The sequence below is a fragment of the Garra rufa genome, chromosome 9, assembly GCF_049309525.1.
Source record: "Garra rufa chromosome 9, GarRuf1.0, whole genome shotgun sequence".
Taxonomy (NCBI): Eukaryota; Metazoa; Chordata; class Actinopteri; order Cypriniformes; family Cyprinidae; genus Garra; species Garra rufa.
The window spans coordinates 2,684,492-2,828,670 of NC_133369.1; the positions used below are offsets into that span (position 1 = coordinate 2,684,492).

The following is a 144,179-nucleotide window of genomic DNA, read 5'->3' on the forward strand; positions in this document are numbered from 1 at the left end:
CACTTGGTGGTGCTATACGTGGGAAAAAACATAATAATGGCTATACCTACGCAACCATATGTCCTAACAACTTGAAAATCTCTGCACACGGCCTTGGTCCAAAGTGCCACAAGTGACTTTAAGGACATTTGCATATCTAAAAAAAAAACAAAAAAAACATGGCTGCCATTGGCAAACAAAGTTTGAGCACCTATTAGACATTGTTTTCGAAGGATGATTGGAATAAAACTTGGTGGACCTGTTTGACTCACAGCCTCAAAGGTCTGTGAGAAATATGAAAGAAATTGGAGTTATACTTGAAAATCGCTGCATGTGGTCTTGGTCCAAAGTGAGCCTTTTGCGTATCTCAAAAAAAATGGCTGCCATTGGCAAATGAAATTTGAGCACCGATTAGACATGGAGGCTGATTGGAACGAAACTTGGTCAAAAGTGACGGTAAAGACTTCCTTTGACAGTAAAGACATTTAAAATGTTACAAAAGAATTTATCAGATAAATGCTGAACTTTTTCTATTCATCTGTGAATCCTGAAAAATAAAATGTATCACAGTTTCTACAAAAATATTGGGCAGCACAACTGTTTTCAATAATCAAAAATGTTTTTTGAGCATCAAATCAGTGTATTAGAATAAATTCTGAAGACTGGCGAAATGATGCTCAAAATCCAGCTTTGATCACAGAAATAAATGACATTTTAACAGATATTCACATGGAAAACAGCTGTTTTAAATTTTTGATCACATAAAAAGCTTTTGGTGAGCAGAAGAGACTTCAATCGTCAAATAATTATCAAATGTTTAAAATTTACCCTTCGGCAAGATATAATGGGGTTGTTTAGAAAAGGGGCCTGTTCAAGTTTACCCAAAATCCTATAAAGCCAAAAGGAAAACTCAAAACTTCACAAACCTTGCTGAGCATATGCAACAGGTGATTCTAAACAAGCATGCAGTTTTAAGGAGATCGGACACAGCTGACGCTATAACACTCATAAACGTTACAAAACATATTTCTATGTAAATTACCTGTATTTGTAAAAAAAAAAAAAAAAAAGGCTTGCTACATAATGTCTTTTTGCATATGTGCTTAAATGCTTTAAGGCGAGACACTGCAGGTGAAAAAAAATTAACTAATAGTTATCACCTTACTTACTCAGTTGATTGATTACATTGATAATTGCAAAAAATTTTTGTATTACAGTTTTTCTAAAATGTTAGGTTTAAATATGCAAATGAGGCATTATTTAATAAAATATGCGCTAATTGCAAAATATGCAAAAATCAAAAATTTTGTATGTCTCAATTTTTGTTTAATTTTTTGGACATATTAGAGTCAAATGTTTTTACAGAGGGAATTTTGGGTATCTCATTATGTCACTTAGAACAGACAGAAAACAATATATTTTTTTTTTTTTTTGCAATTTTTGGGGAATAAAATGTATATAATCAAGCAAATTATATATAAGCAAATCCCTCTGTAAAAACCTTCAGGATATAGACAGAAATACAGATGTGAAGTTTGGTGTGTGTAAGTGCTACTGAAGTGTAGGAGAAAAAACACATTTTGAGAAAACGGCCTTCAAAAATATATATAGTAATTGAAATCTATTGACACAAATAGATAAAGTGCTATAAAAAAAACTCAACAGTGTCTTTTGGATGATTTCTTTCAACTAGAAAAAACACATCATGATCAAACAAAAAGCCCAAAATCTCAAACGTGACAGGTGCATGAAAAAACAGCATTTTTGCCTGCAGTATCTCCTCTTAAAGTGCTTTAACCCCTGTAATCCTGCTTGCAGCTATATTATTTATTTATTTTGGTGGTAAAAAAAATAAAATAAAATATCAATCAGACCACAAAGGTGATATATAATAATATAATACAGTAGGCTTTTTAATGATTAAAATAAATCCAAATATTTTGATATTAACCTAATTTGTTTGTTCTCTGTGATCAGGAAGTTCACCTCATCTGGGTGTTGGAGATCAGACAGAGATGGTTCAGGACCCGTACGAGTTCCTGCAGTCTCCAGAACCCGGATCCACCCCCAACAGCTGATGTGACACACTGTAATTAAGTGCCGTTCTAAAGAACTGTAAGCTTGTACATGCTTGTTTTTAAATAAAAGCTCTGGTTCTGATTTCCTTTTTTTATATGGTTGATAAAAGCTGTTTTTCTTTCCCTGACCACGGGTTTGATCTGCACTAGTAATGAGAAGCAAACCTACACGTTAATGTGAGTTTAGATAATTAAACTCACATTAACGTGTAGGTTTGCTTCTCTTTTTTTATCTGGTGAACTGTAGGAAGTAGCACTTTACATCTCTAAAACCCTTTGTCCAAATATCACTGTGGTTCTCAAATGGTTTTGTTTCAGGGCTCATTTTACAAGCAGCAGCCCAACTAAGTAACAGAATCCCTTAGTGTGCATAAGTAAAAATAAAATGCCTTTAAAATCAAACAGAGAAAAAAATAAACAGGATGGAAATAAAGATCTAAAGTCATTGCTTAATGCAAGAGTGACGATGCAAAAATTTGCAAGTTTGTTTTTGTAGCACATCGCATACACAATTGTAATTCAAACTGTTTAGCATACAAAGATTTCATAACAGATGCATATGAAAAAAAAACATGAAATGCAAATTTATTTCAAATGCATTAAAAAAGAGAAATTAAGCAGCATGAAGCAGTGCTCATGCATTTATTAAATGCACAGCTAAAAGAACACTGAAAAAGTGAGTTTAGTATTTAATGCATTGGAATGAGATATTAAAATGCTTTGCATATTTGCCTGCAGTGTAAAACTCTGCATAAAATGTTCTGCGTTCATAGAGAGCTCTCGTTTGCATTCGACTTTGCATGTCCTAGTGGTAACTAGGTAACAGTTAAAATCTTTCACCGCTGAGAACTTCCATGTTCTGTTGTTTTATTGTATTCGCATTGTTTGAACTTTTCTGTATCGGATTACAGTCACACAGTGGTGTGCACATTTGTGACCCTGGACCACAAAACCAGTCATAAGGTTAAATTTGACCAAACTGAGATGTATACATCATATGAAAGCTCAATAAATAAGCTTTCTATTGGTATATGGTTTGTTAGAATAGGACAATATTTGGCCGAGATACATCTATTTGAAAATCTGAAATCTGAGGGTGCAAAAAAATCAAAATACTGAGAAAATCACCTTTAAAGTTTTCCAAATTAGGTTCTTAACAATGCATATTACTAATCAAAAATTACATTTTGATATATTTACAGTAGGAATTTTACAAAAAATCTTCATGGAACATGATCTTTACTGAATTTTCTAATGATTTTTTGCATAAAAGAAAAATCAATAATTTTGACCCATACTATGTATTTTTGGCTATTGCTACAAATATAACCCAGTGACTTAAGACTGGTTTTGTGGTCCACGGTCACATTTGTGACCCTGAACCACAAAACTAGTCATAAGGGTCAATTCTTTTGAAATTGAGATTTATACATCATCTGAAAACTGAATAAATAAGCTTTCTATTTGTTAGGATAGGACAATATTTGGCCAAGATACAACTATGTGAAAATCTGGAATCTGAGGGTGCAAAATATGCAAATATTGAAAAAAATCACCTTTAAAGTTGTCCAAATGAAGTTCTTAGCAATGCATATTACTAATCAAAACTTAATTGCATTTTAATTGCATTGCATTGGCAAAATAATGTGGGCAACCGGTATTATTTATATACAGTTGTAGTGTTTATTAATAGTTTGAATGAACTTTTATTTTTATATTTTTCAGGTTATAATATAATATAATAATACTTTAATACTTTCGTCATGTGATTTTGTCTTTTTTATTTGCTTTTATATTTCTAGTTCGTTATTTTTAATTATATAATTTTTATATAGTATAAAATACTTAAATGTAATAATAACTACACTTACAACAGTTTTATGTAATGTATTAAAATGATTATTAATATTTCGAATTAAGCAGTATTTTCATAATTATATGAGTTCTGCCATAAAAATGCAATTAGACTGCAGAAATGTCATTTTTGCACAAAATTGCATTGCCAGAATAAGGATAGCAACCAGTATCATTTCTATACTACTGTGGTATTTAATTTTTTCCTTTTATTTTTTATTATTTTGTTTATAATATAATATATTTGTTAGTTTTTTTAAGTTTTAGTACTTTTTTTTAATATATTTTATTTAGTTTTCATTTATTTATTATATTATATTTTTTAATATAATATAATAATAAGAGTTATACATTATCTGAAAGCTGAATAAATTAATCCAAGATACAACTATTAAAAAAATTTGGAATCTGAGGGTGCAAAAAAAAGGGGGGGGGGGGGGGGGGCGCCTTTAAAGCTGTCCAAATGAAGCTCTTAGGAATGCATGTTACTAATCAAAAATTAAGTTTTTAAATATTTATGGTAAAAAGTTTACAAAATATATTCAGGGAACATGGTCTTTACTTAATATTCTAAAGATTTTTGGCATACAAGAAAAATCAACAATTTTGACCCATGCACTGTATTTTTGGCTATTGCTGCAAACATACCCGTTCTACTTAAGACTTTATTTTAAGAAAATAAAATAGTGTATTGTTTAAATAAAGTGTGAAAAAGCGTGCTCACATTTCGGTTTTCACATTAATTCCGTTTAATATTCATGAGCTTTTCGAAGCAAAGTGCCGCGTGATCTAATATTCATGAGCTGCCGCTCGCGATTGGAAGTCTCCTCTGCATGACGTACGCATGACCTAATTAATATTCAGCAGTTACGCTTTCGCTGTGCTTCGTATTTTATCTGGCTGAAGTCAGAGGCGCACCGCTGCGCCGGTGGAAGATATTTTATCCTATTTATTGACGAATAATTAACATTTTGAAGATTTGATATAGTAGAGCGTTAAAATAGGATATTAAAACGCTTTCAGACTGGATAATGCCGTTGAAAACGACTCTTGTGCTGTACAGTTGACTGTGAAGGAGATGAGGAAGAAATCAATGGATCAGCAAACTGTATCCAAGAGATCCAAATGATCAACAGCAGATGTTTTTTTCCAGAGAAAACTACTGGAAGCTGTTCAATGACGAATGTAAGTGGCTTTTTATAACCATGGATTGATTTTTTGATTGTTTTACGTTATTGTTACTTCGTTATAATCACTTAATAGTTATTGTTAATGTGTTAATAGTGTTGTTAAAAGTGAACTAGCAAATAGCATCGTGTGAAGAGGTAATAGTTAACGTTGATATTCAAAACAAAAGTTCCTGATGCGGTGGTTTTGTGTAGGTTAGTCATTATTAGACTGTTTTCACTAATGCTTGATTCCCTCAGTTTCTGAAGGGTTCATTTCTGATGACATTTGCTAGGCAACATAATCATGCAGTTCATGTTCAACAGGAAAAGCTCAGCAGGACTCCAGCTTGTGCTGGAGAAAGACAAAGTTAGCAATAATCACTCATATGTGGGATATATGTACACTTGTTCATGCAAAATTATGAATTCTGAAACTTAAAGTCAGAAAAAGGAAATTCTGAGGATGATTTAGAGCTTATAGTTTAAAAAACTTGGCTTTTGGGGAATTGTGGTTGCTAGGGTGTTGCAAAAAGTTATTTTAATATTATAGGATTAAATATTATTGTTGTACTTATTTATATTTGGAATTTGGAGCTTTTATCATCATGTTTTAATTTGATAGTTTTAGTAATTTTATGCTCTGTAATAATCATTATTTTTTTAATACATGTAGCTTTAATTGATTTTTATTTCAGTTTTAGTCCTTGTAGTACTTAAATGTTATATAATATAATACAGTATAATAATGCTTTAATTTAATTCTTAGTTTCTTTAATATTCTGTTTAGTTTTAGTTTTATATTATTTTATTTTTATATACAATATAATATAATATTTACCACTTTCAGCAGTTTCATTCTACTGTATATTATATGATATTATATTACAAACTACACTTTTAATTTTAAACTGTTTATTTTTGTTATTTTATTTATATAAAAAAATTAATATAAACTACACTTTCAGTAGTTTCGTTATTATATTATATTATATTATATTATTATAATACAAACAACACCTAGGTATTTTAATTCAGTTTCAATGTTATTTTAGTATTATTTATATATCGTTAATTATTAATAATTTAAATGAGCTTTTATTTTTATATTTTAAGTTTTCAGTATATACTATAATATAATATAACATAATAAAATAATGCTTTAATTTAAATTTTAAGATATATATATATATATATATATATATATATATATTAAAATACTATAATATTAATATATATTTCTGTTTATTTTTATATTATTTTATTTTTATAATACATTTTTATATAAACTACATTTTCAGCAGTAAAATATAATATAATAATGCTTAATTTAAGTTTACGTTTTAGTAATTTTGTCCTGTGCTTTAGTTTTTTAATATATTTTTATATATATTATATTATAATATATATTATATTATTAATATAATAAAATAAAATATAATTATGTTTTAGTAATTTTGTCCTGTGCTTTTGCAATATTTTTGTTTATTTTTATATTATATTATTTCTATAAACAATTTCATATAAACTACACGTTCAGCAGCATTATAATACAAACAACACTTAAGCATTTTAATTAAATTTCAATGTTATCTTAGTATTATTTATTCACCGTTATTTATTAATATTTTAAATTAGTTTTTATTTTTATATTTTAAGTTTTCAGTATATAATATAAAATAACATCATAAAATAATGCTTAATTTAAATATAAATTTTAGTTTACGTTTTAGTTTTAGTCTTTTTATACATATGTTCATATATATTATATTATACTATGATATAAATATAATATAATAATAATAAAATAAAATATAATTGCATTTTAGTAATTTTGTCCTGTGCTTTTGCCTTTTTTATATATATTTCTGTTTATTTTTATTTTTATATTATTTTATTTTTACTAAAAATTTAATCTAAACTACACTTTCAGCATTATATTATATTATATTGTTATTAATTTTATATTTTAAGTTTTTAGTATGTGATATAATGTAAAACACTGGAATTCGTTCACAGTTAGTTTCAAAGTAAATCCCACACTAAATGTGTTTCAGTGCAGCAGCTGCATTTGAACATTGTGGTCTCAGGTTGGGGATTTTGGAAAGAAACTAAGTCAAGGTCAGTCCTGACAGTCACAGCTTTGTCAAGCCAACATAATGATGTCAGAGAGTCTCAAAATGATTCATTGTTCCGGTTGAGGAGACTAGAGGCACAATGCTTTATTAGCCTTTCATGCATAGATTACAGAACTATTCCTTTTTCAACATAATTGAGCTGTATTGATGAAGAGCATTTGTGTGTGTCCGCAGCTGAACTGCTTCGGGCGTCACCGCAGACGGACGGCTCCGCAGAACAGCGGCAGCAGAAATGAGCTGTTCTCGCCGCCGCTTCACTCCAGGATCAACGGCTGGTCTCTACCTCTGCACGGATTCCAGCTCGTCGCCTGGCTCATCTACTGTTTCATGGCCATCGTCGGCTTCGGAGTTTACGTTCCTCTACTACCGGCGCCGTGGAGCTTTGCAGCGTACGCCGTATCCTATACAAATAATCCACAAAAACAAACATTGACAGAAAATACACTGCAAAAATCATATGATCAATAAATCAGTCAATGTTTTTACATTACTTTAACACATCAAAATCATTTAACCAGTTTCAACTTCATGATTTAAAAATTCAACTAGACAAGATTTTAAAAAATGACAACCAATTTGATTATACAGCAGATTAAATAGTTTGTAAATTGAGGTAATTTATTTTTACAGACTGCAGCCAATGTTTACATTTAGTTCTGCCATAAAAAAACAGTTAGACTAAGCAGAAGTGAGTCATATTTCCTATTATTATACTATTGTTGTATTTTTAGTATAATTACCTTTTATTTTTATATTTTTTCATAATTTAATATGATATAATAATACTTTAATTTTAATTTGTCAAAGTTTTAGTAATTTTGTATTGTGATTTTAACATTTTTATTTGTTTTTATGTTTTTGCTTACTTTTATTTCTAATAAATAAAAGTATTTTTGCACAAAATTCCATTGCCAAATTAAGGATAGCAACCAGTATTTTTATATACTATTGTAGTATTTATATTTATATATTCATTTTAATAATATAATATAATATTTTTATTTTAGTTTAAGTTTTAGTATTTCATTTTAGTTTAAATTTACATTCAGTTCTGCAATAAAAACCCAATTATTCTAAGCAGAAAAGTGTGATTTTTGCTCCACATTGCATTCCCAAACACTTGGTCTGTGCAAACAGATGCAAGAAGAACTAGATGTACTGAAAGATCATAAACAGACAATATATCTGTTGCATTGACTCGGCTGATTGCATGCAAACTCAAAAATAGCCAAAGTTTGTCTAATTCATGAACAAATGACTCTTATTTTTAAATGAATCAGTCAAATAGACTCATGGTTTATTAATATAAATCAGTGTAATGAAAAAGCAGGCGACGTGTCTCTTAAAGGGATAGTTCACCCTAAAATGAAAATGTGATGTTTATCTGCTTACCCCCAGGGCATCCAAGATGTAGGTGACTTTGTTTCCTCAGCAGAACACAAACGAAGATTTTTAATGAAAACCGGTGCAGTCTGTCAGCCAAACAATGGAAGTGGATGGGCACCAGACCTTTAAAAGTAAACAAAAACATGCACAGACAAATCCAAATTACACCCTGCGACTCGTGACTATACATTGATGTCCTAAGACACGAAACGATCGGTTTTTGCAAGAAACTGAACAGTATTTATATCATTTTTTACCTTTGATACACAGCCACATCCATCTGTCATGAGCACGAGTTTAGCATCCGGCTCGTGACATGTGAACACGCTCTGGTGTAGAATACGCAAACACCGGAAGAGGAAATCACTGAAATGTCCCGGATGAGTTTGTAATCTTTTAGCTTTAAATCGGTTTGAACAATCAGGATAAGCACAAGTAATTAGCATTGTGAATAGCCGCTATACCCACAATCTCTGTGCTCTGTGTAAACAATAAGTGTTGTATACATGCGACAGATCGCTTCCGGCGTTTCCGTATACTACGCCAGAGCGCGTTCACATGTAACGAGCCGGATGCTAAACTCGTGCTCAGGACAGATGGACGTGGCTGTGTATCAAAGGTAAAAGATACTACAGTCGTGGCCAAAAGTTTTGAGAACGACACAAATATTAGTTTTCACAAAGTTTGCTGCTCAACTGCTTTTAGATCTTTGTTTCAGTTGTTTCTGTGATGTACTGAAATATAATTACAAGCACTTCATACGTTTCAAAGGCTTTTATCGACAATTACATGACATTTATGCAAAGAGTCAGTATTTGTAGTGTTGGCCCTTCTTTTTCAGGACCTCTGCAATTGGACTGGGCATGCTCTCAATCAACTTCTGGGCCAAATCCTGACTGATAGCAACCCATTCTTTCATAATCACTTCTTGGAGTTTGTCAGAATTAGTGGGTTTTTGTTTGTCCACCCGCCTCTTGAGGATTGACCACAAGTTTTAAGATCTGGGGAGTTTCCAGGCCATGGACCCAAAATGTCAACGTTTTGGTCCCCGAGCCACTTAGTTATCACTTTTGCCTTATGGCACGGTGCTCCATCGTGCTGGAAAATGCATTGTTCTTCACCAAACTGTTGTTGGATTGTTGGAAGAAGTTGCTGTTGGAGGGTGTTTTGGTACCATTCTTTATTCATGGCTGTGTTTTTGGGCAAAATTGTGAGTGAGCCCACTCCCTTGGATGAGAAGCAACCCCACACATGAATGGTCTCAGGATTAGGGATGTCCCGATCCGATATTGATATCGGAAATAGGTCCGATATCAGCCAAAAAAACCTCTATCGGATTATATCGGACAGCGTTAAAAATCTCCGATATAAGATGTCTGTTCCGTTTTGAACTCCGTTACAGCTATTCTATCCAGCAGCGTCCAGAGCCAGCGTGCAAAGCACATGTAATCACAACACTGCTTGCTAGCAAAGTAGCGAAAAAGTTTAATACATGAAAGTTTAATACGTCCAACCTCATCACGCATTTGAAACAGCATCACAAAACTCTGCATGAGGATTTTCGCAATACCACTTAGTTAAAGAAACAATCCACTGGCAACGTCAAGCAACCAACGCTGCCTGAAACCCTCGCAAAGCGTGACAAATTCCCAAGAGATCGCAAAAAGGTATTAACCTTAACAGAAAATATATGCCAGTTTATTGTGCTCGATGACCAGCCGCTGTCGGTGGTGAGTAATATCAAGTTTAAACGCTTAATTGAACACCTCGAGCCTCGCTACGTTGTGCCCAGCCGCCACGACATTGTCGACAAAACCATACCCCAGATGAATAAAGAAGTTAAGGAATGTATTGCTATGCATCTGAATAAAGCAAGTGCTATTAGCTTCACCACTGACATCTGGAGCTCAGAAAACTGTCCTCTATCTTTATAGAGTCTGACCTACACGCGAGTTCAGAGGTTCACACACAGCTAAATGCATAAACGCCATGGAGGAGATGCTGCGTGACTGGAAATTCGACAAAAAGAAGGTCCATGTCGTTCTAACAGATAATGCAGCTAATATGAGAAAGGGATTCAATCAGCTTGGTGTGCCAAGCTTAGGATGTTTTGCGCACAGTCTCCAGCTTGTAGTCCGTGGGGGGCTTTTGTCACAGCGAGCTGTAGTGATGCACTAGCCAACGGAGAAAAAATAAGTATTTTGCGCTTTAAAAAATTTATTTTTATTCAATTAAGATATTTTTCAGTTTTTTTTTTTTTTTTTTTACATATACTTAGCCTACTGTTGCTGACTTTTGTTCTCAATTGATCTCAATTGCCGCTGGCCGCTAGTCGTTACTTAAAAAAACAAGCAAACAAAAAAAAACTTGAATTTAACAAATAAAAAGTGCTCCAAATATATTTCTAAATTAACTTAAAAAACTAAATAAACGAAAATAAATTTAATCACTTTGCTATTAAAAATAGCAGCTGTGTAATGGGGAAGAGAAAGCGAAAAAAAACCTGTTCCAGTCGGAATCAGACCAGTAGGCCTATTTCTGATGAGCTGTCAGACTAGGTCCGGGCGAGGTTTTAGGAATTTTTGCAACGAATGTTTGTTGAATAGCCTATTTAACATTCTTTTTTTAGGCTAGTTTCAAATTTAAATGTATTATTTTAGCGTATTTTAGGCTACTTCACTGACGGAAGTGCTCAAATAAACACGCACGTTTGTTAATAATGTTTGAGGGTTATATATTTTGGGTTACAAAATAATATACATATGTATTTTATATATAGGCCTATATACACAAACGTTATATATAATGTATATATATATTTATTTATAAATAATTTAGATATAAATTTATTGATAAACACCGCGACATTTTTTTTCGTTCTTCTTTTTTTTAAATAGCCTTCCCTTTACGGTGTCAGTAATTACTGTGTGTGCTGCTAATTTCTCATTTAGGAGAGATTTGTTTGTTAAAATATGTTAGGCTACCTTATTAAAAGTATTGCTCTTAACAGACCTGTGTGTTTTGTATCACTAACGCGGTGTCTGTTCATGAAGCATATAAACTCTGCCTGCGTGAGGCGCGCCGCATCCAACTCGCAATGTTCTATTACAATTTATTAATTCTGAACATGTTATGTGTCCATATTGCACCAAAATGCAACACTGCACTCCTTTGGGTCTAAAGCAAAAATCGATTGAATGATCTGTTCTTGACATAAGAAAAATGCAACCAGGAAGACACACAGAGATTCCTGCATTTATTAGAGAGGATAATATTTTCAGCCCCTCCCACTGAAGCTTCGAATATTTGGTGTTGATTACTACAGAAGCTTCAAGCTCAAAAAAATGGTATTCGGACCAGCCCTGCATTCCACACAACGAAATATTTAAAAGCATTCATGATTTGTGCTGATTATTGTATCGGATTTGTATCGGTATCGGTTGGTACTGAAGGCTGCAATATCGGTATCGTATCGGAAGTTAAAAAGTTGTATCGGGACATCCCTACTCAGGATGCTTTACTGTTGGCATGACACAGGACTGATGGTAGCGCTCACCTTTTCTTCTCCGGACAAGCCTTTTTCCAGATGCCCCAAACAATCGGAAAGAGGCTTCATCGGAGAATATGACTTTGCCCCAGTCCTCAGCAGTCCATTCGCCATACTTTCTGCAGAAGATCAATCTGTCCCTGATGTTTTTTTTTTTTTGGAGAGAAGTGGCTTCTTTGCTGCTCTTCTTGACACCAGGCCATCTTCCAAAAGTCTTGGCCTCACTGTGCGTTCAGATGCGCTCACACCTGCCTGCTGCCATTCCTGAGCAAGCTCTGCACTGGTGGCACTCCGATCCCGCAGCTCAATCCTCTTTAGGAGACCATCCTGGCGCTTGCTAGACTTTCGTGGACGCCCTGAAACCTTCTTAACAATGCAGTGGAAAGTTTTTTTCGGGATTAAGTTAATTTTCATGGCAAAGAAGGACTATGCAATTCATCTGATCACTCTTCATAACATTCTGGAGTATATGCAAATTGCTATTATAAAAGCTTAAGCAGCAACTTTTCCAATTTCCAATATTAATGTAATTCTCAAAACGACTGTAGATACTAAAATACTGTTCAGTTTCTCGCAAAAACCGTTCGTTTCGTGTCTTAGGACATCAATGTATCGTCACGAGTCGCGGGGTGTAATTTGGATTTGTCTGTGCATGTTTTTGTTTACTTTTAAAGGTTTGGTGCCCATCCACTTCCAATTTTTGGCTGACAGACTGCACCGGTTTTTGTAAAAAAAATCTTCGTTTGTGTTCTACTGAAGAAACAAAGTCACCTACATCTTGGATGCCCTGGGGGTAAGCAGATAAACATCACATTTTCATTTTTGGGTGAACTATCCCTTTAAGACAGCAGAGTGAGCTGAATTACAGGCTGATGTCAGCAGTGTGTGTTTGTGCAGATAATTAGAGGATGTAATGAGACAGACTCTCTCTGAGCTGCTCACGCTCTGTCTATCGCTTGTTGAACCTTCACACTTCACGTCTAGCTGATCGGCACAGCGTTTGTTCTGCATTTGGTGACTCACGTGGTGGCCGTAACGATCGACCCTGCGGATGTGAGCGTTCGGAGGAGGAAGGATTACTCCAGCCCCATGCCTGTGTTTGACAACAGCAAACATCAGCACGTCATCCACAATCTGCACTGTACGCTGTGTGAGGTGGACGTGTATGTACATGAGCAAAAACACCTTTATATTTAAACCCTTCAGAGAATATTATTATACCATTGCAATAATTATTCATATTTTAAATTAGCTTTTATTTTTATATTTACAGTTAAATAAGGATAGCTACCAGTATTATCAGTCTATTATTGTAGTATTTATTTTTATGTTTTTTGGCTTATAATATAATATTTTTATTTTAGTAAATTTGCTATGTGCTTTTGTCATTTTTTGTGTTTTTTATATTTCTATTTAGTATTTTTTATTATAATATAATATAAACAACACTAACAACAGTTTAATTCCATTTTCATGTTATTTTAATATTATTTACGTAATAATGTAGTATGTATGAATTTTGCGTTAGCCTTTATATTTCTGGTTTTCATTTGAATTTCTTTAAGATTTTTTAAGTTTTAGTATTTCTATTTGTTTTTAAATATTTCTATTTAAATTAGTAATTTAAATTTAAGTAATTCCTTTGCTTAGATTTAAACTATAGATTTATTTATTTGATGTATTTTTGGCGTATAATATAATATAATAATATTTGTATTTGTATTTTTATTTTAAAACTTTGTTACCCTTTATATTTATGGTTTTCATTTTAATTTCTTTACAATTTTTAAAGTTTTAGTAATTTTTTAGTTTTAGTATTTCTGTTCATTTTTAAAAATATCTATTTACATTTATTTGTATTTATATTTACTCTTAGTTTAAGTAATTTCATTACTATAGATTTATTTAGATTTATTACTATTTTGAATTAGCAATTTATTTTTAAATTTACATTTAATTAAATAAGGATAGCAACTAATATTATTTGTAATGTAAAATAATATTTGTAATTTTATTTTAGTTTTAGTAATTTTGTTATGTGCTTTTGTCACTTTTTGTGTTTTTTATATTTCTATTTAGTTTTATTTGTAATTATTTTTTATATAATATAATGTAATATAATATAAACGACACTAACATTATTATTTAGTATTTTTTACATAATAATGTAGTATTTATTCAAACTTTACATTAGCCTTTATATTTTTAGGTTGTCATTTAAAATTATTTAAAACTTTTAAAGTTTTAGTAATTTCTGTTTATTTCTATTTACATTTATTTGTATTTGTATTTATTTTTAGTTTAAGTAATTTCATTACTATATATTTATTTAGATTTTTTAATATTTAGAATTAGCTTTTATTTATATATTTACAGTTAAATAAGGATAGCAACCATTATTATTTATATGTTATTGTAGAATTTATTTGGTCTATAATATAATATGATATAACATTTGTATTTTTATTTTAGTTTTAGTAATTTTGTTATGTGCTTTTGTCACTTTTTGTGTTTTTTTTTTACATTGCTATTTAGTTTTATTTTATTTATAATTATTTTTGTAATTTTTTTATATAATATAATGTAATATAATATAAACGACATTAACAGCCCTTTCATTCAATTTTCATGTTATTTTAGTATAGTTATTTTAAAATTTAGTGTAGTTATTTTAAAATGTTTAAAGTTTTAGTCATTTTTTAGTTTTAGTATTTCTATTCATTTTTAAATATTTCTATTTACATTTATTTGTATTTATATATTTTTATTTTTAGTCTAAATAATTTCATTACTATAGATTTATTTAGATCTATTAATATTTTGAATTAGCTCTTATTTTTATATATTTACAGTTAGGATAGCAAACAGTATTATTTATATATTATTGTAGTATTTATTTTTATTTTTTTGGGCTATAATATAATTATTAATTTTTATTATTTTTTAATTTATTTTTACTTATTTTTATTTTTAGGTTTAGTCATTTTACTACTTCGGTTTAAACTTTTTATTTTAGATAGTAGGCAATGTTTCTAATTTTTTAAATATATTTTTAAGTTCCAGTATTACAGAAAATGACTTTTAGTGTAATTTTAGCATTATTTATATACTATTGTAGTATTTATTTATATTTTGAATTCGTATTTATTTTTATATTTTTTATTTTAATTTGTTTTAAGTTTTGGTAAATTTGTTAGTTTTGGTCATTTTTATTAGTTTTTTTTTATTTATTTCTATTTAAATTAATTTTTACTTATATTTATTTTTAGGTTTAGTCATTTTACTACTTTGATTTAAACTTTTTATTTTAGATAGTAGGCAATGTTTCTAATTTTTTTATATATTTTTAAGTTCCAGTATTACAGAAAATTACTTTTAGTGTAATTTTAGCATTATTTATATACTATTGTAGTATTTATTTATATTTTGAATTCGTATTTATTTTTATATTTGTAGTTTTTAATTTTAATTTTAATTTGTTTGTTTTGGTCATTTTTATTGTTTTTTTTTTTATTTCTATTTAAATTTATTTTTACTTATATTTATTTTTAGGTTTAGTCATTTTATTACTTCGATTTAAACTTTTATTTTAGTTAGTAGGCAATGTTTCTCATTCAAACATATATTTTTTAAGTTTGAGTTTTTCATCCAATATTACAGAAAATTAATTTTGGAGTCATTTTAGTATTTTTTTATACACAATTGTAGTAGTTATTTATAATTTGAATGATCATTTATTTATATTTTCAGTTTTTATTGTAATTTGTTTTAAGTTTTAATATTTTTGTAATGGCTTTTGTGATTTTTTTTTATTTCGATTTTGCTTTATTTTTATTTTTTAAATTTAGTGAGTCACCTTGATCATTTATTTCAGTTATTAAACATGTTTTCTAAGCATTTTTCATCATATATTTACCGTATATTTTACTTTATTTTTTAAATATTTGTTTCATGAACAAAAACAATAGTTTTAGTTGTAGTCAACAGTAATGTTCTGTTTTAATTTTATTTTCTTAAATTGCAATTCAGCATCCTGTTTGCTATCTTTTGGAATTCTCAGTTCATTTGTGAATGGCACACAGCTGCAATACAGAAATGTCTTTTGTCAAGACAAACGTTGCTTTAGTGATTAATCAGCTTTTTTTCTTCACAGCGAACCTAAAGCCAAACACTGCAGCACCTGCAACAAATGCATCGCAGACTTTGACCATCACTGCAAATGGCTGAACAACTGTGTGGGAGGAAGGAACTACTGGTGAGCAGAAGTGCCATTTGATAACACAAATGTAGAAGTAGCATTTGCATATATTTGATGTTTCACAATGGCTGAATGTTGATATAGGAATCACTGGTTTTTCCCAGGTTTTTTTTCATCACCATTTCCTCTGCTGTCATTGGGATGATCCTCCTCATTCTAGTGGTCTTGTTTGTCTTCATTGAACACTATGTGAATCCCGCTGTCCTGCGCACCGCTCCGCAGTTTCAGAGTAAGACTGTCTGTGTCTCAAAAAGCTGATCAACACATTAAATTTATACTTGGGTTCATCAAGGATGCATTAAATTGATTAGAAATGACAGTAAAGACATTTATAATGTTACAAAAGGTTCTATTCTTCAAATAAAATGTATCACAGTTACATGTTACAATGTTTCTTGAGGATCATGTGACACTGAAGACTGGAGTAACGATGCTGAAAATTCAGCTGTGATCATTTTTTGTGATTTTAGTAATTTTGTCCGTGTCAGTTTGATTAGTTTTTTCTGTTTAGGTTTATATTTATTTTAGTTATTGGTTTAAATTTGTTTCGATTATTTTTTCTACCCCTATTGGCAGATTTTTTTTTTTGTTTTGAGCATAAAATCACTTAATTGTAATTAATTTTGAAGAAAACGAGACTAAATGTCTAATACCCATTCCATTTCAGTGTTGTTTTAGTATTGTTTATATTATTATAGTATATATTAATATTGTGAATTTTATTTTTATATTTTGAGTTTTCAAAGTTTTAATGATTTTATTAATATTGCCTGTGTCCGTTTTATTTGTTGTTGTTTTTTCATTTAGGTTTATTTTAGATTTATTTTAGTTATTTAAATAAAATCAATTTATTTAAGTTATTTTTTCTTATGCCAGAAATTTGTTTTCTTGTTTTAAACATAACTTAACTTAATTTTAAGTTAAGACTAAATTAATTTTAAAACTAAATTAAGTGTTATTTTAGTATTATTTGCATACTATTAGTATTTATTAATATTTTGAATTAACTTTTTACATTGTTAGTTTTAGTTTGTTTAAAACTTTTCAAGTTTTACTAATTTTATGTTCTTTTGTAATTTTTGTAATTCTTTTATATTATTATTTTATTATTTAGCTTTATTTTTTTTAACCAATTTTAGTTAAAAACAAAAACCTGCTATTGCTTTATTTCTTCTTTCTTTCTTTCTTTCTTTCTTTCTTTCTTTCTTTCTTTCTTTCTTTCTTTCTTTCTTTTTTTCTCTCTTCTTCTTTCAGTTTTTTTCTTACCCCATTGGCAGATTTTTTTCTTTTTTTGAGCATAAACTTACTTAATTGTAATTAATTTTGAAGAAAACAAGACTAAATGTCTAATATCCATTCTATTTCAGTGTTATTTTAGTATTGTTTATATTATTATAGTATTTATTTATATTGTGAATTTTTTTATATATATTTTGAGTTTTCAATTTGTTTAAAACTTTTAATGTTTAATGATTTTAGTAATATTGCCTGTGTCCGTTTTATTTGTTTTTATTTTTTCATTTAGGTTTGTTTTAGATTTATTTTAGTTATTGGTTTCAATTTATTTAAGTTATTTGTTCTTATGGCAGATTTTTTTTTTTTTTGTTTTAAGCATAAATTAACTTAATTTTAATACATTTTTCAGAAAACAAGACTAAATTAAGTGTTATTTTAGTATTATTTGCATACTATTATAGTATTTATTAATATTTTGAATTCACTTTTTACATAGTTAGTTTTAGTTTGTATAAAACTTTTCAAGTTTTACAAATTTTATGTGCTTTTGTAATTTTTGTAATTCTTTTATATTATTATTTAGCTTTATTTTTTTTAATCAATTTTAGTTAAAAACAAAAACCTGCTATTGCTTTATTTCTTCTTCTTTCTTTCTTTCAGTTTTTTTCTTACCCCATTGGCAGATTTTTTCTTTTTTTGAGCATAAACTTACTTAATTGAAATTAATTTTGAAGAAAACAAGACTAAATGTCTAATTTCCATTCCATTTCAGTGTTATTTTAGTATTATTATATTATAGTTTTTATGAATATTTTGAATTTTAATTTTATATTTCGAGTTTTCAATTTGTTTAAAACTTTTAAAGTTTTAAGGATTTTAATAATATTGCCTGTGTCAGTTTGAGTCATTTTTTCTGTTTAGGTTTATTTATATTTATTTTAGTTATTGGTTTAAATTTATTTCAATTATTTTTTCTTACCCCATTGCCAAATATTTTAGTTTTTAGTTTTGAGCATAAAATCACTTAATTATAATTAATTTTGAAGAAAACAAGACTAAATGTCTAATTTCCATTCCATTTCAGTGTTATTTTAGTGTTACTTATATTATTATAGTATATATTAATATTGTGAATTTTATTTTTATATTTTGAGTTTTCAATTTGGTTTGAACTTTTAAAATTTTCAGGATTTTAGTAATATTGCCTGTGTCAGTTGAATTAGTTTTTTTTTCTGTTTAGGTTTATTTATATTTATTTTAGTTATAGGTTTCAATTTATTTAAGTAAAATTTTTTAACAAACTGAAAACTTGAAATGTAAAAATAAAATTCAAAATATTAATAAATACTATAATAATATAAATAATACTAAAATAACACTGAAATGGAACGGATTTTAGACATTTAGTCTTGTTTTCTGCTAAATAAATTTTCAAGCCTAAATTAACTTAATTTTAATACATTTTTCAGAAAAAAGGACTAAAATAAGTATTATTTTAGTATTATTTGCATACTATTATAGTATTTATTAATATTTTGACTGAGCTTTTTCTATTTCTAGTTTTAGTTTGCTTAAAACTTTTAAAGTTTTACTAATTTTATTATTTTTCACATCTTTTTTATATTTCTATTTATCTTTATTTTTATTTAACAAGAAAAACCTGCTATTGCTTTATTCTTTCTTTCTTTCTTTCTTTCTTTCTTTCTTTCTTTCTTTCTTTCTTCTTATTTCAGTTTTTTTCTTACCCCATTGGCAGATTTTTTTCTTTTTTTGAGCATAAAGTTACTTCATTTTAATTCATTTAGCAGAAAACAAGACAAAATTTTAGTCTTAGACTTATTTTAGTATTATTTATATTATTATAGTATTTATTAATATTCTGAATTTTATTTTTATATTTCGAGTTTTGGGTTTTACTAATTTTATGTTTTTGTCATTTTTCAAATATTTTCAAATATTTTTTTGTATTTCTATTTCTATTTATCTTTTTTTATATATATATAAATTTTAGTTAAAAACAAGAAAAATCTGCTATTGCTCTAAGTTTATTTTTCTTACCCCATTAGCATATTTTTTTCCTTTTTTAAGAATAAACTTGCCTAAAATTAAATACTTTTTTCAGAAAACAAGACTAAATATCCTAAGTCTTTTTGCTTTCCGAGTCAGTGTATCTCGCTTAAATGTTTAGATATTTGACAGACGAAAATACTGAGCAAGTAATAGATTATTTTCATTGTATAGTTGTAATTTCTCATTGTCTAATGTCTTATTTCTCTGGCAGCTGTGAAAGGCAACAACACATGGCTGGTTTTCCTGCCGGCGGCTCCTTTAGAGACTGGCTCCATCAGTTTGCTGGCGCTGGCCTTCATCACTGTCCTGCTGGCTCTGGCTGCTCTCTTACTGCTCTGCCACTTACTGTGCTTCCATATTTACTTATGTGAGTATGAGCCAAGCATTATCAGTTTTTAAATGCAGATAGCAGCTTCTGTTCATTGTGTGTCATGTCTCAGTGTCTCAGGGCATCAGCACTTACGAGTATATCGTCAAGAAGCGACAGACGCCGAATCCTAAAGGGAAAGAGCAGGTTCCTCCGGTGTTACCATCTAACGGAGCCACCGCACAGGTACAGACACAACAACATGCAATGCATCTACAAAAAAAATGCTAAATAACTATTGCATGTGCATAAAAAGTATTTTGTATTAAAATTTGTGCAAAATATACAACATAGATTGCATTGATTTCTTCTAAGTTCAGTTCAAGTGTTTAACTAAGCTAATTTTTTTAATATTAATAAATATTATATTTATTTGTAAATGTATTAATAAATCATTGCTTTGAAATGATATGTATTGTTAAAAACACTACAAATGAACAATTGAATTAAATTGAACTGAATTAAATCATACTAAAATAACAGCACAGGTACAAAACACTTGCCATGCAAATAGTAACTTATTTGCATTATTAAATGTATTAATTTTAGTTTTAGTCATTTTAGTACTTCAACGTTTTTTTCAATAAGTTGTTAGTTGCATACACAAAACTTTTTTGCAAATAGCTTATTTGCTTTTTGTATTAAAACTGATGCAGAATACATTCAGTTTTTAGTAGTTGAAGTAAGGCAAAAATAATACATTATTTTAAAATATATATAAAGAAATTGATGCAAAATAAATTAATTTATTGGCTTTTACAGTTTTTCTCAATTGCTTAAACACATTTCTTGAAATTATGCCTCTTATTTGCGAAACTCTAAACACAAATCCACAACTCCTAACTCATTTCCCCAAACTTCCTATATTGAGGTCAAAATGAAGCTCTCCACTCAAAACAATTCAATCTTGCTGAAAAACCAAACTTTGCTTTCAGACATGACACACAAATCCTCAAAAACAAACACACTACAATACAGTTTTACACACTGATGAGATAAATTCAAAACAATACTACAAAAACAATACAAATAAAGAACTTTTCACATGATGAACACAACAAATCTATTCCTTTGCAAGTGTTTTATTCCTTAATTTAATGTACGGTAGAGTACAGTACAAAACAGCAAAAAACAACTAAATAATTATTCTGCCCAGCATCCTGTCTTTGGTCTGGGACAGGCCAAAGAACCTCTTCAGCATCACTAAATTAGCCCTGGCCAGGCAGCAGGGGTAAAATCCTCTTGCATGCCTGATCCAACCCTGGCACTCATCAACTAAAATATAGGAGACTGCTTGTCTTCTTGCCCTTGCTCTTCCTCTGTCTTTTCCATGTTGTTGTCATCATTGTCCTCCTTCTCCTCCTCCTCTTCCTCTTTCACCTCCTACTCTTCCTCTTCAAAATGACACATTACTGTATGTGGGATATTGATTGAAAAAGACTGGATAGGATTCACAGTTACACTTGTACTAGTGGTCTGACAAAAAATAAAAAAATAAAATAAAAGCACACAACGTCATTGTGAAACAGAAAAAAAAGAAATATGGGCACAAAGGTGAAAATAAAAATAAGAAAGTCCACTGTCAGAATTTGTAACTCCTGTGTTGTCCTCTGTCTATATGCTTTCCAATGGAAGGTTCATGAGATGTACCTTTGATCTATTTCAGAGAACTGCTTTATCATTGGTTGATCTATATTATCTTCATTAGTGAAAGTCAAGATTCACTTGAATAATTCATGGTAGGGTTGCACGGTATACCGGTACTACGGTAGTATCGCGATCAGTGGCGGTTCTAGACAAATTTGACTAGGGGGGCCAAGAAGGGGCCAGTGTTTAACCAGAGGGGCACATTAAAAAATGACAACAAGTGGTATTTAAAGATTATAAACTTTATTTTACTTTAAAATCATACAAACATTTTAGGGATGCTCATATTGACCGTTCACTGTTAACCGACAGTAAGAATTTTAACCGATTTTTACTATAAGTTAAACGGTTTAATTTTTTTTACGTTTGCTGCATGGTGAAAGAAAAAAATAATGTTTACTCAGGGGCGCGTGTCGACACGTGCAGTGCGGCTGTTTAGACATATTTTGATGAGTAAGCACCTGCTTTACCTTCTCTTAGTGTAACTGATGTAGTAGCCTATGTGCTGCACAATAGCAATAGCGATGTTGCGTTATCAGAGAGTGAATCCGTGAATAAATGAATTCAAATTCTGAATTAATTATAGTCTTAAAAGTGCGCGCTCCCCTTACAATCACTGGAAAGCTGTCACTCATACATTACTGTAGTTCATCGCAATTTCTCAAAGTTAATAAAAGGTAATAAAATCACATTTACACAGTACAATTAATCTCTTATTTACATCATGTCTACACTTTCTTTGTTTTAATGAGAGAGTTCTCAGAGGTGTAGAATTTCAGCAGAACTGAACCGGCACTTGATCATGAACTAACAATGAACAGCTGTATATTTTTATTAACTAACGTTAACAAAGATTTTACAAAGCCATTTACAAACTTGATTTAATTATCAGTGTGAAAAACAAAAGTAACACGGTTATGTGCAAGAACAACAAGTCACTCACGAAATGAAATTGTTTTGCTTACCTTCGACTCTTGCAACAGGAGAAATAAATCGTAGCTCCTCTATCCAAGAGTAGTTCTAATTGTTGCTGCAGTGTTTGTGTGCGCCGCTCTAATTTACCCATGTAAGTAGAACGATGCGTCGCATTAGTTCCGCTTTTGGCGCTCGTGTGTAAAACCATAATTAATTATTTTTTTTATTTGGTCAGCACGGGGGGCCACAGGGGTGGCCAAGGACATGTCTACAGGGGCACGGGCCTCCCTTGGCCTCCGTGTAGAACCGCCACTGATCGCGATACTAAAGCTTACAAATACCCGCGGTGCCATTGCATTTTTGAAACGGTAGTATCGTCCAAACGGTAGCACCATAAGATATGTTGTATGCACGGCAGGAACACTGTTTAAAACGTTCATGCAGGCCAGCAGAAACATTACAAGTTGACTGCCAAAATGTCTTTCTGCTGTGCTTTGTGTAGTACAAGCAGTGTATAGGCTTTATATGCTATTCAGTGTTTCACCATGCTTCAGTTCAGTTTGAAATGAGAAGCTGCACGCGCACGTCCTTGTTCACGCTGCAGTTTCAGAAGAGAGGGTCTGATTCAGACGACTGTCTAATGTTATTTAAAAAATATCAGCCCAAGAATCAATTATTAAACATCAAAATATTTTACTAGACATAATTTTCGTATTTTTATTCATTTGCCCACTTTTAGAACATGTGTAATAATTTGTTTCTGGAAGCATCTTTGCGATCACGAATGCAATTCCATTAATTAACATAGTGGTTTTGACCTTGGTTCTTATCAATCATTATATATATATAAAAAAAAAAAAAAAAAAGAAAAAAAAAAGGGGCAGCCGTGGCCTAATGGTTAGAGAGTTGGACTTGTAATCCTTGAAACTACCGAACAAGATGGCGCCGCGAATGGCAGCCTCTGTGCTTAGCTCTCCAGTTGTTTTAGTGTTTTTGTTCGTTTTTCCTGTTTTTTGTTTTGCAAACACGATCAGTTTTACAAGGGATGAACTGCTAAACATTAGGCAGAACATACCACAAAATCTCCTACCGGTTTTTGATTATTCGGACGTTTTGCTCAACATCATAGTTGGCGGAGCGGCGGCGCTTACCAAAGGCTTCAGGACGCGCAGGACGCGCAGGACTCGGGGGAAGCGCGCCGGCGCGCTCGTGAAGCTTCGTCAGCGTGGATTCAGGATGACACTGCCAGGCATACATTTGGCAAATCTCCGGTCTCTACCAAACAAAACGGACGAACTCCTTCTGCTCTCCCGGACAAATAAGGACTTCTCACACTCTGCTGCTCTGTGTTTCACGGAAACCTGGCTGAACGCGGCTATACCGGACAGCGCGATTCATCTCCCGGGATATCAGCTGTTCAGAGGAGACCGCGACGCAGAATCGACGGGGAAATCGCGCGGCGGCGGGACGTGCTTTTACATCAATGAGAGGTGGTGTACAGATGTAACAGTGTTAAAGAAAATATGCTGTTCTGATGTTGAAGCGCTTTTCATAAACTGTAAGCCGTTCTATTCGCCGCGAGAGTTTTGCTCGTTCATTCTCGTGAGTGTGTACATTCCACCGCAAGCACACGTGAGCCTGGCGTTACAGAAACTCGCTGATCACATCACAGAGACAGAACAACAACACCCGGACTCTGTTTTAATCATTCTTGGGGATTTTAATAGAGCAAATCTCTCCCGTGAACTTCCAAAATACAGACAGCACATCACATGTCCGACCAGAGATAGAAATATATTGGACCACTGTTACACCACAATAAGGAATGCATATCACTCTGTCTCTCGGGCAGCTTTGGGACTTTCTGATCACTGCCTGGTTCATCTTATACCAACCTACAGGCAACAACTTAAATCTGCTAAACCTGTAGCAAAGTCTGTAAAGAGATGGACCAACGAAACAGAGCGGGCTTTACAAGCCTGTTTCGAATGTACTGATTGGAGTGTTTTTGAAGCTGCTGCTACTGATCTGGACGAGCTTACAGAGACTGTTACTTCATATATCAGCTTCTGTGAGGATTTATGCATTCCTACCAGGACTCGCTTAACTTACAACAACGACAAACCATGGTTCACTGCAAAACTCAGACAGCTTCGTCATGTCAAAGATGATGCTTACAGGAAAGGGGACAAAGTCTTGTATAAAGAGGCCAAATACACACTGGAAAAGGAGATCAAAGTGGCAAAGAGAAATTATTCCGAAAAGATAAAGAACCAATTTCATTCCAGTGACTCTTCATCAGTGTGGAAAGGTCTAAAACACATCACCAATTACAAGACATCATCCCCCAGCACTTTGCAGAATCAGCAACTGGCAGACGATCTGAACGAGTTCTATTGTCGGTTTGAAAAGACACCATTTACACCTCCAACATCACCCCTCTCCCCCACTCCTGCAACTCCCATTCAAATCAGTGAAGATGAGGTACGCAAGGTCTTCAAAAAGAACAAAAGAAGAAAGGCACCAGGCCCTGACGGTGTCACACCAGCCTGTCTGAAAACCTGTGCAGATCAGCTGGCACCCATTTTCTCACAGATCTTCAATAGGTCTTTGGAGTTGTGTGAAGTCCCCGCCTCTCTCAAACGTTCTGAAATCATCCCCATTCCAAAGAAACCCAAAATAACAGGACTTAACGACTACAGACCTGTGGCGCTAACATCTGTCGTCATGAAGTCGTTTGAGAAACTGGTTCTGGCTTATCTGAAGGACATCACCAGACCCTCACTGGACCCCCTGCAGTTTGCTTATCGTGCAAACAGGTCTGTAGATGATGCAGTGAACATGAGTCTACATTTCATACTGCAGCATCTGGACAAATCAGGGACTTATGTGAGGATCCTGTTTGTGGACTTCAGTTCAGCCTTCAACACTATCATCCCAAACCTCCTCCTGCCCAAACTAACTCAGCTCTCTGTGCCCACATCAGTCTGTCAGTGGATCAACAGCTTCCTGACAGACAGGCAGCAGCTAGTGAGGCTGGGAAAATTCTCATCCAGCACCCGTACTATCAGCACTGGCGCCCCTCAGGGTTGTGTCCTCTCCCCACTGCTCTTCTCCCTGTATACAAATGACTGTACCTCCAAAGACCCCTCTGTCAAGCTCCTGAAGTTTGCAGACGACACCACACTTATCGGCCTCATTCAGGACGGTGACGAGTCTGCTTACAGACAGGAGGTAAAAGAGCTGGCTGTCTGGTGCAGTCATAACAACCTGGAGCTCAACACACTCAAAACTGTGGAGATGATCATAGACTTCAGGAAAACCCCCCCTGCTCTCCCCCCACTCACCATCATGAACAGCACTGTAAACACAGTGGAGTCATTCAGGTTCCTTGGAAATACCATCTCTCAGGACCTGAAGTGGGACATTCACATAGACTCCATTGTGAAAAAGGCCCAGCAGAGGCTGTACTTCCTCCGCCAGCTGAGGAAACTCAACCTGCCACAGGAACTGCTGAAACAGTTTTACTCTGCCATCATTGAATCCGTCCTCTGCACTTCAATTACCATCTGGTTCAGCTCAGCTACAAATTCTGATCTCAGAAGACTACGTCGGATAGTCCGGACTGCTGAGCGAATCATTGGTACAACCCTCCCTACCCTTCAAGATCTGTACTTATCCAGAGTACGAAAAAGGGCTGCCAAAATTACTCTGGACCCCTCACATCCAGCACACTCACTTTTTGAACTGTTACCATCCGGTCGGCGCTACAGAGCACTGAGCACTAGAACGACCAGACACTGAAACAGTTTCTTTCCTCAGGCAATCCATCTCATGAACACTTGATCGTGGAACATACAACACTATACATTCTTTATTCATTTTTCCGTTATTTATTTAAAGCACATACTTACTTCCATTCAAATGTCTTTGCTATTTTTGCACATTGTCTGTCTTGTATACTTCTATATTGTTCTTTTTATAATATGTATCGTCTTGTCACTGTCATTCTGTAGCACTGTGGAGCTCTGTCACAAAAACAAATTCCTAGTATGTGCAAACATACCTGGCAATAAAGCTCATTCTGATTCTGATTCTGATTCTGATAATCCAAAGGTTGCAGGTTCGATTCTCAGGTCCGGCAGGGATTGTAGGTGGGGGGAGTGAATGTACAGCACTCTCTCCACCCTCAATACCACGGCTGAGGTGAGTCCCTTGAGCAAGGCACCGATCCCCCAACTGCTCCCCGGGCGCCGCAGCAATGGCTGCCCACTGCTCCGGGTGTGTGTTCACGGTGTGTGTGTGTGTTCACTACTGTGTGTGTGCACTTGGATGGGTTAAATGCAGAGCACAAATTCCTAGTATGGGTCACCATACTTGGCCTCACCTCACTTCCTTTCCTTTCCTTTCCTATATATATAACTTGGAAATTTTAAGATATGGCAGCAAAAATGCCCGTGACAGTTCAGCAATAAGACACGAGCAAGATGTTTTAGTTTCGTTTCTGTGTTCGAATCTGAATTCGCGTTAGTTTGGGCGAGTCACTGATTCACTAAGCCATTCATAAAAACGAGTCATTTGATTCACCCCTGAATGATTCAGCCGTTTTGAAAGAATCGTTTGAACAACTCAGTGATTCAATCATGAACACTGCTGCCATCTGCTGGCGGTTTTAAGTTTCCCGTCATGTTCCATTCTTTTCCAACATATTTCTATATTCAGAGTTTTGTATTTAAAACATTTATCTTATAACATTATTTATGCAATTATAAGTCCAGTCTAAATGCATAAATACCACATCTAAATGTCACTCTATGAAGCTTCTGTGCAGTGCTCAGATGACTTTTGTTGACATGATTTCATGGATAACAATAGCCAGTCATTTATTCACATTAGTGAAGTATTCAGAGAAAAATCTTGCCTGTTTTCATTTACATCTTTTTATTAATGAATTTTTTTATTCATTTTGTAGATTTGAATTTTAAATTAACAGAATACTGCATGGTATCGTGATACTACTTGGTATCGTGATACTTCAGCTGGTATAGTATCGTAAGTCATTTTTATGGTATCGTGACAACCCTAATTCATGGCAAATTTACAAAAAGTCTAATAGAAATGTGTAGAATATATGATTGACAGTTTAGGACAACTAGATCAAAAATTTTGCATTTAGGTAATGATTTATACGATGAGCTAATGAATTGATGTTTTGAGGGGTAAGACTATTGCACAGAGAACTACAGTATATAATACATTTTGAGCAACATGACAATAGCAACTGATAATGTAGGAAACTGCAGACAAATGTATATTTCATTTCTGATCTGAGAAATGCACCAAAGTGACTGAGAAAAACTTTTATCCTTTTATCTCCATCGAAGGTTCTGATTGGTGTGTGCTAAATTTTGACTCCTAGTGTTTCCAGTTGGGTAATTGTGTGCTAATTGAGCTCAAACTTCGCAGACTTGAGTGAACAATATTGAATGCTTGTGCTTTCTAAATGACCTCATGGTGTAAGCACTGAGAAATGTAGGGATTTGTGTGTAGAGTTTTGAAGTAACAGTTCACCAAATATAACTCATGTGTCAAAGCAGGGAATAGTGTTTATAGTTTAGGGAAATGGGTGTGCTTTTTCAAAAATGGCGTTATAGTTTTGAAATTTTAGTTCAAAAGACTGGTTATTGTGTTTTAGCAATTGAGAAAAACTGTAATAGACTAAATAGTGTGATGTTTAACCTAGCCAATTTAATATATTAATAAATACTATAATAATTAATTTAAAGACAACTTTATTATTTAAAAGAATTAAAGATATACTTAATGCAGTATTGTTTATTTATTTAATATAATTTAATATTATTTATTTAATTTTAATATATCTTTTTTAAAGTAATTTTTAATTTAATTTAATTTATTTAAATTTCTTTAATTGATTCATTTTCATTAGTTTACTAATGTATTTTTATTTTAGTTTGTTTTTAAATAAGTTGTTAGTTGCCAATGCAAAACTTATTTTCAAATAACTTATTTGCTTTTTGTATTAAAATTGATGCAAAATTAATTAATTTATTGGTTTTTAATAGACTAAATAGTGTGATGTTTAACCTAGCTAATTCAATATATTAATAAATACTGTAATAATTAATTTAGAGACAAATTGTTATTTATTAAAAATAATTAAATATATACTGAATGCAGAATTATTCATAATAATACAAAAAATTATTTTTGGTTGTAATATTTGAAACAGCTGCTTTAAAACAATATGTATTTATACAAATGAATGTGAATTGAATTGAATAATACTTAAATAATACAGCATATATATATATATATATATATATATATAATTTGTTAATTTATGTATTTTTAAATTTAATGAATTGTAATATGTTTTAGTAGACTAAAAGCTAATTCAGTATATTACATACTATAATAGTTAATTTATTAATAAATTAACGTATTATTTATTATTCATAATTTTGTTTTATTTTAAGATACACTAAATACAGTTTTATTTTAGCACTATTTAAAATAATAAATAATTCTTGATTGTAATTTTTTTGACATGCATTTTCTGAAAAGCTACTTTAAAACAATATGTATTTGTAAAAGTGATGTGAATTTATTTCAGTTGAATAATACTAAAATATACTAATTCAATATATTAATAAATACTATTAAAATTATATTTTTAAAGATATATTGAATGCAGTATTATTTATTATATAAAAAATAATAAATTTATTTATTTTTATTTATATTTATTTTTTTCTGTTTATTTAATTTAATTAAATGAATTGTATAATAAGTAGGCTAATTTAGCTCATTTAATATATTAATAAATACTACAATAGTTCATTTATTAATAAATTAAACATATTATTTTTTAAACATATTATTTATTAGTATTAATTTTGTTTATTGAAGAAAGTATTATTTTACCATTATTTATAATACTGAAAATAATTTATTTTTTACTTTCGTTTAGTTTTAATTTACTTCCTGAAAAGCTGCTTTGAAACAATATGTATTTTTTTTACATATTTATAAAAAAATGTATTTTAATAGACTAAATAATGGCATGTTTAACCTAGCTAATTTAATATATGAATACATAGTATAATAATTAAATTACTTATTATTTATTACAATTAAAGATATATTGAATGCAGTATTATTTAAAATAATACTAAAATATGTTTTAGTTTTATATATATATATATATATATATATATATATATATATATATACTTATTTGAAATAGCTGCTTTGAAATAATGTCTTTATACAAACAAATGTGAATTGAATTGATTAATAATACAATAATACAACACATATATATATACATATATGTATATGTAATATGATTAAAAAAATATATTTATTAAAAAATATGTTTTTTTTTTTTAATTAAATAATTATATTTATTTTATAATTGAATAATACTAAAATAACAGCACAGGAACAAAACACTTGCAATGCACAAAAAAACTGATTTAAAGGAATAAATTAAAATCTTGCAATGCAAAATATGTTTTCAATCATGGATTGCAAGGCATTTTCTTTTCCGTTCAGACATGGCCAAAAGTTCATTTCGGGTTCATGTTCAGTCATCTCATCTCGTGGGATTAGAAGGGAAGTTTGGACTCATACTATGCTGCGATTCAGACCAAAACAGGGTCCCACCCATCAGAGTTTGCACAGACTTCCATTACTTCTGTCTTTTCTTTTCCTCCCAGAGTCTTGGGCCGCTGGAGTCACCTGTGAACTGTGATGCTCCGCTGTCCAGCAGGTCTTGGTAAGCTTTCAGTTTGTTAGAGACAGATAGATAATGGTTAGATCTTTTTTAAGGCAATCACTTCAGATGTTCTGCTTCTTTTTCTCCTAGTACTTTTAAGCTGGAAGATACAGGACAAACATCCGGTCGACTGCCAGAACCCATCTGTGCTGAGGTAATAATATCAGCTATCTGCTCCAAAACTATCTACAACAGAAAATTAAGGCATCAGAGATGAAGCAACTTATACAATATCAAATCAGCATTGAAAAAACTCAATTAGAATATGCCTTGGCAACTAACTGAAAAAAGTTTATGTTGGAGTATTAAAACACTATAATTTACACAAAAAAATCGTAGTAAGGCAAAAAAAAAAAAAATATATATATATATATATACAAATTGTATAGTAAATATAAATAGTATATATATATATATATTAGATACTGTTTTTAAGTATAATATAATACAAAATTAAAAATGTTACATTTTCGTTATTTGAAATAAAACTAAAATCATCTTAAAGAAACAGCCAAAATAAAAAAAAGTAGCATTTTTACTAAATTACTAAAACTGAAATAAAAATAAATAAACTAATGAAAATGAATAAATTCATGAAATTAATATAAATAAATAATATAAATTTAAAAAATAACATAATAACAAAAGGACATAACAAATTACAATACAAACAAAATTTCAGTAAATAAAAATTTATTTACTTTTAAATATATATTAAAAATATATTTAAATATATAAAAAATATATAATAGATATATTAAAAATATAATATAATATTTATAATTATATACCATATATAATTAATAAATATTAGATTAAATATCTCAACCTAAAAAACAAGCAAAAATTAAAAAATTAACTAAACTAAATTAAAAATGTATTAAATTACTTAAACTGAAGTAAAAATAAATAAACTAATGAAAATCAATAAATGAATAAGGTTAAAATAAATTAATAATTTAAATATAAAAAATAACAAAAGGACATAACAAAATTAAATATATTTAAAATATATACTAAATATATAAAATATATTATATATATATATATAATTAATAAATATTAGATTTAAAAAAACAAGCAAAAATTAAAAATGAACTAAACTAAATAAAAAATTTGCTAAATTACTAAAACTGCAATAAAATTAAATGAATGAAAATGAATAAATTAATTAAATTAAAATTAATAAATACTATATAAAAAACAACTAATAAAAATAACAAAAGGGCATAACAAAATATAATAATATAATATAATATTAGTAGTAAATTACTATTAATAATAACTTATTAATACTATTTATTAATAAATAATTTAAATTTAAATAAATAAAATATAATATAAAAATAAATGATTATACACTCAATGCGGTGTTATTTTAGTATTATTTATAATAATTTATACCAATACTAAAATAATGCATTAAACATATCTTTTGAATTATGGCAAACTAAATGAGAAAGATGTTACAATCGGTGCTAGAAATGATCAAAAATAATCATCTAATATAATTAAAAATGTACTATTTTATTTGTCGTTACAGATGGAGGAAGTGTCTGGAGAGAGACATCTGGAATACAGCTCCGAATCACCAGCACAAATGATTCCCGGTAAACCTGCAGTGTTTTGGTCATCGACTGATACTTGTTTAACTGCAGCCGCACCTGACTCTCCCTCTGCTTCCTGCTGGTAGGTGAGCCAGTGATGTCACTTCCTGTGAGCTGGAACCTCAGCGGGATAGAAAAACCTCAAGCCCTGGGACAGAGCAGCGTGAAGCCTGCAGAAGGAAGGCCGATCGTCCAGGACCCGCTGGGAAGCTCCATCATGGACGCAGCGGTGGTTCATCAGCAGCTGATGACGGATGCGCAGACGCAGGCCACACAGACACAGTATTTAGGGTTTACAGAGCAGATGCCATGAGTCAGAACTCAAACACTGATGCACACAAAAACGGCAAGATCTGCCTGAAATCTGACTCACTTTATGCAACATCAATAAAGACACACTACCAGTCAAACGTTTTTGAACAGTAGGATGTTTCATGTTTTTTAAAGAAGTCTCTTCTGCTCACCAAACCTGAATTTATTTGATCCAAAGCACAGCAAACACAGTACAATTCTGAAATATTTTTACTATTTAAAATAATTGTTTTCTAATTAAGTATATTTTAAAATCTAATTTATTCCTGTGATTTTGAAGCTGAATTTTCAGCATCATTACTCCAGTCTTCAGTGTCACACTGAAATTATTCTAATATGCTTATTTGCTGCATATTGCATAATATATAATACAAAATTTTAAATGTTACATTTTCAGTGTTTGAAATAAAACTAAAAACAACTTAAAAAACAGCAAAAATAAAAAGGTAGCATTTTTACTAAATTACTAAAACTGAAATAAAAATAAATAAACTAATGGAAATTAATGAAATTAATATAAATATTTAATTTAAATATTTTTAAAAAATCATAATGACAAAAGGACATAACAAAATCAAAATAAATAAAAATAAAAAAAATTTTAAATATATAATAAAATATATGAAAAATATAATATAATAAAAAATATATTATATTATATTTAAAAATGTTAAAAATGTTGCCTTGTTACTTTTGAAATAAAAATAAAATAAAATATAAATATTAGATTCAAATTCTCAACTTAAAAAACAAGCAAAAATTGTAGCATTTTTACTAAATGACTAAAAATGAAATGAAAAATAACTAATGAAAATGAATAAATTAATGAAATTAAAATAAATTAAAAAGATTAATATAAAAAATAAAAGGACAAAAAAGTTTCAGTAAATAAAAAGTAATTTACTTTTAAATTATAATAAAAAAAATAATTCATATATTAAAATATATGATATATATAATAATGTAATATAATTAATAAGTATTAGATTAAAAATCTCAACCTAAAAAACTAGCAATTAAATTACTAAAACTGAAATAAAAATAAATAAACTGATAAATAATAAAATATATAAATAAATAAAATGAAAATTAATAAATTATTGAAGTTAAAAAAAATTAATAATATAAATATAGAAAATAACATAAAAATAACAAAAGGACATAACAAGATTAAATCAATTTCAACTTGTAAAGTCAATATTTAGACTTTTTATCTTATAATTTAAACTTTTCATCTCGTAATTATGACCTAAGTAAATCATTATTTCGACTTTGTGTCTCATAATTTTGACTTTTAAAGTCATAATTTCATAATTTATCTCATAATTATGATTTAAGTATGTCATAATTTAAATTTTTAAGGCATGATTTTTTTCTAACCTGGCAGAAAAGGCCTTCAATAGAAGAGACTTCTTTAAAAAAACATTAAAAATCTTACCATTCAAAAACTTTTGACTTTCTAGTGTATATATATAATGGGCGCTGATGATGTTTTAATGAATATATTTTAATGAATCCTTTGTTTGAGACACTTGGTAGCATGTAAAATGAGAAGCACAATTTTTATAGAATAAATGTTTTTACTTGTTTGCATTATAAATATGTTTATGGCAGAGAAGAATGACTGAAATCTTGAACATTGTACAATGAGAAGTGTTCAGAAGCCTGTTTGTGCTGCGAAATAAAACATTTGAAAAATCATTGCAAATTTTAATCTTACAATTTTGGCTTTTTTTTTTCAGAATTGCAAATTGCACAATTCTGAGAAGTAAAGTTGGAATATAGTAATTAAAATAAAGCTCAAATAAAATTTAATGTAAATATTAGATTAAGAACTTTAAGTTAAAAAACTTGTTAAAAATAAGTTTGTAAGTACTAAAATGACTAAAACGACTAGTAACGAAAATGAATAAATAAAAATAAGCTTGACAGAAATATAGATATATAAATAACTGAGAATTGCAAGAAGAAAATCATAATTGTGAGATTAAAAATTGCAATTACCATTTTTGTTATTCATTGGTGGAGATGAGTGGACTTCCATAAATATGCACTCTCTGATATTGTTCTATTTCTGCATATTAATATTATATATGTTGTTTACATTGTACAGCTGGTTTATTTTAAGGTGATTTATATTAACTAAGGACAAAATGCAAACAATTGTATGACACTTGCAACTGTTAGATAAATGAAAGCATTATATTTGCTATTTTTATATTTTGAAATAAAGGCCTGTAGATGTATGTGTGTTTGATGCAGCACTAGATGGCGCTCTTGGGTGATTATGTCATCCTCACAGTTCAGCTTCACTCAGTTGCATCATTTCTCTTTGTGTCTGAAATTTGAGTATTTTTTTCTGAATTCTGTCCTTCAATATTATTGATTTATTTTTATTTTTTTGCTTATTTTTAAGTATTTTGAATACATTTTTTATTACTTTTGTTTATATTTTTTATTTAATTTTTTCTTTATTTTTCTCTGAATTTCCTAGCACAAACTAAAAAGTGTGACATATACTCCTGGTCTCCCTTTTATTATTCGGAGGGCCTATTATGCAATCCAGCTCCAGAACCCTAGTTGTGTAACATTTTGTTGATTTTAAGATTTATTCTCAATCCCTATGCAGGAATGTCTTGCATTGCTGCAGGAAACTGTTTTTTTTACTCATATTTCCTGCATTCCGGCATTAACAAGCTTTATCTTGATTGCTGTAAACGGAAGTAGCTATTCCCTATGAGGAAAACATTATCCAGCCTACTGAAAACATTCTCTTCCTGCATTTCCACTCATTTTAATGTTTATTTATAAGCATATTTAATGTCAATCATATTAAATCTGAATGCAAAAATGTGAATCTTCTATTATATGGCATTATGCATAATTAATTATTTTTTAGATGGTAAAAAAACTGTTAGATTGTCATCATAGTTAACACAGCAATATAAGCAGTTGGAAACTTCGGTAAGGCCATTGTATGTTATAAATTATATAAATAAAATTATTATTATTATTTTTTTTTTTTCGTAGTTGGTGTGTTTAAATATATATTAGCTCATAGTAAAACGTTGTTGTTTATTAATAAAATATTTTTCTCCTCAATCTGGCATATTGAGTTTGAGGTGACAGGGAGCGAGCCAATCACCGCGCGGCGTCTGATCGTCCTCGAGCGCGCGCTCACCAGCAAGGCGCACATTCACGCGCGGATCGCAGCGAGCGTCGCGTCGCGCCTGTCATTCCAGCGGATGCCTGATATAAACATGTTCTGCTAGACACCGACTAAAACAAGAAAACAACAGGGGCGTCATTCAGGTAAGACTGTGTTTTGTCGGTTACAACAGTTTGTCTCATTTCGTCAAATTAACCTTGTTTGGCGCTTAAATATTGTCCGTTTGATCTTGAGCGCGTTTATGTATTTATTATTTTACCTCAGAAACACAAAGCAGATTGTCCGCTTCGTTATTGATCGTTGTCACGGAAGTTCGTTTGATTTACTTTCATTTTTGCTTTGTTGCGTAATTGCGTGCTGGTTTTGTTGTGTTTGTCAGTTTCAAGTATAGGTCTCTGCGGAACAACAAGAAGGTTTTTTTCAATTATTGGGCGTTTTCAAACCGGGCTAGGCATTTTCCAACCATCCATTCAAGACCGTACGGAAGCCTGTAAGTAAGCGGAAATGCGTTGTTATTATTATTTCTCGTTTTTTCATGATTTTTACTATTCTGTCGATATCGCGAAAACATTTTTGTCAAAATAAAATATGTGTATAAAATACAGGCTACAGTACCTATTTTTTTAAGTGTTACATTAAACTACTGAGAGATCCTTCATAAACCAAATTTCCCGTATTTATAAGATACATATCTTGTATAATAGCCTGTGAGTGTGTATTATATCTTCTAATATTCTCTCCTACCTGCATGCAATTTTCCTCTAATAAAAGCTAAAGGTATTAAAAATTACATTATTACTCAACTATTTATAATTACATTAGATTTATTTTCGTGTGTGTGAACGACACAACATAAATCAAGTTGTAAAGGTGATTAACAAGGTAAAAATTAATAGCAATTTTCAATAAAGTTACCAAATCCTACTGTAAAGCAATGGTGAACATGATTGTATTGGTCTTTCTTACCTGTATTTTTCAAAATATATTTATATGTAATGACTGATATTTAAGTGACATTTGTAGCTTACATTAAATGATATATAAAATAAAACGTATTAACCTTTAAATTAAGGTAAAATGTGTCAACACAGAATGATGAAAACTCTGAAAACTTTAAATATTAGCATCACTTTATTGACCGTATAGATACTTTAACCAATATGAAGAAAAACTATCAATAAATGCCACATTCTCTACTTAATGTAATAGTAAAAAAAAGAGAATCCAATAAAATAAAATAAGCAATAAATGTGGCAAGTTCAAACAGGAGGAACACATTGCATGAAACATTAGATGCTTCCTCCAGCCTCATAGAAACAGTCGCTTCCGCAGTATCCTTGGAAGTCATCAGAGCCAAAGAACCCCTGCATCACACCTCTTTGCCCTCTTCCTCTGTAGCCTTCACCACAGTCTTTGTATGTAGTCTCACAATGGAGACATCTGGATAGACTGTATGGAACCCTGTACAGGTTTCTGAAATTTTCACTGAATGCCTTCCAGTTCACGACACCTGAAAAAAAAAAAAAAAAATTGTCAGCTGACCTTATCATTGTCTTAAACATATTCAACAATACATAACTGAGAAAAAACAGAGAGAGAGCTGTGATTAACCAAACAGTGACACTAATAAAACTTACTGTCCAACCACCGAAAGTGAGCCTCTCGGCGGAAACTTTCCATGCTCACAATGCTTTTGAAGCACCTGCAGGTGAGGGCAAGGGAGCCAATTGCAACATCACCATCTTGAAGCACAACCTCCAGTAAGATTTCACGAAGGACCAGCAGAGGAAGCTATACATGAACAAAACATAACAATCTGAACTTCTTGTGGTTATAATGATTCCCTTGCATTTTATAAATTGAGAAATAGCAAATACATGCCTCCTGTATGTTCAGGGGTTGGTCAACGGTTGCCACTAAGAAGGGACAAATGAAGAACATCAGTAAATGACAGTCAACATTTACTATAAATAACAGAGCACCTCAAACAAAATAAATCATACCAGTTTTGTTTGGCTTGTCAGTCCGCCTTCTCTTTCTTTGCTGGATTTCCATGACCGATCTTGATAAATTTATGACATAAAAACACATTAATAATACAGTATATAAAGTTTCATTGCATGAAGATATGACAACTAAAAAAAGTCACACTAACTGTAAAGGCATTTGCCATCCTTGTCATTATTTTTTAGAAAAGGACTAAAAACAAGGGAAATGAAAGAAAGAAAGAAAGAAAGACAGTCAAACACCTTGGTGGGAATTTCTCCAGCAAAAGGACAGACCACCATCTTCTTATACTTGGTATGTCTGACTATAGATGTAAAAAGCACAAGTTTATCAAAACAATTCTTAAACTAACAGAATGTTTTTTAATGAGCTTGGAAAACCCACCTCTGAAAAGTCAAATGTTCCCCCCAAGATGACATAGAGAGCATACTGCAACATGAATTATGTATTAATAACTGCACATGGGTTTAATTCTGACATGGCACCTGCAGAACCAATAATAGCCATTGATCCTACCATTAGTATGAAGACTCCACAGCTGCAAGACATCTCTTGTCGAGGTATATCCTAGATAAGTAAATTACATATGATATCTTTTTTAACTAGTACCACTAAAGCCCTAATTCATAAAATATTTCAATCACATTTGGTGTAAAATGAAACATACCCCAAGGTCCTCAGAATAGAATTCTGTCCATGTCCCTGGACACAGGCTCTGAGCAATTTCTCTGTCAAAAAAAAGAAATGAATGAAAAAAAAACACAAAAAAAAACACACACATTAAGATATACACTACAAACAGGGTTTTTAAAAGAGAACTACCCTGCAATACTACATATGATTACCAAGTAAATTTGAAACAGAACAGAAAATAATAAAGGCAGAGTTTAACAGGAACTGTCCCGCCTTTATTTTTCACATGGCTTTCTTCTTAATGCAGGGATTAATTAATATATGACCCTAAAATTAAAGTGTGTTGCAAGTAAAGTGTTCCTTAAATTGTATGCAATGAGAAAAAAGCCAATGAAAAAAAACAAAACAAAAAACAAAACAAAAAGAGAACTGAACATAGAACCAGAGAACACAAAATTCTGTAACAGCAAAACCTGTATATGGCAATGTAAGTGCCATCTCCAAAACCTGGAGTTTTCAGGGAATTGAGAAAATACAATTCACGCAATTTTGGCTTCATGATCTGAAAAAATGTTTTCACCCTGTGTTAGTTTTTAGGAAAGGCATAATAATCAAGGAAATAATCAGAAATATGCCGCTGATTTCAGTTTGTACAACAATTGGTATTGTATATGTTTATGTATCCCAACATTAAAGCAGACTCACACACAGCATCCAATGCCCTGGCACCCAAGATGGGAAGACCACAGCATCCTTGCTCATAATTTCAGGCTACATGTATATTAAAAAAAATGTTTTATAGTATATAGTATGTTTAATATTTAAATACATTACATATGTCAGTGATCCTTACAGGTAAGTGGTCCATGGGATGTGCACAAATTGGTGGCAACCATGTCACTATGGTATGGCTGTCAACTGGATAGATGTCCACATTCTGGCCACAAAAATAAAATTGTTAGTTGAAGTATTTGAACAAAATGAATTTATTTATGCTCTCAAACTTTGAGGTTAAACCTGGGAGAGTGCAATCTGTTGCAGCACACAGAAGCAGGAATTCAGCACCTGTGTGAAAACATTTAGCTACTTTGAAATGGACATTTTATTATGATTTTAAGTTTTGATTCATGTATTTGTCTGTTTCTTACATTTCCTTCCACCTCGCAAAGGTTTGTCAGTGTTATTAAGTCTTTCTGTTTTATGACAATAGAGCCCACAAGTGCTACTTCATCATCAGCATTTGCAGAATGAACTTGAGCCATCTGTCAAGAGAACAGAAATTTTCTATTACTTACAAAACAGATTCTTAGTAGTCTTAGTCTTCTAAAAGACCTGGCGTTGCACACAGTGAATATTGTTGGCTCTATGATAAATCAGTTGTAAGTTCCTTAGGATATGAGTGTCTGAATGCATAAATGAAAATGCAAAATTTAATCATAATAGAAGTAATAGAACTGTTTAGCTATATTACCAGTTTACGCTGTGATCGAGTCAGTGGCTTTCCCCAGCAAGCCTTGCTAGGTTTTATTAGATGTAGTCTGGTCATTTCAGGAGCCCTGTTCTCTTTATTTAAAGACACATAAAAGACATAATGATTTGTAAATAGCAAATAAGAGATAAGATTCAAAGTATACATGTAATAAACTTACCTACAACCAAACGTCCAAACAAATCAGTTTGGAGGTTTATAGTCGTTTTTGGATGCCCAAGGTTCTTCTGTATTTTTGACAGCATGGATCCATTTTTTTCTTTGTTTTGCAAGTGCAAAATGTTTCTTACAAGAAACATGTGGGTGGTGGGAGACATCATATTCAAGAAATAGTTGTTCTTGCGCATTCCAGCGAAAAGTTGTTCGGCAGCTTGTGTGTTCACTCGGCCAGCCAACTCTGGGACAATCTGAATCTTTCTAAGTGTGTCTCGCTTATCCTTACTGTTGGCCTCATGGAACTTGTCAGATAGAGCATAGTGCTCGGAAGAACCAGTCACTGGATGGCAATTATCATCCTCATCCATCTTCTTCTCTTTTATCCAGGGTAGGCTTATAGTTAGGGTTCCGCTCTCTGCAGCTGTTATATTGTTTTCTGTAGATTCCGCAAGTCGTCCCTCAAAGGGTGTAAATGGCATTGCTTCTGGCCTCCTTAAGTTGGAATGGGTGGCCAGTCCTCTGGCAAAATCATAAATACAAATGTTTGGGATATGTTTCCATGAAAATAACATGTCCGTAAAGTCTCTAGGACTTTCAGCACGGAGGAGAAATTTTACACTGTAAACTATACCACAAGGGCATAAAATGGCTGCCCATCCACCTGACAAAGAGTAGTATAGTTTGTTTAGTGAATGAAATTCATTAACTTTCAGAACATATACATTTGAACTCACAGAGCCCACCATATACCTGATGCTCCCCAAACTTTTTGAAAAATCTTGTCATATGCAGTTCTGTTCTGCATTTCTTTTCTCAGTCTGGATAGAAGATCAGTCTTTGATCCTTCAGTGCCAACTCCACAGGCCTTGCAGAGTTTACGAATGTCTGCAACCTGGTAAAGCACAAATATGTCTGATATTACATTACAATATGAAACTAGCTCTTTGTGTGTTAGTTCTAACTACGACTAGAAGGTAACAACTTATTTAGACCTGCATAGTGATTGTTTCATTACTGGACAACCTTCACCATTTTTAATAAACTGCCAATTATAAGAGGCTATAGAGATTTATACTGAGCTGGTGCATACCTTTAGGTTCATTAATTCATCACTGAGTCTCTCTTCTGTCATGTCTATTTCAGCGATGTTGTCTAGTGTATTTGTGGTCTGCACTTTCTTCCACTCTGTGTTTATCAAAGATGGTGACCTGCGTGTGTGTCTGCCGATCCAAGGGGCCCAGTTTTCATAATTGGGTTTCAAAGTGTAAGGATTTGTGTCTCCAACTAAAATCATACAGAAAATAAAGTAGTGAAACAAACTCTTGAAACAAGGCATTTTGTTTAGATGTGTAAATACATGTGTAAATCAGTGGTTCTCAACCACATTCCTGGAGGAACCCCCAACACTGCATGTTTTCCATGTCTCCTTAATCAAACACACCTGATTCAGATCATCAGCTCATTAGTAGAGACTCCAAGATCTGAAATGTGTGTGTCAGAGGAGAGATGCAAAATGAGCAGTGTTGGTGGGCCTCCAGGAACGTGGTTGGGAACCACTGATGCAATGAACTCAACTAGTATATGTACAAGAGACAAGGAAGTTGTTTACATTATTGCACATGATAGACTAATTGTCTTGTTGCAACTTACTCCTCAACAAGCCAGTTGCAATCCTCTCCATTGAAAGAGTCTCCCAGAACTCCTCGGAATTCACCTCTCCATTGAAGGTTTCAGGTGGCTCACTTATGTCACTGACTGGATAAAGAAACAAAATTAAATTAACACAAATTAACTGCAAATAGAAATTGTCAAAAAAATGTGATTCTTTACCTGCCATGTTGAACACTCCCTTTTTATGCAAGTCCATTACAACAACTGGAGGATGATGTCCACATTTTAGACACGAAAAGGCATAATCATGGTGAGTTAGTGCCTCAAAATGTAAATATGCATGAAGAAACTCTGTCTCCTTTGGGTAAGGCACGTGTGTTGTCTTTTGCAATATGGAATGCACCCTTCCAACTGACACATGATCCTGAGTGAGAACAGTCATGAGAACATATATCAGTGCTAGATTAAGTTGAACAATCCTGAGCCTAATGTATCTTAAATTTCAGAAACAAAACCTGAACAGAATTCCTTATGAAGATGCATAGAAAGATGCTTAGCAGCACTTTATCATTAAAGTTGTGAAGCCCATGCATCCAGTCCTGGTATCGGTAAAACATACCACAATTACTGCATTTCTTGCAGTATGTGGATATTCCTAATGAGGTAAATAAACAGATAATAATGGTATGGATTATTGTGAATATCATACTTTAATACTGCCCTAATACTGGAGTATAATGCAAAAAAAAAAGACATGTACTACTCACAAAAAGTTAGGGATATTCAACTTTTGCAAATTGACTTATTGTCTGGGGAGGCACAGCATCCCACTCTTCTTAAAGGGCTGCCCTCGGGTCATTGAGATTCTGGGGTGCAGAGTCACGACCCTCTACATGGTACTTTGACAAGCCAATACTATCTGAATAACACCATTAATCCAGTCGTTGTGCCTCTGCATGAGCAACACAGGCCTGATTTCATTTTTATGGATGACAATGCCCCAGCTCATCGAGGTCGCATCATCAGGGAATAGTGGCAGGAGGCTGGGGTACCTCAAATGGAGTGGCTTGCACTTTCTCCAGACATGAATCCCATAGAAAACCTATGGGATAAGCAGAGTCGTCATATAGAAAGTTGTAACCCTGAACGTCAGAATCTCAATGACCTGAGGGTAGCCCTTTAACAAGAGTGGGATGCTGTCCCTCCCTAGACAATAAGTTGATTTGCGAACAGCATATGTCGTCGTTGTTAAGCTGTAATCGATGCTCAAGGAAAGTTACAAGTTATTAAGACATTGACATTTTTGTTGTGGTATACCCACCACTGTTGTTAGCTTTTATTTTAACAAATTGCTTTAGAAGAATAAATGCATGCTTCTACTTAAATGCCCTTCTTTTATGATATATTATCACTGTAGCAATTACCTTTTATCATTTTCCATAAATTTCACCCGAAAGTCGAATATCCTTAACTTTTAGTTAGTAGAAATCAACAGCTTATTAATATTAAACATTATCATTAAAAATGTACAAACCAGCAATGCCTACCTGTCACTACACCAGTGAGTGTCGCCACTTTAGCATTTTTGGTGATAAGGACAGGAGCACTGAGAGGAACAGGTCCAGGGCACTGAGAGCAGAACTCCTCTTCAGGAATAAGATGTTGAGGAATGTCTTCCTTCTTTACATCTTCTATAAAAACATCTGATAGTGTGTCTGGAAGCTTTTTGTTATGGTATATATATTGTACCATCCGCTTCAGGACATCACTCTTTGGAGGATATTCCCATTGCAGGCCAGACAGGTCATCATGTTCTGCTGGTTCAATCTCTGCAGCTGCTTCTGGCATGGTTGTGAAGAGCTCCCGCTTCATTTGAAAGAGACACCATTTTGCTATGCACTTATGCAGACACGATCTCCTACCTTTGATACAAGGGCAGTGCCAAGTGTTTGTCTTGGAATTGTAATTAACCAAAACTCTGCCCAGTCTACTGTAATAAGAAGCCCTTGGCTCATATACTGATATATAATGCTTGTAGTCGGGGCCTCCAATAGTAACAAGGCTAGTAAATGTTGCACCTTTACTTTTAGCCTGACCTTGCAGTGTTAGGCATTGGTTTTTCCTTGTGTTACCAAACCATTTTTGCTCCACCATCTCAGTCAACACGTCCTCTGATAACTCTTCATGTGGTGCAATAGCGCAGGAGTAGTCTACTGATCTCAGATGAATACATGATGTAACCAAAAGTTCACTCCTTTGAGTCATTTCAGCACAAGTGTTGCACATATCCATTTCACACATTACCTTGTGTGATGAGCCCCAAATTTTCTTGGCCACATGAATGGGAATACAGGGCCCACGAAATGATTTTGCTACAACATATATCCCATTCTTTTTATCAACACACTGTGTTGGTAAATGATAAGTTGAAGATACGGCATGTATAGGTTGATGTTTCCGCTCAATGTGTTTTTTCAAATTTTTTGAATTTAGACTCACACCACAGTGAGGACACCTCACAGTGATCTGCTTTCTTTTAATCACTGGAGGAGCTGCTGGAGCAGGTGCTACTGGTGGCAGTGAAGGAGTTTCCTGTGGTGGATGAGGTGCTGCTGGTGGCAGTGAAGGAGTTTCTTGTGGTGGATGAGGTGCTGCTGGTGGCAGTGAAGGAGTTTCTTGTGGTGGATGAGGTGCTGCTGGTGGCAGTGAAGGAGTTTCTTGTGGTGGATGAGGTGCTGCTGGTGGCAGTGAAGGAGTTTCTTGTGGTGGATGAGGTGCTGCTGGTGGCAGTGAAGGAGTTTCTTGTGGTGGATGAGGTGCTGCTGGTGGCAGTGAAGGAGTTTCTTGTGGTGGATGAGGTGCTGCTGGTGGCAGTGAAGGAGTTTCTTGTGGTGGATGAGGTGCTGCTGGTGGCAGTGAAGGAGTTTCTTGTGGTGGATGAGGTGCTGCTGGTGGCAGTGAAGGAGTTTCTTGTGGTGGATGAGGTGCTGCTGGTGGCAGTGAAGGAGTTTCTTGTGGTGGATCAGGTGCTGCTGGTGGCAGTGAAGGAGTTTCTTGTGGTGGATCAGGTGCTGCTGGGGGCAGCGGGTGGAAACTGCAAAGATGCCTTTTTATAGCAGCTTTATTTATGTAGGTCTGTGGACACTGGCAGCAGTGAAAATGCTTGGCCTTTTGGCCACAGCCAAGGCCACAGCTGTATATAACATAATCTAAAGCAAAATTGAAAATAGCCATGTTAGTAGACGTAAAAAAATTTTTTATACAAATTTATAAGATATGCATATACACTCACCTCCATATTCAATTGCTCTTATTTTATGCCCAGCTATATGGGCCAGTATTTGATGATACTGTCTGGGCTTACATATTTGAGATGTGCAGAAGGGACATGTGAATAAATTAGTATCTGCATAGAAGTGCTGTGGTTGAGGCTCTTGTCCTCTCCGCTGAATTGTGATGTGCTGAATAGACAACAAGTTCATACATTTTAATTTAAAACAAGTTTCCTCCTCTGTACATAATTATTTTACATTTTAACATTCATCGATTATGTTAGTCTATAGGTTTGACTACACATGTGAGGTGTTAATGCCTGCACTGATATAGTGAAGAGTGTTGAACATTGACTAGTGAGCTGATCTTAATACTAAAAAAGGTAAAATCGTGTTTCTATTTAAATCTAGTGGTCTGCAGAGGTTTTTGTTAGGGTTATGTTTAGGGGTACATGATAGGTAATGAGATATAATATAAATAACAGAAAAATAATAAATATTACATTAAAGTTGATATTAAAAATAATAAACTTAACAAGCAATGCTTTTTCAGCTTTTCTGTGGTGCTTTTCTTGTTTTCTTACAGCGCACCTCACACTCAAACACCATTTCATATATGAAGGGAGTGTGTTCTGGACTGAATGAAAACGTGTAATTTATCCAAAATATTATAGTTTTTAATAATTTTATAATTAGATCAAATTTGCAGTTAGATTAATGTGCACAACAATTTCCTTAATAAAATGTATTTATAGTTATTTTCTGTACATATTAGTACCTATACCCCGGGTTTTACAAACAATTTTAAAGCCTAGTCTTAGACTAATATGTAAGTCTGAGCTGTTCCAACTAAAAGAAACTTGCACTCACTGATCTTAAAATATATCAGTGCCTTTATTTTGTCTCAAGATGAACACCAGTAATGTTTTTTCTAAGCATGTTTATGAAAATTATTTAAATGTCCTAATTGAACTATGGACTAATCCTGGTTTAGGCCTGGGGACATAAATGTCACTTATTCGGTGGAATAGCTAACCTAACATTGGTTTACAACTATTTATTAACTTACTTAGGTAGTGTTTTCTAGTCTGACAAGCTAACTAGTCATTATTATATTAGAGTGCGCCGACAGGAAAAAAAATTAAGCAAACTACCACTATCAACACTAAAGTAACGAACTTATGCACCAAAAAGTTAGCGAATGTTTGCTAATAATAGTTAGCGACAGAAGTGGCAGACCTCTTGGAGCTTTTTCTGTCTAATCATGTTGTAAACAAATTTACACAGACTAATTAAAAAGTTACCTTAGACAAAATGAGAATTTACAAAAATCCACTTACATCCATACGCAGGACAGGTGAGCTCCCGAGCTTTCACCAACTTCTCGCTTTATCACTCATGTCTGATGGGAAAAGCGTATTCAAGTATTAGAAATCGCCCACTCAAGTTTTAGCAAACCAGGTACAGAGGTTGAAAAACGCCCACCCTATTGGAAAACGCCCAAAAATTGAGGAACGCCTTTTGTTGCTCTGCAGAGACCTCCTTCTCGTCAGTTTTGTTGCATGTAAGGATGGATGAGAGAAACACAGCGCGTTCATGACAATAACAATGATCACGTGTTTCTTCGTGATGCTCGTGCTGAGTTTATGTAACGCCTGTGTGAAGCTGATAATGTATAGAGCGATTACATAAACACCAGCAGAGAGAAGCGAATAAGGGCCACATTTAAAATTTCACAACTCTAAATATAGATGATGATTATTTGTTTATCTTTCTGTCTGTTGTCTCGTTCTTTCTCTCCATCTGTCTAACTATACGCTATCCATCCATGAGTATCAATCCATTTATAATTATTTTCATAAATCCAGTAATTTATAACTCTGTCCATTTATCTATCCATCCATCCATCCATCTATACGTCTATCCATCCATCTATACATCCATCCATTGATCCATTTGTATGTCCGTCCATCCAGCCATCTATACATCCATCCATCTATACGTCAGTTCGTCTATCAATCCATCTGTACATCTATATGTCCATCTATACAGTACATCCATCCACCCATCCATCCATCTATGTCTATCCATGTGTCCATCCATCATTCCATCTGTGTCTATCCATCCGTCAGTCTGTCTGTCCATTCATCCATCCATCTATATATCCATCTATACGTCTATCCATCATCCATCCATTTGTTTGTCCATCCATCCATCATCTATATTTCCATCTATACGTCCGTCTATATGTCCGTCCATCCATTCATCTATACGTCCATCCATCCTTTCATCCATCATCTATATGTCTATCCATCCATCCATCCATTTGTACGTCCGTCCGTCCGTCCATCCATCCATCTATACGTCCATCTATATGTCTGTCTGTCTATCCATCCATCCATTTGTATGTCTATCCATCTGTCCAATTGTATGTCCATGCATCTGTACATCCATCCATCTATAGTTCCGTCTGTCCAATCTATCCATCCATCTTTATGTCCATCTCTATGTCTATCCATCCATTCATTTGTATGCATCTGTCCATCCATCAATCTATGCATCCATCATCCATCCATCCATCCATCCATCCATCTATACGTTCAATTTATACATCCGTCAATCCATTCATCCTTCTATCTATACGTCTATCCATCATTTCATCCATCTATATGTCCATTTAAATGTCTGTCCATCCATTCATCCATATGTCCATCTATATGTTTATCCATCCATCCATTTGTATGTCTATCCATCTATACGTCCGTCAATCCATTCATCCTTCCATCTATATGTCCATTCATCCTTTCATCGATCTATACGTCCGTCCGTCTGTCCATTCATCCATCTATACATCCATCCATCTATACGTCCATCCGTCTGTCCATCTATCCATCTATACATTGGTCTATATGTCCGTCCGTCCGTCTGTCCATACATCCATCTATACATCCATCCATCTATACGTCCATCCGTCTGTCCATCTATCCATCTATACATTGGTCTATATGTCCGTCCGTCCGTCTGTCCATACATCCATCTATACATCCATCCATCTATACGTCCATCCGTCTGTCCATCTATCCATCTATACATTGGTCTATATGTCCGTCCGTCCGTCTGTCCATACATCCATCTATACATCCATCCATCTATACGTCCGTCCGTCTGTCCATACATCCATCTATACATCCATCCATCTATACGTCTGTCCATCTGTCCATACATCCATCTATACATCCATCCATCTATACATCCGTCCGTCTGTCCATACATCCATCCATCCATCCATCCTTCCGTCCGTCCGTCCATCCATCCATCCATCTATAAGTCCATCTATCCATCCATCCATCAGTATGTTTGTGTATCGATATCTAGCGTATCTGAGTGAATCTGAATGTTATTATATATTTGAGTGCTTTTGTTTAAAAAAGGAAAAATGCTGGAGGTATTTTAGTTTTCTGTCCCATCACAGTTGTTTCGTCCATATGTTGGTCAATTATCTTCGCCTGAGCAGAGGATGCAGCCATTCGCTGAGTTTGGCCCAGATTTCTCAGTTCTAGGTTGTGTCAAAAAAAACAAAACACTGGCCTCTGACGTCAGCATTACCCCAATATCCCGAGCAGACCTTAAGATTTAAGGTGAAACAAGGCCTGTATTGTATATCTGACATGTCATAGTGTATGAAGAATAGTCAGTGTATGAAGAAACTCTCACGCTGGAGACAACATGTAAAGACAGACACATGTCTGTATAATTGAGTGACAGTGAGCATCACTGGGTGATGTAATGAGAGATGTAGCTGACCCGATCAGGAGCAGCAGGGTGATCTGAGGGCATCAGACGAGTGTTTGTGAGGCAGATGGACACACAGCACACTCATGGAGACATGTTTGTCTGCTCGAGATTCATGCATTTATATTTATGCTTTTGGCAGGTGCTTTTATTCATAGCGACTTGCATTGAATTCAAGGTGTTCTGTCAGTTAATGCATTTCGTCTTATGGTATTGTTTTTATTTGCACAGTCCAATCACGTCAGGGTTATTATAGTTTACTAAAACTGAAACTATATATATATATATATATATATATATATATATATATATATATATATATAATTTTTTTTTATTTATTTTTTTATTTGAAACAATGTTAACTGAAATAATTTGAATAAACTAAAACTAAAAATGAATAAAAATGCATGAAACAAAAACTTTTAAAAATGCTCAAATCTTTTAAATTTAAAATATTAGTAAAATAACACTGAAACATGTTAGTAATGGCATCATTTTTCAGTGAAATCAATCCCATATAACACCCATTTGGCTGTTGTCGACTCCTGAGGGCTTCAGATTTCCCTGTGCTTAACCTTTTTCTGTTGATGTGTTGCATCATATCCTCTTTCTGTCCTCGGTGCTTTGTCACTTGAATTTTTAGAATTCCATGTCTATTTTTCCCAGATATATATAGGGTTTTTTGTATAAAATAGGTCAGTTTATTGTGTGCGCTCTCATCTGTGCAACTCATGACCAGAAGGCGAATGCATGTCATTATGCGCTCCACCAATCACAGATTCTCTTGAGGCCCAAGTGCATGCAAACAAGCATTTCTCCTTTCTGATGCTCCATCATTCTCTGTGTGCTTTTGTGAAGTTCCCAGAATCTCCTCCAGCATTAGACAGCAGCAGATGTCTGTCCGGATAAGTTGAATTACACTTGCTTAGATTACATAGTTGTGTTTACATGCATCAAATACTGTAATAAACCTGATGAACTCTATCACTATTTTATTATTAGCAGTGTCAGTTTACGATGTTAATGATTGCAGAAATAATATTGACTGGGTGTGTTCATGTGAGTATTTAAGCTACACTCAATAATCGTTGTAAATATGATTTGTTGACTGATATAAAAACAGTATTGCAATTTAGACTGACACTTTTTATTTAACTTTTTTCAAGTGTCAATTTTACAGATTAATAAAAATTTTAAATAAAAAATGTAGAGATGGAATAAAATGTGTTAATAAATAATAATAATATATAATTATATAAATATATATTTTTGAATTTCTTAATTTTTGCCTAATACAACCACAGATAAATTATTTTTAAAATGAAAAATAATGAAAATTAAAGCTGCGAGCAGCGATGAACGGGCCCTCGCACCCGGGCTCACCGCCGACCGGTGGCTTCAGGAAAACAGCAAACGGTGGGCAGTATGCTTTTAATACAGTAAATATAGGAGAAATATGTCAAAGTCACTTAAATGTGCCAAACTTGCCGCTGCCAGCTGGTGGCGTTATGCCTATAACTGATTATTGGCATGTAGATGTGTTCAGGCCAGCACTATTATCAAACATATGAAGTTTGGTGCAGATTGACCTTGCTATGTTTGAGTTAGTGAAATATATGAGATATCCTGCTGCCAACAGGTGGCGCTATGATAATATCTGAATATTGGTCTTTAGGTGTCTTCAGGCCAGGACACTTGCCAAACCTGTGAATTTTGTGGCAGATCAGACATTTTCAGGCTAAGTTATAACCACTTCTATGTCTATGCAGAAACATCAAACTTTGTCAGGCCACCACGGACATGCCCTTTAATGAAAACTCAAGATCTTCACAATTTAACATCTCTAAGGCTTCAAGATCAGACTGACCAAATATAATGTTGATTTAACTAAATGCAATCAATGCAAGGACTTCAGATAAATGCCAACTGTGAACCAGTATGCTACAAATGATGATAAGAACATGATTCATGATGATAGCAAAATGTTATTATTGCTTCCTTTACATCCACCACTTCTGCTTAAATGTCATTGTTACCTATCTGTACAATTTTTGTGTGGATATTGCTTTGCTAGTGACTCCTGTTATAAGACATCACTCTTAAGTGCTACATAACTAAGAATCAATAAGGAAGACGGTGCCCAGTTGGCACATGCATTCACAGTAACCCTCTTCTAGTTTGGATTTTAAGTTTACTGAATTGAAAGGGTTACACTTTAAAATCAACACACAGACACATACACACAAAATATAAAATGTTGCCATCCAGTTTCATTTGTTAAAATTAACTATATTAGTTAACATGACCAATAAATAAATAGCATTTATTAATGTTAATTAATATTAAGCTAAAAAAAGTATTCATATAAAGTTTATGTACTGTGATTTAACATGAACATGAACACAGTTCATGTGGGTGTACAGCAATACACAATAAAGTGCTCTATAAACTCTTCATTCTTTCAAAATATCTTTAAAAATCAAGTTGAGTATTTTAACGGGGTGATACATATATATATATATATATATATATATATATATATATATATATATATATATATATAACTGATCTTAAAATTATGGTTTTCAGATGTTTTGAAGAGATAACAGTAACGTTTGTTTTGTTGTCAAAGTTTGTCTTAATTTTTTATTATTATTATTTTATATTCAATAAATAACACTATGTAAATATTGTCTATCAATGAAGATAAATTGATCATGCTAAAAAGTTGTATTTTTTTAAATCTTTTGCTATGTGACTGAATAGGACAAGTTCATGGTACAGTTAAGTACAAAAATAAATAAACAACAACTGCAAAATACGAACAATGAAAGACTTAGTGACCCTTTATATTTTCTCAAAATATCAGACTCTCAAAGATCAGACATATTTATGTAATTACAATACATATGTGCAGTTTTTGTTCAAAGATGGTCTGTAGAATGGCTCTCTACTCTGTCACCCTCTCTGCCTCTCACCCCTCCCCCCTGCAATAATGAGCTTCTCTGTGCCTGACTGAACGCACACACATACTGTAGAGACATTCACCAGAGTGACAGCAGGTTTCTGAGTTATTTTTTTAATTTTCTTTAATTCATTGAAGCTTGTATAAAATTAATATTTCCAGCACTTGCTCAGAATGATTAGATCTATGTGTGAAAAAAGTTTTAAAGAGTTTGGATGCTGCACTTTAAAGATATAAAAAATTAGGGTTATGTTTTTTACTATATCTTTAAAAAATCACCACGTCCACACCGTTCAAGATATCCAAAATCCGCTCGCAATTTAACATCTTCAGAATATTCTCTTCATGTTAAAAAAGTTTGGTGTGAACAGCTGGTTGTTCTTAGAAGTAGTGTGCATTTGTTTACAGCCTGATTTTTCCAAAAATCCACATTCAAATCAAAATAGCCGGCTTCCTGTTGGTCTCAGCTAATGAGTTTGATTTAGAAAGTTGTCCAAATTGATGAGATTAATATATGTACAGAGTTTGGTGACTGTAGGAAAAACTAACCCCCCAACTTTTGTCAAAAGATGGCGCTATAGAGTGCCTGCTCCACGCCCATTTATGACCTTTTGCCAGTGTCTAACTATCATAAATATTGATGTGTGTGTTGAGTTTCATGAAATTCTAAGCATGTTATCTGCCTCGAAAAGACAGGAATCTAATTTTAAAGTTTGACATGTTGCCATGGCAACAGCATTCGATTTATCATCGACCCCTTTACATATTCTTATCGGCCGTGTTTTGACATGATTTTGATGAAGTTTAAAGAAAATCAAGTAAAATTAAGAGGCTGATTTCAAAGCATTTTGAAAATGACACGTTTCCTGCTGCCAGTTGGTGGCGCTATAACTTTGACTCATAATAGTCACATTTATGGAATCGGCATCATACAAGGAACAAACTGGTGAAGTTTCATCAGAATCAGGCAATGTGTGCAACAGTTATTAGACACTTCCTGTTTCTCATTTCTCGCCATAACTTTGTCGCCTTGCCACGGCCAAACCGTTCGAGATATCAAAAATCTCCTCGCAATTTAGCGTCCCCAATGTCTTGAGATCATGCTCACCGAGTTTGGTGACAATCCCATGGAATTCCTGGGAGGAGTACGTTAAATTCCAGAGCATGCGCTTTTTAAACAGCCCTAAATATCTCACTTCCTGTTGCGTGGAGCCCATGACATAGAGTACAAAAGTTGTTCAGCTCGATGAGTTCTATATGTGTACCGAGTTTCATATCAATACGCGCAAGTATGTGTGCGCAGTACATCAAGTTTTCAAACTGTGTTCCAGGGGGCGCTGTAGAGGCCCTGAACCACGCCCGGGTCCCAGCCTCTGTGGCGTCCGGACGACGGCAGATTCCGACGTGTGTGCAAAGTTTTTGAGTATGTTAAGGCCCCCAAAAGTGCCCCAACGGTTGAAAAAAAAAAAAAAAAAAAAAAAAATAAGAATCCTTAGAAGAACAATAGGGCCTTCGCCCTTTTGGGCTCGGGCCCTAATGAAAGTAATTAGAATTAAAGCTGCGAGCAGCGATGAACGGGCCCTCGCACCCGGGCTCACCGCCGACCGGTGGCTTCAGGAAAACAGCAAACGGTGGGCAGTATGCTTTTAATACAGTAAATGTAGGAGAAATATGTCAAAGTCACTTAAATGTGCCAAACTTGCCGCTGCCAGCTGGTGGCGCTATGCCTATAACTGATTATTGGCATGTAGATGTGTTCAGGCCAGCACTATTATCAAACATATGAAGTTTGGTGCAGATTGACCTTGGTATGTTTGAGTTAGTGAAATATATGAGATATCCTGCTGCCAACAGGTGGCGCTATGATAATATCTGAATATTGGTCTTTAGGTGTCTTCAGGCCAGGACTCTTACCAAACCTGTGAATTTTGTGGCAGATCAGACAGTTTCAGGCTAAGTTATAACCACTTCTATGTCTATGCAGAAACATCAAACTTTGTCAGGCCACCACGGACATGCCCTTTAATGAAAACTCAAGATCTTCACAATTTAACATCTCTAAGGCTTCAAGATCAGACTGACCACATATAATGTTGATTTAACTAAATGCAATCAATGCAAGGACTTCAGACAAATGCCAACTGTGAACCAGTATGCTACAAATGATGATAAGAACATGATTCATGATGATAGCAAAATGTTATTATTGCTTCCTTTACATCCACCACTTCTGCTTAAATGTCATTGTTACCTATCTGTACAATTTTTGTGTGGATATTGCTTTGCTGGTGACTCCTGTTATCAGACATCACTCTTAAGTGCTACATAACTAAGAATCAATAAGGAAGACGGTGCCCAGTTGGCACATGCATTCACAGTAACCCTCTGCTAGTTTGGATTTTAAGTTTACAGAATTGAAAGGGTTAGACTTTAAAATCAACACACAGACACATACACACAGAATATAAAATGTTGCCATTCAGTTTTATTTGTTAGCATTAACTATATTAGTTAACATGACCAATACATAAATAGCATTTATTAATGTTAATTAATATTTAGCTAAAAAAGTATTCATATAAAGTTTATGTACTGTGAATTAACATGAACATGAACACAGTTCATGTGGGTGTACAGCAATACACAATAAAGTGCTCTATAAACGCTTCATTCTTTCAAAACATCTTTAAAAATCAAGTTGAGTATTTTAACGGGGTGATATATATATATTTATAACTGATCTTAAAATTATGGTTTTCAGATGTTTTGAAGAGATAACAGTAACGTTTGTTTTGTTGTCAAAGTTTGTCATAATTTTTTATTATTATTATTTTATATTCAATAAATAACACTATGTAAATATTGTCTATCAATGAAGATAAATTGATCATGCTAAAAAGTTGTATTTTTTTAAATCTTTTGCTATGTGACTGAATAGGACAAGTTCATGGTACAGTTAAGTAAAAAAATAAATAAAAAACAACAACTGCAAAATACGAACAATGAAAGACTTAGTGACCCTTTATATTTTCTCAAAATATCAGACTCTCAAAGATCAGATATATTTATGTAATTAAAATACATATGTGCATTTTTTGTTCAAAGATGGTCTGTAGGATGGCTCTCTACTCTGTCACCCTCTCTGCCTCTCACCCCTCCCCCCTGCAATAATGAGCTTCTCTGTGCCTGACTGAACGCACACACATACTGTAGAGACATTCACCAGAGTGACAGCAGGTTTCTGAGTTATTTTTTTAATTTTCTTTAATTCATAGAAGCTTGTATACATTTTTTATTTGCAGCACTTGTTCAGAATGATTAGATCTCTGTGTGAAAAAAGTTTTAAAGAGTTTGGATGCTGCACTTTAAAGATATAAAAATATTTTTTACTATATCTTTAAAAAATCACCACGTCCACACCGTTCAAGATATCCAAAATCCGCTCGCAATTTAACATCTTCAGAATATTCTCTTCATGTTAAAAAAGTTTGGTGTGAGCAGCTGGTTGTTCTTAGAAGTAGTGTGCATTTGTTTACAGCCTGATTTTTCCAAAAATCCACATTCAAATCAAAATAGCCGGCTTCCTGTTGGTCTCAGCTAATGAGTTTGATTTAGAAAGTTGTCCAAATTGATGAGATTAATATATGTACAGAGTTTGGTGACTGTAGGAAAAACTAACCCCCCAACTTTTGTCAAAAGATGGCGCTATAGAGTGCCTGCTCCACGCCCATTTATGACCTTTTGCCAGTGTCTAACTATCATAAATATTGATGTGTGTGTTGAGTTTCATGAAATTCTAAGCATGTTAACTGCCTCGAAAAGACAGGAATCTAATTTTAAAGTTTGACATGTTGCCATGGCAACAGCATTCGATTTATCATCGACCCCTTTACATATTCTTATCGGCCGTGTTTTGACATGATTTTGATGAAGTTTAAAGAAAATCGAGTAAAATTAAGTGGCTGATTTCAAAGCATTTTGAAAATGACACACTTCCTGCTGCCAGTTGGTGGCGCTATAACTTTGACTCATAATAGTCACATTTATGGAATCGGCATCATACAACGAACAAACTGGTGAAGTTTCATCAGAATCAGGCAATGTGGTCAACAGTTATTAGACACTTCCTGTTTCTCATTTCTCGCCATAACTTTGTCGCCTTGCTACGGCCAAACCGTTCGAGATATCAAAAATCTCCTCGCAATTTAGCGTCCCCAATGTCTTGAGATCATGCTGACCGACTTTGGTGACAATCCCGTGGAATTCCTGGGAGGAGTACGTTAAATTCCAGAGCATGCGCTTTTTAAACAGCCCTAAATATCTCACTTCCTGTCAGGTGGAGTCCATGACATAGAGTACAAAAGTTGTTCAGCTTGATGAGTTCTATATGTGTACCGAGTTTCATATCAATATGTGCAAGTATGTGTGCGCAGTACATCAAGTTTTCAAACTGTGTTCCAGGGGGCGCTGTAGAGGCCCTGAACCACGCCCGGGTCCCAGCCTCTGTGGCGTCCTGATGGCCGCAGGTTCCGACGTGTGTGCAAATTTTCAAGAGTTTTTGAGTATGTTAAGGCCCCCAAAAGTGCCCGGAAGGTGTAAAAAAATAAAAAAAATAAAAAATAAAATAAGAACCCTTAGAAGAACAATAGGGCCTTCGCCCTTTTGGGCTCGGGCCCTAATAAATATAATATATATAATATTTATAATAATTAATATGAATAGTTCTATATGCATTATAGGGTGATTTGGGGGGAATTCACAATTGTGATTTAAAAAAACAATGTTTAAAAAATAAATAAATAAATAGGGCTGCACAAGTTGCAATATGAGTAATAATTAATAATAATGATTATTATTATTACTAAATGCAAATATTAAACAAAATAACAGTTAATAATTTTACTAAAAAAATAATAAATAAATATTATAATTACAATATAACATTATTAACAACAACAATAATAATTAAAGCTGCAAGCAGCGTTGACCGGGCCCTCGCCGTCTGTGCAGTCGCCATACTGATAGCATCTGGAAAACGGTGCCCAGTTGGCACATGCATTCACAATAACCCTTTGGACTAACCCTAACTGTCTCTCCTCCTGTCTGACTCTTTCTCTTACCACCCATCCCACCTCCTTACACTCAGCCACTTACCACACAAACACACACATAGAGTGCAGAGCAGAGTGAGATCAGATTTGTTTTTTAATTTTCTTTCATTCGTGGAGTTTTGTATAATTATGAAATGAACTGTGTTTAATCAGAATGAATAGTTATTTGTATGAAAAAAGTTTCAAAGAGTTAGGATGCTGCACTTTAAATATATAATAAATCATTGAAAATTGAAAATGGAAAATAAAATTCTAGGCACGCTATCTGCCTCAAAAACACAGGAAACAAATATTTGAATGTATTTTGTATTTTTATTTATTTGCCATGGCAACAGCATTTGATGCATCAGGGACGCCTTTACAGACTCTCATCGGCCGTGTTTTTACATCATTCTGATGAAGTTTGAAGAAAATCGAGTACAAAAATATTGTTCGTTGTTCGTTCGTGTGTTAGTTCATTAACTAATGTTAACAAAAGAGACCCTATTTTAAATAGTTACCATGTTTTATGATCTACATCCATTTTTTAATATTATTTTAATGATCTATAAGCATCTGTGAAATAATTATAAACAAATATATTAAAAATAAATACATATTAACTTAGTTGATGTATTTGTTTCTCATTCTAATTAAGTGAACTGAGCAGTATAGTGTCATACTTATAAGATTTTTTATTCTATCAGTGAGATTGTATATATGTATATAAATCAAATAATTTTTCCTTAAAAGATTAAAAAAAGATTTTAATGCTCTTTAAGCACCTATACAAAATAATTATGTAAAAGTACACTGACAGTACAGTCTATATCAACTGATTCTATGGAATATTTTCATTCTTATACACTGAGAATGAGCTAAATAGCATTAGAGGTCAAACGATTACTTATCTTATGAGGACCTCTAGTGTTCATCCCTGGTATTAGAGCTTTAATCTGACAAATTTATGTGACACTTTTAATGTTTTTGGGGCCTCTGAGCATGATAACATTTTGAAACTACACGTATTTCCTAAGAATTTCTTGTTGTTTATATGTAAAAAGTTTTGATGAGTTGGAATAATGCAATTTAAAGATATATGAAAATAACTCTTCATCTTTTTTATTGTTACTTTCATAAATCACCACATCAACACCGTTCAAGATGTCCCAAAGCCGTTCACAATTTAACATCTTTCAGTATCTTGGCATCATGTTGACAAAGTTTGCTGTGAACTGTCTGATTCTGCTATGAGTGATATGAATTTATTCACAGCTATATTTAAAAACACAGGAAACAAATGTTAAAGTTTGACATGTTGCCATGGCAACAGCATTTGATGTATCAAGGACCCCTTCACAGATTCTCATCGGCCGTGTTTTGATATTATTCTGATGAAGTTTGAAGCAAATTGAGTAAAATAAAGAGGTTGATTTAAAAGCGTTTTGCAAGCAACACACTTCCTGCTGCCAGTTGGTGGCGCTATAACTTTGACTCATAATAGTCACATCTCTGTGATCGGTATCATACTACGAACAAACTGCTTAAGTTTGGTCAAAATCAGCTAAAGTGTGTCAAAATTATTAGACATTTCCTGTTTCTCATTTCTCGCCATAATTTGTCGCCCTGCCATGGCCAAACCGTTCGAGATAGCAAAAATCCCCTGGCAATTTTGCATTCCCAATATCTTGAGATCATGCTGACTGAGTTTGGTGGCCATCGGTGGAAAGGTCTAGGAGGAGTATTTCAAATTCCACAGCTTGATTTTTCCAAAAATCCATATATAAATAAAAATAGCTGACTTCCTGTTGGTCGTAGCTAATGGGTGTAAATTAGAAAGTTGTCCGGCTTGATGAGTCCAATATATGTACCGAGTTTGGTGACTGTAGGACAAAGTAACCCCCCAACTTTTGTCAAAAGGTGGCGCTATGGAGCGCCTGCTCCACGCCCATTTATGGGCTTTTATCAGTGTTTAACTGTTATTAATACAGATGTGTGTGTTGAGTTTCATGAAATTCTAAGCATGTTAAGTGGCTCAAAAACACAAAAAACTAAAGTTAAAGTTTGACACGTTGCCATGGCAACATGATAAAAGTTATGGATAACGCCCTTCACAGATTCTTATCGGTCGTGTTTTGACATTATTGTGATGAAGTTTGAAGCAAATTGAGTAAACTTAAGAGGATGAGTTTAAAGCGTTTCAAAAACGTCACGCTTTCTGCTGCCAGTTGGTGGCGCTATAACTTTGACTCATAATATTCACATCTCTGTGATCGGCATCAGACGATGAACAAACTGCTGAAGTTTGGTCAAAATCAGACAAAGTATGTCAAAGTTATTAGGCACTTCCTGTTTCTCATTTCTCGCCATAAATTTGTCGCCCCGTCACGGTCAAACCGTTCGAGATATCAAAAATCCCCTGGCAATTTTGCGTCCCCAATGTCTTGAGATCATGCTGACCGAGTTTGGTGGCAATCGGTGGAAAGGCCTAGTAGGAGTATTTCAAATTCCATTGCATGCACTTTTTAGACATCCCTGAATAGCCGACTTCCTGTTTGGCGAAGCACGGACTATGAGTGTGAAATTTGTTCGGCCCGATGAGGTCTATATGTGTATGAATTTTGGTGACTGTAGATCCACCGTTGTGCGCTCCAGAGCCCTTCAAAAGTCGCAATTTTTAACGCTGTGCCATGCCCCCCCCCAGGTGACCCCCCCATGTCAAAGTCTGTCCGGCCCTGATGGCCGCAGGTTCCAATGTGTGTGCAAAGTTTCAAGAGTTTTCGTGTATGTTAAGGCCCCCGAAATCCCCCAAAACATTGAAAAAAAAAAAATAATAATAATAATAATCCTTAGAAAAACAATAGGGCCTTCGCCCTTTTGGGCTCGGGCCCTAATAATAATAATAATAATCCTTAGAAAAACAATAGGGCCTTCGCCCTTTTGGGCTCGGGCCCTAATTAAAGCTGCAAGCAGCGATGACCGGGCCCTCGCCGACTGTGCAGTCGCCATCCCGATAGCATCAGGAAAACGGTGCCCGGTTGGAACATGCATTCACAGTAACCCTTTGGACTAACCCTTACTGTCTCTCCTCCTCTCTGACTCTTTCTCTTACCACCCATCTCCCCTCCTTACACTCAGCCACTTACCACACAAACACACACATAGAGTGCAGAGCAGAGTGAGATCAGATATGTTTTTTTATTTTCTTTCATTCGTGGAGTTTTGTATAAGTATGAAATTAACTGTGTTTGATCAGAATGAATAGTTATTTGTATGAAAAAAGTTTCAAAGAGTTAGGATGCTGCACTTTAAATATATAATAAATCATTGAAAATTGAAAATGGAAAATGAAATTGTAAGCACGCTATCTGCCTCAAAAACACAGGAAACAAATATTTAAATGTATTTTTATTTTTTTTATTTGCCATGGCAACAGTATTTAATGCATAAGGGATGCCTTTACAGACTCTCATCGGCCATGTTCTTACATTATTCTGATGAAGTTTGAAGAAAATCGAGTACAAATAAATTGTTCGTTGTTCGTTTGTGTTTGTTAGTTCATTAACCATTGTTAAAAGAGACCCTATTTTAAATAGTAACCATGTTTTATGATCTACAACCATTTTTAAATATTTTTTTAATGATCTATAAGCATCTGTAAAATAATTATAAACAAATATATTAAAAATAAATACATATTAACTTAGTTGATGTATTTGTTTCTCATTCTAATTAAGTGACATGAGCAGTATAGTGTCATACTTATAAGATTTTTTGTTCTATCAGTGAGAGTGTATATATGTACATAAATCATATAATTTTTCCTTAAAAGATAATAAAAAAGATTTTAATGCTCTTTAAGCACCTATACAAAATAATTATGTAAAAGTACACTGACAGTACAGTACATATCCACTGATTCTATGGATTATTGTCATTCTTATACACTGAGAATGAGCTAAATAGCATTAGAGGCAAACGATTCCTTATCTTATGAGGACCTCTAGTGTTCATTCCTGGTATTAGAGCCTTAAATTGACAAACATTTATTACACTTTTATAATGTTTTTGGGGCCTCTGAGCATGATAACATTTTGAAACTACTCAGATTCCCTAAGAATGTCTTGTTCTTTATAAGTTAAAAAGTTTTGATGAGTTAGAATAATGCAATTTAAAGATATATGAAGATTACTCTTAATCTTTTTTACTGTTACTTTCATAAATCACCCCATGAACACCATTCAAGATATCCCAAAGCCGTTCACAATTTAGCATCTTCAGTATCTTGGCATCATGTTGACAAAGTTTGGTGTGAGATGTCTGATTCTGCTATGAGTGATATGAATTTATTCACAGCTATATTTATAAAAACACAGGAAACAAATGTAAAAGTTTGACACGTTGCCATGGCAACAGCGTTTGATGTATCAAGGACCCCTTCACAGATTCTCATCGGCCGTGATTTGATATCATTCTGATGAAATTTGAAGCAAATTGAGTAAAATTAAGAGGTTGATTTAAAAGCGTTTTGCAAGCAACACACTTCCTGCTGCCAGTTGGTGGCGCTATAACTTTGACTCATAATAGTCACATCTCTGTGATCGGTATCATACGACGAACAAACTGCTAAAGTTTGGTCAAAATCAGATAAAGTGTGTCAAAATTATTAGACACTTCCTGTTTCTCATTTCTCGCCATAATTTGTCGCCCTGCCACGGCCAAACCGTTCAAGATACCAAAAATCCCCTGGCAATTTTACATTCCCAATATCTTGAGATCATGCTGACCGAGTTTGGTGGCCATCGGTGGAAAGGTCTAGGAGTAGTATTTCAAATTCCACAGCTTGAATTTTCCAAAAATCCATATTTAACTAAAAATAGCTGACTTCCTGTTGGTCGTAGCTAATGGGTGTAAATTAGAAAGTTGTCCGGCTTGATGAGTCCAACATATGTACCGAGTAGGACAAAGTAACCCCCAACTTTTGTCAAAAGGTGGCGCTATGGAGCGCCTGCTCCACACCCATTTATGGGCTTTTATCAGTGTTTAACTGTCATTAATACAGATGTGTGTGTTGAGTTTCATGAAATTCTAAGCATTTTAAGTGGCTCAAAAACACAAAAAACTAAAGTTAAAGTTTGATACGTTGCCATGGCAACATGATAAAAGTTATGGATAACGCCCTTCACAGATTCTTATCAGTGTGTTTTGCCATTATTGTGATGAAGTTTGAAGCAAATTGAGTAAAATTAAGAGGCTGAGTTTAAAGCGTTTCAAAAACGTCACACTTTCTGCTGCCAGTTGGTGGCGCTATAACTTTGACTCATAATAGTCACATCTCTGTGATCGGCATCAGACGACGAACAAACTGCTGAAGTTTGGTCAAAATCAGACAAAGTATGCCAAAGTTATTAGGCACTTCCTGTTTCTCATTTCTCGCCATAAATTTGTCGCCCCGTCACTGTCAAACCGTTCGAGATATCAAAAATCCCCTGGCAATTTTGCGTCCCCAATGTCTTGAGATAATGCTGACCGAGTTTGGTGGCCATCGGTGGAAAGGCCTAGTAGGAGTATTTCAAATTCCATTGCATGCACTTTTTAGACATCCCTGAACAGCCGACTTCCTGTTTGGCGAAGCACGGACTATGAGTGTGAAATTTGTTTGGCCCGATGAGGTCTATATGTGTATGAATTTTGGTGACTGTAGGTCAACCGTTGTGCGCTCCACAGCCCTTTAAAAGTCGCAATTTTTAACACTGTGCCATGCCCCCCCCAGGTGAACCCCCCATGTCAAAGTCTGTCCGGCCCTGATGGCCGCAGGTTCCAATGTGTGTGCAAAGTTTCAAGAGTTTTCGTGTATGTTAAGGTCCCCGAAATCCCCCAAAACATTGAAAAAAAATAAAAAAAATAATAATAATAATTAAAGCTGCGAGCAGCGATGACCGGGCCCTCGCCATATGCGCAGTCACCATCCCGATAGCATCAGGAAAACGGTGCCCAGTTGGCACATGCATTCACAGTAACCCTTTGCCACTTTGGATTTAAAGTTTACAGAATTGAAAGGGTTAATTAAAATCAACACACAGACACATACACACAATATTTAAAATTTTGACATCCAGTTTAATTTGTTAACAATAACTATATTAGTTAACATGAACAATAATTAAATAGCATTTATTAATGTTAATTAATATTAGGCTAAAAAAAGTATTCATATATTATTAAAAGGTACATTAGTACATTTATTTATATTTGTTAAAAATATTTGTGGGTTCATGTATTAATAATACATTATAAGGGTATTCTTAAGGCATTATAATGAATGCATAATAAATTATAAAAAACCTTATAATATGTTGTATCATCTCATGAGCATTCATAAGAACAGTTTTAATGTATTAGAATTTTTTTTTTTTATTATAGCTTTTATGAGTATGATTACCTCCTCATAGTTATAATGTATAAGTCTCATATTTTGCCATCTTACTGATGTCACTTTACTTAAAGCATACAAAGATCACTTATAAGTAATAATAATAATAATTCTCAAATAGCCATAAGATCAGGTATCAGATCAGATGAATGTATAATATGATCAGTTTAATTATTTTGATGGTACCCGTTAGACAGCTTTTTATAAGTAACTCTGCAACTGCATGTCAGCTAGCAGTAATTATTATTTGCTGTGGTAAATATATGCTAACACTGTTTTTAGACAGTTCCCCAAAAGACAAACTGATTATAAGTAACTTTGCAAGAACATGAACCTTCTACTTAGCCTAACATTAAACTAAGTCTACACTGTAAGGAGTGTTAGTTGGTGAGAGTTAGTTGTTAATAGTCAATAGTATAGAATATAATGTAAAAAAATAAATCTAATATGATATAGTCCTTTACAAATGAAGTAGGTTTAAAATGGTGTCTACTGTGTGTTATAAATAATCATAATCTTAAAATTTATAACCTCTAATATTTAAGTATTATAATGTATGATAATTGTTGTTATGAATATTCATTGGATGATATAATATATTATACTTTTTTTATAATGCATTATGCGTTCATTATAATGCCTTAGAAATACCCTTATAATAGGGGCTTCATAGAAAGTGTTACCAAATCAGTGAGAGACAAACAAAACATTTCATAATTTTTCATTAAAAAAATAACTAATTTTTTTATGCTTTTTAGTGTTTATTTTAAAAATAGGTAAACGTATTGTGACAGTACAGTACATAACAACTCCAAATAAATCTATGCATTCGTTTCTTTGTTGCACATTGAGAATGAACAGAATAGGATTAGAGGTAAAAATATTCCTTATCATACGAGGACCTCTGGTGTTCATCCCTTGTATTACAGTCTTCATTTCTCCCTCTCTCACTTCTGGATACTTTTAATGTTTTTGGGGCCTCTGAGCATGATCCAATTTTGATACCAAGTGTATTTTCTAAGAATGATTTGTTCTTAATACATACAAAGTTTTGAAGAGTTGGTATTAGGCACTTTAAAGATATAGAAAAATTAATGCAACTTTTTTTACTGTGACTTTTAAAAAATCACCACATCAACACCGTTCAAGATATCCAAAATCCGCTCACAATTTAGCATTTTGAGTATATTCTTATCATGTTGACAAAGTTTGGTGTGAACTTCTTGTTTCTGCTTTGTTTAGTATGATTTTATTTACAGCCTGATTTTTCCAAAAATCCACATTCAAATAAAAATAGCCAACTTCCTGTTTATTGTAGCTAATGAGTGTTAATTAGAAAGTTGTCCGGCTTGATGAGACCAATATATGTACCGAGTTTGGTAACTGTAGGCAAAACTAAACCCCCAACTTTTGTCAAAAGGTGGCGCTATAGAGTGCCTCCTCCACGCCCATTTATGGGCTTTTATCAGTGTCTAAATATCATTAATAAAGATGTGTGTGTTGAGTTTCATGAAATTCCAAGTATTTTAAGTGGCTCGAAAACACAAAAAACTAAAGTTAAAGTTTGACACGTTGCCATGGCAACATGATAAAAGTTATCGATAATGCCCTTCACAGATTCTCATCGGCCGTGTTTCGACATTATTGGGATGAAGTTTCAAGCAAATTGAGTAAAATTAAGAGGTTGATTTAAAAGCATTTAGAAAACGTTGCGCTTTCTGCTGCCAGTTGGTGGCGCTAAAACTTTGACTCATAATAATCACATCTCTGTGATCGGCATCAGACGACGAACAACCTGCTGAAGTTTGGTCAAAATCAGACAAAGTGTGTCAAAGTTATTAGGCACTTCCTGTTTCTCATTTCTCGCCATAACTTTGTCGGCCCGCCACGGCCAAACCGTTTGAGATATCAAAAATCCCCTGGCAATTTTGCGTCCCCAATGTCTTGAGGTCATGCTGACCGAGTTTGGTGGCCATCGGTGGATAGGCCTAGGAGGAGTATATCAAATTCCATTGCATGCGCTTTTTAGACATCCCTGAATAGCTGACTTCCTGTTTGGTGAAGCATGGACTGTGAGCACGAAAGTTGTTCGGCTCGATGAGGTCTATATGTGTATGAATTTTGGTGACTGTAGGTCAACCGGTGTGCGCTCCAGGGCCACTCAAATGTCGCAATGTTTAACGCTGTGCCACGCCCCCCCCAGGTGACCCCCCCATGTCAACGTTTGTCCGGCCCTGATGGCCGCAGGTTCCAATGTGTGTGCAAAGTTTCAAGAGTTTTCGTGTATGTTAAGGGCCCCAAAATCCCCCAAAACATTGAAAAAAAAATAATAATAATAATAATAATTAAAGCTGCGAGCAGCGATGAACGGGCCCTCGCACCTGGGCTCACCGCCGACCGGTGGCTTCAGGAAATCAGCAAACGGTGGGCAGTATGCTTTTAAAACAGTAAATATAGAAAAAATATGTCATAAGTCATTTAAATGTGCCAAACTTGCCGCTGCCAGCTGGTGGCGCTATGCCTATAACTGATTATTGGCATGTAGATGTGTTCAGGCCAGCACTATTATCAAACATATGAAGTTTGGTGCAGATTGACCTTGGTATGTTTGAGTTAGTGAAAGATATGATATATCCTGCTGCCAACAAGTGGCGCTATGATAATATCTGAATATTGGCCTTTAGGTGTCTTCAGGCCAGGACTCTTACCAAACCTGTGAATTTTGTGGCAGATCAGACATTTTATGGCTAAGTTATAACAACTCAATGAAAACTCAAGATCCTCACAATTTAACATCTCTAAGGCCTCAAGATCAGACTGACCAAATATAATGTTGATTTAATTAAATGCAATCAATGCAAGGACTTCAGATAATGCCAACTGTGAACCAATATGCAAAATTTTCCCTTTACTCTGATGATGATGATAAGAACATGATTCATGATGATAACAAAATGTTATTATTGCTTGCTTTACGTCCACCACTTCTGCTTAAATGTCATTGTTACCTATCTGTACAAGTTTTGTGTGGATATTGCTTTGCTGGTGACTCCTCCTGTTACAAGGCATCACTCTTAAGCGCTACATAACTAAGAATCAATAAGGAAAACAGTGCCCAGTTGGCACATGCATTCACAGTAACCATCTGCTAGTTTGGATTTTAAGTTTACAGAATTGAAAGGGTTAGACTTTAAAATCAACACACAGACACATACACACAAAATATAAAATGTTGCCATCCAGTTTCATTTGTTAAAATTAACTATATTAGTTAACATGACCAATAAATAAATAGCATTTATTAATGTTAATTAATATTAAGCTAAAAGAAGTATTCATATAAAGTTTATGTACTGTGTATTAACATGAACATGAACACAGTTCATGTGGGTGTACAGCAATACACAATAAAGTGCTCTATAAACGCTTCATTCTTTCAAAATATCTTTAAAAATCAAGTTGAGTATTTTAACGGGGTGATACATATATATATATAACTGATCTTAAAATTATGGTTTTCAGATGTTTTGAAGAGATAACAGTAACGTTTGTTTTGTTGTCAAAGTTTGTCTTAATTTTTTATTATTATTATTTTATATTCAATAAATAACACTATGTAAATATTGTCTATCAATGAAGATAAATTGATCATGCTAAAAAGTTGTATTTTTTTAAATCTTTTGCTATGTGACTGAATAGGACAAGTTCATGGTACAGTTAAGTAAAAAATAAATAAAAAACAACAACTGCAAAATACGAACAATGAAAGACTTAGTGACCCTTTATATTTTCTCAAAATATCAGACTCTCAAAGATCAGACATATTTATGTAATTACAATACATATGTGCATTTTTTGTTCAAAGATGGTCTGTAGGATGGCTCTCTACTCTGTCACCCTCTCTGCCTCTCACCCCTCCCCCTGCAATAATGAGCTTCTCTGTGCCTGACTGAACGCACACACATACTGTAGAGACATTCACCAGAGTGACAGCAGGTTTCTGAGTTATTTTTTTAATTTTCTTTAATTCATTGAAGCTTGTATAAAATTTATATTTCCAGCACTTGCTCAGAATGATTAGATCTCTGTGTGAAAAAAGTTTTAAAGAGTTTGGATGCTGCACTTTTAAGATATAAAAAATTAGGGTTATGTTTTTTACTACATCTTTAAAAAATCACCACGTCAACACCGTTCGAGATATCCAAAATCCGCTCGCAATTTAACATCTTCAGAATCTTCTCTTCATGTTAAAAAAGTTTGGTGTGAACAGCTGGTTGTTCTTAGGAGAAGTGTGAATTTGTTTACTACCTGATTTTTCAAAAAATCCACCTTCAAATCAAAATAGCCGGCTTTCTGTTGGTCTTAGCTAATGAGTTTGATTTAGAAAGTTGTCCAGATTGATGAGAACAATATAAGTACAGAGTTTGGTGACTGTAGGAAAAACTAACCCCCCAACTTTTGTCAAAAGATGGCGCTATAGAGTGCCTGCTCCACGCCCATTTATGACCTTTTGCCAGTGTCTAACTATCATTAATATTGATGTGTGTGTTGAGTTTCATGAAATTCTAAGCATGTTATCTGCCTCGAAAAGACAGGAATGTAATTTTAAAGTTTGACACGTTGCCATGGCAACAGCATTTGATTTATCATCGACCCCTTTACATATTCTTATTGGCCGTGTTTTGACATGATTTTGATGAAGTTTAAAGAAAATCGATTAAAATTAAGAGGCTGATTTCAAAGCATTTTGAAAATGACACGTTTCCTGCTGCCAGTTGGTGGCGCTATAACTTTGACTCATAATAGTCACATTTATGGAATCGGCATCATACAAGGAACAAACTGGTGAAGTTTCATCAGAATCAGGCAATGTGTGCAACAGTTATTAGGCACTTCCTGTTTCTCATTTCTCGCCATAACTTTGTCGCCTTGCCACGGCCAAACCGTTCGAGATATCAAAAATCTCCTCGCAATTTAGCGTCCCCAATGTCTTGAGATCATGCTGACCGAGTTTGGTGACAATCCCATGGAATTCCTGGGAGGAGTACGTTAAATTCCAGAGCATGCGCTTTTTAAACAGCCCTAAATATCTCACTTCCTGTTGCGTGGAGCCCATGACATAGAGTACAAAAGTTGTTCAGCTCGATGAGTTCTATATGTGTACCGAGTTTCATATCAATACGCGCAAGTATGTGTGCGCAGTACATCAAGTTTTCAAACTGTGTTCCAGGGGGCGCTGTAGAGGCCCTGAACCACGCCCGGGTCCCAGCCTCTGTGGCGTCCGGACGACGGCAGATTCCGACGTGTGTGCAAATTTTCAAGAGTTTTTGAGTATGTTAAGGCCCCCAAAAGTGCCCCAACGGTTGAAAAAAAATAAAAATAAAAAAAAAAACAAATAAGAATCCTTAGAAGAACAATAGGGCCTTCGCCCTTTTGGGCTCGGGCCCTAATAATTCTTAGAAAAACAATAGGGCCTTCGCCCTTTTGGGCTCGGGCCCTAAATATAGCTGCAAGCAGCGATGACGGGCCCTTGCCACAAACGCAATCACCATCCCGGTAGCACCAGGAAAACGGTGCCCAGCGGGCACATGCATTCACAGTAACTCTCTGGACTAACCCTAACTGTCTCTCCTCCTCTCTGACTCTTTCTCTTACCACCCATCCCCCCTCCTTACACTCAGCCACTTACCACACACACACACAGAGTGCAGAGCAGAGTGAGATTAGATATGTTTTTTTAATTTTCTTTCATTCGTGGAGTTTTGTATAATTATGAAATGAACTGGGTTTGATCAGAATGAATAGTTCTTTGTATGAAAAAAGTTTCAAAGAGTTTGAATGCTGCACTTTAAAGATATAATAAATCACTGAAAATTAAAAAAATAAAATTTTTTATTTAATTCTAAGCACGCTATCTGTCTCAAAAACACAGGAAACAAATATTTGAATGTTTTTTTTTTTTTTTTTTTTTTTTGCCATGGCAACAGTATTTGATGCATCAGGGACGCCTTTACAGACTCTCATCGGCCGTGTTTTTACATTATTCTGATGAAGTTTGAAGAAAATCGAGTACAAATATATTGTTCGTTCATGTTTGTTAGTTCATTAACCAATGTTAACAAAAGAGACCCTATTTTAAATAGTTACCATGTTTTATGATCTACAACCATTTTTTAATATTATTTTAATGATCTATAAGCATCTGTGAAATAATTATAAACAAATATATTGAAAATAAATACATATTAACTTAGTTGATGTATTTGTTTCTCATTCTAATTAAGTGAACTGAGCAGTATAGTGTCATACTTATAAGATTTTTTAGTGAGAGTGTATATATGTATATAAATCATATAACTTTTCCTTTAAAGATTAAAAAAGATTTTAATGCTCTTTAAGCATCTATACAAAATAATTATGTAAAAGTACACTGACAGTACAGTACATATCAACTGATTCTATGCATTATTGTCATTCTTATACACTGAGAATGAGCTAAATAGTGTTAGAGGTCAAATGATTCCTTATCTTATGAGGACCTCTAGTGTTCATCCCTGGTATTAGAGCTTTAATCTGACAAACATATATGACACTTTTAATGTTTTTGGGGCCTCTGAGCGTGATAACATTTTGAAACTACACGTATTTCCTAAGAATTTCTTGTTCTTTATATGTAAAAAGTTTTGATGAGTTAGAATAAGGCAATTTAAGGATATATGGAAATAACTCTTCATCTTTTTTACTGTTACTTTCATAAATCACCACATCAACACCATTCAAGATATCCCAAAGCCATTCACAATTTAGCATCTTCAGTATCTTGGCATCATGTTGACAAAGTTTGGTGTGAACTGTCTGATTCTGCTATGAGTGATATGAATTTATTCACAGCTATATTTTTCCAAAAATCCACATTCAAATCAAAATAGCCAACTTCCTGTTGGTCGTAGCTAATGGGTGTAAATTAGAAAGTTGTTCGGCTTGATGAGACCAATATACCAACCGAGTTTGATGTCTGTAGCTACAACTAACCCTCCAACTTTTGTCAAAAGGTGGCGCTATAGAGTGTCTCCTCCACGCCCATTTATGAGCTTTTGCCAGTGTTTTACTATCATTAATACTGATGTGTGTGTTGAGTTTGATGAAATTTTAAGCATGTTATCTGCCTCAAAAACACAGGAAACAATTGTTAAAGTTTGACATGTTGCCACGGCAACAGCGTTTGATCTATCAAGGACCCCTTTACAGATTCTCATTGGCCGTGTTTTGATATTATTTTGATGAAGTTTGAAGCAAATTGAGTAAAATTAGGAGGCTGATTTAAAAGCGTTTTGCAAACAACACACTTCCTGCTGCCAGTTGGTGGCGCTATAACTTTGACTCATAATAGTCACATCTCTGTGATCGGCATCAGACGACAAACAAACTGCTGAAGTTTGGTCAAAATCAGGCAAAGTGTGTCAAAGTTATTAGACACTTCCTGTTTCTCATTTCTCGCCATAATTTGTCGCCCCGCCACGGCCAAACCGTTCGAGATATCGAAAATCCCCTGGCAATTTTGCGTCCCCAATGTCTTGAGATCATGCTGACTGAGTTTGGTGGCCATCGGTGGAAAGGCCTAGGAGGAGTATTTCAAATTCCACAGCCTGATTTTTCCAAAAATCCACATTTAAATAAAAATAGCTGATTTCCTGTTGGTTGTAGCTAATGGGTGTAAATTAGAAAGTTGTCCGGCTTGATGAGTCCAATATATGTACTGAGTTTGGTGACTGTAGGAGAAAGTAACCCCCCAACTTTTGTCAAAAAGTGGCGCTATGGAGCGCCCGCTCAATGCCCATTTATGGGCTTTTATCAGTGTTTAACTGTCATTAAAACAGATGTGTGTGTTGAGTTTCATGAAATTCTAAGCATTTTAAGTGGCTCAAAAACACAAAAATCTAAATTTAAAGTTTGACACGTTGCCATGGCAACATGATAAAAGTTATGGATAACGCCCTTCGCAGATTCTCATCGGTCGTGTTTTGACATTATTGTGATGAAGTTTGAAGCAAATTGAGTAAAATTAAGAGGCTGATTTAAAAGTGTTTGGCAAACAACACACTTCCTGCTGCCAGTTGGTGGCGCTATAACTTTGACTTATAATAGTCACATCTCTGTGTTCGGCATCAGATGACAAACAAACTGCTGAAGTTTGGTCAAAATCAGGTAAAGTGTGTCAAAGTTATTAGACACTTCCTGTTTCTCATTTCTCGCCATAATTTGTTGCCCCGCCACGGCCAAACCGTTCGAGATATTGAAAATCCCTTGGCAATTTTGTGTCCCCAATGTCTTGAGATCATGCTGACCGAGTTTGGTGGCCATCGGTGAAAAGGCCTAGGAGGAGTATTTCAAATTCCACAGCCTGATTTTTCCAAAAATCTACATTTAAATAAAAATAGCCGACTTCATGTTGGTCGTAGGTAATGGGTGTAAATTAGAAAGTTGTCCGGCTTGATGAGTCCAATATATGTACCGAGTTTGGTGACTGTAGGAGAAAGTAACCCCCAACTTTTGTCAAAAGGTGGCGCTATGGAGCGCCCGCTCAATGTCCATTTATGGGCTTTTATCAGTGTTTAACTGTCATTAATACAGATGTGTGTGTTGAGTTTCATGAAATTCTAAGCATTTTAAGTGGCTCAAAAACACAAAAATCAAAATTTGAAGTTTGCCACATTGCCATGGCAACATGATAAAAGTTATCGATAACGCCCTTCACAGATTCTCTTCGGTCATGTTTTGACATTATTGTGATGAAGTTTGAAGCAAATTGAGTAAAATTAAGAGGCTGATTTTAAAGCATTTTGAAAACGACACGCTTTCTGCTGCCAGTTGGTGGCGCTATAACTTTGACTCATAATAGTCACATCTCTGTGATCCGCATCAGACGACGAACAAACTGGTGAAGTTTCATCAGAATCAGGCAATGTGTGCAACAGTTATTAGACACTTCCTGTTTCTCATTTCTCGCCATAAATTTGTCGCTTTGCCACGGCCAAACCATTCCAAATATCAAAAATCCCCTCGCAATTTTGCATTTCCAATGTCTTGAGATCATGCTGACCGAGTTTGGTGACAATTCTATGGAAATCCTGGGAGGAGTATTTCAAATTCCAGAGCATGCACTTTTTACATTGCCCTAAATATCTCACTTCCTGTTGGGTGGAGCCTATGACAAAGAGTACAAAAGTTGTTTGGCTCAGTGAGATCTATATGTGTACCGAGTTTCATATGAATACGTGTAAGTATGTGTGCGCAATACATCAAGTTTTCTGACTGTGTTCCAGGGGGCGCTGTAGAGGCCCTGAACCACGCCCGGGTCCCAGCCTCTGTGGCGTCCGGATGACAGCAGATTCCAACGTGTGTGCAAATTTTCAAGAGTTTTTGAGCATGTTAAGGCCCCCATAAGTGCCCGGAAGGTTGAAAAAAAAAAAAAGAATCCTTCGCCCTGTTGGGCTCGGGCCCTAAAAATAAGAATCCTTAGGAGAACAATAGGGCCTTCGCCCATTCTGGGCTCGGGCCCTAATTAAAGCTGCGAGCAGCGATGAACGGGCCCTCGCACCCGGGCTCACCGTCGACCGGTGGCTTTAGGAAAACAGCAAACGGTGGGCAGTATGCTTTTAATACAGTAAATATATGAGAAATATGTCATAAGTCATTTAAATGTGCCAAACTTCCCATTGGCAGCTGGTGGCGCTATGCCTATAAATGGCATGTAGATGTGTTCAGGCCAGCACTATTATCAAACATATGAAGTTTGGTGCAGATTGACCTTGGTATGTTTGAGTTAGTGAAAGATATGATATATCCTGGTGTCAACAGGTGGCGCTATGATAATATCTGAATATTGGCCTTTAGGTGTCTTCAGGCCAGGACTCTTACCAAACCTCTGAAGTTTGAGGCAGATCAGACATTTTATGGCTGAGTTATTACACCTATGTCCATGGCGAAACATCAAACTTTGTCAGGCCGCCACTGAAACTCAAGATCTTCACAATTTAACATCTCTAAGGCCTCTAGATCAGACTGACCAAATATAATGTTGATTTCATTAAATGTCTAGGAGGAGTTTGCTATAAACCTAATCCCCTGCAAGGACTTCAGATAATGCCAACTGTGAACCAAATGTGAACATTTTCCCTATATTCTGATGATGATGATAAGAACATGTAATTCATGATGATAACAAAATGTTATTATTGCTTGCATTACATTCACCACTTCTGCTTAAATCGTTACCTATCTGTACAATTTGTATGTGGATATTGCTTTGCTGGTGACTCCTGTTATAAGACATCACTCTTAAGCGCTACATAACTAAGAATCAATTAGGAAAACGGTGCACAGTTGGCAAATGCATTCACAGTAACCCTCTGCTTGTTTGGATTTTAAGTTTACTGAATTGAAAGGGTTACACTTGAAAATCAACACAGAGACACATACACACAATATATAAAATGTTGCCATCCAGTTTCATTTGTTAACATTAACTATATTAGTTAACATGAACAATAATTAAATAGCATTTATTAATGTTAATTAATATTAAGCTAAAAAAAAAGTATTCATATATTGTTTAAAGGTAAATTAGTATCTTTTAGTTTATGTACTATGAATTAACATAAACATGAACACAGTTCATGTGGGTGTACAGCAATACACAATAAAGTGCTCTATAAACGCTTAATTCTTTCAAAATATCTTTAAAAATCAAGTTGAGTGTTTTAATGGGGCGATATATATATAACTGATCTTCAAATGATGGTTTTCGGATGTTTTGAACAGATAACAGCAAAGTTTGTTTTGTTGTCAAAGTTTGTCTTGAAATTTTTAATTATTATAATTTTATATTCAATAAATAACACTATGAAAATATTGTCTACAATGAAGATAAATCACTCATGCTTAAAAGTTGTATTTTTCTTAATCTTTTGCTATGTGACTGAATAGGACAAGTTCATGGTACAGTTCAGTAAAAATAAATAAAAAACAACAACTGCAAAATACAAACAATGAAAGATTTAATGACCCTTTATATTTTCTCAAAATATCAGACATATTTATGTCGATTACGCTACAGCAATGTGCATCTTCCTCAAAGATGGTCTTAAGCAAAACAGCATGTTCCACTGGTCTCTCTCCCTTACACCCCTCCCCCCTTCAGTCACTCTTCAGTGACTCAATGGTGACTGAACACAGACAGGCACAGGCAGAGTGACAGCAGGTTTCTAATTTCTTTTTTTAATTTTCTTTAATTCATAGAAGCTTGTATAAAATTGATATTTACACCACTTGCTCAGAATGATAAGATCTCTGTGTGAAAAAAGTTTTAAAGAGTTTGGATGCTGCACTTTAAAGATATAAAAAAAATGACGGTTATGTTTTTTACTACATCTTTAAAAAATCACCACGTCAACACCGTTCAAGATATCCAATATCCGCTCGCAATTTAACATCTTCAGAATCTTCTCTTCATGTTAAAAAAGTTTGGTGTGAATAGCTGGTTGTTCTTAGAAGAAGTGTGAATTTGTTTACAGCCTGATTTTTCCAAAAAAACACATTCAAATGGAAATATCCGGCTTCCTGTTGGTCTTAGCTAATGAGTTTAATTTAGAAAGTTGTCCAGATTGATGAGAACAATATATGTACAGAGTTTGGTGACTGTAGGAAAAACTAACCCCCCAACTTTTGTCAAAAGATGGCGCTATAGAGTGCCTGCTCCACGCCCATTTATGACCTTTTGCCAGTGTCTAACTATCATTAATATTGATGTGTGTGTTGAGTTTCATGAAATTCTTAGCATGTTATCTGCCTCGAAAAGACAGGAATCTAATTTTAAAGTTTGACACGTTGCCATGGCAACAGCATTTGATTTATCATCGACCCCTTTACATATTCTTATCGGCCGTGTTTTGACATGATTTTGATGAAGTTTAAAGAAAATCAAGTAAAATTAAGAGGCTGATTTCAAAGCATTTTGAAAATGACACGCTTACTGCTGCCAGTTGGTGGCGCTATAACTTTGACTTATAATAGTCACATTTATGGAATCGGCATCATACAACGAACAATCTGGTGAAGTTTCATCAGAATCCGGCAATGTGTGCAACAGTTATGAGACACTTCCTGTTTCTCATTTCTCGCCATAACTTTGTCGCCTTGCCACGGCCAAACCGTTCGAGATATCAAAAATCCCCTCGCAATTTAGTGTCCCCAATGTCTTGAGATCATGCTGACCGAGTTTGGTGACAATCGTATGGAAATCCTGGGAGGAGTACGTTAAATTCCAGAGCATGCGCTTTTTACACAGCCCTAAATATCTCACTTCCTGTTGCGTTGAGAAAATGACATAGAGTACAAAAGTTGTTCAGCTCAATGAGTTCTATATGTGTACCGAGTTTCATATGTGTACGTTCAAGTATGTGTGCTATATGGCCCTCAAAATTCCAGGGGGCGCTGTAGAGTCCCCTTGCCACGCCCCGGTACCAGCCTCTGTGACGTCCTGATGGCCGCAGATTCCGACGTGTGTGCAAATTTTCAAGAGTTTTTGAGTATGTTAAGACCCCCTTAAGTGCCCGGAAGGTTAACAAAAAAAAAAAAAAAAAATAAGAATCCTTAGAAGAACAATAGGGCCTTCGCCCTTTTGGGCTCGGGCCCTAATAATCCTTAGAAAAACAATAGGGCCTTCGCCCTTTTGGGCTCGGGCCCTAATAATGCATTTTATTTTACAGAACACTTATTTTTAGAAAACAATTACTTGTTAACTGTAACGCCAGGCCAGCAGAGGGAGTCCTTACTCACTCTGACTGTTGCTGCTCCCTCTGCTGCCTCGTTGGTTACTTCCTGTTTGGTGGGCATAAAAGGCAGCCATTACCAAACAGACGTCGCAAAGTATTGTTTTTCTGTAGCGGACTCTACTAAGCGTTTTCTCCTGTTTCATTGCCTTGTTTTTTGCCACTGTTTTGTTTCATAGTCATAGTTTTGTTTCATTGTCATAGTTTTTCCTTGTTTCATTGTATTGTTTTATTTGCTACTTTGGACTGCTCACTTGGATTTTGACCCACGCCTGTCTATTGGATTACGCTTTTGTCTTGCCTTGGATGTTACTGTTTGCCGGTGTTGCATTTACAGAAATACTTCGCCTACCACAGATCCAGCAGCTTTTCAAAACAGATCATCATGAACCCTGGAGATCGTCTGGTTCGTCTTCGCCAGAATAACCGGCCCATTGAGGAGTATGTGGCTGACTTCTGTGAGCTGTCGTATCAGGTAGATTTCAAGGACTCTTTTCTTAAGGACATCTTTTTCTTTGGTTTGGACAGTAACATAAAATCCTGTATGCCACTACACACCCCACACTGGACTCTAGAACAGTACATTGACTTTGCACTCCAGATGAGTGGCTCTGCTTTTACTGTTGGGATTGCGGATGAGGAGCCCCACAATCCCACAGTACCCACACCACCAGAGCATTTTCATGTCCCATACGTCACATCTGGAATTGTTCACGTCATGTCTGCCAAGCCAAAGCCTGCTCAAGTCAAGTTTACCAAGCCAAAGCCTTCTCACGTCACATCTGCTAAGCCACAACCTACTCACATCACGTCTGTCAAGCCACAGCCTCCTCACGCCAAGCTTGCCACTCCAGGGCCTGCTCTCGCCATGCCTGCCCGTCCAGAGTCTGTACCTGTCATGGCCGCCCTCCCACAGCCAGCTCACAAGATGGCCACCATCCCAAAGCCTGTTCACAAGATGGCTGCCGTTCCAGAGTCTGTTCGCAAGATAGCCGCCATTCCAGAGTCTGTTCACAAGATGGCCGCCACGCCAGAGCCTGTCGCCAAGATGGCCGCCACCCCAAAGCCTGCTCACCAGATGGCTGCCAGCCCAGAGCCTGTACCCAAAATGGCCGCTACATCCACGCTTCATCGTGTTAACCCGGTTTCAAGTTGTTTGGCCTCCAGCATAGAGGACCCACCACTACTGTTGGCTCGAGCAGCTGGTCTCCCTATACTCACGTCAGCCAAGCCAGCACCTGCTTGTGCCACTTCAGTCAAGCTACAGCCTGTTCACGTCATGTCTCCTGCTCCAGAGTCTGCATCTATCATGGCTGCCCTTCCAGATGAGATTCCTCAGCCAGGTCACGTTACAGCTGCTGTTCCTGCCAAGCCACGTCACATTACATTACAGCTACTGTTCCTGTCAAGTCAAGACACGTTACAGCTGCTGTTCCCCCAAAGTCAAGTCACAGCTGTTCCCTCAAAGCCAAGTCAAGTCACAGCCATCCCTTCAAAGCCAAGTCAAGTCACAACCGTTCCTCCGACATCAAGTCAAGTGATGCCTGATCCTCCAGTGTCAAGTCAAGTCAGGGCTACACTTTCTGTGCCAAGACAAGATACAGCTGTTCTCCATGAGTCAAGACAAGATACAGCTGTTGTTCTCCACGAGTCAAGCCAAGATACAGCTGTCCTCCATGAGTCAAGGCAAGTCACAGCTGTGCCCCACGAGTCAAGCCAAGTCGCAGCTGTTGTTCCTGAATCAAGTCAAGTTACAGCTGGGTTTTCTATGTTAAGCCAAACCACAGCTGATTTCCATGAGCCAAGCCAAGGTACAGCAGATCTTCATGAGCCAAGTCAAGTTGCTGCTGTTGTCCCTGAGCCAAGCCAAGCCACAGTTGATCTTCATGAGCCAAGCCAAGTTACAGCAGATCTTCATGAGCCAACCCAAGTTGCTGCTGTTATTCCAGAGCCAAGTCACATCTCGCCCGAGCGTCCAGAGCCAAGTCACGTCTCGCCCAAGCGTCCAGAGCCAAGTCACGTCTCGTTTGACCTGCCAGAGCCATGCCATGTCTTGATTGCCAGTGTAATGGACCCTCCTCTAATGTCAGTGCGGGCAGCAGGCATACTAATAGAGCCGACGCTCCCAAGCCAAGCAAGCCACGCAGAGCCAACGCTCCCAAGCCAAGCAAGCCACGCAGAGCTGACGCTCCCAAGCCTCACACCTTCCAGCCCGGTGGGCATCCCATTAACCACTGCACTGCCTGTGATGGCCATCGCCATTTTAAGTGTGTGGGCTGCACACTGCATTCCAGAGGCCTCGTCTGCTCCAAAGGCCTCGTCCGTCCATGAGTCCGCTCCGGAGGCCTCGTCTGTCCACGTGTCCGCTGCGCCAATGCCTCTTATTTAGGCGGCGTCCACGGCGGAACCCCCTGAGGAGGCAGCTCCCGCTGCAGATCCTCAAAAGGGGGTAGCACCCTGTTATGAACTCACTATCTGCTCAACCACTGTCAATGTTCCTGCTCTGCCTGCTCCGCCATGGCTCCCTGCTCTCCCTGCAACACCAAAGCTTCATGTTCTGCCTGCACCGCCATGGCTCCCTGCTCTCCCTGCAACACCAAAGCTTCATGTTCTGCCTGCACCGCCATGGCTCCCTGCTCTCCCTGCAACACCAAAGCTTCATGTTCTGCCTGCACCGCCATGGCTCCCTGCTCTCCCTGCAACACCAAAGCTTCATGTTCTGCCTGCACCGCCAAGGCTCCCTGCTCTGCCTGCAACGCCAAAGCTTCCTGCTCTGCCGGCCCCGCCATGGCTTCCACTACTCCACAGTCTGCCATTGCTTCACGGTCCAGGCCCACCTCCTCTTCATGATCCAGGTCTGCTATTGCTCCATTGACCAGGTCCTCCAAGTTTCCACTGTCTGCCACTGTTCCACGGCCCAGGTCCTCCATTGCCTGACTGTCTGCCATTGCTCCACGGCCCAGGACCTCCATTGCTCCATTGTCTGCCACTGCTCCATGGCTCAGGTCCTCCAGTGCCCCACTGTCTGCCTCTGATCCAAGGTCCAGGCCCTGACTCTGAACCTGTTCCACTGCATGGACCTGGCCCACCGTCCCACCCCCCGTTTTGCCTCTGTTCCCCCACCCTCCTGGGCTGTTATTGTTTGAGCGCCGGGAGTCGCTCCTGGGGGGGGGCAGCCATTACCAAACAGACATCGCTAAGTATTGTTTTGCTGTAGCGGACTCTACTAAGCGTTTTCTCCTGTTTCATTGCCTTGTTTTTTGCCACGGTTTTGTTTCATAGACATAGTTTTGTTTCATTGTCATAGTTTTTCAGTGTTTCATTGTATTGTTTCATTTGCTACTTTGGACTGCTCACTTGGATTTTGACCCACGCCTGTCTATTGGATTACGCTTTTGTCTTGCCTTGGATGTTACTGTTTGCCGGTGTTTTACCTTGCCTGTCTTGACAACAACCTGTTTAATAAAGCTCGCATCTGGATCTTACAACGCTTCCTACGAGTCCTGCGTTTACATTAACATGTAGGAGGCCTATAATTTTAAATCAGTGGACAGATCTAAAGTTTCATGCACAAATAATCTGATAGTTTAATAATTTATTTAAATATACTGCCAGTCAAGTTTTTGAACAGTAAGATTTTTAATGCTTTTTAAAGAATTCCCTTCTTCTTACCAAGCCTGCATTTATTTGATCAAAAGAGCAGCAAAAGCAGTAATATTGTGAAATGTTTCTACTATTTAAAATATCTGCTTTCTATTTTAATATATTTAAAAATGTAATTTATTCCTACGATCAAAGCTGAATTTTCAGCATCATTACTTCGATCTTCAGTGTCACATGATCCTTCAGAAATCATTCTAATATGCTGATTTGCTGCTCAAGAAACATTTATTATTATTATCAATATTTAAAACAGTTGAGTACATTTTTTTTTTTTTCAAGGTTTCTCTGATGAATAGGAAAATCCAAAGATCAGCATTTATCTGAAATAAAAAGCTTTACAAACATTATAGACAATATCATTCAAAAGCTTTATTTTTTGGGAGAAAGAAATAATAGAAACAAATGCTTTTATTTAGCAAGGACGCTTTAAATTGATCAAAAGTGATGATAAAGACATTTATAATGTTACAAAAGATTTTTATTTCAGATAAATGCTGTTCTTCTGTTCATCAAAGAAACCTGAAAAATCCTACTCAGCTGTTTTCAACAATAATAATAATAATAATAATAATAATAATAATAAATGTTTTTTAAACCGCAAATCAAAATATTAAAATGATTTCTGAAGGATCATGTGACACTGAAGACTAGAGTAATGATGCTGAAAATTTAGCTTTGAAATCACAGGAATAAATTACTTTTCAAAATATATTAAAATAAGTACAGTTCTTTTAAATAGTAAAAACATTTTGCAATTTTACTGTTTTTGCTGTACTTTGGAACAAATAAATTCAGGCTTGGTGAGCAGAAAATACTTATTTTTATTCAAATAAATCTTACTGTTCAAAAACTTTTGACTAGTAGTGTATATAGTAATCGCATTATATAAAACAGTGATTCAAATACTGTACAAATGGATGCTTCATTCAGTTCTCTTTTTTATAACACGACAGACATAAAGCAAAAGATTATTTTCATAATGCATGAAACTCGTCTCTTGTGTTTGCATTCCTCCGTGATTCTCTGGTCCCTCTATTTTTAGCACGAAAGATAAGAATGTTATCATTTATTGTCGGCGCGTCACTCTGCCCCGCTAACGCCAGCGATAGTGCCGATGTCGCCGCGTGTGTGTAGTACACTAGTCGACACAATGGGCCCATAGAGCTGAATGCCATGATTGAGAGCCGTTCAGAAAGGTTTGTTTCTCTGTTGAAAGACAAGTAAAACACAATGCTCTTGAATAGGGACATCTTCAAGTGGATTTTGAGGGTCCTCTTGTACATTGACTGTACTCGAGGAGTTCACTTTGGCCTACAGAGCTCTGTTGTGCGACCATAAAGACAGATTCATCAACTGTAGCCATTATAGACGTGTGACGTAAGCCTCGTTTGGCTTGGGAGAGAAGAAACTGCTAGTGAAGCGTCAGAATTAACTTTTGAAACATAGAAAGCTTCCACTTTGAATTTGGCTTTGCCATGATGTCGCAGTGCTAGTGCGGTTGCTGCAGTGCATTATGGGAGCTTCTGGGAGGTGAGCAGTATCTGATCGAGTGTCTGATGTAGTTTGCGCTCATTTTAGTGTTAGATGTTGGTACCAGGACTAACGTGTAACTAAAATCTTGTGAGATTAGTCATCTTTCGGCATCAGCACATTATTCTGACCAAGTGCCACCCACTTAGACAGGAAGAGAGCGTGGGACGTGTAAAGCAACCAATCACGGTTGGTTTTGTTTTTTGTTCTTGTGGTTTTGTGTGTTTTGTTTTGAACGTGAGATGCTTTTACACTGATTTTCTTATGAATGATTTCTGCTTTTGCTTTGCACTTGGTTTGAATCGTCAAAGCAAATAAGGTTCATTTTACTTGCATTTTGACTTTCTTAATTATTGAATCTAATTGATTTGCTCTTGTGAAAGCTGCAAATCTGCTTTTCTTACTTCGATTTTGTCTTGTTTCCAGACAAAATATAAAAAAAATTCTTAAATCAAGAAGAAATTTCTAGATGGGTACAAATTTTGTCTTGTTTTCAGAAAAAACAAGTCAAAATTAAGTGCATTTTTGTTTGAAACAATCAAAATAATCTGCCAATGGGGTAAGAAAAGTAATCGTGTTTTCAGTTTGAAATAAGATTTTTTTGTTTACCCCATTGGCAGATTATTTTGCTTGTTCTAAACAAAAACTCACTTATTTTGACTTGTTTTTTTCTAAAAACGAAAACAATTTTTATATATTTTGGCTGGAATGTAGGTAAAAATTCTAAGTAAGAAAAGCATTTTTTTTGCAGTGTGAACTAACGGCAGTGAGTGAGTAATGCTGTGTCTTATTATAGATGATTACATCATGAATGACACACTTATTAACAACAAGAATTATATCTTGGTAATATTTGACCTGAAGCAAACTGTGAGCTAGAATAATTACTTTAATCTAGTGGTAGTTAAATGCAATATCGTTTATTGTAATGTGGTTATTTTTGTTGGAAATTCAACCCAAAAATCTATTTTATATTACATAATCATGAGATAATGCTTATTGTTATTAATCTAATAAAATGCATTTATTTTCTCTTTTTATTTGGAACTTGTTGGATTCAAATCAGATGATTCAGAACAAATTAATAAGCTTCACATTATAAAACACTTGAGTTCAGTATTTATGCTGTTTTGCTCTTTATGTTCACTACAAACCTCCTGTTGTCGTTTCAGCTGCATCAAGAAAGACAAGGATCGACTCAACGCTAGCAACGCTGACGTGGGATCAGAGCTCTGGAGGGGCAGCAGAGGACAAAGGTCAGACTAGAAATGATCATTTCTTATATTTATATACTGAAATTATCATTTATATATACAGTATTTGTTTATTTATTTATTATAAATACTTTACAAAAAAAAAAAAAAAAGAAAGTCTCTTTTGCTCACTTAGCCTGCATTTATTTGATCCAACGTACAGCAAAAACAGTACAATTTTGAAATATTTTTACTATTTAAAATAACTGTTTTCCATTTGAAAACAATTTAAAATGTAATTTATTCTTGTGATTTCAAAGCTGAATTTTTAGCATCATTACTGCAGTCACACAATCCTTCAGAAATGATTCTAATATGCTGATTTGCTGCCAAAAACATTTGTTAATATATTATAAAACAGCATTTATCTGAAATAGAAATCTATTGTGATATTATAAATGTCTTTATCATCAATTTTGGTCAATTTAAAGCATCCTTGCTAAATAAAAGTACTAAATTCTTTCATTTATTTTCCCTCCCAAAAGATTATACAGAGTCCAAGCTTTTAAATGGTATAGTGTATATTGTCACATAAGCTTTTTATTTCAGATAAATATAATTTATACCTGATATTTGGATATTTTTATTCATCAAAAAATCCTAAAAAAAATGTACACAACTGTTTTAAATATTGATAATAATAATCATAATAAATGTTTCTTGAACAGCAAATCAGAATATTAGAATGATTTCTGAAGGATCATGTGACATTGAAGACTGGCGTAATGATGATGAAAATGTAGCTTTGATCACAGAAATAAATTAAATTTTAAAATATATTCAAATAGAAAGCAGTTATTTTAAATAGCAAAAATATTTCACAATATTACTGCTTTTGCTGTATTTTTGATCAAATAATTGCATGCTTGGTGAGCAGAAGAGACTTTAAAAACATTAAAAATCTTGCTTTTCAAAAACTTTTGACTGGTAGATATATATGATGTAAATTATGCTAATTATATATATATATATATATATATATATATATATATATGTGTATGTATATATATATGTGTGTGTGTGTGTGTGTGTGTGTGTGTGTGTGTGTGTATATATATATATATATATATATATATAATATTACCAGTGTAACTATGATCATCATGAGAGTGGCCAAAACATGAACAGTTACATGGAAAAGTTCAGTAATTCAACTCAAATTGTGAAACTTGCGTATTAAATACATTCAATGCACACAGACTGAAGTAGTTAAAGTCTTTGGTTCTTTTAATTGTGATGATTTGGCTCACATTTAACAAAATCCCACCAATTAAATTCTCAGCAAATCTCAACATTCCAACAAATTAGAATATGGTGACATACCAATCAGCTAATCAACTCTAAACACTTGCAAAGGTTTCCTGAGCCTTCAAATTCTAATTTATTGAGATGCACCTGTATATAGGGGCCACAGATGTTAAGATGTCCACGTTAAAAGAAATTTACAAAAGGGATTTTATGTCCATAAAAAGCACATACAATGTAAGTAAAGTGTCTACTTTTAAGGTTTCAAATGTGAAAATTGGTTGAAATAATTGTACATTGTCATTCAGTGCAACACAACTTTTGTGTAAAAGTGAAAAAACAAGCTTATTCTGACCACATATTAAAATATACAGGGCTCGAAATTGCGACCATTTTGGTCGCATATGCTCCCAAAATGTAATCTGCGCGACCTCAAATTATATTATGTATTTGAATAGCATTTGTGCGAGTGTGAGTAATTGTTGTGGTGCGACTTACTTTCATTTCTTTACAAAACTTTGGCTAGCCTAACTACTGCACAGACTGTTGTGAGCTGATGCAGTGACAGGTTCACCGTTCTCTCCTTTGATTGTGGACAATTAGAAGGTCTCCACAATCTGTTTTTGAAGAAATATATTTCATGCTACAGCAAACATTCTGTCAGATACAATTCTGCCGCCTCCGTCTCAATATACTGTACATCACTGCATAAATTCACATCAAATGATAACTCAGCGGCAGAGTTCCACTCACGCAGGGGCGTAATTTCCACTCTGATCGTGTTGGTGTCCTCCCACTTTCAAATGGTTTTGTTAAAGTAATCTCTTGTGTTGTAGGATGCACGCGGTATCGTTAAAACGAAACCAAAAGTAAAACTCGCACACGCATTCAAAAGCAATTTTAATACCCCACGTTTAAAGAGCGACTGCCCAATGTGCGCAAATTAGGCTACATAACATATCTAGGCTGTTATTAGTATGTGGGCTGTAATAAGCTGAATTGTGTCTATAGCTCTGTATCAGAAAAATTCGGTCATTTGCACTTTGAATATTGAAAGAGTAGCCTACTTTGATCATGCCTGCATTTATTGTCTGCACAACTAAGAAAGAAAGAAGTGTCGTTTATTTTTTGTTGTTTATACTGTAGATTGTTTAAAAATGCAGCGGTTGCCTCTAAAATGGCTTTAACTCTTTATCTTTAACCTCTTTAAATGGCTGTAACTATAATAGAGAAAATAAACCTTGTTCATGTACTCATATTTCATTCATTCTTGTCCCTTGCTTAAGGCGTAAAATAAATATATATAAAAAAGGCTTTCAGAATCAGCCCATTTGCTTGTAAAACATCTGCATTAAAAATTGACCATGAAGAATCAAGATCGGCGCATTACTAAAACGAAATTAGATGCTCCTAAATTTTTTATGGTGCTCCTAAGTTTTTGAAGTTGCGAGCACCAGTGCTACCAAGTAAAAAAGTTAATTTCGAGCCCTGATATATAAAAGAATATGGCAGTATATTAAATATTAAATAATGAGTTATTACTACATGAAAGTAATTTGTCTTTAATATGTCATAAATTGATTTTTGTTGTAAATATGCCTGACAAGATTGTTACACTAAATGACAGTTTAGTGGGTGTCTTCTGTAAATTAGGGAAAACTGTATGATATTTATTTTTTGCTCAGAAAAACAAAAACAAAAATGCAATTAAATTAAACAAAAAACTTTTTACATTTTCTGTAAAAACAACAATTTAAAGCAGTATGCTTAAACCCTTTTTGCCTTTGACCCAAAAAGTATTTAGACCATTAACAATTACATTTAACATCAATTCAAGTGTCATTTATAATAAAGGAACATGCACAACTTTTGAAGTTGCAACAATATTAACTATTAAAATTCTCATTCTTCACCAGCAACATGGAGGAGTTTAAAGTTCAGACCGCCAAACACCCCACACCCAATAGTTCGCCCATGCGGCCGCACGGCGAGCACCCGAAAGATCACGCTGCCAAACGCCTGTCCTCCGCATCCAACGGCACGAGCGACGGAGGAGCGGGATCCAAAACGCCTGTGGAGATCACCGCGCTGGAGGAGTCCTTCCGCCGCTTCGCCATCCACGGAGACACACGGGCCACCGGCAAAGACCTGAACGGCAAGAACTGGTCCAAACTGTGCAAAGACTGCGGCGTCATCGACGGCAAGAACATCACCCTCACAGACGTGGACATAGTCTTCTCCAAAGTCAAGTATGCTATCATTTGCACCACTTTTAAACATTTAAGACCAGTGTTGGGGAAAGTTACTTTTAAAAGTAATGCATTACAATTAGAGCTTGACTGATGTATCGTTTTACTCACTGCAAAAAATGCTTTTCTTATTTAGATTTTTTTGTCTTGTTTCCAGCCAAAATGTCTAAGAAATCTTAAATCAAGAAGGATTTTCTAGACAAGTAAAAATTATTTTCTTGTTTTTAGAAAAAACAAGTCCAAATTAAGTGTGTTTTTGTTTGAAATAAGCAAAATAATCTGCCTGTAGGGTAAGAAAAATAATCTTGTTTTCAGTTTGAAATAATATTTTTTTGCTTACCCCATTGGCAGATTATTTTGCTTGTTCTAAGCAAAAACTTACTTAATTTGGATTTAAAATAATTTTTACTTGTCTAGAAAATCCTTCTTGATTTAATTTTTTTTAGATATTTTGGCTAGAAACAAGACAAAAAAATCTAAGTAAGAAAAGCTTTTTTTGCAGAGCTGATATTTTCCCGATATTTAAGCATTTTACCATAATCGGATATAGGTTTTGTAATATCAGATTCACCCATAAATGCCATCTTGTGGGTAACAGCTGTTACATACGATAAAGACCTGATATGTAGCTAGTTTATGCAGCTTGGCTCTAAGAAATAGAGACGAACTCACAGAGTCACGTATATTATTCAGTTAATTAACATTATCCCTCTTTAGCCTATTAAACAGCTTACAAACCTACTAAAACTGTAGTTTAGAATTAAGTTGATTTGACTCCTGTCCTTTAATTATTTTTTCCATTTGAAAACATTAGATATTCTACATTTATTTCGCTTATTAGTGTTGCAGCTTGTGCTTTTTATAAATAAAATGTTTTATTGTTGTAATATGAGGATTCAATTTAACACAAAAGACTGCTAATTTTCAACACTTTTTTTTAAAGATGACTGAAAGGAGGAAAAAAATGAAAATTAAGTATGGACTTACTCTCTAACAGTAAACAAATATCGGTTCTGCATATCGGTTATCGGGCACATAAACATGCAAATAATTGGTATCGGTTTTGGTTATAAAAAATCAATATTGGTTGATCGCTAATTACAATATTGCAATATTACAAAACAATATTGCATTACTACTTTAAAGTAACTAATTGCGTTCCTTTTACTAATTACATATAAATTCTGATTAAATATACGTGCAATTACATTTTGCATTCATGCATTTAGCAGACACTTTTATCCGGAAGCATTAATGCATTAAAAACATTTAGTTTATGCATTCCCTGGGAATCAAACCCATGACCCTTGTATTGTTAGCGCCATGCTCTACTGTTTCAGCTAAAACTCTTTTATGTAGTGGACTCACTTAGAGTTATTTAGTATAATTTTACCAGAAAGTGTAATATAGTTTTGTTTTTGTCTGTTTGTTTGCTGGTTTTTATTGTATTTGTTATACTAGTATTTTTTGCATTGTTTTTGCAATGAAAATAGCCTAAGATGCTGACATGGCATTAAATAAAAATATACTACTCTTTCAGCTACAATTAATATTAATCTATTCTTTCATGTATCACTCATTTTAAGTTTATTGCAATGCATCCTAGGATTGCATTGTCTATGAAGCATGCATGCAATCTTTTCTTTGATTTTGTCCCGAAACATTGTGCCTCAAATGCTCAGTGCTGTCTAGGTAGGATGCGATTACGCCATCAACCAATAGGATTTTCTTGCAGACATCTGGTACAGTGTGTCGCATACACATAAACACAGATGTCACATGCGTGTAAACTGCAAAAACACTATGAGATCTGATTTGGGCCGTGTTCAGATGTGGTTTTAAATCACATCTGGTCATCTGACCCACTTTTACTCACTCACATCCGATTCTCCTCTTAATGCATCACTGTGTCACAGCAGGTTCAGGCAAGGTCAGTGAAGATGTGAGTGAGTGAGTGACAAATTAATATGCATGCATAACATGTGCATGTCAAATTAAATCATGAAATCAGAAATCATGCTGCCTTTTTCATCAGAAGACAAATGCTTCAAATGAGAGACAAAATTGCATTTCTCAGCTGATCTGTGCATTATGCAATATGTGCATGTTAACAGATGGAATAAAACTCCTGTTTTCAGTTGAATCAGTGCAATAGACTTTGCAGTGTAGAAGTAAAGCTGTGATGTTTTCTGTAACAGTTACATAATTGCCTTTAATCAGTGCATGCAATATTTTTTGAATATGCATTCTATAAAAAACTAAATAAAATGTTAGATAAAAAGAAATTAAATTAAATAATTAAAATAATTAGTTTAATTTCGTAATTTTATTTATTTATTTATTTTTAAATAACAGACATTTAAAAAAACTCAAAATGAAAAAATACATGACAGAATTACTAAAACTTAATCTAAAATGAAAGTAAAACGAATGAATGCGGTGAAGAGGAGTCGTGCTGTGTTGATGTTATTCTGGTTCTTCCCCCACAGCCACAGGCCATGATGGCTCATGCTGAATAACCCTGATGACTGTAGGACAGAAACAGTCATCGCCGCTTCAGTAGGGCCAGATTTTAATAATGTGCCCTTAAAATAGAGCACCGTACGCACTGATCTCGCCTTTAAACATTCATTCTTAAGCTGTTTAAATAACAGTGTTGGTTTGTTCAAGTAGCAGAATGGATTTATCCAAATCTTTGTAGCATTTATGCATAGAAGATATTCTCTGCCTTTTAGAGATTCACTTCACCCCGACTGAACGAGAATAAAGATTATTCTGCTAGACGGCGTCAGAACAACGTGGCTGAGCAGAAAAAACGAGAGGCAGAAAGAACAAATGCGTGCAATATGTGGATTACTCCACTTCCAGATAAAAATGTACTCATCCCCATGTCATCCAAGATATTCATGTCTTTCTTCCGTTGCAAAGAAATTAAGTTTTATGAGGATTTTTCTTCATATAGTGGACTTCAATGGTGCTCAATGAATTGAAGGATTGCTCATCTTGTCTAGATCCAGTTCAAGACAGTTTAGGGTATGTGAAAAACTCCCATCCCGTTTTCTTCAACTTCAAAAAGGATGATTTTGAAGTTGGAGGAGAAAATGAGATGGGAGTTTTTCGACATACCCTAACTGCCTTGATCCAGAATACACAGAGTACATATGCACATGGCAGAGCTAGACAAGACAAGCATTTGTGGTTAAAAATTATATAATTTTTTATTTTATGTTAGAAAATGACCAATCGTTTCGCTAGATAAGATCCTTCTTCCTCAGCTGGGATCGTTTAGAGCTCTTTGAAGCTGCATTTGTAACCATTAATCTGTTGAGCACCATTGAATGTTTTCCTTAAAAAAAACAAATTTCATGTTTGTTTCGTTCTTCCTTCAGTCGTAAGGAAGTTGTGTTTTTTTGAGAAAACATTTTGTTTTCTTTATATAGTGGACTTCAATATTGCCCCCCAGTTTGAACTTCCAAAATGTGGTTTTAATACAGTTTCAAAGGGCTCTAAATGATCCCAGCCAAGGAAATAGGATCTTATCTAGCAAAAATATTGTTAATTTTCTTACAAAAAATAATATTTCTACACTTTTTAACCACAAATGCCCATCTTGTCTAGATCCAGTTCAAGACAGTTAGGGTATGACGAAAAACTCCCAACTCGTTTTCTCCTCTAACTTCAAAATCGTCCTACATCGCTGTTTTACCTTTTTTGTAAAGGGTGTTTGACCTTCTTTGCACGTTCATTTTGTAAACACTGGGGTTGGTACTTCTGCAGCGATGTAAGATGATTTTGAAATTGGAGGAGAAAATGAGATGGGAGTTTTTCAACATACCTTAAGTGTCTTGAACTGGAATACACGAGTTGACGCAGAGCTAGTCAAGATGAGCATTTGAGGTTAAAAAGTATATAAGTTGTGTATTTTTTTTTAGAAAGTAACCGTTTCTCTAGATAAGACCCTTATTCCTCGGCTGGGATCATGTAGAGACATTTGAAGCTGCACTGAAACTGCAGTTTTAACCTTCAATCTGTTAAGCACCATTGAATGTTTTCCTCAAAAAACGTACACTGCAAAAAATGCTTTTCTAGCTTAGATTTTTTGTCTTGTTTCCAGCCAAAATATCTAAAAATTCTTACATCAAGAAGGATTTTCTAGATGAGTAAAAATTATTGTCTTGTTTTCAGAAAAAAAAGTCAAAATTAAGTACATTTTTGCTTGAAACAAGCAAAATTATCTGCCAATGGGGTAAGAAAAAATAATCTTGTTTTCTGTTTGAAATAAGATTTTTTTTCTTACCCCATTGGCAGATTTTTTGGCTTGTTCTAAACAAAAACTCACTTAATTTTGACTTGTTTTTTCTGAAAACAAGAAAATAATTTTTACTTATCTAGAAAATCCTTCCTGATTCAAGAATTTTTAGATATTTTGGCTGGAATCAAGACAAAAAATCTAAGCTAGAAAAGCATTTTTTGCAGTGTAATTTCTTTGCAACTAATGAAAGAAAGGACACAAGGTGAGTAAATTAATAGGATTTTTTTATTTTGGAAGTGGAGTAATCCTTTAATATTTAAAGGATAAATGCAACCAAAAAGAAAGTCAGTCCAAACCTGTATTCTGTTTTAAAAGTACTTTTTAAAACGGAAAACAAAAAACGCTTTGAAAATGTCTTGACATGCATTCTTTCTTTAGTCGGAAGGAAAGTGTTTTTTTTTTTTTGAGGAAAACATTTCATTTTCTCCATGTAGTGGACTTCAATATTGCTTTCAATATTCAATATTCAATATTGAACTTCCAAAATGTGGTTTTAATACAGCTTCAAAGGGCTTTAAATGATCCCAGCTGAGGAAGAAGAGTCTTATCTAGCGAGAAAAAACAAACAAAAAACGAATATGCTTTTTAACCTCAAATGCTCGTCTTGTCTAGCTCTGCGATGTGCATGCATACTCTGTGTAAGACAGTTAGGGTATGTTGGATAAACTCCCATCTCATTTTGTCCTCCAACTTTAAAATCATCCTACATCACTGCAGAAGTACAGACCCAGTGTTTACAAAGTGAACATACAAAAAAGGTAAAACGGCGACGTAGGACGATTTTGAAGTTGAAGGAGAAAATGAGATGGGAGTTTACCAACATACCCTAACTGTTTTGAACCAGATTACAGAGTTGATGCAGAGCTAGACAAGATTAGCATTTGAGGTTAAAAAGAATCTACTTTTTTTTTTTTTTTTTTTTTTGCTAGATAAGACACTTCTTCCTCATCTGGGATCATTTAGAGCCCTTTGAAGATGCATTTAGGAAATTTAAACTCGGGGACACCATAGAAGTCCACTACATGGAGAGAAATACTGAAATGTTTATTCATAAAACATAATTTCTTTCCAAGTGAAGAAAGAAAGAAATGGGGTGAGTATCATCTGTTCATCAAGGATCATCAAGTTATTTTAGCAAAATGTTTGGTGCTTTTTAGATGTTTTTTGCCCTATTTGAACTACTTTGCAGAGGCTCAGGCCAAAGATCAAGATTGCAGTCGTACAGCATCTGAACTAAAGGCATGTGTTTCCTTTAATCAGTGCGGCCCGCCGCAGATTAAAACCCGTCCGATTGATGTTAATGATGCTTGATAAAGCCATGCCACATTTAAAGCTGGAGCACACGCAAACATTACAGTACTCCCTCACTCAAGCACGTAAACCACATTACAAACAAATCGACATGAACTAGGGTTTCTGTGGGTCTAAAAATGTCTTAATACTCCCTGCCACAAATGAAGGCCTTAAAAAGGTCTGAAATCAGAGCTAAGTCGATCTTCCTCAGTGTTTTTGTTTTCCAATACAAATATTTCAACATCCTTAAATCAAAATACATTTACATTTAGATACTTGAGGAAGACATTAAGTCTTGTTTTCTGAGAACCTGAACAAAATGAAGTTTGCTTAAAACAAATATTTGTCAGTATGAAATGAAAATTACTTTTCTGTTCGAATTCGAGCTAGTGCTTGATGGTCATGTGTGCTAAAACATGCTATTAATGTGCAAAATCATGCTAACAGTATGCTATGTATCTTATCCCGTATTGCCTTTAAAACATTCAAGCTTTAAAACTACTTTAAACTTCAATCTGTTTCAGACTGAAAATCGTCAAACTTTTAATATTACTTACAATACCTTTCAAACTTTTTTAAACTTTTAAAACTTTTTCAAACTTTCTGGCCAGGCTTGACAAACTTTTTTTTTTATTTAGTTTAACCTACAATCTGAAAAGAAATGGACAAGTATGTGCAAATAGTCCATTTAATGTCAAATCACTTTACAAAATAAGCTATTTTCACAAAAAGTAACAGATGCAGTAAAACAGATGTGGCAGAAATTATCTTGGTCATGTTTGCATTTTCACTGTCACTGGTCATAATTCAAACCTAGAAATCAGGATTGTGCATAAAACAATGTCATGCATGTGAAAATGGGCCGAGAATTGGTTCAGATTCAGACAGGAATCATATCTTTGTGGCAGTTTTTCTGCTGATTAAGCAAAAATACAAGACTTCTTCACTGCATAGCAGCTTGTCAAAATAAAAAATGCTACAAAATCCATTAAATATTGTGAAAAAGTGCTCCAGCAAAACAGATACTATTTTTAGAATCAAGTATTGGATTCCATTCAGCAAACATAATGCAGCCCAGTTATGATTTATACACGTTCACGCGTTAATAAATGCATATGCAGGGTAATATTGCGGTTTATGACTATCATTCTGCACATCCTCATAGCTGAGGAGACAGCAGCGAGAGAGAGAACAGCTCTGAGTTTCTCACTGACATTAAGCAGCCGGGAACAGTCGCAGTTCTGAAGGATCGCACAAACAAAACTGCTCAGCAAAGAAGTCAAATTAATTATAAAGCCAAAGAGGTGTGTTTACTCAAGCTTGTTGCTATGACAGCAGGTTGCCGGGGGAGACATCAGGCTTTATGGCCTTGTGTTTAGGTTGTCGATCTCCACGGTAAAGGCTGTTTGTGTTTGTTACTATGTGCCGTTTTAAGTGTTGCTTTACGAGCTCAATGGGTTCATAATGCAAATCCTGCTTTAAGACCAGATAAATCAGCTGCTCTTAACTAGTTCTGCTTGGGGACGCTGATTTTGGTGAGCAAACACTGAACCAAAATTGTTTATCGTACTGAAGTAAACGAAATACCGTGCAGTTTGATTGGACGCTCGGCTCTCAACGGCACTAACTGCAGATTTAGGAAGCATTTCCTCTCATTTAAAGTTGATTAGAAGTGCATTTCTTTTTCTGAACTGACAGACTCGTGTGTGTGTGTGACGTTGGGCCTCTCAGAGCTGACATGTTTGAGTGATCGCACACGGCTGTTATACCACATCTGCTCTCAGTTTATGCAACACTTTCAGGCCTTTATCCAAGCACTTACTGTGTAAACTTAAAGGGATAGTTCACCCAAAAATGAAAATTAGCTGTTAATTTACTCACCAGTTTATTTTTCTTTCAGCCAAACAGTAAAGATGATTTTTAGCTGAAACTGTGGTCCTTGGTGATTCATAAAATGCAAGCCAATGGGTACCAGCACTTTGAGAGTCCAAAAAAGCATGTCAGGCAACACAAAATGAATACCTGTGGCTCCTGATGATATATTGAGGTCTTATGAAGTGAAATGATCAGTCTGTACAAGAAACTGACCATTATTTTCAACATTAATACCTGTGATCCAGTATGACGGCATTTTAGTTTTTTAATACTACGAGGATAAAGTCGAAATACTACAAGAAAAAAGTCAAAAAACTTTGAGAGTAAAGTCGAAATACTACGAGAATAAAGTCGAAATACGACGAGAATAAAGTCGAAATACGACGAGAATAAAGCCGAAATACTACGAGAATGAAGTCAAAATACTACGAGAATAAAGTCGAAATACTACAAGAATAAAGTCGAAATACTACGAGAATGAAGTCGAAATACTACAAGAATAAGGCCAAAATACAACGAGAATAAAGTCGAAATACAACGAGAATAAAGTCGAAATACTATGAGAATAAAGTCGAAATACTATGAGAATAAAGTCAAAATACTTCGAGAGTAAAGTCGAAATACTACGAGAATGAAGTCGAAATACTACAAGAGTAAAGTCGAAATACTACGAGAATGAAGTCGAAATACTACAAGAATAAAGTCGAAATACTACAAGAATAAAGTCGAAATACGACAAGAGTAAGGCCAAAATACAACGAGAATAAAGTCGAAATACTACGAGAATAAAGTCGAAATACTACAAGAATAAAGTTGAAATACTACAAGAATAAAGTCGAAATACTACAAGAATGAAGTCAAAATACTACAAGAATAAAGTCGAAATACTACAAGAAAAAAGTCAAAAAACTTTGAGAGTAAAGTCGAAATACTACGAGAATAAAGTCGAAATACGACGAGAATAAAGTCGAAATACGACGAGAATAAAGCCGAAATACTACGAGAATGAAGTCAAAATACTACGAGAATAAAGTCGAAATACTACAAGAATAAAGTCGAAATACTACAAGAATAAAGTCGAAATACTACGAGAATGAAGTCGAAATACTACAAGAATAAGGCCAAAATACAACGAGAATAAAGTCGAAATACAACGAGAATAAAGTCGAAATACTATGAGAATAAAGTCGAAATACTATGAGAATAAAGTCAAAATACTTCGAGAGTAAAGTCGAAATACTACGAGAATGAAGTCGAAATACTACAAGAGTAAAGTCGAAATACTACGAGAATGAAGTCGAAATACTACAAGAGTAAAGTCGAAATACTACCAGAATAAAGTCGAAATACTACCAGAATAAAGTCGAAATACTACCAGAATAAAGTCGAAATACTACCAGAATAAAGTCGAAATACTACCAGAATAAAGTCGAAATACTACCAGAATAAAGTCGAAATACTACCAGAATAAAGTCAAAATACTACGAGAATAAAGTCAAAATACTTCGAGAGTAAAGTCGAAATACTACGAGAATGAAGTCGAAATACTACGAGAATAAAGTCGAAATACTACAAGAATAAAGTCGAAATACTACGAGAATGAAGTCGAAATACGACAAGAATAAAGTCGAAATACGACAAGAATAAAGTCGAAATACGACAAGAATAAAGTCGAAATACTACAAGAATAAAGTCGAAATACTACGAGAATAAAGTCGAAATACAACGAGAATAAAGTCGAAATACTACAAGAATAAAGTCGAAATACTACGAGAATGAAGTCAAAATACTTCGAGAGTAAAGTCGAAATACTACGAGAATGAAGTCAAAATACTACAAAAATAAAGTCGAAATACTACGAGAATGAAGTCAAAATACTTCGAGAGTAAAGTCGAAATACTACGAGAATGAAGTCGAAATACTACAAAAATAAAGTCGAAATACTACGAGAATGAAGTCGAAATACTACAAGAATAAAGTCGAAATACTACGAGAATGAAGTCGAAATACTACAAGCATAAAGTCGAAATACTACGAGAATGAAGTCGAAATACTACAAGAATAAAGTCGAAATACTACGAGAATGAAGTCGAAATACTACGAGAATGAAGTCAAAATACTTCGAGAGTAAAGTCGAAATACTACAAGAATAAAGTCGAAATACTACAAGAGTAAAGTCGAAATACTACGAGAATGAAGTCGAAATACTACAAGAATAAAGTCGAAATACTACGAGAATGAAGTCGAAATACTACGAGAATGAAGTCAAAATACTTCGAGAGTAAAGTCGAAATACTACGAGAATAAAGTCGAAATACTTCGAGAGTAAAGTCGAAATACTACGAGAATAAAGTCGAAATACTACGAGAATAAAGTCGAAATACTACAAGAGTAAAGTCGAAATACTATGAGAATGAAGTCGAAATACTACAAGAATAAAGTCGAAATACTACGAGAATGAAGTCGAAATACTACGAGAATGAAGTCAAAATACTTCGAGAGTAAAGTCGAAATACTACGAGAATGAAGTCAAAATGCTACCAGAATAAAGTCGAAATACTACGAGAAAACTATTTATTTGAGCCTGAGGATCTGGATTACAGGTAATAATGTTGTAAATAATGATCAGTTTGTTGCACAGACTGATCGTTTTGCAACATAAGACCTCAATATATCATCAGGAGTCACGGGTATTAATTTTGTGTTTCCTGATGTGATTTATTGACTGTCAAAGTGCTGGTAGCCATTGACTTGTATTATATGACCAAGGTTTCAGCTAAAAATCTTCTTTACTGTTCTACTGAAGAAAAAAAAAGATGCCTTGAAGGTGAATAAATAAATTTTGGGGTGAACTATCTTTAAATTCTATTTAAATATAATCATGTTATTCAGACCCTGTCTTATTTCTCATGTGAAATGCAAAAGCAAAACCTCCAAGCTGTCAATTTTGTTTAATATTTTCATTTCATTACAGAAGCTCTTTTAATCAGGTCTTGCATGTTTCTGCTCTGCTGGGTTTATATTTGATATACTGACGAGTTTATCATCCGCTTGTCATTGTTTTCTAGGAACAAATCGGCCCGCACTATTACATACAGCCAGTTCAAAGAAGCGCTTGAGGAGCTCGCCAGGAAACGCTTCAAAGATAAGAGCAGCGAGGACGCCGCGCAAGAGGTTTACAAAATGATAGAAGGGAAATCGCCCATTATAGCTGGAGTCACGGTAAAGCCCACAGCAGACGTGCTGTTCTTTCTCTAAATGAATAAGCAGCGATAGTATCCTGTTTTTCTCTAACTTTTCCAGGTTGATTTGGGTAAAAGAGTTTATTAATGTGACCCTGGAACACAAAACCTGTCTTAAGTAGCACAGGTTTTTTTTTTTGTAGCAATAGCCAACAATACATTGTATGGGTCAAAATGATCGATTTTTCTTTTATGCCAAAAATCTCTAGGATAGTAAGTAAAGATCATGTTCCATGAAGATATTTTGTAGATGTCCTACCCTAAATATATCAAAACTTAATTTTTGATTATTAATATGCATTGCTAAAAACTTCATTTGGACAACTTTAAAGGCGATTTTCTCAGTATTTAGATTTTTTTGCACCCTCAGAAAGCTTATTTTTTCATCTCAAAATTGAACATAATGACTTGTTTTGTGGTCCAAGGTCACAAATGTAAATCTAAATGCAAACTGGGGTTCATAAATTAATAAATTGGATAAAAGAATCCTAAACAAAAAAGGGTATTTTTAAATTAAAAAAATATATATTTTTTTTTTTAAGTTTAAAACTTTAAAGTTTTGGTGATTTTAGTAATTTTGTATTTAGAATTTAAATTTGTATTTAGTAATAGTTTTATTTGTTTAGTTTTTTCCATTTAGGTTTATTTTCTACTTATTTTAATTATTGGTTTAAATTTGTTTAAGTTTTTTTTTTTCTTGTTTACAGCATAAATTAACTTAATTTTAATGCATACTATTATAGTATGTATTAATATTTTAAATTGTCTTTTTTTAATTTTTAGTTATAGTTGGTTTAAAACTTTTTAAGCTTTAACAATTTTATGTGCTTTTGTGATTTAAATTGGGGTTCATAAGTTGATAAATTGGATCAAAGAATCCTAAAAAAATATGGTATTAGAGTTTCTACATAAATATTAGGCAGCACAACTGTTTTCAACATTGATAATAATCAGAAATGTTTTTTAAGCAGCAAATTAGCATATAAGAATGATTTCTAAAATATCATGTGACACTGAAGACTGGTGTAATGATGCTGAAAATTCAGCTTTGATCACAGAAATGAATTAGATTTGAAGAGATATTCACATAGAAAACAGTTATTTTAAATTGTAATAATATTTCACAATTTTACTGTATTTTAATCAAATAAATGCAGCCTTTAGATGAGCAGATTTGTTTACAAATGTTACCGAATTTTACCATATCTTTCTGAAATACTTAGTGTTTTTTTCTTGTTTTCCAGTACAAATACCTAAACATTCTTAAATCAAGAGATATTTGTTGGAGTGAAAATACTTATATTAAATGTTGAAAAAAGTATGAGAAAAAAGTAAAATTAAGAACAAGATTAAGCAAATTTGTGATTAAAACCAGAAAAATCTGTGATTGGTTAAAGTCTTTTTGAGCCTGAACTTATTTATTTTTAATACATTTTGCAGAAAACAAGACTAAATCTTTATTTTTTTATACTATATCAGTGTTATTTTAGAATAACTGATATTATAATCATATTTATTATTATTTTAAATTATAAATAATTTTTAGATTTTAAAGTTTGTTTAAAACGTTTAAAATGTTGGTGATTTCAGGCATTTTGTCTGTGTCAGTTTTATTTGTTTATTTTCCATTTAAGTTTAATTTCTACTTATTTTAGTTATTGGTTTAAATGTATTTAAGTTGTTTAAAGCAAAATTTAATTTTAAATGAGAATAGCATAAATTAAATTTTAATGCATACTATTATAGTATTTATTAATATTTTATATTAGTTTTTTTGTATTTTTAGTTGTAGTTTGTTTAAAACTTTTTAAGTTTTACCTATTTTGTTATGTGCTTTCGTGATTTATTTATTAACAGATTTTATTATTATTATTATTATTATTCACAAAGAAAAGTTATTTTAAATTGTAAAAAAAGTGTCTAAATATTACAGATTTTACTGTATTTTCATCAAATAAATGCAGCTTTGGTGAGCAGAAGAGACTTCATTCAAATACATGAAAAAACTGAACTGATCTTAAGTGTCTTTCTGGACTCACAGAGAGCCGTGGCTTCCCCGACCGTGTCCCGTTTGACGGACACCACCAAGTTCACGGGATCGCACAAGGAGCGCTTCGACGAGACGGGCCGCGGCAAGGGCAAGGCAGGGCGGGTGGAGGTGGTGGACACGTCCGGATACGTCTCCGGATACAAGCACGCAGGCTCGTACGAGAAGAAAGTTACGAAACCTCCACAAAAACCCATGTGAGATTCTCCATCCAGCAGCGACAGCGACAGAAGACAAACCCGACTCTCTAAAGCACAAACGGATTTCCCATTTTCCATTGAGGGTACGTCTTTTTCTGTGAATAACATTGAGTTCATGTTCCTCTTCCTATAAGTGTTTTATTTCTATTAACTGGAACGCTGTTTACATCCAAACGCCGACGTCACCAGCTGGTACGTTCCTAACAAACACGATGATGCCAAGAGACAGACAAATGACTGAGTATTGCACACTCTACTAGTGAAGGTTTTTGCTGATAATCTGTCGTGAGTATTGACATGAATATTTGGCATTTTGTGGCTTCTCTAATGATGCAGTAGGATCAGGCCTGAAATAGACTTTACATGCAAATGCTTGTACACAAAACTGAGATTGCACATTTTCCTTTTATATTTTAATGCATTTGGCAGATGCTTTTATCCAGAGCAACTTGCATTTCAAGTCTAAATTTGATTAGTTCATGCATTCCCTGGGAATCAAACCCATGACCTTGACATTTGACAAACATCATGCTTGTAGAGTATGTTTTAGCCCTAAGATGAAGTATATTTTAATGCATTTGTCTTAGTATAAATTATGCATAATTTAAAGGAAATTTGTAGAATTTGCTCACCAATGGCTCCTCTGCAGTGAATGGGTGCCGTCAGAATGAGAGTCCAAACAGCTGATAAAAACATCACAATAATCCACAAGTAATCCACACCACTCCAGTCCATCAGTTAACATCTTGAGAAGACAAAAGCTGCGTGTTTGTAAGAAACAAATGTTCAATTAGGATGTTTTTAACTTTAAACCATATATTATAATCCATAATAACGCTTCCTCCAGTGATAAAGTCTATCTCCTGTTGTCTCACATCAAAATCCATCCACATATTTGTTTAGAGCTGTTTTGGCTTGTAAACAGGGGCTTAATCTGTGCAGATTTCTCTCCTGATTCAGACCAGATGACTTTTTCACTGGAGGAAGCCTTATTATGGATTATGGACTCATTTTAGTTAAAAACACCTTAATAATGGATTTGTTTCAGATTTTTTTTTTATCTCAACTGTTAACCAATGGATTGGAGTGGTGTGGATAACTTGTGGATTATTGTGATGTTTTTATCAGCTGTTTGGACTCTCATTCTGACGGCACCCATTCACTGCAACACACAATACTGAGATTGTACATTTTCCATTTCCATTTATATTTTAATGCATGTGGCAGATGCTTTTATCCAAAGCAACTTGCATTGCATTTCAGGTCCAAATTTGATTAGTTCATGCATTGCCTGGGAATCAAACCCATGACCTTGACATTTGACAAATATCATGCTTGTAGAGTATGTTTCAGGCCTAAGATAAAATATATTAAAATGTATTTGTCTTAATATAAATTATGCATAATATAATAGAATAGTTCACCCAAAAATGAAAATGTGCTAAAAATGTGCTCTTTCTCAGGTCATCCAAGATTAGAATGAGTTTGTGAGTTTGGGGAAATGTGTCATTCCATCACTTGCTCACCAATGGATGTGAATGGGTGCCGTCAGAATGAGAGTCCAAACAGCTGATAAAAACATCACAATAATCCACAATTAATCCACACCACTCCAGTCCATCAGTTAACATCTTATGAAGCCAAAAGATGCATGTTTGTAAGAAAACAAATCCATTATTAAGACATTTTTAACTAAAATACGAGTCCATAATCCATAATAATGCTTCCTCCAGTGATAAAAGTCCATCTCTTGTTGTCTCTCACATCAAAATCCAGTCACATATTTGTTTTGTTTTGGCTTGTAAACAGTGCTTTATCCGTGCAGATTTCTGTCTTGATTCAGACCAGACCACAGAAGCGTTATTTTGGATTATGGATATTTCAATGATGGATTTGTTTCAGCTTTTGTCTTCTCAAGACATTAACTGATGGACTGGAGTGGTGTGGATTACTTATGAATTATTGTGATGTTTTTATCAGCTGTTTAGACTCTCATTCTGACGGCACCCATTCACTGCAGTGGATCAATTGGTGAGAATGCTACATTTCTCCAAATCTGATGAAGAAACAAACTCATCTACATCTTTCTTGACCTGAGTGTGACTACATTTTTAGCCAATTTTCATTTTTTGGTAAATTAATTTGAATGCATTCATATCTTACCTAAACCTAGATTTTAAACTCGAAGAAATCTACTGATTTAGTTTGCATTTCATATATAACTTATAAAAACCGAATACAGACGTCCAGCCATTATAAATTATTGTTTGCTTCATAAAGAACTGACTGCTGGCGCTCAAGATTGTATATCTAGTAGTTTGGTTGATGTTTTTTGACGTTTTAATGCTATAATGGCATAATATGAAACACTGCCTGTGTGTGTTAATTGTGGAATGATTACCTATTATGTACAAGGAAACACCATCAGCAAATTTCCCTGTTTGCTCTGCATCCCAAACGATATCTGATTAATATCTGACCTCAATATAGAGCGTATAATGTCAAACCAGCAGAAACATGACTGAAACAATTCTTTACAAAACTCCTCCGTGCATCTGAACTAAAAGCTTTGGCCAAACCTGACAAAAACAATATCGTTGGCAGAAGTTATTAATGATTTTAACACCTAAATAGACCCACACAGAGTCTGCAGCGCTCAATGAAGTTATATTATTAGCACATTTATCTTATTAAAATCCATTACGCAGTCTGCAGATTTTGCCTGGGCCTGTTTATCAGCAATAGATCAAACTGCGAATGAAAATATTAAAAGGTTTTCTTCTGTGGTTTAAGTTTGAAAAGCACTGTTGTTCTATTGAACATGTCATTATTAAGGCACTTTGCTGTTTTTTTAAGTACGTGCAGTGTTTCTGCCTACAGAACAATGTTTACAAGAGAAGTGACATGCTGTAACTAACGCTGGCATGGCATACGTCTAAATGAATACATTCCCTTTACCGTGACTAGTGTTCAGATTTATTTATAAACGCACTGCCATCTGAACACACTGGACAAGATCCGACCTTCAGGGTTCCCACACTTCTCAGCAATCAATTTCACTGACTTTCCAAGATATTTCCAGTGGCTTGTGAATCTTTAAAAATGATCACTAAGGAATCATTCAAACTGATTCGTGAATCACTGATTCACTCAGAAGAACTAACTTAGACCACTTTATAGCTTGCAAACAAGTTTAACTCAATGCAAATGCACTATTTAGCTAATTTAATATTTTAAAAGAGTACAATTTATATTCATTATATACACTTTTGAGAATTTTTTCCTTAACATTTGTATGTTATAAACTGATTTGTGAATCACTGATTCACTGAAAAGAATCGACTCTTAAAAATGATTCGCTCATAAATCAGCTGCACATTTTTAAAAATGTTTAAAGAACTTTTAAGATTTTATGAGTGTATTTTATGTGATGTGGGAACCCTGAACTTTGTAATAGATGAAATTGTCCATGTCTATGGAGCGAAGAAGGGGGAAGTGAGAGTGTACAGACATATTCTTCTACAGAACATCTATTTTCAGATATGGAAAGTGGCTACGGATTATAAATGTCAAGCTCTCCTGCAGAAAGTGACTCATATTTATGATTAACAAACCACAAATGAGAATATATGTTGTCATATTTAATATGTTTCGTGTGCTTAATGCCAAATACTGTTAACCATCTGTTATGAGGAACAGTGTCTTCTTTTTTAAATAATGTTTTTTAATGTTCTTCAGTATCCTGATATGCATGTCACATGGTGATGGTAAAACGATTTTAACGTGTCAGTGTTTTGTAGCATTGTATTGAATAAAAAACGAACTGCCTGGTTCTCGTTTATTTCCAATGCACATGAAGACTCAAACGATTGTGTTGTGCAGTAGTGGAGATCGGGGCTAGTTGTCACATGGAAACTGGTGAATTTAAGGACCAAATTGAAAACTTTCCTTAATGAAGATACATTAAATAGCAAAATGAATGGTGTCTATTATTCCTTGTTCTTGTTTTGAGCAAAACTCATTTAATTTTGTTCAGTTTCTCAAAAAACAAGACTTCAACTATTATCATTTTGCATTTCAAGTACAAGTATCTTGATTTAAGGATGTTCAGATATTTGTACTGGAAACAAGCAAATTTGCACAAGGTGCTTAAAGTACTTTAATTTGACTTTTTTGATTAAATATTCCTGAAGAGATGCTTTAAAGGGGTCGAATTATTGCAAGACAATGCATCTATGAAATAAGTGTTTAATTTTGTCGAAAAGCACACATCTTTTCATGCAAAATTCACGCAAAAAAAACATCACCTTTTTGGCTTATTTCAGTTAATGTCAGAAAACAACTGAGCTAAGCTAGTAGTAGTACTGATGGTGTCGTGTAAACATGGCTGAAGAAGTGAAAAGTGGAACAGATGATTTTCATTTTGCTGGAACCGCTCCGGTTGATTCAAACTTGTGACTTCAACCATGCATTTCAAGAGAGTCACCAGCAAAAACTAGATCGAATTAAAAGAGCCATTTAATCTTACATTTCTTCAATCGAAATTCCGAATCAGTTAAACCACGGCGTCGCAAAATGATTCGCTGTTTCGAAACGCTTCAGTCTAATGGCGAATCATTTCCAATCATCAAGTCCCGGTCTAAATCAAATGATTCGCTCCGAGTCCTGATCTGAAATGATGGTTCGCATGAGTCATTTGATTAAGATCGGACCTTCGGATCGCAAATCATTTGCTTTAGATTAGAACTAAGGAGCGTGGATCGCGAATCAGTTGATTAAGATCAGAATTTAGGAGTGTGGATTACGAATCATTTTATATTGATCGGAACTTTGGAGCGGGGATTGTGAATAATTTGCTTCACATCAGAACTTCGGAGCGTGGATTGTGAATCATTTGATTTAGATTGGAACGGAGTGTGGATTGTGAATCATTTAAGATCAGAACTTTGGAGCGTGGATTGCGAATCATTTTATTTTGATCAGAACTTCAGAGCACGGATGGTGAATCATTTGATTCATTTGCTTTAGATTGGAACTCCGGAGTGGGGATTGCGAATCATTTGCTTCACTTCGGAGCATGGATCACGAGTCATTTGATTTAGATCGGAACTTCAGATCGCGAATCATTTGCTTTAGATTGAAACTAAGGAGCATTCTGTTTAAATTTGGAACTTCAGAGCAGGTTTGCAAATGTTTTTCTTTAGATCGGAACTTTTGAGTGTGCATCGTGAATCGTTTGCTTTAGATCGGAACTTAGGAGCGGGATTGTGAATCTTTTGATTTCGGTTAGGACTTCTGAGTGTGGATCACGAATCATTTGATTTAGATTGGAACTCTGGAGCGTGAATTATTTTGTTTAAATTTGGAACTTCAGAACAGGTTTGCAAATGTTTTTCTTTAGATCGGTACTTCGGAGCGTGGATCGCAAGACATTTGATTTTGATTGGAACTTTAGATTGCAAATCATTTACTTTAGATTGCAAATCATTTGCTTTTAGATCGGAACTTAGGAGCGGGTTCGTGAATCTTTTGATTTCGGTTAGGACTTCTGAGTGTGGATCACAAATCATTTGATTTAGATCGGAACTTAGGAGCGGGATTGTGAATCTTTTGATTTCGGTTAGGACTTCTGAGTGTGGATCATGAATCATTTGCATTAGTTCGGAACTTCAGATTGTGAATCATTTGCTTTAGACTGGAACTTCAGAGCATAGATCGTGAATGTTTTGCTTTAGATCAGAACTTTGGAGCGTGAATTATTTTGTTTAAATTTGGAACTTCAGAGCAGGTTTGCAAATGTTTTTCTTTAGATCGGTACTTTAGAGTGTGAATCACAAATCATTTGCTTTTAGATCGGAACTTAGGGTTCGTGAATCTTTTGATTTCGGTTAGGACTTCTGAGTGTGGATCACGAATCATTTGATTTAGATTGGAACTTCGGAGCGTGAATTATTTTGTTTAAATTTGGAACTTCAGAACAGGTTTGCAAATGATTTTCTTTAGATCGGAACTTCGGAGCGTGGATCGCAAGACATTTGATTTTGATTGGAACTTTAGATTGCAAATCATTTGCTTTTAGATCGGAACTTAGGAGCGGGTTCGTGAATCTTTTGATTTCGGTTAGGACTTCTGAGTGTGGATCACGAATCATTTGCATTAGTTCGGAACTTCAGATTGTGAATCATTTGCTTTAGACTGGAACTTCAGAGCATAGATCGTGAATGTTTTGCTTTAGATCAGAACTTTGGAGCGTGAATTATTTTGTTTAAATTTGGAACTTCAGAGCAGGTTTGCAAATGTTTTTCTTTAGATCGGTACTTTAGAGTGTGAATCGCAAATCATTTGCTTTTAGATCGGAACTTAGGGTTCGTGAATCTTTTGATTTCGGTTAGGACTTCTGAGTGTGGATCACGAATCATTTGATTTAGATTGGAACTTCGGAGTGCAAATCATTTGCTTTAGTTCAGAACTTCAGAGTGTGGATTGTAAATTTTTTGCTTTAGATCGGAACTTTGGAGCATGAATCATTTTATTTTGATTGGAACTTCAGAACAGGTTCGCAAATGTTTTTCTTTAGATCGGAACTTCGGAGCGTGGATCGCAAGTAATTGGATTATGATTGGAACTTTAGATTGCAAATCATTTGCTTTAGACTGGAACTTCGGAGCGTGGATCACGAATCATTTGCATTAGTTCGGAACTTCAGATTGCGAATCATTTGCTTTAGACTGGAACTTTGAAGGGTGGATTGCGAATCATTTGCAAATCATTTGATTAAGATCAGAACTTCGGAGCATGGATCGCGAGTCATTTCATTTGTATCGGAACTTCCGAGTGTGAATCGCAAATCTTTTGATTTAGAACAGAACTTCGGAGTGTCAATTGCGAATAATTGTATTTCGTTTTATTAGTATATTTTTATATATCTATTTCTCTTTTTGTAGAATCTGAAGTAGTGCTTAAAGTCCTGGAATTTTCATTTTACAGTATCTGTATGAACCCTGTCAAGACGTGAATATGTAATTGATTCTCAGATGTAGAAATAAACTGAACAAATGCTGCTTTACACAGAGAATGTATAAAAAAACAAAAGGCATTTACATACAAGGGATGACTATATACGTCATCTTTTAAAATGCAGATTTATAAAAATTAAAACTAGATGTTCTTCATTTGCAGCGATCAGTTCTTCAGAGCTGCTTCCAGCTGCTGCAGCAAACGCTCATTTCTGGCAATCAAACACCTGCAAAAAAGACAAAATCAACACAAAAGCTGGAGGGTTTTATAGTTGTTTAGCATTCGGACCATTTTGAGACCTACTTGTAGCTCTCAAACTGCTCATTCGCTTCATTTCCGTCCTGAAATGTTTGTTTTTTCACGTTCATCTCCTCAGGGACCGTCTGCTGTCCTAAAAATCCACCAGCACAAACATTACCAACCCTGTTTTATTTCATCCACTTTCATTCTGAGAATCTCTGAGTGTTGAGACACTGACCTCTGTCCCGCATGTTTGGCATCTTCTTCAGTCGAGACGACAGCAGTTTGTTTTCTGCTTTGATCAGCTGTTTCTGTAAAGACACGTTCTCCTCCAACACATTCTTCAGCTGCTCATTAAGTGCTTCCTGTATTAAAGACAACAGAAGACATCACTGCCAACGCATTTAACTTGTCTGTGTGACGTATGAAAGATAAAATATGGAAGCTCTTGTGGTTATTTACTTCCAAAGTGGAAAGAAAGGACAAAAAAAAACAGCAAACTTGGCATAGATTTTATCCTAAGTCTGGTTATGCTCAAAAAGCAGGATTTGCGTAATTTTGTAGACTTGCAAAACTCAAAATAGCCATATATGAGCAGATGATGCCTAGTTTTACTATGCATTGCCTCAGTTGCATATAATTTATACACTGTAAAAAAATATTCACCAGTTTCAACTTAACTTAAGTTTAGCAGCTGCCTTAAGATTGTAAGTTAAATCAACGCAAGTCATTTAAACTCACAAGTTAAATCAACTCGTTTTTATTGTAATTAGTTAAAATGACTTGTAGTTTTATGCTGATTTAACTTAAAGCTGCTGAACTTAGGTTTTTAAGTTGAATCTGGTGAAAACTTTTTACAGTGCATAGACCTGTCCAAAAACACTTCAGGATTAAAGTCACAGTAGAAACTGTGTTATTATAGCAAAACACAGTAAAAAAAGTGACTTTTTCAGATAAATATATTCTTAATCTGAGTGTGAACAATAAACACAAACAGTGTAGGAAGTAGTGAAAACAACTGCACAAATTGTCTTGTGCAACAAAAATATAAACAGTCCAAATTATTCACAAACTACACAGAAAATGAGAGAGAAATATACCAAGTGCAACAGAAAAAAGGTGCAAATCTTTATAAGAATTAGTTATCACAACCAAATAGATACAGCGCCTTGCAAAAGTATTCATACCCCTTCATTTTATTCACATTTTGTTTGTTGCAGCATTATATTAAACTGCTTTAAACTAGTTTTTCCCCACATCAATTTACACTCCATACACCATAATAATGACAAAGCAAAAACCAGATTTGAGAGGTGTGTGCCTTTCTAAATCAGACTCATTCAAATGAATTTGATTTAACTCCACTCCAAGTGTAGTAACATCTAGAAGAAATATGAATGCTCCTGAGCTAAATGTCAAGTGTCCCAGAAAAAGGTATGAATACTTATGCAACGGGATCTTTTCAGTTTTTTTATTTCTAATAAATTTGCAAAGTTGTTACAAACCTGTTTTGTGCTTTGTCATTATGGTGCATGGCGTGTAAATTGATGCAGTTTAACGTAATGCTGCAACGAAACAAAATGTGGAAAAATGAAGGGGTATGAATACTTTTGCAAGGCACTGTAGATACACAGGCTGTAGTCTGCATCTGAATCTATTTTACTGGGACACCGCCTTTCATTGCGAAAACCTAAATTCCAGTGCTTTATCTGATATGTACTGCTGTTTCATCCTCGTTTTTGGTGTGTGTTATGTCAAAGGGCTCTGTCGAGTATTTCCGTGCTTTTTCAAAGAATGCTGTCATGCAAATGTCTTATTTTGTGTTTGTTTTCATGCACGCAAAATGCACTTTGCGTTTGTTCAGATTTCCAAAGAAACATGCTAATTGGTGGTTCAAAAGACCAAAACCTATGTTTATTGGTTAAATAGATGGCAGTTTGAACCAATCTGAGCACAGGGGTGGGACTAAGCATCAACAATCGTTCCTGTTTGGCTCAGAGGACCCAAACGCAGTGGTTTGATCTAGGGATGCACCGAAATGAAAATTCTTGGCCGAAACCAAGGCCGAAAACCGAAACACGAAAGAATTATGGCAATTATTAGTACCATTGCATTTATGACTATGACTGTGTACTAATCTTACTTAAATCAAGGCATTGCAATTGCATAAATTAATATTAAAGTTTCAAAGAATAAATCAATTATATTAATTTAAACAATATTTTTCAATCAACTATTATATTACTTAAATAATACATATATGTATATGTTTAAATTGTTTAATTGTTTAAATTTTTATAACACATTATCTTGTGGATCCATCAGTTCACATTTACAACTCTTTTTCTCTTCCAGCAGGAGGCGCTGTCAGAATGCTAGTACACAAAGCAGCGCAGCGCTCATATTTATTGAATGGATAGCCTTTCGTTTCATTGCAATTCTTGTCTTTCAGTCCCCACATTTAAGACCACCTGAAATCATAATTAAGACTTTCTTAGCCCCTAAATAAAACTGCAGTCATCAATGAAAATTAAGAGCTTTATTTCGCTTTATTTCAAGAACCGACTTTCAAAAACAAACCTTACACAAAACACGTTTCTTTTAATTTTTTTCCCACCATGTTCGGGGCACAAGACGAATATTAGGGAACTAAATTAATATCAGCATATGAAGTATAATCGTGTCTCATTGTCTCAGAGAGAATACACGTCAGATGCGGAAAGCACTGTCAGTTTTTACTTTCACTTTAACATATTGCGCAGTTTTCACGTTGCTTGTGTGATATCCATTGGCTCACCTCCATGGTTTAAAACATAAATATTAATAAAAATACAGTATATAGAAAAGACATATCTTTAAAATATTGCGACGTAACACCAACGTAAAGCCATTGTTTTTCACTCACTGAAAGCTACTGAAAATGCAGTTTTCAGCCGAAAATTTTCGGTGGTCGAATATTTGGTGCATCCCTAGTTTGATCTGACGAATCTGTGCTGAGGAAGTGTGATGATGACGCATCTCGCTCACTGCAGAGCATCTGAGAGTAAAAGTGTAGACTCTGTGCTTTACAAGACTTTTTAAAGCATTTAAATTGGATTAACGGTTCAAAAGTTATTATACATTGAAGAACGACTGTTGAAGTCATATGATGAAAAAATTGGAAGATGCCACACAAATATGAACATGGGCTTTTCATAATGAGCTAATAATGAACTAGTCCAAAAAGTCTTTGATTGAAATGATCTTACGATGGACTCTTGCGTCTGCTGAAGCTTATCTTTCAGATTTTCAGTCTCAGTCTGATGTTGTTTTTCCTCCAACTCAGTCCTTGTTTTCATGGCTTTGAGCATCTCTTTCAGAGTTCGGACCTCCTGTTCTCCACTTACGACATCCTGCTCCATCATGCTGAGGATCTGAACCATCTTCACTGGGATAGAAAGCACTTAATTAGCGGGACTACATCAATAGTAATGGATTGTTGTTATGGAGAGAATGACTTACTGAGGAACGTTCGGTTTTGTTGACTGTCCTTCTTCCCAGACCAGAGCTCCTCCATCATGCTGAGGAGCAACTCCATGGGCTTCCTGTAGGCACCCTGATTCAGATCAATGAAAAAGCATGCGATCAGATAAAGAAGTTCTGTTTGTGTCTGAGGTGGTGCTCGTCAAGATACCAAAATTTTGACTCTGATACAATACCTGCCCAAAAATAATGGTTACATTAAAAAAATATTAATGTCTAATTAATTGAAATTATGAAACATGATTTAAAAGCAGTTTCCTAAAAGTTTAACTAAAACTACATATAAAATACGTTTTATTATTTTTCTCAAATTCAGTTTGATGAATCTTTTCTATTAATTTTCTGCATTCCATTTTAATAGTTTCAGTAAATTTTAATAATTAACAGCATGTCTAGTTAATTGATAACGATGAATTAGATTTTATAAAGAATTATTTATTTCTTTTTTTTTTGTGCATTAACAAATTTCTTGTGAATTAATTTTGGTACATATAGTTTTAATAATATTTTACTATTAGTAGTTGTACTATCATTACATCAAGTAATATTTCTTTTAAAATTTGTTTTATTCCCAAAATCCGTTTTATTTTTTTCCAAATACATTTGAATTTTTCTAGATTCTGTTTTTCCGTTTTGAATTTTTCTAGACTCTATTTCAACGGTTACATTAAAAAATAGTAATCAAAAAGCATGTCTAATTAATTGGAATCATAAAACGAACATCATTTAAAAGCCGTTTCCTAAAAGTTTAACAAAAATTACATATAAAATACGTTTTATTATTTTTGTCAAATTCAGTTTTATTTTGTATTTTATCAAATTCCTTAAATCTGTTTTCTATTAAATTAATTTCACTGCATTCCATTTTAATAGTTTCATTAAATTTTAATAATCAAAAGCATGTCTGATTAATTGATAAAGATTAATTAGATTTTATAAAGAATTATTATTATTATTTTTTTTTTTTCCAGAAATTCTGTCTTGTGTATTTACAAATTTCCCGTAAATAAATTCTGGTAACTATAGTTTTAATAATATTTTATTAGTAATAGTAGTACTATCATTACATCGAGTAATATTTCTTTTAAAAATTGTTTTATTCCCAAATTCCGTTTTATTTTTTCCAAATACATTTTAATTCAATTTGATTCCGTTTATCACCGTTTTGAATTTTTCTAGACTTTATTTTAATGGTTACATTAAAAAATATGAATCAAAAAGCATGTCTAATTAACTGAAAATATGAAACGTACAAAATTTAAAACCAATTTCTTAAAAGTTACAGGACCCAAAATAAACAGTTTCAAAATGCTTTCTTAAAATACCAGTACTAGTAAAATGCAGAACTGTACCATTTTCTAAAGCAGGGTATTGCGATACCTTTTTAGTAGCAGTACATTGTGCAACACTAGTTTGAGTTTGCACCCAACAAACCTTTTGTGGTTTGTGTTTTCTCTCTGACGCCGCTGAGCTTCTGTCTGAGGTTGCTGTGATCCGGTAAGTTAATCTGGGAGGATGCAGGACTGGGTTTGCTCTGTCTTGAAGCTGGTTTTGCCATTTAATGGCTGTGCAATCATCCTCTGAAACAACAACAACAACAACAAAAATGCATTATTTCTTTTCGCATTTATATTTGTGACCCTGGAGCACAAAACCAGTCTTAAGTCGCTGGGGTATATTTGTAGCAATAGCCAAAAATACATAGTATGGGTCAAAATTATTGATTTTTCTTTTATGCCAAAAATCATTAGGAAATTAAGTAAAGATCATGTTCCATGAAGATTTTTTGTAAAATTCCTACTGTAAACATATATCAAAATGTAATTTTTGATTAGTAATATGCATTGTTAAGAACTTAATTTGGACAACTTTAAAGGTGATTTTCTCAGTATTTTGATTTTTTTGCACCCTTAGATTTCAGATTTTCAAATAGATGTATCTCAGACAAATATTGTCCTATCTTAACAAACCATATATCAACAGAAAGCTTATATATTGAGCTTTCATGTGATGTATACATCTCAGTTTTGTAAAATTTAACCTTATGACTGGTTTTGTGGTCCAGGGTCACATTTATGCATTTGGAAAATGCTGACAAAAGCAGTTCATCACAGAGCTGCCAATATTCATAATATGCAATGCCATGATTAGACTAGTTTAAGATTATTTAATGAACTGAGAAGGGAATAGTGTGGAAGTACCGTGTGAATCAGATCTCATGTGTGCAGGATGTGGTGTGAAGACGCTTTCTCCTCGAACTGTAGAGTAATTCAGGCTCCTCCTGACTGAATGACGGCTCTCCACGATGGGGCTCACAAACGTCACTCTCTGAGAACCAACGTGAGCCTCTAATGGAGTAAATCAGGCAAATCTAATTATTCCACAGCAATACTGAGTAGATATAAGGTTGAAGGTACTGTTAAACAGCAGGTTAGCATCACTTATACAACTAAATGAGAGACAAAAGTGGAAAAACTAAAATATTCACCTTTTTTATCATGTGAGCTCTTGGGAACAGATGCCTACATGACAATTATTAAAATGTTAATTGTGTTACAATATATGCATATAATTAATTAATTAATTAATTTTTATATACACTACCAGTCAAATGTTTTTAAAGAAGTGTTTTCTGCTCACCAAGCCTGTATTGATTTGATCCAACGTACAGCAAAAGCAGTAATATTGTAAAATATTTTTACTATTTTAAAAAACTGCTTTCTGTTTGAATATATTTTACATTTTTATTTATTCCTGTGATCAAATCTGCATTTTCAGCATCATTACTGCAGTCTTCAGTGTCACATGATCCTTCAGAAATCATTCTAATATTTTAATTTTTTATTATTCTTATCAATATTTAAAACATTTTTCTAAATTCTGTGATGAATAGAACGATCCAAAGATCAGCATTTTTCTGAAATAAAAACATTTTGTAACATTATATACACTATACCATTCAAAAGCTTGGAGTCAGTATATATTTTTAAGTATTATAGAAATAAATACTTTAATTTAGCAAAGATGGTTTAAATTGATCAAAGTGATTTTATAAATGTTACAAAAGACTCTATTCATCAAAGAAACCTGAATAAAATTCTACTCAGCTGTTTTCAACATAGTAATAATAAATGGTGTTTGAGCAGCAAATTTGAATATTAGAATGATTTCTGAAGGATTGTGTGACTGGAGTAATGATGCTAAAAATTCAGCTCTGAAATCACAGAAATAAATTACATTTTTAAATGTATTCAAATAGAAAACGGTTATTTCAAATAGTAAAAATATTTCAACATTTTTGCTGTACCTTAGATTAGGGTTGCAAAAAGGTGAAAAATTCCCAGTAAATTTCAGAAACATTCCAGACATTTTGGAGACTGTCCAGGAAATCTTTTTATTTTTTCAGGAATTTTTGGAAAGTTTTTGGAAATTTACCAGACGTTTTCCACCCCTTTGCAACCCTACTTTGGATCCAATAAATGCAGGCCTGGTGAGCAAGACAGACGTTTAAAAAAAACACACATTTTATTATTATCACAGCATTTATATATGATGAATGAATTTATATAATAAATGAACCTTATTTTGTTTTGGCGAACTTTCACACTCAGGACCATTGATTAAATGTATGATATCAGACTCAAAAGGATTTTCTAAATACAAAAAGAAAGAAAAACAATTACAAACATTTCACAAGTCTAATATTTCTCATGTATTATTCAATGTGACCCTGGACCAAAAAACCATTCATCAACCAGTCATTTATTTCTGAATAAATAGGCTTTCCATTGATGTATGTTTGTTAGAACAGGGCAATATTTGGCTGAGATCCAACTATTTGAAAATCTGGAATCTGAGGGTGCAAAAAAATATCTAAATACTGAGGAAATGGCCTTTAAAGTTGTCCAAATGAAGTTCTTAGCAATGCATATTACTAATCAAAAATTAAGTTTGGATATATTTATACTAGGAAATTAACAAAACATCTACATCAAACATGATCTTTACTTAATATCCTAATGATTTTTGGCATTACATTTTTTTTTTTTGACCCTGCAGTTGCTACAAATAAACCTGTGCTACTTACGACTGGTTTTGTGCTTCAAGGTCACAAATATGGTATACAAGTGTTATGCATTTATCTGTATGACTGTGTTATTGAATATTGATTATGTTTTTGCAATATATAGTGTTTGTCTTTGAGTCAGAGAGAGTGTGTTTTACCCTGTAATAGACGAGGGCTGCGCTCGTTCTCAGAGCGGACGGAGATGGTTTCAGGTTTCTTGCTATTCCAGGTCTTTCTAGAAACATCATTAAGCGCAGCTTCCTCGTTCCCGTCTAAAAGCGAGAGCGTCTTCATCATCTTCTGCAACGCTGTTATTCTGAGCTCACTACTTCTGCAAAACAGTGACGACAATCAATGACCTCTGAAAACCACAAACTCTTTGATTTTAACTTATAAGCAGGGTTCATTTAGTATTATACAAATACTTCTATAGTATCTATTGTTTTATTCAGATTGCATTTTAATTTAAGTAAAATTCCATTTTAATTACCAAACTATCGATTAAAAACTGCATTTATAAAACTCAGTTCAATCTGCTTTTTAGGCACAAACAAGCAATTGACACTAAAATTAGAATAACAAATCAAAAATAAACCATTAATAGATTATAACATTTGAAAAGTAAAAAATATAAAATAGACAATTAATAGTGATAAACACAAAAGCATAAAGCCAGACTGAAAAGGTGTTTTTTATTAGATTTTAAAATGTTTAAAATATTTCACATTTTTACTGTTTTTGCTGTAATTTGGATCAAATAAATGCAGGCTTGATGAGCAGAAGAGACTTCTTTAAAAAAAACATTAAAAATGTATAGTGTATATTCATTACAGCATTTATATATGTTGAATGAATTTAAATAATGAATTAACCTTATTTTGTTTTGGTGAACTTTTACAAAACTGATTAAATGTATGATATCAGATTCGAAAGGATTTTCTAAATGCAAAACGACAATGACTTCTGAAAACCACACTGAAAAACCATGTGACTTCAACTTATAAGCAGGGTTCATTTAGTATTATACATATACTTCTATAGTGTCTATTCATATTTAGTTCAGATTGCATTTTCATTTTAGTAAAATTCCATTTTAATTACCAATCCATCAATTAAAAACTGCATTTATAAAGCACTTTTCTAAACTCATCAATGCAGTTCAAAGTGCTTTACAGGAAACAACAAGCAATTGACACCAAAATAAAAAATAAAACAAATAAATAGATTATAACAATAACATCTGAAAAGTTAAAAAAATAAAATAGACAATTAATAGTGATAAAAACAAAAGACTAAAGAGGTGTGTTTTTAATTAAATTTGAAAAATTACAATATTATTTTTTAGCTCTATTTTTATTTGACTTCTGAAAACCACACTGAAAGACTATGTGACTTTAACTTAAGCAGGGTTCATTTAGTATTATATATACTTCTATAGTATCTATTCATATTTAGTTGAGTTTGCATTTTAATTCAAGTCAAATGTTTCTAAAGTGCCTTCCAGGCACAAACAAGCAATAGACACTAAAATTAGAATAACAAATAATAAAATCAGATTAAAGATAAAGATATATAAAGATTATAGATTAACAATAGAAAAGAAAATCAACAATTGAAAAGTAAAAAATATAAAATAGACAATTAATAGTGATTAAAAACCAAAGCATAAAGCCAGACTAAAGAGGCGTTTTTAATTACATTTAAAAATTATATATAGAATTTTGTTCTACTTTATAGATATTTCTATATAGCTTTATTTTTATTTGTTTTACAACATTTCACATTTTTAAAGTTTCCAATTTGAATCTTATATTTTAATTAACAAACAAACATTCAATAGTTTTGGTTAACAATAACACTTCTTATGAGCTCATTACCTGTGTGTTGTGTCTTGAATTAAAGCATGTTTCTTATGATTTGTGTCTAGATTTGCCTCCGATGAGAAATGCATGAGAGCCGCCTTTCTTTCTCTGTCTCGCACGGGACAGTCATCTACAACAGAGACCAAATAAACAACATTTTCACATTTAAAACACTGATAGTTTGATCTGAACATCACAACAACAGAGAGAAAGAGACAGAGGACAAAGTATGTACCAAGCTTTCTGAGTTTGGTCATTGCATGGACCAGGTACAAACGGTAATGTGGGTGTTTCTTAACCACAGGATTGAGCCGTAAGTCCAGTTCCTTTAAATTCTGCAGCTTGTGGAGGGAAAAGACGTCCTGCAGAGACGCCAGTCTGTTATAGTAGAGATTCAGTCTCTCCAGCATTTCCAAATGCTCAATCCCCTACAAACAGTGTAAATGTACAGATGCACAGTCAACTATAATCTCATGAATATTCTAGATACACTTCCAGTCAAAAGTTTTTGAACAGTAAGTCTCTTCTGCTCACCAAACCTGCATTTATTTGATCCAAAGTACAGCAAAAGCAGTAATATTGTGAAATATTTTTACTATTTAAAATCACTGCTTTATATGTGAATACATTTTAAAATGTAATTTATTTCTGTGATCAAAGCTGAATTTTTAGCATCATTACTACAGTCACATGATCCTTCAGAAATCATTCTAATATTCTGATTTGCTGCTCAAAATTCTTTTTTTTTTTTGATTATGCTGAAAACAGCGGAGTATAATTTTTTTCAGAAATAAAAATGTTTTGTATCATTATAAATCATCACTTTTGATCAATTTAAGGCACCCTTGCTAAATAAAAGTAATAACTTTTCCAAAAAAATAAAAAAAACTTTTGAATGGTATAGTGTATAAAACAAAAAGCTTTTCATTTCAGATAAATGCTGATCTTTCTATTCATCACAGAATCCTGACAAAAATCTACTCAGCTGTTTTCAACATAATCATAATAAAAAATGTTTTTTTTAGCAACAAATCAGAATATTAGAATGATTTCTGAAGGACCATGTGACACTGAAGACTGAAAATTCAGCTTTAATCAAAACAAATAAATTACATTTTAAGAGATATTCACATAGAAAACAGCATTATATTGATATTATGTACTAAAAAAATTAAAAGGTATGAGATATGATCGTTAACTAACAAAAACAATAAATACAAAAATCTGTTACTTAAAAAAAATTAAGCCAGTTGCCAATCAATGGATTTTATATCACTGATTTACTATTATAGTTTTAATTAATTAATTAATTAATATTTTATTAATAATAATAGAACTTTTTCAAGTTTTTATTTTAATTTTATTTTTTATTCATTTTTATTTCAGTTTTAGCTATTTTATTGCATTAAGTTAGACTACATAAACATGTTGCCTTGTGATGATATAAAATAATTTAGAATAAAATAGTTTTCAAAGTAGTTTTTTTTTTCAGTTAAAATTTATTTTATTTCAAGTAACAATAACGTTTTTTAAGCCAATCATAATAAAAAATGTTTTTGAGCAACAAATCAGTATATTAGAATGATTTCTGAAGGACCATGTGACACTGAAGACTGGAGTAATGATGCTGAAAATCCAGCTTTGATCAAAAAAATAAATTACATTTTAACAGATATTACCATAGAAAACAGCTTTTATTAATAGTAAAAAATATTTTACAATTTTTTGCTGTATTTTGGATCAAATAAATGCGGGCTTGGTAAGCAGAAAAGACTTTTTTTTGGGGGGGGGGGGGGGGTTGTTTTTTAAACTGAAAATCTTACAGTTCAAAAACTTTTGACTGGTAGTGTATGACAAAGCAAATGTATAATTAGATCTGTAGTCTATATTAATATAAATAAATGTTGATTTTGTTTTTACCTGAACTGTAACCAGTGCATTATGCGAGAGATCCAGTGATTTCAGACGAACAAAGTTCTTCAGGGATGTTCCTAAATGACAGATTTTCCCTTCATATGTTCCTGGAAGAGTTAATGATCGGACATCCGCTGCAAAACAAATAATTACAAATACTAGTTAATCAAATAGTGACTATATAAAATATATAACTAATATATTTTACCTAAACAACTGTGTTGAAGGTTGAGTTTGTCTCTGATCCACTGCTCTGTTATGGTCAAACCGTCTGCCGCCATTGTTTTGAAGCTTGAATTCAAACTGCGCATGAGCAGAACCAAGATGGGCTTATGAATATTAAATACGTAATGTGACGCAGCGGAGCCTGATTCGCTGAAATCGAGTCAGTTAGAGAATTAGCCAATCAAATTTGGAAAACGGGGTGGCTTATTAATATTAATTACGTAAGCGTGTTTAAATGTTTGTGTAAGGAAGGTTACCGAGCAACAGCGACATTGATTTATGAATAAACTGTCGACAAAGATGAGGAGGACGCTGTCAAACTACACCAAAAATATTACATTAGACATCAAATGACGGTTTGACATTCAGTAAACAGGTAAAGTTACTTAACTGAGAAAATATGTTAAGAAATGGTTGCGTAATATCACCCTCTGGTGGCAAATTAACGCCACCTCAGGTTAACGTTACAGATTTATTTAGTGTTTTTTCCTCAAAACAAATCATAAATGTGACGCTGGAATACAAAACCAGTCATAAGGTTTTTATTTATTTATTGTATGTTATATATAATCTGAAAGCCGAATAAATAAGCTTTCCTTTGATATATGGTTTGTTTACATTTTGAGGGTGCAAAAAAAATCTAAATACTGAGAAAATCGCCTTTAAAGTTGTTCAAATAAAGTCTGTAGCAATGCATATCATAATCAAAAATTAAGTTTTGATATATTTACGGTAGGAAATTTACAATATATCTTCATGGAACATACTTAATATCCTAATGATTTTTGTCATAAAAGAAAAATTGATGATACTGATCCATACACTGTATTTTTGGCTATTGCTATAAATATATCCATGCTACTTAAGACTGCTACTTAAGTTTTGTGGTCCAGGGTCACATATAAAGACTGCAGTCATTGTTAAAAATATTAGTTTCATGCATAGAAAGAAAAAAAACTATTTCTGATGAATATAAGATGAAATCTGTGATGCCTAAATATGGCAAAATGCTTTCGAAACAACTTAATGTAAGCATGAACACTACCAGTCAAAATGTTTTGCACAGTAAGATATTTAATGTTTTTAGCCTGCATTTATTTGATCTAAAGTACAGCTAAAACTGTAAAAATTTTGAAATATTTTTACTATGTAAAGTACCTGTTTCCTATTTGAATATATTTTAAAATGTAATTTATTCATGTGATTTCAAAGCTGAATTTTCAGCATCATTACTCCAGTCTTCAGTGTCACGTGATCCTTTAGAAATCATTCTAATATGCTGATTTACTGTTGAAAACAGCTAAGTAGAATTTGATGCTGATCTTTGGATCTTTCTATTCAACATAGAATCCTGAATAAAAATTACTCAACTGTTTTAAACATTGATAATAATCAGAAATGTTTCTTGAGCAGCAAACCAGCATATTAGTATGATTTCTGAAGGATCACGTGACACTGAAAACTGGAGTAATGATGCTGAAAATTCAATTTTACATCACAGGAATAAATTACATTTTAGCATATATTCAAATAGAAAGCAGTTCTTTCAAATAGTACAAATATTTCACAATATTACTGCTTTTGCTGCACTTCGGATTAAATAAATGCAGGCTTGGTGAGCAGAAGAGACGTCTTTAAAAAAAAACATTAAAAATCTTACTGTCCAAAAACTTTTGACTGGTAGTGAATATTACAGAATTTATACTTTATTTATATTATATTTTATTTTCAAAAAGGTGTGAAATTTCAAAGAATATCAAACGTGTGTCACTCCTTTCAGTTATTTCTTAATGTTGTCATACTGTTTATTTTTTTTCCATAAGGAGCGCTTAAGGGCTCAAAAAACCGAATCCTCATTGAGCAGCGTTCAGTTCTCAGGGCGTTTTATATATTACTGGAGATGTTTATACTCTAAAATGTATAATCGATTAAATGTATGAATTGTACGGATTTATTATCTGACATAAAAATGAAAATCACCCGAGAGATTCCGAATAAATTAATTTAGTGAAAATACGTTCCTGATATCACAAACGACTCTGATTGGTCCATCCAGGCCAGCGCTGAGAAAAGTAACGCGCTACGCGTGACTTCGCGATCATTTGCTAAAGCTGAAGATTAAAATTTCAAATATAGGACTTTAATAATAATTGCATATGCTTACTATATTATTGTATTGTATCGCGATTATACGTGTATCATAATTTTTATTTAAATTGTATTTTAAATGTTAAAACGTGACCACACTCAACTCTGATTGGTCCATCCAGGCCAGCGCTGAGAAAAGTAACACGCAACGCGTGACTTCGCGATAAATTGCTAAAGCTGAAGATTAAAATTTCAAATGTAGTACTTTAATAATAATTGAATATGCTTAATATATTATTATATTGTAACGCGATTATACGTGTATTATAAATTGTATTTTAAAAATGTGTATTATTTAATTTAAATTTTAAAACGTGACCACAATCGACTCTGATTGGTCCATCCTGGCCAGCGCTGACACCTTGCTGCTTTGATATTCAAAAGTAGATAATTTATACTTTACTAAAGGCATACTGAGAGACTTTATTCATGGAGCCTTTAGCTCCGCCCACTTTTACATCCTCGCTTGCCATTCTTGGCGTTTGTGATGCAGAATCAGCAGTGAGCATCATCACCATCATCATCACACCGAGCGCAGGTGCTTGATCTCCAGCTCTCCTATCATCTCTGCTGGATAGGATGAGACGATGGCTCGCAGGAGAGATGAAGACGATGATGATGACGGACACAAGCTGATAGAGGAGGAGGAGGATGAAGATGATGCGCGTTCCATCATGGACAGCGAGGATGAGGACGATCTGTCCCTGGATGAGATTTTACATCTATACAAGCTGCCCATCAACGAGGAGCAGGCGTGGGCTGTGTGTTACCAGTGCTGTCGCTCGTTTCTGGAGGATTCGGACGGGTCCGGAGGCTCTGCTGGTACCGGAGAAGCGGGACATGTGAGGATTTATAAAGACGGATCGGTGCGGTTTCATTCTGGAGACAGATCAGGTGACAAATTAACACCTTCCGCATTCATTATTACACACATCGGCATGTGCAATTCCATGCATAATATGTTTAATGTCATGCATTTGGGTGCAAATGTTTTAAAACAGCTTATATATATGTATATTTGCATTTTTCTTTTAGTATTTTCTTATGTTTAAAAATTGCATGTGTAATGCTATGTCATTATCTCATGCTACTAATATATCACATTTTTTGCATGATGCTGATCTATTATGTAACGTATATAGGCCTTTATCAGCAGGCCAGACTAGACTAAAATAAACACAGACAGCAGCAGAAATGAAGCATAAAGGGTTGAAAGTGCTCACAGCCACTGTTGTTTACAGTTATAGATGCTCCCTGATGCATAGAGCAATGCACATGATGATAAACACAATTATAATAAAGGCCTGTGCTGTACAGAAATGTCATTTTCATAATGGTTTTATATGTAAAATGCTGTTTGACTAGGTTCAAATGAAATATGGTTGCTATTTTTGCTCTAAGTGTGACTTTATTGACATTATGTACTAAAATTACAGTAGACCAGGATATTTGGGTATTTTTGGGTATGTGTAAAACAGAGTTATGATAGTTAACTAACAAAAACAATAAAAAACAAACATTTTTGTTACTTAAAATAAAAATGAAAAACATTAAGTTTATTTTATTTCAGTTAGTTGCCAATCAGTGTTATTTATACCAGTCAGTTTTATTTTTATTGATAATAATAGAAATTAATAATTTTTTCTGTTTTTATTTTCATTTTTGTTTTTTGTTTTTGTTATTTTTTATTTAGTTTTTGTTCATTTTTATTTCAGTTTTAGCTATTTTATTGCATTAAGTTAGACTGCATGAACATGTTACCTTGTCAGCTAGCTGAAATAAAATAATTTAGATTAAAGTAGTTTTCAAAGTAGTTTTTATTGTATTTTGTATTTATTTCAGTTAAAGTTTATTTTATTTAAAGTAACAATACCATTTTTTAATGGTATTATATATAAAATAGCTCAAATAAATGTCCTGAAAACAATTCAACCTGAAATAAAAATGAAATAAAATGAATCAAAATGTTCTAAAGTAAAAAAAAATCAAAGATTTTTAATGTTTTTAAAGCAAAAAAAAAAGTAAATATTTTAACTATTTAAAATAACTGTTTTCTATTTTAATATATTTTATTCCTGTGATCAAACCTGGATTTCCAACATCATTACTCCAGTCTTCAGTGTCACATGATCCTTCAGAAAGCATTCTAATATGTTAATTTACTGTTCAAGAAAAATGTATTATTATTATTATTATTATATCATCAAAATTTAAAACAGTTGAGTACATTTTTTTTTCAGGATTCTTTGAATTAATAATTAATAAAGAAATTAATACTTTTATTTAACAAGGATGCTTTAAATTGATCTAAAGTGATATAAAGACATTAATAATGTTACAAAATATTTCTATTTCAGATAAAGGCTTTTTTTCAGAATTGTCAATTCATCAAAGGAACCTGAAAAACTGTTTATAAAACAATAATAATAATAATAATAAATGTTTTTGAACAGCAAATCAGCATATTAGAATGATTTCTGAAGGATCATGTGACACTGAAGACTGGAGTAATGATGCTAAAAATTCAGCTTTGATCACAGGAATAAATTACATTTTAAAACATATTCAAATAGAAAGCAGTTATTTGAAATGGTAAAAATATTTCAGAATTTTACTGTTTTTGCTGTATTTTAGAACAAATAAATGCAGGATTGGTGAGCAGAAGAGATGTCTTTAAAAACATTAAAAATCTTTTGAGTGGTAGTGTACATATTTAAAATCTAATAGAAATGACAAAAATGCAAAACAAATTCCTAAATGTTAACTAAAAAATATAAAAAATATTAACACAAACTATAATAGTATCTCTATCTTTGTATCTAACAGTAATGACACTAAAAATAACACTGGCGTCAAACTGGTGCTAGGCACCTGTGTTGAACAGAGAATGAGGTTAAAATCTTTGTAGTTCAAGCCCAATTAAAAAGCCTTGCGATATCCCTAATGCTCTAATCGTTTCACATGTTGAAGTGCTGCTGATAATAATGAAATGTGCTCATTGTGCAGCTTATCCACTGTTTATAAGATTGAGATATTTGTTACAAATGGATTGCTCTGATGCCTTTCCAGAGGATGATTTTATCACTCAGAGGTTTCATTCATTGCTCAGGAGACTAAATGGAGTTTGCAGCTGTGTGTCATCAGATGTTTTGCTTAGGGAAATGAGTCAATAGCTGTCGTACAGTAAGAGTACAGAGATATAAAGCCTAGGAGAAATGCTTGAGATTTATGACTTTTCGTTGCAGACTTTGCAGATCTGTAAGATATTCTTTTTAATCTACTTTGTCATTACTTTCTCGCATGAGACATGCTGTCAAGATCGATATGTCTTGCAGCTTCCAGCTAGAGTTGTTGCTTTGTCCAAAGTGCCGGTGGTGAACATGTTTCTCATTTGCTGTCGCCTGCAGAATAACAGCGTATAGATCTGTTTCAGTGCTGACTTTCCTGGTCCTGCTTTAAAAATAGTCTATAGAGAGATTAAATGGATTTCAGAATTACATATTCAATTTAAACCAACTGACATAGTCTGATACACTCATGTTGTCAGTAAAATGAAAATATGTTGAAAATTGACTTACTCTTAGGTCATCCAAGATCTAGATGAGTTTGTTTCTTCATCATATTTATAGAAATGTGTCATTCCATCACTTTCTCACCAATGGATGTGAATGGGTGCCGTCAGAATGAGAGTCCAAACAGCTGATAAAAACATCACAATAATCCACACCACTCCAGTCCATCTGTTAACATCTTGAGAAGACAAAAGTTAAAATAAATCCATCATTAAGACACTTTTAACTAAAACACAAGTCTATAAGATGCTCCCTGATGCACAGAGAAATGCACATGGTGATAAACTGTAAAGAAATTACATTTTCATAATGCTTTTATATGTAAAATGCTATTAGACTACAGGTTCAAATGAAATATGGTTGCTATTTTTGATCTGAAGTGTAACTTTATTGACATTGTGTACTAAAATTACCCAGTAGATGATAGTTTTGTGTAAAACAGAGTTATGATAGTTAACTAACTAAAATCATAAAAAACCTTTTCGTTACTTTAAATAAAATAAACATGAACTGAAATACAATAACTTGAAAAAGCGAATTGAAAACTTAAGTTTATTTTAGTGGCCAATCTGTGTTATTTTAGTACCACTGATATACTATTATAGTTTTCATTAATATTTTAATAATAATAGGAATTATTATTTTCTTTTCGATTTGTTTTCATTTTAGTTTTTGTGTTTTATTTCGTTTTTATTAATTTTTATTTCAGTTTTAGTTATTTTATTGCATCAAATGTTGAAAAATGTTGCCTTGTCAGGTAGCTGAAATAAAATCATAGTATGTTGAAAATTTACTCTCTCTTATGCCATCCAAGATGTAGATGAGTTTGTTTCTTTATCATATTTATAGAAATGTGTCATTCCATCATTGTCTCACCAATGGATGTGAATGGGTGCCGTCAGAATGAGAGTACAAACTGCTGATAAAAACATCACAATAATCCACACCACTCCAGTCCATCAGTTAACAGTCCATCAGAAAAGTCAAAAACTGCATCTTTGTAAGAAACAAATCCATCATTAAGACGCTTCCAGTGAAAAAGTGTGGTCTGAACCAGGAGAGAAATCTGCACAAATCAAGTCAAAACTAAAACAGTCCAAAACAGCTCTAAACAAATAAGTGGCTGGATTTTGATGTGAGAAACAACAGGAGATGGACTTTTTCACTGGAGGAAGCATTATTATGGATTATGGACTCATATTTTAGTTCAAAACCTCTTAATTTTGGATTAGTTTCTGATTTGACAAGATGTTAACTGATGGACTGGAGTGGTGTGGATTACTTGTGGATTATTGTGATGTTTTTATCAGCTGTTTGGACTCTCATTCTGACGGCACCCATTCACCGCAGGGGATCCTTTGGTGAGACAGTGATGCAATGATACATTTCAAACAAACTCATCTAAATCTTGGATGGCCTAACGGTGAGGAACTTCTAATTTTTGTCGGAACTATTTCTTAAATAGTCATCAGATGCATAAAGATTGTCTGCATCCTGTTTGCAGCTATGAGTGTGCTTTACAGTATGTAAGAACAAACAGCGCTGTGGATTGTCCAGTCAGTTACATAAGGGATATGTAGTGAGTGCTGTAAGCTGTCGTATGAGTTCTTATTCATCCATCCCTGAATGTCATCTCTTATGTTCTCCCACAGGTGTGCGTAATCCCAGCCGATCCTCCACACAGGTGAGTGAGGTACAGTAATGTCGTGGCTCATTCCTCATGACTGCATGAGCGTCTGTGAATGAGCAGAAAACGTGTTTGTTTGTTAGATCAGTCTTGTCATGGATTTGTAACGTGGACGTTTTTCACACTTAGATTAGAATTAGAAACGTTAGAAACGTTGCCTAAATAAGTTTAGGTTTTATTTATTTATTTTTTTATTATATTTTACCTCTATTTCATATGTTTATGTTTTTCATCTAATATTTGTATTTTATTTGATTTTGATTTAGTCATAAATTTTGTGATATTTTTTTTATTTTATATTTTTCATTTGCATTTAGGTTTAAATTTTAGATCTGTTTTATAGTTTATTGATTTCCAATAAAAAAAATTTAGTGCTTAAACTTTAATGAAATACAAATTAGAAATGTTGCATAAATTAGTTTACATTTTTGTTTTAGTTTTAGTTCAGTTTTAGATTTTCCAGTAAGGCTTAAATTATAAATGTTGCCTTAAAAAGTTTAGTTAGTTTTTTTATCCTAATATTAATTTTATTATATTTGACCTCTATTTCATATGTTTATGTTTTTCATCTAATATTTATATTTTATTTAAATTCAGTCACAAATTTTATTCTTTTTTTTTTTTAAATATTGCATTTTAGGTTTAAATGTTAGATTTGTTTTATATTTTATTGATTTCCAATAAGGAATTTTAGTGCTTCAACTTAAATGGAAAAAAAAAAAATATATATATATATATTGTGGCCGGGCGGGGAATAGCACGACAGAACAAGAGGTTTAGGTGAGCCCCGGAGGGTGCGTTTATTGACAATAGTGCAGAAGTGAAGGAGATAATACGGGGAAAGGGCGATGTGGCGTCTTCGGTGCTCGGTGTCTCGTGAATCCTCTGTCCCTTCGTGCTCTTTGGTGACTGTGGCCAGTGAGGGGTGAGTGCAGGAACGTGCGGTCACCCCGAGTGAAAGCGGTCCAGGCTGGGTGCGGCCCAATCGTCACGGCGAGTCTGTGAAAGGAACGATAGAGAGAGACGGTAAGCGTTTTAGCTCTTTGGAGAAGCTTCTCACCCTTCTGTCCTTTGGGGCTCGTTTATAAAGGAGATCTCGCCGTGATCGATTGGTCCGTGTTGAGCAGTTGCAGGTGTTCCTGATGAGTTGCCAGGGCGACGCTGATTGTTCCTCGGGACTCCCGCCACACTCCCCCCCCCAAGCGACGTCCTGGTTCTGGAGGAGAGAAGAAAAGGGGGAGACTGGGGGTGGGGGGGAAGTGACCCCTGACAGACCTGCGTATGCTGCCCAGGACCGAGAGAGCCCGTCTGCGTTGGTGTTGCTGGTGCCGGCTCGGTGGCGCACATCGAAGTGGAAGTCCTGGAGCGAAAGGAACCACCTTGTGACTCTGGCGTTCGTGTCTTTTGCTCGGGCCATCCACTGTAGGGGGGCGTGATCTGTAAAGAGAGTAAAATGTCGACCCAGTAAGTAATATTTTAGCTCCAGGACTGCCCACTTGATGGCGAGGGCTTCCTTTTCCACGGCCGCGTATTTCTTCTCGGCCTGGGACAGCTTACGGCTGATGTACATGACAGGATGCTCTTCTCCCTCCTGGACCTGGGAGAGCACGGCTCCCAACCCCGTGTCAGAGGCATCCGTCTGGAGCAAGAAGGGACAGCCGAAGTCTGGAGCTCTCAGGACGGGTTCCGTGGTCAAGGCTTCCTTAATGCGTGTAAAGGCCCGCTCCGCGTAATCATTCCAGTGGACCCGTTCTGGCTGTCCCTTCCTGGTCAGGTCCGTCAGGGGGGCAGCTATAGAGGAGAAACTGGGGATAAAACACCGGTAATAGCCCGCCAACCCCAAGAAGGCACGTACCTGGGTCTTGTTGGTGGGCCGGGGGGTGTCCAGGACGGCCTTTACTTTGTTTTCCTGTGGTCGTATGAGTCCTCTCCCGACCGTGAACCCCAGGTAGCGTGCTTCGTTGTAGGCTAGGTGACACTTGCGGGGGTTGGCGGTCAGTCCAGCCCGACGGAGCTCAGACAGCACCCTGCGGAGCCGCTCCAGGTGGTCCTCCCATGCCTCCGAGTGGATGACTACGTCGTCAAGGTACGCCGCCGCGTATGTCTGATGGGGGCGAAGGACGACATCCATGAGGCGTTGAAATGTTGCGGGTGCCCCGTGCAAGCCGAAGGGAAGGGTCCGGTATTGCCAGTGGCCAGACGGAGTGGAGAAGGCTGTTTTTGGTCGGGCTTCGGAAGAAAGGGGGACTTGCCAATAGCCCTTTGTCAGGTCGAGTGTTGTGATATACCGGGCCCTTCCCAGGCGCTCTAGGAGTTCGTCCACTCGGGGCATGGGGTAGCTGTCGAAGGCAGAGACTTCATTGAGGCGCCGGTAGTCATTACAGAAGCGCAGGGTGCCGTCTGGCTTCGGGACGAGGACGATCGGGCTGGACCAAGGGCTCCGGGATGGCTCAATTACCCCCAGTTTGAGCATTTTTTGGACCTCCTGCTCTATAGCCTGCCGGCGGGCCTCTGGGACTCGATAGGGCCGTTGCCGGACGACGACGCCTGGAGGAGTGTGGATGTCATGGGAGAGGACGTTAGTCTGGCCGGGGGTGTCGGAGAAGACGTCTTGGAACTGACCGACCAGGTGCCGCAGCTCCGTCTTCTGGGCGGCCGAGAGGTTAGGGTTGGCGTCCACAACCGCGGGCTCTTGGACGGCTAGGGCGGCCACTTGGTCTCGGTCCCCGACCCATTTCTTCAGCAAATTGACATGATATAGTTGTACAGCCTGCCTTCGGCCGGGCTGTCTTACCCTGTAGTTCACCGGGCCGACTCGTTCCTCCACTGTATAGGGTCCTTGCCACTGTGCCAGGAACTTGCAGGCTACGTTGGGGACCAAGACCATCACCTTGTCACCTGGGTGGAACTCCCGCGGTTGGGCCGCCCGGTTGTACAGACGTTGCTGGGCTTGCTGGGACTTCACCAGATGTTCCCGGACTAATGGCATGACGCGGTCGATTTTACTCCTCATATCTTGCACATGCTCAACGACGGTCCGGTAGACTGCCGGCTGCTGCTCCCAGGCCTCTCGGGCCACGTCGAGGAGGCCGCGGGGTTGTCGTCCAAAGAGGAGCTCAAATGGGGTGAACCCCGTGGATGCCTGGGGAACTTCTCGGACTCCGAACAGCACATAGGGGAGGAGGAGGTCCCAATCTTTCTTGTCCTCAGCAGCTACCTTCCGCAACATCTGCTTCAGGGTCTGATTGAACCTCTCGACGAGCCCGTCGGTCTGAGGGTGGTAGACTGATGTGCGGATTTGTCGTACCTTCAGCAGCCGGCAGAGGTCAGCCATTAGCCGGGACATGAAGGGCGTTCCCTGGTCGGTCAGTATCTCCGACGGTAGCCCCACCCGGCTACACAGCAGGAACAGTTCCCGGGCGATGGATTTCGCGTTGGCTTGGCGTAGCGGAACGGCCTCTGGATACCGGGTGGCGTAGTCTACAATGACGAGGATGTGCTCGTGGCCCCGGCCAGACCTCGGCAACGGCCCTACGATGTCCATCCCGATCCGCTCAAAGGGCACCCCAATGATGGGTAAAGGGATGAGTGGGCTGGGGGGAGGTTTCCGTGGGGATGTCCGTTGGCATGCTGGGCAGGCCTGGCAGAACCTCTTGACCTCTGCTTCGAGTCCCGGCCAGTGGAATCTATCACGGATACGTTGCACGGTATTCTGGGCGCCCAGGTGTCCAGCCATGGGGTGAGCATGCGCCAGCTCCAGGACTGTCTCCGTTTTCTCCTTGGGGACAACGAGAAGACGTTTTACCTCCCCCCGCCGCTCCGCGACACAGTACAGCAGACCGTTTTGCACGACGAAGTGTGGGAGAGGGTGAGGGGCCGGAAGGACGTCCTGGCCTTCAAGGACGCGTACTTGCCGCCAGCAGTGTTTCAGCCTGTCGTCTTCCTTCTGGGCTCTTCCAAAGTCTCCCCCACCCGTAACCTGCTGGAAAACATTATGGAAAAGGTTAGTATCACGGGCGGGGGACTCACCCTCTCTCCCACTGTCGGTTGTCAGCAGGCTGTGTGGGCTCTCAGACCCCCGCGACGGCTGGCGACGTAGGCGTCGGCGTGGACGGGCGGGCTGTGTGGTTTCGGCTAGGGCGGCCTCCAACCCCGGCCAGTCCCGTCCCAGTAGCAGCGGCACAGGTAGGTCCTTGAGGACGCCAACTTCCAGAGTCCAGGCTTTACGACCTTTGTGGAAGGTGAGAAGATTAGTAAATACCTGGCGGGTATCTCCGTGGACACAAGTAATGGGCATTACAGCTTTGGGACTAGGCCGGGGTTCCAGCGTGCCGGGCCTTGCTAGGGACACGGCACTTCCTGAGTCCAGTAAAGCTTGACAGGAGCGGCCTTGAATTTTCACCGTGGTCATCGGGGCTCCACGGGGGGTCCTGCGGTGAACCACACAGCCCGCCATCCAAGGCTTCACAGGCGGAGACGGTGGGTCCGTGGGCATCGGTTCGTCGCGGGGGCTGGACGGTCTGCGCACTGGTCGTGGGATGCCCTCTGGCGGCCGTCGCTCCTGGGGCACCCTCCGGGGAAAAGGCGGCGCTCGCTCCCCGGCCTCCCGATGATAGGCTGCGTCCGCCAGTTCGACCGCCTCGACGAGCTCTGCGATGGACTTTGGGCCCCGCATGCCGGCAGCCTGCCTCATCGAGCGCGGGAGCGCTCTCAGCATCCGGTCAACCACTACCCGCTCGGCGACTTGGGAGGGGGATGGCGAGTCCTCTAGCAGCCAGTGTTCGGCTAACCGCATCAGATCGGCGGCTTGGGTGCGTACTGGCAACCGCGCTTTGAATTCCCACTCATGGAAGCGCTGGGCGGCAGTGGTCGCTGATAGCCCTAAGCGGCCTAAAATTTCTCTTTTCAGTTCATTATAATTACTTTGAGAAGACGCAGGTAATGAAAAGTAAGCACGCTGAGCTTCCCCCGAAAGCAACGGTGCCAGTAACGCAGCCCAAGTACCTCTAGCCCAGCCCTCTGTACGAGCGACTGACTCAAACATTTTGAGGTAAGCCTCAATATCATCATCTGCGGTTAGCTTGGGTAAAAGCCGAGCAGCAGTGACGCGGGGATCAGGTAGGGGAATATGTTGAGCGGCTGGTAGTCGTAGTTCTGCTAAATAACCTTGAATTTGGCCGTGTTGTTCGGTCAAAAGCTCAAAACACTGTTGCTGGCGGACGCTAACCTCTGCCAGCTGTTTCACAATGTCCTCCATTCTGCCGGGGAGGAGCGCGCCTGAAAAACAGAAAAAACCGGAAGTGAGAGACGAGGCAAGATGGCGGTGTAAACAAAGAGTGTCTTGTTCGTCGGCTTCCCAGGCCCGTCACGTTGCCCGCATTCTCCACCACCTTGTGGCCGGGCGGGGAATAGCACGACAGAACAAGAGGTTTAGGTGAGCCCCGGAGGGTGCGTTTATTGACAATAGTGCAGAAGTGAAGGAGATAATACGGGGAAAGGGCGATGTGGCGTCTTCGGTGCTCGGTGTCTCGTGAATCCTCTGTCCCTTCGTGCTCTTTGGTGACTGTGGCCAGTGAGGGGTGAGTGCAGGAACGTGCGGTCACCCCGAGTGAAAGCGGTCCAGGCTGGGTGCGGCCCAATCGTCACGGCGAGTCTGTGAAAGGAACGATAGAGAGAGACGGTAAGCGTTTTAGCTCTTTGGAGAAGCTTCTCACCCTTCTGTCCTTTGGGGCTCGTTTATAAAGGAGATCTCGCCGTGATCGATTGGTCCGTGTTGAGCAGTTGCAGGTGTTCCTGATGAGTTGCCAGGGCGACGCTGATTGTTCCTCGGGACTCCCGCCACAATATATATATATATATATATATATAATTTTTTTTTATTATTATTTAAGCTTTAATTTAATTAATACATTTTATTATTTTATACATTTTTTTATATTACTTTTCTAAGTATGTTTTAAGTTTTTCATCTAATATAGATTTTTTTTTTCAGCTTTTTTTCAATTAACAGGTGTTTTTAATAGTTTAATAATGAATAAGCATCTCTATTACCACATTGTCTCCTATTATTTCAGTTTTAGTTTTAATTCAGTTTTAGTATTATTTTTTTAAATAATTAAGTAATTTTAGTGTTTAAGGGTTTTCATTGCTATATATATATATATATATATATATATATATTTATTATTTTTTTATATATTTTTTTTGTTTACATTTATTTTTATTTTGGGTTAGTTTTAGTTCAGTTTTAGATTTTATTTATTTTATTTATTTCCAGTTAGGCTTAAATTAGTAATGTTGCCTAAATAAGCTTATGTTTTTCATCTAATATTTATATTTTATTTTATATCAGCTTTATTTCAATTAACAAATGTTTTTAATAGTTTAATAAAGAATAAACAGCTCTATTACAACATTATCTCCTGCAGTTTAGAATTCAGATGTGAGCTTTCAGCAGCAGGTCATGTTTTCTGCTCTCTCTGGTCTCTCGGCCATCACTCCACAAGTTCATTAATTGGATGTCAGCAGCTGGTGACATTTTAAAGGCCAATTAGAGACATATAGACCTGACAGATCACTGTTTGCATCTCAAGCATCTTTGACCTTTCTGGTTTATGATGTGTTCAGTAGATTGACTAGAGCCAACTGCATGATGGACTCTTACTTGGCTGTTATTTAAAATATGTGTAATTCAGCTCAATGTAATTCACTAAATAAATGTGTCAATGCTTATTTTTGGGATACCTCAGGAAATCAAATAATTTACTAAAGAAATGTTCTTAATCTCAATTGGCATTTATTTAGTTAAAAATATAGCAAAAATAGAGAAAAATGTAAATATTATTACAATTTAAAATATTTGTTGTATTTGTGAATATCTTTTAAAATGTCATTTATTTCTGTGATCAACGCTGAATTTTCAGCATCATTACTCCAGTCTTCAATGTCACATGATCTTTCAGAAATCATGCTAATATACTGATTTGATGTTCAATTACATAATTAATATTTTAAAATGTAGTCAAACTTGTGATCAGTAGTGTATAAATCCATCATTCACTAGTCCAGGAATCAAGTGTCCATTTGGATGTGGTTTATAGTCTCAGTGCCTTTACATAATGTAAATAATTGCCACTTTAATGTGGTTACTTTTAAAAGTAATGCATTGCAATATTGAGTTACTCCCTTAAAAAGTAACTAATAATGTTACTTTTATGGAAAGTAATGTGTTACAGTACTTTTGTGTTACTTTTTAAATCTGGGCAGGGCTTCCTTGTTTGTTTTTAATATAAAAAGCTCTATTTTTGGCAAATGTTAAAGCCTTTTCAAACCAGAGAAAAGTAAATTCATGTCTACAGACTACAGAAGAAACAATGTCAACTTTTCGGTAATAAAAAAAGGAAAACAAATGTTAGATTATTTTGAGTCATTTTTGCGTATTATTATGGATGAAGTGGATCATCGAAGGTCAGCAGCAAAGACATCGGTTAATAAAATGGGATTAAATACATAAAGGATATTTGTATTATTTAACTTATTTAATTATTGCAGGTTTGTGATCACTGTTTTTATTCATTTTGAGGAATGCTGTATCTGTTTTTTTAGAGAGTGAGATGAATTAATGCATGTTCACATTTTTTCTTACTCTCAATTTCTCTCAACATGGGGACAGGAGAGCTTTTAATCAATAAATGGGGGGAAATGTAAATGGCGTTACTTATTTGAAAAAGTAACTGAGATATTTTCTTGTCAATTAAAAAGTAATGCGTTACTTTACTAGTTACTTGCAAAAAAGTAATATTATTACGTAACTTGCATTAATTGTAATGCGTTCGCCCCAACACCGTTTATTAGTAACCATCCCAGACAGAAGCAGTGACAGGAGAAGCAGTCTACCACTGCATGCTGGTGTATAAAGACACAAACACACACACAAACCCGTCTTGCAAAATGCGTATGAGACACTAGTCAAATCCTTGTTAAGCAGCTTTCCAGAGGCGATGAGTTCCTGCTGCTCTGACAGACAAGAAGTGTTCAGAGTTTGGTACACTGCGTTTAATAGCAAACTAAACTGAACATCCACAAGCAGAACAGTGTGTTCTGCTGTGTTTTCTGTGTTCAGTTGTTTTTATTTTTATCAGAGGATCCAGAATAAATTGCAGACTGGCTTGTTATTTGACATCCATCAGAAACATGAACTATTGCACAAAGACCTCATTGCATTTAGAGATTCTGCTTTTGGTTAATATCATTTGTTTAGACTAAACATCAGATGCTTTTCATTAACTCAGTCTTGATTGTTTTCTTTATGAGATTCTCAGGGTTAATGATCAGTTTCTAAACTGAAGCTGTTATTACCCAGGGATTGTTTTTGTGGGTGTTGGACATCACAGTGAATGAGTCTGTTGTCCGCTTCACTGCAGGTTCCTGCATTTTGGATGAAATTCATCTTGAGAATCTGTTGGTAAACTGTTGGGGTCTGATTAACATCATAAATGAGTTTTAACAAAGCGCTCTTTATGAATGGACGGACCCCTTGGTGGACTGAGTTTTGATCACAGGCCTTCTAAGGGCAAAAGATTTGACTATGAAGCATGTGGAAAGATGGTTAAACTCTGAATAAATACAAGAAGGAACATTTTTATTAGCCAGTGTAAAATTTCTATTTGAAATAAATGCTGTTGTTTTGAACTTTCCACAAAAATTGAAGTCTTACAACTGTTTTCAACATTGATAATAATTAGAAATGTTTCTTGAGGAGCAAATCAGCATATTAGAATGATTTCTGAAGGATCATGTGACGCTGGAGACTGCAGTAATGATGCTGAAAATTCAACTTTGATCACAGAAATAAATTACATTTTATAATATATTCAAATTGAAAGCAGATATTTGAAATAGAAAAATATTTCATAATATCCCTGTTTTTACTGTATTATTAAACAAATATATGCAAAACTTGTTGAGCATACTTCTTATTAAAGCATTTTAAAAAATCTTAATTATTCCAAACTTTTGTATGATTATGTGTGGGAAAATGGTTTAAACCTTTAACTGTCACTTCCATTTTTGAACATAGACATGAAAATGCACTACTCAAACTTACATTTTTTTTCAAATAAATGCTGTTTTTTTTTAACGTTTCACAAAAATTGAAGTCTTGCAACTGTTTTCAGCACTGATAATAATCAGAAATGTTTCTTAAACAGCAAATCAGCATATTAGAATGATTTCTGAAGCATCATGTGACACTGACGACTGGAGTAATGATGCTGAAAATTCAGCTTTGATCGCAGAAATAAATTACATTTTAAAATATATATAACTAGAAAATTGTTATTTTAAACTGTAATAATATTGAACATTTTTTTATTGCTTTTACTCTATTTTTGATCAGCCTTGGTGAGCATAAGAGACTTCTTTCATAACAATATTAAAGAAAAATCTTGCTGTTCCAATTAATTTTTATGGTAATGTGTGTTAAATTAATAAGTCAATAAGTCAGAAGGGTGTGCAAATGATAAGCCTTATAATTATACACTAATTAGCCATACATTCATTTAGTAATGTGACCGAATAGATCTAAACTCTGTTATCTACTGGCTCTCGACTGGTTCATCACAGTCTGAAAATTTGGGTCACAGGACTGTTCTGATTTTCTGCTTGTGTAAGTGAGAAGAAAATATCTTTTTGATGTGGTTAAAGGTAATGTGTCTAGTCAAACTTGACAGTATTTTGACTAGTTTGACTGTAATGTGATGTGAACTCATCCTAAGCATTCATACAAGGTGCTTAAAGGACTAAGATTTAAGGCCTGGAAAACTCTTGAAAATGGCAATATTCCTGAAGAGGTACTTAAAGGTGCCATAGAATGCATTTATAGAATATTTAAATTGTTCTCTGAGATCTACATAGAAGGTGTATGGCATAGGAAAGGGCAAAAATTCTCCAGAAAAGGTTTTACAGGTCCATTTACAACCCTAGGATTTGTCCCTAGAATGAAATGCTCTGTTATTACCTTATTTGGAAGGTTCATGAATAATAAAGAGGAGCTCTGCTCTGATTGGCTGTCTCACAGAGCTATTAATATTAGAGGTCGACTGATATTGGTTTTTACCGATACCGATAGCTAGGATGGACCACACTGGCCGATACCGATTAATTAACCGATAGTTTTTGAAAATGGATACTGAACGGCAACTAAAATAGTGCTCTACTATTTTAAAAAATATATATACTAAACCATACTTTGTAAATAAATAAAAATATTAATATGAATTATATATTGATCATTAAAGTTATTTCATAGTTCATTAATGTTAACAAAATAAACTTCAAAATTTAACAATATTACAGTAAATCTTGAAATTAACAGACTCTAACAAGGAACAACACTTCTATTCTACAGCTTTCATCAATCTTAGTTGATGTTACAAATGGGCTCATTTTAAAGGGGTGTGAATCTTTACATTTATTATGATTTCGGATCAAACGGAAAGAGAAAGTGCGATCTATATCATTAATTGCAGCCATTTCAGAAACTATTTATTTTCTGTTATACATTTATGTTTAAATATTATTTGTTTTGTTTCAGTATAATATGTTAATTACGAAAGAGGTTTGTGTAATTTGTAAGTGTCATAAAGGACGTGGTATGAATTTGACGGCAATACGCCGGGAGAATTGGAGAGGGTCAGACACAATTTTTGACCACTTCGTACGTTTTTATTAGTGGAAAATCCCTTCTTAAACGAATTTCGTTTTGTATAATTTTCATCTTAATTTTTAATAGATATTTTTGTTGATTAGTTATTAAAATAAAATAAGAACAGGAAAATGGCATTGTAAAACAAAGTGCGTAACTACCATGCTTCCGCTGCCTGACGAAAAGGCTAAAACATAAATTATAGCTCTATGTGAAGCATACAGACATTATTAGAGCTACAGAAATAAAAAAATATTTTGCTTAAATGCACAATACTCAATCTTCCAGCCCAGAGTCAAGTCTTTATCAACATTAACAATTATTTGGGACAGATCTGTAATCTGTAAAACTATGGCGCGCTTTGACTCGGCAGGATTCTGTCGGCTGAATGAACACAGTTTGCTTTTTCACGTCACGTCTTTAAATCTGCAACTTTGCTGGCTAAGAATATCACCAGCTGGATATAAATCAATACAAATATATGGTAACAATCCTGACATTAAACATTGGTCTGGGGCTTAACCTCTCATACTCTATGACAGCGGAGCAGAGCGTGAGCCGCTTCAGCAAAGAACGCAACCCGGAAAAACTATCGGCAAGGATTTTTGCCGATAACCGATAGGCCGGCCAATCAACTATCGGTTCCGATTAATCGGCAAAACCGATACATCGGTCGACCTCTAATTAATATGCGGGGCATTGAAACTGCTGTTTTGAATCCACAATAACTTTTTAGTTTCACTTTTGAGATCTGTGATTGCATGTGATAGCATGGCTCTGTGTAACGTTATACTACAGCGGCAGTATTTACCACATTTGACAAGTTTAGATGCTGTCAGCGGTGATCAGGATCTGTAAATCATTCGCCATCATCCGCACAGTCATCTCCCCTTACTTTGTTTATGTGGTGAGTGAAATCTTATGCAACCGTGTCCCTTTAGTGTCTCGCCTTATTTTATTAGAACGCTTTATTTGTTTTCCTTGTCTTTTTGAGTACAGACACCAACCATCCCTGCACTTAACATCTCCTGCACAACCTGGAACATAACATTTTTCCCTGTGATCTGCCATTTTGGCTATTGTCCTGGCTTTGTTTTTCTTGGTGTTTTTCTCGGAGGAAACGATGGTAATATATAGTTGTTGTTTTTTTCGTATAACCACAGTACTATAGATACCATGGTTAAACTATGGTTAGTGTAGCAAATCCATGGTAAATGTGTAGTTACCATGGTTTAACTATTGCAATCAAAACAAAACAAACACGTAATGCAGGATGAATAAGAATACCTACATTTGGTTTTCTAGGCACTGAAAATTCTGGGGCTTTGTTAATGTTCCCAATATTTAGAGTTGACATCATTGCAAACTTTGCATGTGCTTCACTTTATTTTTGCAGTTTTGTTATATTAGAATATTTTTATTTATGTATTTATCTTTTTTAGAATTTGAAAGATAAGACATTGTTTGATAAGTGAGGTCTCTGATTAAAGTCTTTGAAAATCAAAAAAGTAGTGCTTTAAAAGTCCTTAAAAGTCCTTCAATTTAATTTTACAACCCTGCATAAGAAACCTTGAACAAAACTACACACGGTAAAAGAACATACAACCCAAGATCATTTTACACACAGGTTACAGGTTTGGTACTGAAATGAAGTCAGTATCTGCTATGTTTAAGTGTTATAAGAAACCAAACCCTTGTATGGTTCCATTGACGACTTACAGCTGTTTACAGTTGTTTTAACAGGCCTTACACAATGTAAGCAGACTAGTTTCACCATATCAGATCACAGAGGAAGTTTCACCGCATCAGTTAAACCTCAGGATCGACTGAAAGGAAAAGCTGTTGTGTGGAGGCATTAAGGTTCTTGTGACGCGAAATGTATTTGATATTCTTGTGTGAAAAAAAAAAAACAGAAGAAACTCTTCACGAGAAAGAGTCTCACATATCTCTACTTCAGTATTAAGTGCACTTCTTAAGGAGTCAGAATCATTCTAGTGCACTAAAATCTCTAGAATTGAATCTAGTGCACTAGAATTCTCAGAATTCACCAACTGTTCACTGTATTTACCAGAAATATTGCCAAGATAGTCTATATTCTCGAACGTTTGGGATCAGTAAGATTTTTTATGCTTTTTAAAGGACTTTTCTGCTCATCAAGGCTGTGTTTATTTAATTAAAAATGCAGATAAAAACTGTAATATTGAGAAATGTTAATGCAATTTGAAACAGTGGTTTTCAGTTTTAATATATTTTAAAATATAATTTATTTCTGTGATGCAAAGCTGAATTTTCAGCATCATTACTCCAGTATTCAGTGTCACATGATCCTTCAGAAATCATTTTAATATGCTGATTTATTATCAATGTTGGAAACAGTTGTGCTGCTTAATATTTTTTCTTTTTTGGAACCTGTGATACTATTTTTAGTATTCTTTGATGAATAAAACTTTAAAAAGAACAGCATTTATTTAAAATACCAAAAGTTTTGTAACAATAAACACCTCGTTCAAAGTTAGGGGTCAGTATATTTTTTTCTTTCTTTCTCTCTTTGAAAGAAAGTAATACTTTTTATTCATCAAGGATGTGTTAAATTAATAAAAAGTAATAGTAACGACTTATATTGTTGAATAAATGCTATTTGATGAACTTTTTATTCATCAAAGAATCCTAAAAAAGTATCACAGGTTCCCAAAAAATATTAAGCAGCACAACTGTTTCCAACATTGATAATAAAAGTAATAAATCAGCATATTAGAATGATTTCTGAAGGATCATGTGACACTGAAGACTGGAGTAATGGCTAATAAAAATTCAGCTGTTGAAATCACGTTAAAATAAATTATCACTTGATTGGCTACAACTAACAATAAAATGTTATGTTAAAGGCGAGACATTGCAGGTGAATAGGGTCATAATATTACCTAATAGTTATCTCCTATTTTTGACTCAAATAAATGGTACTTTGATGAATTGCATTAAAAATCGTACTGATTCCAAACTTTTGAGCGTTTAGTGTATGCATATAATCTTTAAATATGCGCAGTACAAATATCTAAACACTGGATGAAGTCGGTTTTGAAATTCTTGTTTACATTTTTTGACATTATGTGACCCCGGACCACAAAACCAGTCATAAGGTAAAATTTTACAAAACTGAGATATATACATCATATGAAAGCTCAATAAATAAGCTTTCTATTGATATATGGTTTGTTAGGATAGGACCATATTTGGCCGAGATACATCTATTTGAAAATCTGCAATCTAAGGGTGCAAAAAAATCAAAATACTGAGAAAATCACCTTTAAAGTTGTCCAAATTAAGTTCTTAACAATGCATATTACTAATCAAAAATTACATTTTGATATATTTATAGTAGGAATTTTACAAAAAATCTTCATGGAACATGATCTTTACTTAATTTCCTAATGATTTTTGGCATAAAAGAAAAATCAATAATTTTGACCCATACAGTATTTTTGGCTATTGCTACAAATATACCCCAGCGACTTAAGACTGGTTTTGTGGTCCAGGGCCACATATTAGAGTTAATGTTTTTACAGACGGGATTTGGGGTATCTTATTTTGTCACAGTTTTAGGGGAAAAAATTAATAAAATCAAGCAAATTATATATGAACAAATCCCTCTGTTAAAAACCTTCAGGATAAAGACAGGAATACAAATGTAAAGTCTGGTGTGTGTAAGTGCTGCTGAAGTGGAGATTGATGGCTCAGTGTAGGAGAAAAAAACTCAGTTTGAGAAAACAGCCTTTAAAATATGTATTATAATTGAAATCTTTTGACACAAATAGATAAAGTGCTATAAAAGAAACACTTAACGGTGTCTTTTGGATGTTTTCTTTCCACTAGTGTGAAAAAACACTAAAAAACCAAAAGGCCAAAATCTCAAACTTGACAGGTGCATGAAAAAACTGTGTTTTTGCCCTTTAAATTTATTTATCAGATATTCAGTGCTCTCTTTAAGCAAATTCAACATGCAAAACATATTTGATTTAATGTCAGCATATTAGAATGATTTCTGAAGGATCATGTGACACTGAAGACTGGAGGAATTTTGTTGAAAACTTTGATCACAGAAATAAATTACTTTTTAAAATATATTCAAATAGAAAGCAGTTCTTTTGAATAGTAAAAATATTTCACAATATTACTGATTTTAATGTATTTTGGATGAAATAAATGCAGGCTTAGTGAGCAGATGAGACTTCTTTAAAAAACATAAATATTCCAAACTTTTGTACGCTTTTTGTATGCAAAAATGGTTTAAAATATTAATGCTGTGATATAAAATGATCACAGTCATATTAAAATAAAATAAAAATCAGTCGTAACAGTTAAACTTTTTTAAATAAACTAAAGTTTCATAAAATATGTCAGTTGGTTAATTTAAAACCTAAATGTAATTTTTAACGAGAAATATTGTTTGATGCAAATGGCTGCACTTTCTTTTGCTGTTATGCTGCATTTGATTGATGCTGTTATGTGTATTTAATTGCTGTTTTAGATCATAAAAATACATGCATTATGCAAAGATGTAAAACTGTTTTAACATTATTTGATCAAAAGTACTGCAAAAACACTAAAATATTTAAAATATTTAAACAATTCTTCAGAAATCATTCTAATATGCTGATTTGCTGTTCAAGAAACATTTATTATGTTGAAAACTGCGGAATAGATTTTTTTCAGGTATCTTTGATGAATAGAAAGATCTTTTCCACAAAATAATAATACTGCCTCCAAGCTATTGAATGGTGGAGTGTATAATGTTACAAAAGCTTTTTATTTTAGATAAATGCTGATCTTCAGCAAAGAATCCTGAAAAAATTACTCAACTGTTTTAAATATTGATAATAATAATAAAAATGTTTCTTGAGCAGCAAATCAGCTTATCAGAATGATTTTTGAAGGATCATGTGACACTGAAGACTGGAGTAATGATGCTGAAAATTCAGCTTTGACCACAGGAATAAATTACACTTTCAAATATATTCAAATTGAAAGCAGTTATTTTAAATAGTAAAAATATTTCACAATATTACTGCTTTTACTGTATTTTAAATCAAATAAATGCAGGCTTGGTGAGCAGAAGAGTCTTCTTTAAAAACATTAAAAATATTTTGGATCGGATAAAATGTTCGGTATATAACTAAAGCTCATATGAGACACTGGACCACAAAACCAGTCATAAGGTTAAATTTGACAAAACAAAACGACGCCATAAATAAGCTTTCTATTGATACATGGTTTGTTAGGATAGGACAATATTTGACTGAGATGCATCTATTTGAAATCAGAAATCTGAGGGTGCAAAAAAAATCTAAAAGACAAAGAGAAAATCAAAATCACCTTTAAAGTTGTCCAAATTAGGTTCTTAACAATGCATATTACAAATCAAAAATTACATTTTGATATGTTCACAGTAGGAATTTTACAAAAAATCTTCATGGAACATGAACTTTACTTAATTTCTTAATGATTTTTGGCATAAAATAAAAATCTAAAATTTTGACCCATGCAATGTATTTTTGGCTATTGCTACAAATATACCCCAGCGACTTAAGACTGGTTTGGTGGTCCAGGGTCACATATGAGACACTGTATCCCACAATGCAGTGTGCTCAAGCTCTCAGTGTGGGCTGAGCTGTTTTTTTCTGGTACACATGCTTTAATTCACAGATCTGTTGATCACAGTGAGAGCATTTATAAGTGTGTGTTTAAGTGGCGTGTGGATGTTTTTGTGGCTCTAATGGGCTGCAGACGGAGTTCTGCTGTCAGTATGAAGCCAAGAGTGACTCACCACACCTTCTGTCCATTTATTTCATTTATGGCACATTCATATGCCACGCTACAGGTCGATGCATTTCCTTCTGACCTGTATGAAACATTCATTTTGTATTCCCAACACGGACATCTGTATGATGAATAATTAAACATGAAGTTCATAAGAGTGTGAAACTGAATGAATTGCTGTCTTCACTGTCTGTAGCTGTGCACCCTTCACCTGCCCACGCCGGCAGACGCACCCAGTCACTACCAGGCCGTGTGTCGAGCTCTGTACGCCGAGACCAAAGAGCTACGCACCTTCCTGGAGAAGATCCACAGCGCCAAAGAGGTGAGAGCAGACCCACAGGTTACACTTACACTTCCAAAATCAAGCTAAATGTAGTATTTTTATATTCCTGAGGTCTATCCCATTGTCCTCCCAGTAGATTTACATTTATACATGTGTTATTTTAGTATTATTTATATACTGGTATTTTGAATTTATTCTTAGTTTATTTTTTATTATTTTGTTGTAATTGTTTTATATTACTGTGTAAGTTTATTTTATATTTATTCTATTATATTTATTCAGTTTTAGTTTTATTCCAGTTCTAGTTTGTTTTGAAGTAGTTTTTATTACATATTTTTGGAATCAAATACATTTTGCTTGAAGTTTTTGTCATTTACATTTTTGTTAATTGCTATTTAGGTTTCATTAATTTTATTTAAGTTTTAATTTAATTTAAAAAAATCCCCCAAAAATATTTTAGCTTATTTTTTAGTATTTTTTTACAAATTTTTTTTTTTTTTTAAATATTACTATATAAATTTATTTTATTTTAATTACTTTTTATTACTATTTATGTTTAATTTATTTTTATTTCAGTTTTAGTTTTATTTTATTTTCTACTTTCAAAAAAAATATTTTTATTTTAGTTTTTAGTATTTTTTAGTCATTTAATTTATTGTATTTTACTGTATACGTTTATTTTATATTTATTGTTTATATACTTTTTCGTTTTTATTTATTTATTTTTTTTAGTAATTTTTTTTTTAGTAATTTTAAAAAATATATATTATTATATACGTTTATTTTATATTTATTTCAATTTTAGTTTAGTTCTAGTTTTTGAAGTAGTTTTTATTATATTTTAATTTTAGTTACATTTTTAGTCATTTTGCTTTATGTTTTTGTTAATAATTTTGTTTTTATTACTATTTAGGTTTCATTTTTATTTCAGTTTTATTTTTATTTTCTATTTTCAAAAAATATATATTTTTATAATTTTTTTTTATATTACTATATACATTTATTTTATATTTATTTATTGTTTATATACTGGTATAGTTTATACTGATATTTTGAATTAGATTTTATTTTTCTATTTTCAAAACAATAATTTTTTTAAGTAATTTAGTAATTTTTTAAAATGTATTTTTTATATTAATATATTTGTTTATTTTATATTTATTTCAGTTTCAATTTTAGTTTAGTTCTAGTTTCTTTTAAAGTAGTTTTTATTATATTTTAATTTTAGTTACATTTTTTGTAATTTTGCTTTATGTTTTTAATTTTTTTTATTACTATTTAGTAATAAAAAAAAATCTATTTTTATTTTAGTTTTTTAGTTTATTTTTTTAGTTATTTAATTTTTTTTATATTACTATATACATTTATTTTATATTTATTTATTGTTATTGTTTATTGTACTGATATAGTTTGTACTGATATTTTGAATTAGATTTTAATTTTATATTTTCAAAAACTTTTTTTTTTCAGTTTTTATTTTAGTTAATTTTTTAGTAATTTTATTTTTAGCTAATTGTTTTGTAATTTATTTATCTTTTTAAATATTACTATATGTTAATCTTTTAATTTTAGTTCTAAATTGTTTTGAAGTAGTTTTTATTATATTTTACTTTTAGTTACAGTTTTAGTAATTTTGCTTTGTTTTTGTCATTTTAATTTTGTTTATTACTATTTAGGTTTCATTTATTTTTATTTCAGTTTTAGTTTTTATTTACAGAGTTAGTAATTTTAGTTTTCATTTGGTTTCTAATATTCTTTTCCATTTTAGTTAAAGTTTTATTAATTTTGTCATGATTTTCAGCCCCAAACCAAGCTAAATATATTATTTTTACAGTATATTCCTGAGATTCATACCATTCTCCTCCCAGTAGATTCCCATTAACACGTTTAATGTGTATTTTAGTCTTATTTATATACTGATATAGTTTGTAGTGATATATATATATATATAATATATTTTATTTTAGTTTTTAATTTTTAAATTTTTCTTAGGTTTGTTTTGTATTTTTATTTACTGTAAAAGTTTAATTTATTTTTAAGTTTTAGTTCAGTTCTAGTTTGTTTCAAAGTAGCTTGTATTGATATATTTTAATTTTAGTTAATGTTTTAGTAATTTTCTTGTATGCTTTTTTTCAGTTTTACTTTTTCATAATGACATTTGACATTTTTATTCAGCATTTTTATATGTCAATAGTTTCAGTTTTTAGTTTTCATCTTATATAGTTTACATTGTATATAGTTTAAGTTTTAGCTATTCGATGGTTGTTAGTTTTAGCTTTTACTTCTAGTACTTCAGTGGAAATGCTAAACGTTAAAATAAGTTTATTTTTCAGTTAATGTGTTTTTTTGATGGTTTTTGTTTCAGTATATATATATATATATATATATATATATATATATATAT

General features: G+C 34.3%; 6 protein-coding genes and 1 long non-coding RNA gene across 10 annotated transcripts in view; 3 read left to right on the forward strand and 4 right to left on the reverse strand.

Moving 5' to 3' along the window:
* LOC141342568 (bromodomain-containing protein 9) overlaps positions 1–2,152 on the forward strand; it is a 19,949-nt gene extending 17,797 nt beyond the window's left edge. For all 3 annotated transcript variants that reach the window (XM_073847045.1, XM_073847047.1, XM_073847048.1), the window contains exon 17: positions 1,957–2,152. In XM_073847045.1, coding sequence (XP_073703146.1) covers positions 1,957–2,057 — 101 coding nt within the window. In that variant the 3' untranslated portion in view covers positions 2,058–2,152. The remainder of the gene's footprint in view (positions 1–1,956) is intronic.
* Positions 2,153–4,841: 2,689 nt separating this feature from the next.
* On the forward strand, positions 4,842–32,854 carry LOC141343051 (palmitoyltransferase ZDHHC11-like). The gene is made up of 11 exons (XM_073847644.1): positions 4,842–5,096; positions 7,390–7,611; positions 13,133–13,311; positions 16,302–16,403; positions 16,511–16,635; positions 19,924–20,079; positions 20,153–20,265; positions 30,387–30,445; positions 30,536–30,599; positions 31,989–32,055; positions 32,139–32,854. The coding sequence occupies exons 1-11, from the start codon at positions 5,037–5,039 to the stop codon at positions 32,363–32,365; spliced, it is 1,374 nt and encodes a 457-aa protein (XP_073703745.1). The 5' UTR covers positions 4,842–5,036; the 3' UTR covers positions 32,366–32,854.
* Positions 32,855–35,553: 2,699 nt separating this feature from the next.
* Positions 35,554–102,700, forward strand: tppp (tubulin polymerization promoting protein). Of its 2 annotated transcripts, none has more exons than XM_073847542.1 (5): positions 35,554–35,676; positions 82,177–82,260; positions 85,419–85,751; positions 96,300–96,453; positions 98,515–102,700. In XM_073847542.1, exons 3-5 carry the CDS (start codon positions 85,423–85,425, stop codon positions 98,719–98,721), a joined length of 690 nt encoding a protein of 229 aa, XP_073703643.1. In that variant the 5' UTR covers positions 35,554–35,676; positions 82,177–82,260; positions 85,419–85,422; the 3' UTR covers positions 98,722–102,700. The 2 variants fall into 2 exon arrangements, with proteins under 2 accessions (XP_073703643.1, XP_073703644.1); XM_073847543.1 differs by lacking the exon at positions 35,554–35,676 and adding an exon at positions 80,987–81,193.
* On the reverse strand, positions 36,643–44,157 carry LOC141342778 (uncharacterized). The gene is made up of 18 exons (XM_073847310.1): positions 42,977–44,157; positions 41,945–42,084; positions 41,649–41,853; positions 41,469–41,573; positions 40,909–41,102; positions 40,569–40,710; positions 39,823–40,479; positions 39,645–39,736; positions 39,322–39,435; positions 39,191–39,238; positions 39,027–39,110; positions 38,208–38,268; positions 38,057–38,107; positions 37,925–37,969; positions 37,783–37,844; positions 37,537–37,595; positions 37,171–37,449; positions 36,643–37,043 (listed from the first exon to the last, which is right to left on the reverse strand). The coding sequence occupies exons 1-12, from the start codon at positions 43,728–43,730 to the stop codon at positions 38,218–38,220; spliced, it is 2,586 nt and encodes an 861-aa protein (XP_073703411.1). The 5' UTR covers positions 43,731–44,157; the 3' UTR covers positions 36,643–37,043; positions 37,171–37,449; positions 37,537–37,595; positions 37,783–37,844; positions 37,925–37,969; positions 38,057–38,107; positions 38,208–38,217.
* On the reverse strand, positions 44,347–46,152 carry LOC141342181 (uncharacterized). The gene is made up of 3 exons (XR_012356669.1): positions 46,042–46,152; positions 44,722–44,890; positions 44,347–44,638 (listed from the first exon to the last, which is right to left on the reverse strand). It is a non-coding gene; the product is annotated as an uncharacterized lncRNA (long non-coding RNA).
* Positions 102,701–105,902: 3,202 nt separating the features above from the next.
* On the reverse strand, positions 105,903–117,622 carry cep72 (centrosomal protein 72). Its single transcript, XM_073846923.1, has 14 exons — positions 117,550–117,622; positions 117,348–117,475; positions 115,663–115,855; positions 115,443–115,557; positions 113,724–113,896; positions 113,079–113,152; positions 111,988–112,021; positions 111,701–111,847; positions 110,934–111,079; positions 109,479–109,572; positions 109,226–109,404; positions 106,216–106,342; positions 106,041–106,128; positions 105,903–105,963 (listed from the first exon to the last, which is right to left on the reverse strand). Exons 1-14 carry the CDS (start codon positions 117,620–117,622, stop codon positions 105,903–105,905), a joined length of 1,632 nt encoding a protein of 543 aa, XP_073703024.1.
* Positions 117,623–125,748: 8,126 nt separating this feature from the next.
* On the reverse strand, positions 125,749–130,807 carry LOC141342326 (uncharacterized). Its single transcript, XM_073846756.1, has 2 exons — positions 130,464–130,807; positions 125,749–130,250 (listed from the first exon to the last, which is right to left on the reverse strand). Exon 2 carries the CDS (start codon positions 130,228–130,230, stop codon positions 125,962–125,964), a length of 4,269 nt encoding a protein of 1,422 aa, XP_073702857.1. The 5' UTR covers positions 130,231–130,250; positions 130,464–130,807; the 3' UTR covers positions 125,749–125,961.
* Positions 130,808–144,179: the final 13,372 nt, after the last annotated feature.

Bases quoted from the DNA above. Each gene is read 5' to 3' on its own strand.
- LOC141343051 (XM_073847644.1), top strand. From the start codon at position 5,037: ATGATCAACAGCAGATGTTTTTTTCCAGAGAAAACTACTGGAAGCTGT. The intron at 7,612-13,132 runs GTATCCTATACA...CTTCACGTCTAG, and splicing joins GGAGCTTTGCAGCGTACGCC to CTGATCGGCACAGCGTTTGT. The intron at 30,600-31,988 runs GTAATAATATCA...TTGTCGTTACAG, and splicing joins CAGAACCCATCTGTGCTGAG to ATGGAGGAAGTGTCTGGAGA.
- tppp (XM_073847542.1), top strand. From the start codon at position 85,423: ATGGAGGAGTTTAAAGTTCAGACCGCCAAACACCCCACACCCAATAGT. The intron at 85,752-96,299 runs GTATGCTATCAT...ATTGTTTTCTAG, and splicing joins ATAGTCTTCTCCAAAGTCAA to GAACAAATCGGCCCGCACTA. The intron at 96,454-98,514 runs GTAAAGCCCACA...CTGGACTCACAG, and splicing joins CCATTATAGCTGGAGTCACG to AGAGCCGTGGCTTCCCCGAC.
- LOC141342326 (XM_073846756.1), bottom strand. From the start codon at position 130,230: ATGGAGGACATTGTGAAACAGCTGGCAGAGGTTAGCGTCCGCCAGCAA.
- LOC141342778 (XM_073847310.1), bottom strand. From the start codon at position 43,730: ATGTGTGAAATGGATATGTGCAACACTTGTGCTGAAATGACTCAAAGG. The intron at 41,854-41,944 runs GTTTTGTTTCTG...GTTCTCACTCAG, and splicing joins TCATAAGGAATTCTGTTCAG to GATCATGTGTCAGTTGGAAG. The intron at 39,737-39,822 runs GTAAGTTTATTA...CTTTAAATAAAG, and splicing joins GTTTGGACGTTTGGTTGTAG to AGAACAGGGCTCCTGAAATG.
- cep72 (XM_073846923.1), bottom strand. From the start codon at position 117,622: ATGGCGGCAGACGGTTTGACCATAACAGAGCAGTGGATCAGAGACAAA. The intron at 112,022-113,078 runs GTTCATTTATTA...ATTGTCATGTAG, and splicing joins GTTCGCCAAAACAAAATAAG to GCATCTGTTCCCAAGAGCTC. The intron at 106,129-106,215 runs GTCAGTGTCTCA...GTGGATTTTTAG, and splicing joins GCCAAACATGCGGGACAGAG to GACAGCAGACGGTCCCTGAG.